This window comes from Lutjanus erythropterus, chromosome 7 (genome assembly GCF_056507025.1).
Source record: "Lutjanus erythropterus isolate fLutEry1 chromosome 7, fLutEry1.hap2, whole genome shotgun sequence".
Taxonomy (NCBI): domain Eukaryota; kingdom Metazoa; phylum Chordata; class Actinopteri; order Lutjaniformes; family Lutjanidae; genus Lutjanus; species Lutjanus erythropterus.
The window spans coordinates 18,481,679-18,594,641 of record NC_139323.1 but is presented as its reverse complement, the minus strand read 5'-3'; the positions used below and the strand labels follow the sequence as shown (position 1 = coordinate 18,594,641).

General features: G+C 39.0%; 6 protein-coding genes and 1 pseudogene across 10 annotated transcripts; 5 read left to right on the top strand and 2 right to left on the bottom strand.

The window, feature by feature from the left end:
• The first annotated feature begins 3,610 nt into the window (after positions 1-3,610).
• On the top strand, positions 3,611-15,430 carry LOC146323898 (P-selectin-like; annotated as a pseudogene). The gene is made up of 19 exons (XR_014771213.1): positions 3,611-3,730; positions 3,847-3,925; positions 4,020-4,424; positions 4,592-4,696; positions 4,785-4,976; positions 5,157-5,289; positions 5,387-5,436; positions 6,892-7,389; positions 9,260-9,364; positions 9,453-9,644; positions 9,758-10,306; positions 10,441-10,641; positions 10,773-10,952; positions 11,067-11,176; positions 12,697-12,775; positions 12,870-13,274; positions 13,442-13,546; positions 13,635-13,962; positions 14,095-15,430. The product of XR_014771213.1 is annotated as a P-selectin-like (transcript).
• Positions 15,431-20,298: 4,868 nt separating this feature from the next.
• Positions 20,299-24,067, top strand: LOC146323897 (E-selectin-like). Its single transcript, XM_084723045.1, has 12 exons — positions 20,299-20,327; positions 20,444-20,522; positions 20,617-21,021; positions 21,189-21,293; positions 21,382-21,573; positions 21,687-21,878; positions 22,011-22,199; positions 22,328-22,513; positions 22,647-22,847; positions 22,979-23,158; positions 23,271-23,403; positions 23,500-24,067. The coding sequence occupies exons 1-12, from the start codon at positions 20,325-20,327 to the stop codon at positions 23,558-23,560; spliced, it is 1,926 nt and encodes a 641-aa protein (XP_084579171.1). The 5' UTR covers positions 20,299-20,324; the 3' UTR covers positions 23,561-24,067.
• Positions 24,068-25,838: 1,771 nt separating this feature from the next.
• Positions 25,839-29,683, top strand: LOC146323896 (E-selectin-like). 2 transcript variants are annotated; one of them, XM_084723042.1, is made up of 12 exons: positions 25,839-25,969; positions 26,085-26,163; positions 26,258-26,662; positions 26,830-26,934; positions 27,023-27,214; positions 27,328-27,519; positions 27,652-27,840; positions 27,969-28,154; positions 28,288-28,488; positions 28,620-28,799; positions 28,914-29,046; positions 29,143-29,683. In XM_084723042.1, exons 1-12 carry the CDS (start codon positions 25,967-25,969, stop codon positions 29,201-29,203), a joined length of 1,926 nt encoding a protein of 641 aa, XP_084579168.1. In that variant the 5' UTR covers positions 25,839-25,966; the 3' UTR covers positions 29,204-29,683. The 2 variants fall into 2 exon arrangements, with proteins under 2 accessions (XP_084579168.1, XP_084579170.1); XM_084723044.1 differs by lacking the exon at positions 27,328-27,519.
• Positions 29,684-31,978: 2,295 nt separating this feature from the next.
• On the top strand, positions 31,979-36,216 carry LOC146323895 (L-selectin-like). The gene is made up of 9 exons (XM_084723046.1): positions 31,979-32,032; positions 32,169-32,564; positions 32,643-32,747; positions 33,254-33,364; positions 34,197-34,307; positions 35,270-35,449; positions 35,660-35,749; positions 35,856-35,877; positions 36,069-36,216. Exons 1-9 carry the CDS (start codon positions 32,005-32,007, stop codon positions 36,097-36,099), a joined length of 1,074 nt encoding a protein of 357 aa, XP_084579172.1. The 5' UTR covers positions 31,979-32,004; the 3' UTR covers positions 36,100-36,216.
• Positions 36,217-36,973: 757 nt separating this feature from the next.
• Positions 36,974-47,646, top strand: selp (selectin P). 2 transcript variants are annotated; one of them, XM_084723041.1, is made up of 16 exons: positions 36,974-37,129; positions 37,226-37,292; positions 37,376-37,762; positions 37,860-37,967; positions 38,744-38,929; positions 39,018-39,209; positions 40,762-40,947; positions 41,040-41,225; positions 41,366-41,548; positions 41,672-41,857; positions 43,913-44,098; positions 44,326-44,511; positions 44,752-44,940; positions 45,087-45,275; positions 46,630-46,752; positions 46,857-47,646. In XM_084723041.1, exons 2-16 carry the CDS (start codon positions 37,226-37,228, stop codon positions 46,919-46,921), a joined length of 2,619 nt encoding a protein of 872 aa, XP_084579167.1. In that variant the 5' UTR covers positions 36,974-37,129; the 3' UTR covers positions 46,922-47,646. The 2 variants fall into 2 exon arrangements, with proteins under 2 accessions (XP_084579167.1, XP_084579166.1); XM_084723040.1 differs by lacking the exon at positions 43,913-44,098 and having other exon boundaries at positions 46,630-47,646.
• A 3,212-nt stretch (positions 47,647-50,858) lies between these two features.
• On the bottom strand, positions 50,859-66,180 carry lmx1a (LIM homeobox transcription factor 1, alpha). Its single transcript, XM_084722213.1, has 8 exons — positions 65,674-66,180; positions 65,108-65,294; positions 56,782-57,002; positions 55,022-55,197; positions 53,485-53,562; positions 53,018-53,105; positions 52,147-52,326; positions 50,859-51,419 (listed from the first exon to the last, which is right to left on the bottom strand). Exons 1-8 carry the CDS (start codon positions 65,732-65,734, stop codon positions 51,277-51,279), a joined length of 1,134 nt encoding a protein of 377 aa, XP_084578339.1. The 5' UTR covers positions 65,735-66,180; the 3' UTR covers positions 50,859-51,276.
• Positions 66,181-67,460: 1,280 nt separating this feature from the next.
• Positions 67,461-110,185, bottom strand: rxrgb (retinoid X receptor, gamma b). 2 transcript variants are annotated; one of them, XM_084723039.1, is made up of 10 exons: positions 110,032-110,185; positions 82,095-82,330; positions 76,608-76,752; positions 74,010-74,189; positions 73,210-73,370; positions 71,479-71,608; positions 70,876-71,008; positions 69,455-69,546; positions 69,236-69,341; positions 67,461-68,006 (listed from the first exon to the last, which is right to left on the bottom strand). In XM_084723039.1, the coding sequence occupies exons 1-10, from the start codon at positions 110,060-110,062 to the stop codon at positions 67,859-67,861; spliced, it is 1,362 nt and encodes a 453-aa protein (XP_084579165.1). In that variant the 5' UTR covers positions 110,063-110,185; the 3' UTR covers positions 67,461-67,858. The 2 variants fall into 2 exon arrangements, with proteins under 2 accessions (XP_084579165.1, XP_084579164.1); XM_084723038.1 differs by lacking the exon at positions 110,032-110,185 and adding an exon at positions 99,255-99,433.
• Between the last annotated feature and the right edge of the window lie 2,778 nt (positions 110,186-112,963).

Sequence of the window (112,963 nt, the reverse complement as noted above, 5' to 3'; positions counted from 1 at the left end):
GGCTTGGGTGAGAACAAAATGTAAACAGGATGCTGCCATCTTGACAAAGCGCTCTGCTGCTTTCACCTCAAGTGCTCATGCATGACAGTAGTGCTGCTGAGATAAAACATTTCCAATTTTCAGTGCTTACAGAGCAGCCCATTGTAAGGTTTCTGTCAACAACACCTACAGGGATTTTTTTTTTATTTGACTAGGCACATCTTTACAAAATGCAGTTTTCCTAATTGATGACTTCAATTACCTGATACAAGCCAACAGATAAAGTATAGATTTTTTTTTTTTTTACTAACTCGTTATTTTGAGAAAGTTTCTCATTATAATGATTTACTAAATGTTTTTTTTTTTTCATGTTATTGGTACACTGCAGCTTTACCAATCCACTTTATAGCAAAGGGAAGAGATCAACAATGTGTCTAACGTTGGTCAATTTTCCAAGTTTTCTTTTATGTTTCTACTTCCTGCGTAATATCCTGTAGCAAGAGATGATTTTCCTCTGGTGTCTATCAGGAGGGTCAGAGGTCAGAGTCAAAGCTGGTAGGAAGGTAGTTTTTGGTTTAAGAGCAGCAGACAACAGGATGGATGTTTTTGAACCCCTGATGGCTTGATTATCTCTTTAACTAGAATCCATCCTGCAGGCTTTAATTTGGAGCCAAAAAAGCTCAGAAGTTCATGAAACAGTCACAAACCTCTTGTCAGGAAGGAGTTTCCTTTTTTTAACCACCAAATAAGACGGTGACAGTGAAGTTAAATACTTGTTTGATTTAGTGAATCAACATGTTACTTTTTGTCCTCATGTATTGTACTGTACACATATAGTAGTCTATATTAGCAATAGCAATGTCACAGTTGTGGTAATATTACCTTGCTGCGCTCTGGCCCACAAATGCATGATGAATTGCAAGAATAGATCTATGTGGTGGCCTTAACCGAGACTCTCTACGGGCTCACTATGATATAAGCACAAATCTTTAAAACATCTGTTTAGGACTTTCATTATCACAGCTGAGTTTCTCCCTTGAGTCTTGTTCTGTGTGAGTTACTTAGCTGAAGGGAAAGGGTGGAGGTGAAGAGGTGTCAAGCAACAGTGGCTTATATCCAGTGCCTCTGGTCAGAGAGGAAGGATATGAACTGTTGCTTCTAAAAACAGGCAGCCAGCCACCAGCAGGCGCCTCTGCTATCACATCAGACATTTCCCATCCCTGGCCTCTCATAAAAAAAGTGCCAGTAAAGTGTTTGTTAGCTTCCAATTGTATTGTTTTCTTTCTCCCTCTTTCTTCTTTTGATGAGCACATCCTTTGACTGGACATGTGGACATTTTTTTTTTTTTTGCAAGCATGTTCCAGTCTATAGATTGTCCAGTGGCACACTTTGTACTACTGTTAACAACCAGAATGAATCATCATGCACACTCATAATCTAAATAGCAAAAACAATGTACAGACACAAAATGTTCTCATTTGGTGAAAAACATTTAAAAGGTTCAAATCTAAATAAAAGAAACGTGGGAATAATTTTGTCACTTTCTCAGACACTCTGTCCTATCAGGATTCCACAGCCTTCAAGGCTGCAAGTTCCTTCTTTTTTCACTTTAATAAGTGCAGGAGTATGTGTGCTATCGTGCCTTCCCCAGGAAACTATCTGGCCGTGATGTCGAAACCAAGTTTTTAGGTGCATTTGTCAGTTATTTGGTCAAATATGCCACAGACACCAATCACCATCCTGTGGCACCAGGAAGTTTGTACATTAGCACATTATTAATATGTTAATACCAGGGTTGGGCAGTAATGGATTACATGTGATTGGGTTTATGTAATCACAATAGCAAAACTGATAAAAAAAAATAAAAAATAAAAAAAATCATCCCAGACAGATTTGAAAAAATATGTAAATCATAGCTTCATTGTAAAGTAGTCCTTAAAATATGGTAATGAATTATTCATTAATAAAATGAATAATTAGTCATTTTTTCATGGTAACCAATGCTCTGTTAACTCATGAAAATTGCATCTGACATGGTTCCTCTGAGAAGTGCTCCAAAGAAGAACCCTGTGCAAAAATACATTCATTTGCGTTGAAAATGTATTGAGATGTTAAAAGAGGAAAAAGAACATTCATGGAAATTCTTGTCCATTTTTTAGTATGAAGTGCAATATTTTCAATATTTGATTTTTGAAGTAATCCAAAAGTAATCCAAAAATATTCAAATCAGGTACATTTTTTATAATCCAATAGATTATGTTTCTAACTGCAAATCTTTCCATGTAATTTAGGCGTTGAAGTATTTAGATCTTTTGCTTAAAGGACCAGTGTGTAATAATTACATGAATTTATGTACATAAATGAGATATATTATATATAAGTATGTTATTTATTATTATCGTAAACTCATAATCTATATCTTCCCGTTACTTTAGAAATAGCCATTTATAGTTACATACGGTCGGGTCGCCTTACGGAGATCCTCATCCTGCGCCGTCTACGGCAGCGCAGAGCGTACAAACTGCACTAACAGTGACTCTTGGGAAGCCCATGGCGACCTTACGTAGACGCAGCAGCGTAAACACAGAAGTAGACAGGGAGGATAGACGCGGGTGATTGCTGGCAGATCATTTAGCGCTGTGAACCTTGACTGGCACAGTTTTGACAAATGGAGGATCATACATACACTGTACCAGAACAAAAAACAGCGGACAGTGAATCCCCGTCATCCAAGAAGCGGAGACGCGAAGAAAGTAAACGCAAGCATGACAGGAAACGGCAAAAACACGAATCAACATCAGCATAGCGTTTACACGATGGAAATCGCTGATGGAGGACAAACGTTTTCACAATGACGCCGAGGTTGCCTGTTTTCTGCTGGACAGGTAATTCATCCTACACACATACTTGTAGTTTGTTGTGAGATAACTTTCGCTCGCCATTTTGTCCGCTGACGGCCACCGTACTCATGGTGAGAGAGGGGCGGTGTCGGGGTAAATCCTCTTAGTTGCAATCTAAGGTTTGAACGCTAGATGCCACTGGAAATCACACACTTCTCCTTTAAGTTAAAGTTTCTTATAGAACTAGATAAAATATTTTATCCTATTTATGTGTAAAAATCCTGCATTGAAAATTGTACTTAGGTCAAATAAATATTAGCATTAGAAATTTAATTAGGTTAGGTTGAACTGTATCTACTTATAACCACTTTATGTTTAGCTGAGTAGCTTAATCCAGAACAAGAAATCTTATGTTACAAGTTAATCATATATTTGGGATGAAAATTCAAATCTTTAAAGTGACTAGTAAAAGCAGTGAAATGAATGTAGTGTGAAAAGTAAAAGGAACAAAGGAACATGGAACATTTCCCTGTGAAGTGTAGTGGAGTAGAAGGATAAAGTAACATAAAACTCAAATACTCAAATAAAACTTTCTCAAAAGTGTACTTAAATGCAGTGCTTATTTCCAGTAAAACTAATTCTATTGACACCTACAATAAAAATAATTAATTGGCCTCTTAAAACAAAGGACCGTCTTGCTTCAAACAGTGAAAGGAAAAGGGAAAGTTTCCAAGGATCCAGTGGGATGGGGCAGTAGTTGGGGAAGGGGATTGCCAGTGAAAATTCCAACTGTGACGAGGGTTTCCAATATAAATAAAGGCACATAAAACTCAACATCTCATTTGTAGAAGTGAAGTGCTTATAAGAATCTTCCTCTGTAGGCTATTACACATACTTTACTACTAAAAATGGTGAGTTTAGAGGTAACAATGTAGTTTAGTTCTCTTCAGTGCAAATTCTTTTATTTTTTTGCATAAGGTCAGACATTAATACATGAATTTAACTTAATTTATAATGATTTTTACAGGACTTCTTCTGTGGATTCCTTCAGACCCCTGGATCTAAGACCTCTGCCTCATGGATCAGCTTGACCTTTCTTTGCTCAAGTATGTAAATGTAATGTACCTTTTCTAGATATGACTTTAAAATTCATCTTAAATACCCTACCCTCTAATATGTGTCTCTGTCCTTCATCCTCAGTGCTGTGCATGTGGACCAGTGTGGATTGCTGGTCCTACTACTATTCCAACACCACCATGAAGTGGCAGCAAGCTCGAGCCTGGTGCCAGGAGCACTACACAGACATGGTGGCTATCCAGAACCAGGAGGAGATCGAACATCTCAACAGCTGGCTGCCCAAGAAACCCACCTACTACTGGATCGGGATCCGCAAGATCAATAACGTGTGGACCTGGGTTGGAACCAACAAGACTCTGACAGCAGAGGCAACCAACTGGGCAGATAACGAACCGAACAATGGCAAGAGTGGACAGACCTCTGGGCTGAATGAGGATTGTGTGGAGATGTACATTAAAAGGAGTCAGCAGGAGGGCAAGTGGAATGATGAAAGGTGCGTGAAGAAGAAGACAGCTCTCTGCTACACAGGTGAGTAAAAGTAGCTGCCTTAGTTTTGGTATAGTTGTTCATTATTAGGGAATCTCTTGATTTAACTGTTTGAAATTATGTATTGATGGTGTTTTCAAAAATAAAGGCTCAGAGAAATTATTATAATTTTCTATTCAAGCTTAATGAAAGTACTTTATTTTCTCCAGCTGCCTGTAAGACTGATTCATGCCACCATGGAGACTGTGTGGAAACCATCAACAGCCACAAGTGTGACTGCTTTGAAGGCTTCTATGGAGAGCAGTGTGAGCAAGGTAAGAAAATACACTCATGTTGTGCTTGTTTTATTTTAAGTCACCCACAGCCAGGACCTGAAATCTAACTGTCCTGTTTTCTTGGCAGTTGTTAATTGCAACAAAGAGGAGGTGACCATCCCACACAAAGGAAGTGTGAATTGCACTCATAAGTATGGAGACTTTGCCTACAACTCCTCATGCCAGTATTCCTGTGAGGAAGGATACCAGCTGAGTATGTCAAGACCCCTGACGTGCACAGCCTCCGCAGAGTGGTCGGAGCAGCCGCCTACATGTGAAGGTGAGTGGAGGACTGATGTGATATTGAATGATATGACTTTGATTTAAAGAAATTTAATGATCATGATGATGGAGCCCACTGTAACGTGTTTTTGATGGTCTTGTCATCCCGATGACCCGATTAAAATACATGTTTGAATTTAAAATATCAAATAATTGACATTTGATCATGTTTCCACAGCTCTACCAGCTCCAGTTACTGCCATTGTCTCTGGTGTCACAGCAGGGGGCGCCCTGACATTATCTGGTCTGTCCATGGCTATGTGGATCCTCAAACGTCTGAAGAAGAAAGCTGCCAAGTTTGAGTTGAACAGGTGAGATTAATAAGCATTCATCTCTCTTAAATCAGAGATTTTTTTAATTTTCTGTTGAATTGCAGTGCTCATCTTCTTCTTTTGTCTTTTCTTACAGCAACTCTGACATTGATGTCCCTCCTCAGTCCTACAAAAACAGCATCGACAGCCTCATATAGAACACAGTCATATTCTTCAGGGACAAATAAGAACAACTGTATATATCATTAAGATAATTGTATGTGGATTAGCAGTCATAGTAATTTGAATTATATGAATAATTTACATCAGTATAAACAGAGAAATCCAATATGTCAGAGCTATCAGTAGAGAGAGGAAAACTTTTGTTTTCTTGAATTTCACCTTTGAATTTCAAGATTTGCTCTGTAATGTTGTTTAGGCATGCATTTTCTTCCCAGGGGAGTTTTATATTGAACATATTGTTCTACAGCTTCATGAGCATGCTGGAAATGTGGTTCTATTCATGTTATTGTAAATGTTACATAACATTATGTGCTATTTATTGACTGTTGTTGCATTTGAAATGTTTATTCATATTTCTGTATATCAAAAGCTGTGCTGATTTTTATTCATAATAAAACTTTAAAAGGTCTTTTGCTTTTGACAATTTTTATTTATTTATAAGCAGATGCTATTATCAACCAGGTATCAGTAGCTAACAATGCTATTTGCACCCAGAATATAAAAGCCAAAGTGGCTATTTATATCCACATGGCAGAGACTAACTATGATCTATTCCTGAACTTAACCAAGTAGTTATATTGTTTATACCAAACCAAACTGCAACTGAAACAAAACAAAAATAATCTTTTTTTTTTGCAAGCATGTTCCAGTCTATAGATTGTCCAGTGGCACACTTTGTACTACTGTTAACAACCAGAATGAACCATCATGCACACTCATAATCTAAATAGCAAAACCAATGTACAGACACAAAATGTTCTCATTTGGTGAAAAACATTTAAAAGGTTCAAATCTAAATAAAAGAAAGGTGGGAATAATTTTGTCACTTTCTCAGACACTCTGTCTTATCAGGATTCCACAGCCTTCAAGGCTGCAATTTCCTTCTTTTTTCACTTTAATGAGTGCAGGAGTATGTGTGCTATCGTGCCTTCCCCAGGAATTTTATCACTTTCTTACGTCATGCCATTTATTTTGTGTTTTTCTGTCTACGTGTGTGCCAGTTTGCCAAGTTTTTCCTCTTAAAAGAAAGAAAAAAAACCTTCTTGCTTCAAAGAGTGAAAGGGGGGGGGGGTTTCCAAAGATCTGGTGGGATGGGGCAGTAGTTGGGGAAGGGGAGTGAAAAGTCAGACCGTGACGAGGTTCCAGTATATATAAAGCTGGCAATCTAAGAATCTTCTGCAGGCTATTACACATACTGTACTACTAACTTTACTACTGAAAATGGTGAGTGTAGAGGTAACAATGTAGTTTAGTTCTCTTCAGTGCAAATTCTTTTATTTTTTGCATAAGGTCAGACATTAATACATGAATTTAACTTAATTTATGATGATTTTTACAGGACTTCTTCTGTGGATTCTTTCAGACCCCTGGATCTAAGACCTCTGCCTCATGGATCAGCTTGAACTTTCTTTGCTCAAGTATGTAAATGTAATGTACCTTTTCTAGATATGACTTTAAAATTCATCTTAATTACCCTACCCTCTAATATGTGTCTCTGTCCTTCATCCTCAGTGCTGTGCATGTGGACCAGTGTGGATTGCTGGTCCTACTACTATTCCAACACCACCATGAAGTGGCAGCAAGCTCGAGCCTGGTGCCAGGAGCACTACACAGACATGGTGGCTATCCAGAACCAGGAGGAGATCGAACATCTCAACAGCTGGCTGCCCATGAAACCCACCTACTACTGGATCGGGATCCGCAAGATCAATAACGTGTGGACCTGGGTTGGAACCAACAAGACTCTGACAGCAGAGGAAACCAACTGGGCAGCTGGCGAACCGAACAATGGCAAGAGTGGACAGACCTCTGGGCTGAATGAGGATTGTGTGGAGATGTACATTAAAAGGAGTCAGCAGGAGGGCAAGTGGAATGATGAAAGGTGCAGGAAGAACAAGACAGCTCTCTGCTACACAGGTGAGTAAAAGTAGCTGCCTTAGTTTTGGTATAGTTGTTCATTATTAGCCTCCTAAGACCCGAACTCTTGCATGGCATGAATTTTTAATTTCTCTTTGCTATTTGGGCAGATTGGGACCTGATGAGTGTAAAAACAAAGAATTATCTTTTTACATAATGTAGTTTCTGAGAAAAATGATGTCCACATATGAGGACATTCGTTTTAAATTTCAATAGAACACAATAAAGTCACAATTAGGTATTGATGTGCAAAACTATTTATTTGGTGCTTGAACACAGCAGCATTTTTCCTGAGTGCAAAAACAAAATGAGAAACAACAACTGCGTCCCTTTGAGCAATATGGCTCATTTGAAGTGCTGCTAACAGTTGCGGGAAGTAAAAAACATTCTAAACATTTTGCATTGATACTGTTGTAATCTGTTCATTTCAATTTCTAAACATGGCATGGAACATGAAACATTTCACTTTCACTCCAAAACTGCTACTTCCATCTTTTTTTTTTTCCTATGGGGAACCAGTACATCCTGATTGCAGGATACGGTACGCAAGACATCAAAATACAGGCACCAAAAAAATGATAAATTTCATCAGTTGATGCATTGAGTGAGTTCCCACTTCTAGCCAGTGACGTAGCATTAGAGCAATCTGCAATCATTTTCATCAAATCTTTATCAATATACTGTTCTATGTAGTCCAGTGGGGTCCAGCCCTCTCTGTCCTGCACAGTTTCATCCTCAGCCCTCCATCGCATTCCACGCCCTTTCTTGGACTGTTTTTGATGGCTTGGTCCTGGTGTTGTCTCTTCAGGGACATTGTTTGAGACATCAGTCTCATCCTGCTGTGTCCGAGAGCGACGTCTGGGAGTGCGTGATCTGGCAATGTCACGATCTGAACGATATCCTTCATATTCATCACGGAGACGTTTACGTCCCCTGATAGGCTTAGAGGGTCGTGGAATGGGGTCCTCACACCCACTACTGTCCTCTTCACTGCTGCTTGGCTCCTGTCGTGAGGGTTGATATTCAGCATCCCCCACAGGATCATCTATGTCTGACAAATCTTCCACCTCTGAGTTGTCTCCACCAATTAACCCCAGTAACTCCATTGCTCTTGACAGAGAATAACGCTCTGGAAAAAAACATCATGAGAAAAATCAAACAAAAATCTATGTAGATTTATTAATAAAACATGCTATATCTGTTTGTACTGTAGTAAACTATTGTTTTCTACCAAAATCATCCCAAAATACAATTTAATTTTCAAATTTTGTTGCTAGCATTTATGAGAACATATAAACATTATCAACAAAACTAACTCCCTCTGTCCACATTTGGACATTTTCAACAAAACTAACAAAACTAAGTCCCTCTGTCCACATACGTGGACATCATGTTTAGCGGCATGGTAAATCGTTACAGTTACTAACTTTTGTAAAATTTGACTTCCATAACAAACATTGAACACTTTTATACATATCTGAACAAGAATCAGCCATGAAATTTGATTGAATTTTTTACCTGAGCGAAGTTTGGATCGGGAGTTGCCATCTGAACTCCCAGGTGTGTTGGCGGCCATCTTGAATCAAACCTGTAATGTGTTATACTCTTCTGCCACGACTAAGTGGCAGTATAATGTCCTCGTATGTGGACACCAGGCCATTGTAGAGAAAAATTTAGTATTGTGGTCTCAACAACCCAAAATGTCATATCCACATATGTGGACACCAGGTCGTAGGGGGTTAGGGAATTAGGGAATCTCTTGATTTAACTGTTTGAAATTATGTATTGATGGTGTTTTGAAAAATAAAGGCTCAGAGAAATTATTATAATTTTCTATTCAAGCTTAATGAAAGTACTTTATTTTCTCCAGCTGCCTGTAAGACTGACTCATGCCGCCATGGAGACTGTGTGGAAACCATCAACAGCCACAAGTGTGACTGCTTTGAAGGCTTCTATGGAGAGCAGTGTGAGCAAGGTAAGAAAATACACTCATGTTGTGCTTGTTTTATTTTAAGTCACCCACAGCCAGGACCTGAAATCTAACTGTCCTGTTTTCTTGGCAGTTGTTAATTGCAACAAAGAGGAGGTGACCGTCCCACACAAAGGAAGTGTGAATTGCACTCATAAGTATGGAGACTTTGCCTACAACTCCTCATGCCAGTATTCCTGTGAGGAAGGATACCAGCTGAGTATGTCAAGACCCCTGAGGTGCACAGCCTCCGCAGAGTGGTCGGAGCAGCCGCCTACATGTGAAGGTGAGTGGAGGACTGATGTGATATTGAATGATATGACTTTGATTTAAAGAAATTTAATGATCACGATGATGGAGCCCACTGTAACATGTTTTTGATGGTCTTGTCGTCCACAGTGGTTCAGTGTCAGATGTTGTCTCGTCCAGAATATGGATCCATTGAGTGCTCTAATCCCTTGGGTCCCTTCAGCTACCAGTCCACCTGCGTGTTCACTTGCGATGAAGGCTACGCTCTCGTTGGTTCCCCGTCTAACACTCTGCAATGTGGAGCATCTGGGAACTGGAATTCCTCACAGCCATTTTGTGTTGGTACGCCCACATTTTTATGTTTCTAGCATTCAGGATTTTATAGTATTTAAGTCTGTTATTATGAAGGGAAATCCAGCCGCCTTCTGTATGATTAAAAAGAGCTTTCATGATTTGTGCCTGTCATGACAAACATACTAAATATACTTTTTTAAACTTATTTTCCATTGTTAGCCATTACTTGCCAGAATCCAGAGGGAGAAGCTCACCTGATCACACAGTGCAGCCAACCTTTTACTCAACTGCGGCCAGATTCCACCTGCAGCTTCATCTGTGAAAGAGGCTTTGAACTGCAGGGAGCGCACACCATTCATTGTTCTGAGGATGGACAGTGGAGTAAAGCCATACCTACCTGCAAAGGTAAAGCAGCATATTCTGACATACACCTATGCTTACAACACTATTTGCTTACTGCACAGGTTTTTTCACAGTGTATTGTAACTGATTTTGTGCTATTTCATGACATCTCATCATCTTTTCTTTGTTCTTTTTAGCAACAGGATGTCCTGCTCTCAAGATTCCAACAAATGGCCAGATCAGCTGCAGTCCCTCTCTATCTTCACCTGTTTCTACCCAAAGCCCGCTTGGTATGGTCTGCACTTTTAGCTGTGATGAAGGCCATGAGCTGCAGGGTGCACTCAGCACAGAGTGTGCACACCCAGGCCAGTGGACTTCCACACCACCAACCTGCACAGGTACATACATGGGCTGATTTTACCTCGCACTATTCTTTTTATACTTTACATGCATGCTCAAAGGCTTTGAGGCTGTGAGTGTGAAATAAGCGATGGTTAACATCTGAATTTGTATTGTTTCTTTCCCACAGCAGTGAGATGCCCATTACTTGAGGCTCCTGAAAACGGTCAAGTCAGCTGCTCAAGCAGTGAGCAGGTGTACAACTCACAGTGCTCCTTCACATGCAATCAAGATTACTTATTAGAGGGACACAAGCTGCTCATCTGTGATCGTCATGGCAACTGGACAGGGGACAAACCCACCTGCCAAGGTAAAACAACAGCAAAAAAATCTAAATGTTGGAAGAAATTTGAATATGACCCGATTAAAATACAAGTTTGAATTTAAAATATCAAATAATTGACATTTGATCATGTTTCCACAGCTCCACCAGCTCCAGTTACTGCCGTTGTCTCTGGTGTCACAGCAGGGGGCGTCCTGACATTATCTGGTCTGTCCATGGCTATGTGGATCCTCAAACGACTGAAGAAGAAAGCCACAAGTTTCAGTTGAACAGATGAGGTTAATAAGCATTCATCTCTCTTAAATCAGAGATTTTTTAATTTTCTGTTGAATTGCAGTGCTCATCTTCTTCTTTTGTCTTTTCTTACAGCAACTCTGACATTGATGTCCCTCCTCAGTCCTACAAAAATAGCATCGACAGCCTCATATAGAACACAGTCATATTCTTCAGGGACAAATAAGAACAACTGTATATATCATTAAGATAATTGTATGTGGATTAGCAGTCATAGTAATTTGAATTATATGAATAATTTACATCAGTATAAACAGAGAAATCCAATATGTCAGAGCTATCAGCAGAGAGAGGGAAACTTTTGTTTTCTTGAATTTCACCTTTGAATTTCAAGATTTGCTCTGTAATGTTGTTTAGGCATGTATTTTCTTCCCAGTGGAGTTTTATATTGAACATATTGTTCTACAGCTTCATGAGCATGCTGGAAATGTGGTTCTATTCATGTTATTGTAAATGTTACATAATATTATGTGCTATTTATTGACTGTTGTTGCATTTAAAATGTTTATTCATATTTCTGTATATCAAAAGCTGTGCTGATTTTTATACATAATAAAACTTTAAACCATCTTTTGCTTTTGACCATTTTTATTTATTTATAAGCAGATGCTATTATCAACCAGGTATCAGTAGCTAACAATGCTATTTGCACCCAGAATATAAAAGCCAAAGTGGCTATTTATATCCACATGGCAGAGACTAACCATGATCTATTCCTGAACTTAACCAAGTAATTATATTGTTTATACCAAACCAAACTGCAACTGAAACAAAACAAAAATAATTGTCCAGTGGCACACTTTGTACTACTGTTAACAACCAGAATGAACCATCATGCACACTCATAATCTAAATAGCAAAAACAATGTACAGACACAAAATGTTCTCATTTGGTGAAAAACATTTAAAAGGTTAAAATCTAAATAAAAGAAAGGTGGGAATAATTTTGTCAGTTTCTCAGACACTCTGTCTTATCAGGATTCCACAGCCTTCAAGGCTGCAATTTCTTTCTTTTTTCACTTTAATAAGTGCAGGAGTATGTGTGCTATCGTGCCTTCCCCAGGAAACTTATCACTTTCTTACGTCATGCCATTTATTTTGTGTTTTTCTGTCTACGTGTGTGCCAGTTTGCCAAGTTTTTCCTCTTGAAAGAAAGAAAAAAAAACCTTCTTGCTTCAAAGAGTGAAAGGAGGGGGGAAGCTTTCCAAGGATCTGGTGGGATGGGGCAGTAGTTGGGGAAGGGGATTTCCAGTGAAAAGTCAGACCGTGACGAGGTTCCAGTATATATAAAGCTGGCAATCTAAGAATCTTCTTCTGTAGGCTATTACACATACTGTACTACTAACTTTACTACTGAAAATGGTGAGTGTAGAGGTAACATTGTAGTTTAGTTCTCTTCAGTGCAAATTCTTTTATTTTTTGCATAAGGTCAGACATTAATACATGAATTTAACTTAATTTATGATGATTTTTACAGGACCTCTTCTGTGGATTCCTTCAGACCCCTGGATCTAAGACCTCTGCCTCATGGATCAGCTTGACCTTTCTTTGCTCAAGTATGTAAATGTAATGTACCTTTTCTAGATATGACTTTAAAATTCATCTTAATTACCCTACCCTCTAATATGTGTCTCTGTCCTTCATCCTCAGTGCTGTGCATGTGGACCAGCGTGGATTGTTGTTCCTACTACTATTCCAACACCACCATGAACTGGCAGCAAGCTCGAGCCTGGTGCCAGGAGCACTACACAGACATGGTGGCTATCCAGAACCAGGAGGAGATCGAACATCTCAACAGCTGGCTGCCCATGAAACCCACCTACTACTGGATCGGGATCCGCAAGATCAATAACGTGTGGACCTGGGTTGGAACCAACAAGACTCTGACAGCAGAGGCAACCAACTGGGCAGCTGGCGAACCAAACAATGGCAAGAGTGGACAGACCTCTGAGCTGAATGAGGATTGTGTGGAGATGTACATTAAAAGGAGTCAGCAGGAGGGCAAGTGGAATGATGAAAGGTGCGTGAAGAAGAAGACAGCTCTCTGCTACACAGGTGAGTAAAAGTAGCTGCCTTAGTTTTGGTATAGTTGTTCATTATTAGGGAATCTCTTGATTTAACTGTTTTAAATTATGTATTGATGGTGTTTTCAAAAATAAAAGCTCAGCGAAATTATTATAATATTCTATTCAAGCTTAATGAAAGTACTTTATTTTCTCCAGCTGCCTGTAAGACTGACTCATGCCACCATGGAGACTGTGTGGAAACCATCAACAGCCACAAGTGTGACTGCTTTGAAGGCTTCTATGGAGAGCAGTGTGAGCAAGGTAAGAAAATACACTCATGTTGTGCTTGTTTTATTTTAAGTCACCCTCAGCCAGGACCTGAAATCTAACTGTCCTGTTTTCTTGGCAGTTGTTAATTGCAACAAAGAGGAGGTGACCGTCCCACACAAAGGAAGTGTGAATTGCACTCATAAGTATGGAGACTTTGCCTACAACTCCTCATGCCAGTATTCCTGTGAGGAAGGATACCAGCTGAGTATGTCAAGACCCCTGAGGTGCACAGCCTCCGCAGAGTGGTCGGAGCAGCCGCCTACATGTGAAGGTGAGTGGAGGACTGATGTGATATTGAATGATATGACTTTGATTTAAAGAAATGTAAATTTAATTTAAAAAAAATTCTAACACTCTGCAATGTGGAGCATCTGGGAACTGGAATTCCTCACAGCCATTTTGTGTTGGTACGCTCACATTTTTATGTTTCTAGCATTCAGGATTTTATAGTATTTAAGTCTGTTATTATGAAGGGAAAGTTATATGATTCTTTAAAAAGGCTGCTGTTGACCTCTTCTGTTCCTCCCTCTGTCTTGCAGCTGTCCAGTGCCCCGCTATCTTGGAGCTGGAGAATGGCGTCGCCAGCTGTGGAGGTGATTCAGACATGAAATTCAGCTATGGAAACACCTGCAGCTTCAGCTGTGCTCATGGCTACCAGCTGGTGGGACCGAGCAGTGTGACATGCACATCCGCAGCTGAGTGGAGTGAGAGGATGCCTCACTGTGAACCCACTGAGGTTGAAATGACGTCTTTTCTGCGTCGTTTTTGCATATCCAAATTTGGTCCCATGAAAGTGTAGAGTGTAACGTCACACATTTTTTCCCCGACGTCTACCGAACGTCCAGTTATTAATGTCCACAGGACCTCTATATAAAGGCTAATTGTAGTCCAGATGTGGTCGTTATGGACGTCTTTTCCATGTCAAATTTAATCTTATTTTACACATGGCTTTTATGCTGCTTCTAGGCTCTGTGCATAACTGTAGTCCCATTTCAGAAGGTGGCATACTGTTCCAGTTCATTTTCCCTATAGCTTCATTTGATTGTCTCAGCAGCAGATAATTGGAAATGCAAAGGTGCAATGCATTTCCAGTTCAAACCTGCTGCTGAGCCAAATGAAGCTACAGGAAAATTAACTGGTACAGGAAACAGGTCCTCCACCTCCTGGAAACATGGGACTACAGTTATACACAGAGGTTTACAAATAAATCACAATTCAATCCACACTCATTTATTTACATCTTTATTTTTGTTAGTCACTGACACAAACATGTCATTAAAGGTTTGCTACACGGATGGCAAGACTTAGTAAAACTTTAATAAAGCTTTTGACTTTGAATTTCCTGCCAACTAGTAAAAACAAGGAACAGGTAGTGAACAGGGAGTGACATTCTCCACGGATAATCAGACTGTTGTGTACCCTCCACCGCCACTTCTTTGTGGCACATGCCTCAGATGCTCTGCGGCATGCATCTTTATGAAGTTCTCGGAGGCCGTCGCATCAAATTTCATGACTCCGTCTGCACGGGCAGAAAAAGACAAATGATTAGAAATATCCAAAGGCAAGTCCCCATATTTGTAAGCAAAATATGCTGCCTGAGCATCCACTAGCAATACTGAATTAATACAAAACCATTTGAGCAAATGTTAAGATAGCCATGATAGACAGTTGGCATTGTATTTTAAATGTCATCAGGAATGGAAATGTTTTGTCCAATCATTATGTACAGATTGGCAGGAGCTATTTTTCTTCCCTTGGTCAACATGAAATATGGACTTGCCTTGTATTGCTCTGTAAAGCTTCGTCTTTTCCAAAGGCTTCTTTCCCTTTTTCCCCTTCCTGTTGAAATTTGCCATTAGGGCGTTAGTGAAGAGCCTAAAGAAAAATAAATTACATTTATAAATCAATGTGAATGATATATTTAAGAATAACATTTCACATGTCAAACCCTCATTTTTATCCCTCTACAACAAATCTCCTTGTCAGGAGCAGCTGCTCTATAAGCTCACAATGCATTGTGCTGTGAAATTGTAATTTTGCTTAATTATCACCTAATTATACCTATATTATATAGTTATATAGTGTATTGTGTTATGCTAGGCTATCCATTACTTCCAGACTTGTAATACCTACCAGGGCATCAAAGGCTTCTGCATCACAGAGTTGTTGCTCCTCTCTCTCAAAATCCTCTATGGTCTCCATCCTCTCAATGTTCACGGCTGAAGAGGCAGGTTGTGCTTATCTAAGGTGATTTCGGAGGTCGGCCAGTACGCTCAAGACCTTTTTCTGGTAGACTGCAATAAATAAACACATTTGTTAATTACAATGATTTCCTCCAATTAGAATAGCAAGGCTAGCTAGCTGGTTCTCAGTTGTTTTTGTAATCAGCTTCAGTGTTTGTTATTAATACAGTAGACGGTGTTGGACAAAAAAACAAAATTCAAACAAGTGTCATCATCTGACATGATAGAAACCACCCTACAATTGACGGTAGAAAAACAAGTCACTGCTATAATTGAAAAGCAGTTTCTGTGGACACAGAGAACAGTAGAGGAAGAAGGAAGAGAGGTGGTGGTACTGTAGCAGGTCTTGTAACACACCACTGCATCAATTCACATCCTCCCCTCAGATTACTGTAAAGGATGAATGAAATAGTAATGTAGAACAAATGATAAAAATAAAATAAATATGCCTTGCCTCATCACAAAGTAAATACAATAACTCTTAATATACCTGCAATGATACATCATGCAACAAGGACTGCATCTGTCAACATCTTCCTCTCAGCATGCTGTAAAAAAGGTGCAAAAAAAACAAAAGTGGTGACAAAAATAAAACACCTATGCCCTGTCTCACGTGTTTCATTCGTCACAGAGTAAACACAATGACCTTATGTGTACTCACACACACACATATATAACATTGGGAGAATAAAAATGCATTTTTACGTTCGTTTCACACAAATACTACAGAAAACTCCATTCCCCATAACGCTTTGCGTCGCAAGGCGCAACGCGAAGCTAACAGCAACACTTAAAAGGAACACTAACTTTCAGGTAACTTCAAAATGCTTTACAGTACAGACTTGAACTTTATGCATTACGACTATCTTACATAAATCTCCAAAGATATTATCACAATGCCATTCATTTAAGACTGGAACAAAATTTACAGGTTTACTCCACCAACAGACCTATCTCTCTCACCTCCAAATGCAGACTGAGAGAGAGTTACTTCTGCGCATGCACCACAGCGCAGCTGGGGCGTTCACTGACAAAAATACAAAACATTCTCATGAAAACAAAAGCATGTAAATATTACTCTTTTTCATAATACTGTAAACAAACTCACAACTATGTTATGACTGATCCAACACAATACCTGAGTACCAAACAGATCAATCTAAGTACTTTAAATCTGTACATTCCTCCTCTTTTCTTGCCTGCTAGTTAGAATATACCAGTTTACTGAACAGAGCTTAAATTTAGCTGGAATACCCGAACACACTATTACTGTGTCTCTTTCTTGCTCAGTGTCCTGTCGTCTCACAATGCCAATACATCAATGAGAACGTCATCCAGTCCTCCTGGGGATTAATTTTGTCCTTTAGAGCTCTTTCTGTTTTTGTGGTGGTCCCGAGGGAACCTGGAACCCATTTTGAGAACTACTGTAGCAGACAGTCTTATATGAAGCGAATTACAGGTGCAATAGCATAGAAAATGAGATTAACCCTTTTCAGCAAATCACCAGTTATCATGTTAGAAGAGAAAACTCGGAGCTGGAGGTAGAAACTAACATGCAATGATTCTTATTAGGCGTGACAAGCTCACTGACTACATTAGAGGGTTAGCCCAGGTGAAGTTAGTGGATAAAGCAAGAGAGGTGAGGTTGAGAGGGTTTGGACATGTGCGGAAGTGGGATGAGGGTTACATTGAGAGAAGGATGTTGTGGCAAGAAGAGAGAGCTAAAGGAATAAGAAAATTCAACCTTTAATATTTGTGTTCCAGACCATGGTGAAGGGGTATAAGGACAAAACCACCAGTTTCTTGTGGGAGGCAGGCCACTTTGCGGAAAAGATCCCTTTCATGCAGTAGTCCATTTTTTATCCTGACCTGACCATTTCCTATGCACACAATCATTTTTATTTTATTTTTTTTTTTGCAAGCATGTTCCAGTCTATAGATTGTCCAGTGGCACACTTTGTACTACTGTTAACAACCAGAATGAATCATCATGCACACTCATAATCTAAATAGCAAAAACAATGTACAGACACAAAATATTCTCATTTGGTGAAAAACATGTAAAAGGTTCAAATCTAAATAACAGAAACGTGGGAATAATTTTGTCACTTTCTCAGACACTCTGTCTTATCAGGATTCCACAGCCTTCAAGGCTGCAATTTCCTTCTTTTTTCACTTTAATCAGTGCAGGAGTATGTGTGCTATCGTGCCTTCCCCAGGAAACTTATCACTTCTTACATTGTGCCATTTATTTTGTGTTTTCCTGTCTGCGTGTGTGCCAGTTTGCCAAGTTTTTAAGTGCATTTGTCAGTTATTTAGTCAAATATGCAGACTGAGAGACAGTTACTTCTGCACATGCACCACAGCGCAGCTGGGGCGTTCACTGACAAAAATACAAAACTATGTTATGACCAGTGGTGGACAAAGTACTCAACCCCAGTACTTGAGTCAAAGTACAGATACTCCTGGTCAAATATTACTCAACTACAAGTGAAAGTTTCTCAGTCAAAACTTTACTCAAGTTAAAGTATTAGAGTACTTGCTTTTAAAAATACTTAAGTATTCAAAAGTCCAAATTACAAAGTACATTTTCTAATATCAATACATGCTGTATTGTTTTCATGATGCATTTACAGAAGCTTGTAACTCTCTGAAACCATCTAATGATGCACTGATGCTTGTAGAACCACTCTGCTACACAAAGTCTATAGAAACATGCATAAAAACTTCAGCATAGAAATACAGTCAAAAATTTAAATAACTGAGATTTCTTTCTGTCTTCAGAGGCAGTATATACATGAATTATGCTGTATTTTTCACCCTTATGAAAACAATCCAACTTTAAAAGCTACCTGGAATAATTAATAATTATAATAACATCTTGAGATTTAATTTTGTCTTTCTCCTGCTGTCACCATTACTGCTTTTTGTTTGAATGAAAGAGGGAGAGTTTGCTTGTTATTGTTACAGAGCACGCCTGGACGTATTTCCACTTTTACATCAGTCCCATTTGAGAGGAGCTACTGTGATTGGTTTCTTTCTGTGAGGAACACAGCATGTGACCAACTGCATTTTAGAAAAGAAAAAACACCAACAGCTGACTTCAAAGCTCAGTCGAAAAGTAACAACAACCTTCCTAGAAATGTAGTGGAGTCAAAAGTACAATATTTGTCTTTGAAATGTAGTGGAGTGAAAGTCATAAGTTTCCAAAAAACAAATACTCAAGTAAAGTACAGATACTCAAAAAATGTACTTAAGTACAGTACTCAAGTAAATGTACTTCACTACTGTCCACCACTGGTTATGACTGATCCAACACAATATGCCACAGACACCAATCACCATCCTGTGGCACCAGGAAGTTTGTACATTAGCACATTATTAATACGTTAATACCAGGGTTGGGCAGTAATGGATTACATGTGATTGGGTTTATGTAATCACAATAGCAAAACTGATATAAAAAATATATATATATCATTCCAGATAGATTTGAAAAAATATGTAAATCATAGCTTCACTGTAAAGTAGTACTTGATTTTATTTTATGTCTTTAAAATATGGTAATGAATTGTTCATTAATAAAATGAATAATTAGTAATTTTTTCATGATAACCAATGCTCTGTTAACTCATGAAAATTACATCTGACATGATTCCTCTGAGAAGTGCTCCAAAGAAGAACCCTGTGCAAAAATACATTCATTTGTGCTGAAAATGTATTGAGATGTTAAAAGAGGAAAAAGAACATTCATGGAAATTCTTGTCCATTTTTTAGTATAAAGTGCAATATTTTCAATATTTGATTTTTTAAGTAATCCGAAAGTAATCCAAAAATATTCAAATCAGGTTTCAGGTAAGTATTTAGATCTTTTGCTTAAATTAAAGTTTCTTATAGAACTAGATAAAATACTTTATCCTATTTATGTGTAAAAATCCTGCACAGGTCAAATAAATATTAGCATTAGAAATTTAATTAGGTTAGGTTGAACTGTATCTACTTATAACCACTTTATGTTTAGCTGAGTAGCTTAATCCAGAACAAGAAATCTTATGTTACAAGTTAATCATATATTTGGGAAGAAAATTCAAATCTTTAAAGTGACTAGTAAAAGCAGTGAAATGAATGTAGTGTGAAAAATAAAAGGAACAAAGGAACATGGAACATTTCCCTGTGAAGTGTAGTGGAGTAGAAGGATAAAGTAGCATAGTATTTCCAGTGAAATTATTTCTATTGACACCAACAATAAAAATAATTAGTTGTCCTCTTAAAACAAAGGACCTTCTTTCTTCAAAGGAAGTGGGAACGTGTCCAAGCATCCGGTGGGATGGGGCAATAGTTGGGGAAAGGAATTTCCAATGAAAAGTCCGACCATGACGAGTTTCCAGGAAATGTGGATCTGCCTGCATAAAAGCCGGCACCTCTGCACATAAAACTCAACATCTCATTTGTAGAAGTGAAGTGCTTATAAGAATCTTTTTCTGTAGGCTATTACACATACTGTACTACTAACTTTACTACTAAAAATGGTGAGTGTAGAGGTAACAATGTAGTATAGTTCTCTTCAGTGCAAATTCTTTTATTTTTTTGCATAAGGTCAGACATTAATACATGAATTTAACTTAATTTATAATGATTTTTACAGGACCTCTTCTGTGGATTCCTTCAGACCCCTGGATCTAAGACCTCTGCCTCATGGATCAGCTTGACCTTTCTTTGCTCAAGTATGTAAATGTAATGTACCTTTTCTAGATATGACTTTAAAATTCATCTTAAATACCCTACCCTCTAATATGTGTCTCTGTCCTTCATCCTCAGTGCTGTGCATGTGGACCAGCGTGGATTGTTGGTCCTACTACTATTCCAACACCACCATGAACTGGGAGCAAGCTCGAGCCTGGTGCCAGGAGCACTACACAGACATGGTGGCTATCCAGAACCAGGAGGAGATCGAACATCTCAAAAGCTGGCTGCCCAAGAAATCCACCTACTACTGGATCGGGATCCGCAAGATCAATAACGTGTGGACCTGGGTTGGAACCAACAAGACTCTGACAGCAGAGGCAACCAACTGGGCAGCTGGCGAACCGAACAATGGCCATAATGAACAGATCTCTGAGCTGAATGAGGATTGTGTGGAGATGTACATTAAAAGGAGTCAGCAGGAGGGCAAGTGGAATGATGAAAGGTGCGTGAAGAAGAAGACAGCTCTCTGCTACACAGGTGAGTAAAAGTAGCTGCCTTAGTTTTGGTATAGTTGTTCATTATTAGGGAATCTCTTGATTTAACTGTTTGAAATTATGTATTGATGGTGTTTTCAAAAATAAAGGCTCAGAGAAATTATTATAATTTTCTATTCAAGCTTAATGAAAGTACTTTATTTTCTCCAGCTGCCTGTAAGACTGACTCATGCCACCATGGAGACTGTGTGGAAACCATCAACAGCCACAAGTGTGACTGCTTTGAAGGCTTCTATGGAGAGCAGTGTGAGCAAGGTAAGAAAATACACTCATGTTGTGCTTGTTTTATTTTAAGTCACCCACAGCCAGGACCTGAAATCTAACTGTCCTGTTTTCTTGGCAGTTGTTAATTGCAACAAAGAGGAGGTGACCGTCCCACACAAAGGAAGTGTGAATTGCACTCATAAGTATGGAGACTTTGCCTACAACTCCTCATGCCAGTATTCCTGTGAGGAAGGATACCAGCTGAGTATGTCAAGACCCCTGAGGTGCACAGCCTCCGCAGAGTGGTCGGAGCAGCCGCCTACATGTGAAGGTGAGTGGAGGACTGATGTGATATTGAATGATATGACTTTGATTTAAAGAAATTTAATGATCACGATGATGGAGCCCACTGTAACATGTTTTTGATGGTCTTGTCGTCCACAGTGGTTCAGTGTCAGATGTTGTCTCGTCCAGAATATGGATCCATGGAGTGCTCTAATCCCTTGGGTCCCTTCAGCTACCAGTCCACCTGCGTGTTCATTTGCGATGAAGGCTACGCTCTCGTTGGTTCCCCGTCTAACACTCTGCAATGTGGAGCATCTGGGAATTGGAATTCCTCACAGCCATTTTGTGTTGGTACGCTCACATTTTTATGTTTCTAGCATTCAGGATTTTATAGTATTTAAGTCTGTTATTATGAAGGGAAAGTTATATGATTCTTTAAAAAGGCTGCTGTTGACCTCTTCTGTTCGTCCCTCTGTCTTGCAGCTGTCCAGTGCCCCGCTATCTTGGAGCTGGAGAATGGCGTCGCCAGCTGTGGAGGTGATTCAGACATGAAATTCAGCTATGGAAACACCTGCAGCTTCAGCTGTGCTCGTGGCTACCAGCTGGTGGGACCGAGCAGTGTGACATGCACATCCGCAGCTGAGTGGAGTGAGAGGATGCCTCACTGTGAAGGTAAAGAGAGGACTCACTTAAAGTTTAATTCAGCCACCTTCTGTATGATTAAAAAGAGCTTTCATGATTTGTGCCTGTTATGACAAACATACTAAATATACTTTTTTAAACTTATTTTCCATTGTTAGCCATTACTTGCCAGAATCCAGAGGGAGAAGCTCACCTGATCACACAGTGCAGCCAACCTTTGACTCAACTGCGGCCAGATTCCACCTGCAGCTTCATCTGTGAAAGAGGCTTTGAACTGCAGGGAGCGCACACCATTCATTGTTCTGAGGATGGACAGTGGAGTAAAGCCATACCTACCTGCAAAGGTAAAGCAGCATATTCTGACATACACCTATGCTTACAAGACTATTTGCTTACTGCACAGGTTTTTCACAGTGTATTGTAACTGATTTTGTGCTATTTCATGAGATCTCATCATCCTTTCTTTGTTCTTTTTAGCAACAGGATGTCCTGCTCTCAAGATTCCAACAAATGGCCAGATCAGCTGCAGTCCCTCTCTATCTTCACCTGTTTCTACCCAAAGCCCGCTTGGTATGGTCTGCACTTTTAGCTGTGATGAAGGCCATGAGCTGCAGGGTGCACTCAGCACAGAGTGTGCACACCCAGGCCAGTGGACTTCCACACCACCAACCTGCACAGGTACATACATGGGCTGATTTTACCTCGCACTATTCTTTTTATACTTTACATGCATGCTCAAAGGCTTTGAGGCTGTGAGTGTGAAATAAGCGATGGTTAACATCTGAATTTGTATTGTTTCTTTCCTACAGCAGTGAGATGCCCATTACTTGAGGCTCCTGAAAACGGTCAAGTCAGCTGCTCAAGCAGTGAGCAGGTGTACAACTCACAGTGCTCCTTCACATGCAATCAAGATTACTTATTAGAGGGACACGAGCTGCTCATCTGTGATCGTCATGGCAACTGGACAGGGGACAAACCCACCTGCCAAGGTAAAACAACAGCAAAATATCAAATGTTGGAAGAAATTTGAATATGACCCGATTAAAATACAAGTTTGAGTTTAAAATATCAAATAATTGACATTTGATCATGTTTCCACAGCTCCACCAGCTCCAGTTACTGCCGTTGTCTCTGGTGTCACAGCAGGGGGCGCCCTGACATTATCTGGTCTGTCCATGGCTATGTGGATCCTGAAACGACTGAAGAAGAAAGCCACCAAGTTTGAGTTGAACAGGTGAGATTAATAAGCATTCATCTCTCTTAAATCAGAGATTTTTTAATTTTCTGTTGAATTGCAGTGCTCATCTTCTTCTTTTGTCTTTTCTTACAGCAACTCTGACATTGATGTCCCTCCTCAGTCCTACAAAAACAGCATCGACAGCCTCATATAGAACACAGTCATATTCTTCAGGGACAAATAAGAACAACTGTATATATCATTAAGATAATTGTATGTGGATTAGCAGTCATAGTAATTTGAATTATATGAATAATTCACATCAGTATAAACAGAGAAATCCAATATGTCAGAGCTATCAGTAGAGAGAGGGAAACTTTTGTTTTCTTGAATTTCACCTTTGAATTTCAAGATTTGCTCTGTAATGTTGTTTAGGCACGTATTTTCTTCCCAGTGGAGTTTTATATTGAACATATTGTTCTACAGCTTCATGAGCATGCTGGAAATGTGGTTCTATTAATGTTATTGTAAATGTTACATAACATCTTATGTGGATTGCCAGAACTGTGAATAATTTCACTATATTGAGTACTGTATTTATGTGCTATTTATTGACTGTTGTTGCATTTGAAATGTTTATTCATATTTCTGTATATCAAAAGCTGTGCTGATTTTTATACATAATAAAACTTTAAACTGTCTTTTGCTTTTGACCATTTTTATTTATTTATAAGCAGATGCTATTATCAACCAGGTATCAGTAGCTAACAATGCTATTTGCACCCAGAATATAAAAGCCAAAGTGGCTATTTATATCCACATGGCAGAGACTAACCATGATCTATTCCTGAACTTAACCAAGTAATTATATTATTTATACCAAACCAAACTGCAACTGAAACAAAACAAAAATAATTGTCCAGTGGCACACTTTGTACTACTGTTAACAACCAGAATGAATCATCATGCACACTCATAATCTAAATAGCAAAAACAATGTGCAGACACAAAATGTTCTCATTTGGTGAAAAACATTTAAAAGGTTCAAATCTAAATAACAGAAAGGTGGGAATAATTTTGTCACTTTCTCAGACACTCTGTCTTATCAGGATTCCACAGCCTTCAAGGCTGCAATTTCTTTCTTTTTTCACTTTAATAAGTGCAGGAGTATGTGTGCTATCGTGCCTTCCCCAGGAATTTTATCACTTTCTTACGTCGTGCCATTTATTTTGTGTTTTTCTGTCTGTGTGTGTGCCAGTTTGCCAAGTTTTTAGGTGCATTTGTCAGTTATTTAGTCAAATATGCCACAGACACCAATCACCATCCTGTGGCACCAGGAAGTTTGTACATTAGCACATTATTAATACGTTAATACCAGGGTTGGGCAGTAATGGATTACATGTGATTGGGTTCATGTAATCACAATAGCAAAACTGATAAAAAAATTTATATATATATAGCATTTCAGATAGATTTGAAAAAATATGTAAATCATAGCTTTATTGTAAAGTAGTACTTGATTTTATTTTATGTCTTTAAAATATGGTAATGAATTGTTCATTAATAAAATGAATAATTAGTAATTTTTTCATGATAACCAATGCTCTGTTAACTCATGAAAATTACATCTGACATGATTCCTCTGAGAAGTGCTCCAAAGAAGAACCCTGTGCAAAAATACATTCATTTGCATTGAAAATGTATTGAGATGTTAAAAGAGGAAAAAGAACATTCATGGAAATTCTTGTCCATTTTTTAGTATGAAGTGCAATATTTTCAATATTTGATTTTTGAAGTAATCCAAAAGTAATCCAGAAATATTCAAATCAGGTACATTTTTTATAATCCAATAGATTATGTTTCTAACTGCAAATCTTTCCATGTAATTTAGGCATTGAAGTATTTAGATCTTTTACTTAAGTTAAAGCTTCTTATAGAACTAGATAAAATACTTTATCCTATTTATGTGTAAAAATCCTGCATTGAAAATTGTACTTAGGTCAAATAAATATTAGCATTAGAAATTTAATTAGGTTAGGTTGAACTGTATCTACTTATAACCACTTTATCTTTAGCTGAGTAGCTTAATCCAGAACAAGAAATCTTATGTTACAAGTTAATCATATATTTGGGATGAAAATTCAAATCTTTAAAGTGACTAGTAAAAGCAGTGAAATGAATGTAGTGTGAAAAGTAAAAGGAACAAAGTAACATGGAATATCTCCCTGTGAAGTGTAGTGGAGTAGAAGGATAAAGTAACATAAAACTCAAATACTCAAATAAAACTTTCTCAAAAGTGTACTTAAATGCAGTGCTTATTTCCAGTAAAACTATTTTTATTGATACCTACAATAAAAATAATGACTCGTCCTCTTAAAACAAAGGACCTTCTTTCTTCAAAGGAAGTGGGAACGTGTCCAAGCATCCGGTGGGATGGGGCAATGGTTGGGTAAAGGAATTTCCAATGAAAAGTCCGACCATGACGAGTTTCCAGGAAATGTGGATCTGCCTGCATAAAAGCCGGCACCTCTGCACATAAAACTCAACATCTCATTTGTAGAAGTGAAGTGCTTATAAGAATCTTCTTCTGTAGGCTATTACACATACTTTACTACTAAAAATGGTGAGTTTAGAGGTAACAATGTAGTATAGTTCTCTTCAGTGCAAATTCTTTTATTTTTTGCATAAGGTCAGACATTAATAGATGAATTTAACTTAATTTATAATGATTTTTACAGGACTTCTTCTGTGGATTCCTTCAGACCCCTGGATCTAAGACCTCTGCCTCATGGATCAGCTTGACCTTTCTTTGCTCAAGTATGTAAATGTAATGTACCTTTTCTAGATATGACTTTAAAATTCATCTTAAATACCCTACCCTCTAATATGTGTCTCTGTCCTTCATCCTCAGTGCTGTGCATGTGGACCAGCGTGGATTGTTGGTCCTACTACTATTCCAACACCACCATGAACTGGCAGCAATCTCGAGCCTGGTGCCAGGAGCACTACACAGACATGGTGGCTATCCAGAACCAGGAGGAGATCGAACATCTCAAAAGCTGGCTGCCCAAGAAATCCACCTACTACTGGATCGGGATCCGCAAGATCAATAACGTGTGGACCTGGGTTGGAACCAACAAGACTCTGACAGCAGAGGCAACCAACTGGGCAGCTGGCGAACCGAACAATGGCAAGAGTGGACAGACCTCTGAGCTGAATGAGGATTGTGTGGAGATGTACATTAAAAGGAGTCAGCAGGAGGGCAAGTGGAATGATGAAAGGTGCGTGAAGAAGAAGACAGCTCTCTGCTACACAGGTGAGTAAAAGTAGCTGCCTTAGTTTTGGTATAGTTGTTCATTATTAGGGAATCTCTTGATTTAACTGTTTTAAATTATGTATTGATGGTGTTTTCAAAAATAAAAGCTCAGAGAAATTATTATAATTTTCTATTCAAGCTTAATGAAAGTACTTTATTTTCTCCAGCTGCCTGTAAGACTGACTCATGCCACCATGGAGACTGTGTGGAAACCATCAACAGCCACAAGTGTGACTGCTTTGAAGGCTTCTATGGAGAGCAGTGTGAGCAAGGTAAGAAAATACACTCATGTTGTGCTTGTTTTATTTTAAGTCACCCACAGCCAGGACCTGAAATCTAACTGTCCTGTTTTCTTGGCAGTTGTTAATTGCAACAAAGAGGAGGTGACCGTCCCACACAAAGGAAGTGTGAATTGCACTCATAAGTATGGAGACTTTGCCTACAACTCCTCATGCCAGTATTCCTGTGAGGAAGGATACCAGCTGAGTATGTCAAGACCCCTGAGGTGCACAGCCTCCGCAGAGTGGTCGGAGCAGCCGCCTACATGTGAAGGTGAGTGGAGGACTGATGTGATATTGAATGATATGACTTTGATTTAAAGAAATTTAATGATTACGATGATGGAGCCCACTGTAACGTGTTTTTGATGGTCTTGTCATCCACAGTGGTTCAGTGTCAGATGTTGTCTCGTCCAGAATATGGATCCATGGAGTGCTCTAATCCCTTGGGTTCCTTCAGCTTCCAGTCCACCTGCGTGTTCACTTGCGATGAAGGCTACGCTCTCGTTGGTTCCCCGTCTAACACTCTGCAATGTGGAGCATCTGGGAACTGGAATTCCTCACAGCCATTTTGTGTTGGTACGCCCACATTTTTATGTTCCTAGCATTCAGGATTTTATAGTATTTAAGTCTGTTATTATGAAGGGAAAGTTATATGATTCTTTAAAAAGGCTGCTGTTGACCTCTTCTGTTCGTCCCTCTGTCTTGCAGCTGTCCAGTGCCCCGCTATCTTGGAGCTGGAGAATGGCGTCGCCAGCTGTGGAGGTGATTCAGACATGAAATTCAGCTATGGAAACACCTGCAGCTTCAGCTGTGCTCATGGCTACCAGCTGGTGGGACCGAGCAGTGTGACATGCACATCCGCAGCTGAGTGGAGTGAGAGGATGCCTCACTGTGAAGGTAAAGAGAGGACTCACTTAAAGTTTAATCCAACCGCCTTCTGTATGATTAAAAAGAGCTTTCATGATTTGTGCCTGTCATGACAAACATACTAAATATACTTTTTTAAACTTATTTTCCATTGTTAGCCATCACTTGCCAGAATCCAGAGGGAGAAGCTCACCTGATCACACAGTGCAGCCAACCTTTGACTCAACTGCGGCCAGATTCCACCTGCAGCTTCATCTGTGAAAGAGGCTTTGAACTGCAGGGAGCGCACACCATTCATTGTTCTGAGGATGGACAGTGGAGTAAAGCCATACCTACCTGCAAAGGTAAAGCAGCATATTCTGACATACACCTATGCTTACAAGACTATTTGCTTACTGCACAGGTTTTTCACAGTGTATTGTAACTGATTTTGTGCTATTTCATGAGATCTCATCATCCTTTCTTTGTTCTTTTTAGCAACAGGATGTCCTGCTCTCAAGATTCCAACAAATGGCCAGATCAGCTGCAGTCCCTCTCTATCTTCACCTGTTTCTACCCAAAGCCCGCTTGGTATGGTCTGCACTTTTAGCTGTGATGAAGGCCATGAGCTGCAGGGTGCACTCAGCACAGAGTGTGCACACCCAGGCCAGTGGACTTCCACACCACCAACCTGCACAGGTACATACATGGGCTGATTTTACCTCGCACTATTCTTTTTATACTTTACATGCATGCTCAAAGGCTTTGAGGCTGTGAGTGTGAAATAAGCGATGGTTAACATCTGAATTTGTATTGTTTCTTTCCTACAGCAGTGAGATGCCCATTACTTGAGGCTCCTGAAAACGGTCAAGTCAGCTGCTCAAGCAGTGAGCAGGTGTACAACTCACAGTGCTCCTTCACATGCAATCAAGATTACTTATTAGAGGGACACGAGCTGCTCATCTGTGATCGTCATGGCAACTGGACAGGGGACAAACCCACCTGCCAAGGTAAAACAACAGCAAAAAAATCTAAATGTTGGAAGAAATTTGAATACGACCTGATTAAAATACATGTTTGAGTTTAAAATATCAAATAATTGACATTTGATCATGTTTCCACAGCTCCACCAGCTCCAGTTACTGCCATTGTCTCTGGTGTGACAGCAGGAGGCGCCCTGACATTATCTGGTCTGTCCATGGCTATGTGGATCCTGAAACGACTGAAGAAGAAAGCCACCAAGTTTGAGTTGAACAGGTGAGATTAATAAGCATTCATCTCTCTTAAATCAGAGATTTTTTTATTTTCTGTTGAATTGCAGTGCTCATCTTCTTCTTTTGTCTTTTCTTACAGCAACTCTGACATTGATGTCCCTCCTCAGTCCTACAAAAACAGCATCGACAGCCTCATATAGAACACAGTCATATTCTTCAGGGACAAATAAGAACAATTGTATATATCATTAAGATAATTGTATGTGGATTAGCAGTCATAGTAATTTGAATTATATGAATAATTCACATCAGTATAAACAGAGGAATCCAATATGTCAGAGCTATCAGTAGAGAGAGGGAAACTTTTGTTTTCTTGAATTTCACCTTTGAATTTCAAGATTTGCTCTGTAATGTTGTTTAGGCACATATTTTCTTCCCAGTGGAGTTTTATATTGAACATATTGTTCTACAGCTTCATGAGCATGCTGGAAATGTGGTTCTATTCATGTTATTGTAAATGTTACATAACATCGTGGGTGGATTGCCAGAACTGTGAATAATTTCACTATATTGAGTCCTGTATTTATGTGCTATTTTTTGACTGTTGTTGCATTTGAAATGTTTATTCATATTTCTGTATATCAAAAGCTGTGCTGATTTTATACATAATAAAACTTTAAACCATCTTTTGCTTTTGACCATTTTTATTTATTTATAAGCAGATGCTATTATCAACCAGGTATCAGTAGCTAACAATGCTATTTGCACCCAGAATATAAAAGCCAAAGTGGCTATTTATATCCACATGGCAGAGACTAACTATGATCTATTCCTGAACTTAACCAAGTAATTATATTGTTTATACCAAACCAAACTGCAACTGAAACAAAACAAAAATAATCAGTTTCACACAGGACTTGAACCTCTTTGGTCTTTGCTCAGACCTGGTCAAAATGTGGCCCGGGAGCCAGATGTGGCCAACTGAAAGGTTCCATGTGGCCCACATGGTCATCCTTAACACTTGAAAATATTGCAATTATAATCTAACAAAACAGTAAATATAATTTTGCTTACTGTTATCAGTCCTGTATTTTGTAAGCAGCCAGTGCTGTATTCGCTGGTAATGATCATTAACTGTATCTGTTATAGCACCGTATATTCATGTTGTTTATATTGTTGTTTTTCTACAGTTGCTGCTACTATCATGGCAACATGTATCTTACATGCATGTCATACAGTAAAACATTTATTCATTTAATTCTACTAAAAAAATAAGTTATCCTACAATTCCATGTCAAGGCAGTTCAGAAGGTGACCAACAGTAGAAGTGCATTACTGTGTCAGCCAGCTTTTACCTCCTGCCCTGAGCAGGGGCATTTCTGCTGGCACTGCAGGATGTTGTGTGTTGTTTCAGAGGTCCAAGCAAAATTTTTTTTCCGAGGAGAAACAAACCCTTTGTTGTTTCTGTGACCTCCATTATAGTTGTCAGGACAGAGATGAATAACAGTGAGAGGTATGCAGAGGATGAGGGGTTACACTGCTGGGTTACGGGCCATCACCATTGTTTGTTTCACGGAAATCTTACATGTCAGCACTTCAGTGGAACCAGAAATAGGTCTGATATCTTACATAAGAATAAAGGCGACAGGGTGGGCATTGTGTCCCTTGTTAATTTGCTGTTAAAAACTTGATTTCACAACATGTCACCAAAAACTTTCAGCTACATCAGTGGTTCCCACAGGGGTGTGTCAAGAGGTTTTTGACTGGAGTGCCCCAAGCAGGGCACTAAGTGTATTAACCTTGAAGAAAAAATTAGGCTATACACCAGACCAGTGGTTCTTAGCCTGGGGGGTCAGGACCCCTAAAGCAGCGAGATAATTTCTGGGAGTGAACAAGGTCAGGAAGCAGCCCTCAATAACATCAGCCCCTTAAAGACATTCAATTTAAAGCTCAAGCACCCAAAAGCATGCAAAATACAGCTCAAGAAATTAAAACTATATACCTGCGCAAACATAATTATTCTGGGGGTTCGTGGTTGAGAACCACTGCATTAAACTTCCTCTATTTTCCTTAGGGGATGCCTTTTCTATCATTGAGTAAACTACTGACCAAAGTGACATATTTTATGGATTTTACATATTACATTCAATGCAAAACGATAACAGCACCAAACAACTTATAAGCTGTACATATAACCAAAAGAAGGAAACAGTACTAAGTTTGAAGGTTAAGTAAAACGAGTGATTTGGATGAATTTTGAGGAAATTATTTCCTGTGAATATTGCATCAGAGATGACTATTCCTGATATTTTCAGGAACTTTTTTATACAGTACTCTGTCTGTATTATGTTATGTATATATTTTATTTGATCAAACATCCATATTTAATAGGTTTTGTACAAATCTTGCAACATTGGCATTAATCTTTTGTTGAAAGAACTGTTTCTCCATGTTGGCTCCAAGATTCAATGGTGACCCTCACTGTGCCTTACTTTACCGTAATTTGAGGTATGTTTTTACTGTTTGTATTCCCTTGTATAGATTCTCTCTCATGCATGACTGAAAAAACTGCCCATGACCCCACCTTTACCACAATCAGGTAACATTTCCCAGAAGGTGACTTAAGTCATGAGATCAGTTATTCAGTCATCACCTGCATTCACTTTGTAGAGTAAACATCCAGCTATTCTTTGAAAATGTTGAACTGTATGACCTGAGAGAAATATAAATGCCTGACGCTGGCATTAAACTAGCATTCATTTTCTGTAGCGCATTACTGTGGTGAAATGTTTTCTGTTTGATGTGATTAGAAAAACAAAGATTTGACTTAGGTTGCAAGCTAATTTCAAACTATTTAATGCTCCTATATTAAAATAAAAATTTTTGGTAAGTAAGCAAATTCTTATTCTGTTATTTATCATGATGATGTTCATCAATATTTTGTCTTCTGATTATTGTGTCTTTGGACAGACAACAGGTGTTTGCAGGTCCTTCTGTGAGAATGAAGTGGACATTAATCCTCCTCCTTGGTGAGTATTAGTTTTAACACTGAAGTAAAATGTATGTAAGTGGCTGTAAATGACACTGTGCATGATCTCTGTCATGAGAAATTATGACATGAGAATTATCCTTAACTTTATTTCTTTCAAAAAAAAAAAAAAAAAGGTAGCTGCTTGGCTGAGACTGCCTTGAGCTGGACATATCACTACGAAAACATGACAATGAATTGGACCGAGGCCCGAGAATTGTGCCAGAAGAAGTTCACAGACATGGTGGTCATCCAAAGCCAAGAAGAGAATGACTATCTGGTCTCTAAGCTGCCAAACAGATATCGATCTCCATATTATTGGATTGGAATCACTAAAAACCACAAGAATGAAACATGGACCTGGATTGGTAATAATAGCACGTGGATTGGTGAGAATTCATGGGCACAAAACGAGCCCAACAACAACCACAGCACAGAGTTTTGCGTGGAGATCTATGTGAGCACAAGACAGAACCGAGGGAAGTGGAATGATGAGAAATGTGGCAGTCGAAAATTCCCTGTTTGTTATAAAGGTATGTGATGCTTGTTTTTGATGGTTGTTACAGTTTAAGAAGAAGTAGATGTTTTAGTATTGCACTTTTTCTTAACAGCACAATGTAACGCAACATCATGTGGCAGAGGAAGATGTCAGGAGACAATAGAAAACATAACCTGCGTCTGTGATCCTGGCTTTGAAGGAGACAGGTGCCAAACAAGTAAGGAGAACGCTCTGTGAAATTAAAGGACCAGTATGTATGATTTAGTGGCATGTAGACTGCAAACACGCCTCGCTCTCCCTTTCCAAGCATGTAGCAGAACCTGTGGTGGCTCCAAGAAGAAAGGGCCTATCCAGAGTCTAGTTTATCTGTCCTAGGTTTGAGGGGGTGGGGGGTTATTGTCTGGAAATACACATTAACATGCATCAAACAAGCAAAGCAAACATAAATTAATCTATTTGTAAACAAACATTTACTTTGCACAACGATGAAATAAGGTTATTCATGCATCCTCATGCAATCATGTGAGCTGGCTAGCTTAACTTCATAGCAAATTTCAGTTTTAATTTTCCCCTTACTGTTGTGGTTCACACCCACCAATCTGCTTGAGAAATATGCTTATCAAAAGTCCTGTTTCTTAAAGAGCCATGTCAAGCCAATTGTTTATGATGGTTGTTAGAGTTCAAGTGGTAGAGGTTGTTTTAGCAGTGTACTTCTTTTTCCAGAGACAGCCAAATGTAATGCGACATTGTGTGGCAGAGGGAAATGTCAGGAGACCATGGGAAACGTAACCTGCCTCTGTGAACCTGGCTTTGAAGGAGACAGGTGCCAAACAGGTAAGGAGAACGCTCTGTGAAATTAAAGGACCAGTGTGTACGATTTGGTGGGATGTAGATTGCAAACATGGCTCGCTCTCCCTTTCCAAGCTTGCAGGAGAACCTGTGGTGGCTCCAAGAAGAAAGGGCCTATCCAGAGAAAACAAACATTTACTTTGGTTATTGGTTAAAGGTTATTCATGCATCCTCATGCAATCATGTGAGCTGGCTGGCCGACTAAATCAGTGCTAGTTAGGTGAAACATATTGGCAAATTAGCTTGATTGTTATCTCAAGTGTGGACTGCTTTGTAACTTCAGACTAATACATACCCTTCAAACTTGCAGAAAGCACTGACAGAAGTGCAGAGGGTGAACCCCTAATCCTAATACACTTAATATTATCCCTGCTACAACTGCTGCTGACTTGAGAGTTACAAGTAAGCGCAAATGAGAGTTTTTGGTCACTTTAATTTTACAATTCACCACAGTTTACCAACAAATTTTTGTCATTTTTGAAACAGTGGGTGCTAACTGTACTCAGTATTTGCTAATATGTGGTAAACATAACTGAGCGTAACCATGTCTACTTCCAGTTGCAGTTGCTCAGCTATGATTGGACAGTTGACCTCATTTCTTTTTGGTCTATGCTCATAAAACAGTTGAGCTGAACTTCATAGCAAATTTCAGTTTTAATTTTCCCCTTACTGTTGTGGTTCACTCCCACCAATCAGTTTGAGGAATATGCTTACCAAAAGTCCTGTTTCTCAAAGAGCCATGTCAAGCCAAATGTTTATGATGGTTGTTAGAGTTCAAGTGGTAGAGGTTGTTTTAGCAGTGTACTTCTTTTTCCAGAGACAGCCAAATGTAATGCGACATTGTGTGGCAGAGGGAAATGTCAGGAGACCATGGGAAACGTAACCTGCCTCTGTGAACCTGGCTTTGAAGGAGACAGGTGCCAAACAGGTAAGGAGAACGCTCTGTGAAATTAAAGGACCAGTGTGTACGATTTGGTGGTATGTAGACTGAAAACACGACTCGCTCTCCCTTTCCAAGCTTGTAGGAGAACCTGTTGTGGCTCCAAGAAGAAAGGGCCTATCCAGAGTCAGGGGAGGGGGGACTAATCAGACCCTTCACACTTGCAGAAAACACTGACAAAAGTGCAGAGGGTGAACCCCTAACAGTAATATCTAACTTCAGACCTGTTTGATTTTACCAGAACGGCCAAAATCACACAAAGACTAGGTTAATAAGATGGCTCTCAGTAAGTTTTTGATCATCTTACATTTAACGACTCGGGTGGCGTACCAAATGAGGTAAAACTTCGGCATTATTCCACATTGGAAATTTCTCTAAGACAGTAAGGTCACTTGAAATATTGTTTGGTGTGAGGCCAGAAAGAAACCCCATTGATTTTTTTTTTCACCATGAAGAGGGCCAGCGGTCACTGAACTAACAACTGTGGGGAGAGTGTGTATTTATATTTTTTAATTCAGATTTTGTTTTCAGAATTACAGGCTGTTGGACAAATGGGCTTTCAGTCCAATGTTTCAGACTATTAGGGTTTAAGAGTAATGGGTCATCGGAGCAATATACAGTTCCTGTTGTGTTCACAGCTTGTTTCCGCCATCACATCACACACTCATATTATGATGCATGGACCTTTTACTATCTTCCCACAGAATATCCTCCACATAATCCACTTTTAGTTTTAGACAGAAATTTAACACAGTCATCAGAGGTCCCACATCTGTTTCCTCTGTTTCCCGAGGCCGGGCTGAGGATCACATTCAAAATACTGAGCAAAATACTTGCATCAGCATGTATGTGCTCTAAAATATTAAACATCCCATTTTCACAATGTAATGCTAATATTAAATGTTATATAACTGCATCCCTGGTGAACTTTAACCTGTTTGTGCCCCCAGCTGTGTTATGCCTCCCTCTGTCTCAGCCTGATAATGGAAACCTCAGCTGCTCAGGAGGAAACCAAGCATTCAACTCAACTTGTCGATTTCAGTGCTACTCAGGCTTCCTGATGATAGGCTCACCAGCCGTTACCTGTGGGGTCACAGGGGTCTGGAGTGGCCCAAGACCTGCATGTGCAAGTATGTGTATGAAATTATGAAAGTTACATAATAAAAAAGTTGTATGTATATATTTATATAGATTTCAAAACAAGACTGTGCTGCTTTTGCTTCTGAATGAATCATTTATTATTAAAACGGGCCATAGCAGCAGTAGTAGTTGTAGTAGTAATTTGTTTAGTCAAGTATTGTATGACTCAGGATAAATGACTGTGTTTTATATTTTCTCAGGCTATAAACAGGCTCTGTTGGCCGTAGCTGGGTGTGGAGCCTGTTCTACTCTCTGTTGCATCTGTTTCTGCTGGATGAAACGCAGAAAAAGTCAGTTTCCCAATCACACTTCACAGAAATAGTGAAGCAGTGCAATGTTATTGCAGAATTTTATTGCAACAGCCCCCAGTAGTGAATGTGTCTGTTTTTCTCACAGGAAAGAAACTTGCCCAAGAAAGGTCAGTGTTGAAATGTACTTGTCTAAAGCAGCCCCACCCATTTTAGTATTTGCTAAAATGTACTAAAATGTTACAATTTACAAATTTGTAGCTTCTGTTGAAGTGCTAAAGTGTTTTACTGTGACTGTGATTCAGTATGGTTATTAACTGCAACCGTGTCCCTTTAATATCAGTCTTATTGTCCTTTGCAGGCAGCCTGAAGAAGTGACAAGTGAGGCATGAAGGACAACTGGAACCTCATTTATGTCTCATTAAAATAGATTTAATGACCCAACTGAAATAATAAGACTGTCCTTATAAACGATTTATAATTAGGTTATTAATTAGGTTGTAAATATTTTATTAGTTTATTATTTATTAATATTTTAATAGACTGTTGCAACACATGAAATAAAAAGGGCAAGAGCGATTTGTTGCTTGCCAAGTAGTGAGGCCACATTTATTTCTATTTATTGCTTATTAAGCTTACTTCATCTCCTCCATGAGCAGCATTTATGCCTGTCAGCTTAATCGGATATTTGTTAGTAAGTTACCAGCATTTAACCACTGTAAGCATATCTTAATAGTAAAAAAAAAAAGATCTTGCCAAATAGTGAGCCCAAATCAAATACTTATGAAAACTGTATTATAACTTGTTTGTAATTGTTGATTAATGATTTATAAAGTGCGTACAACCTAACTAATAACCTAATTATGAACCATTTATAAATGGTAAATTTGGTAAACCATTTGGTAAACCATTTATAAATTTATAAGGATAGTCTTATTGTAAGGTGGTACCCTGTTAGCTAAGTATTTTATTTAATATACTGTATGTTAAAGCTTAATTTGGGTATACTGCATGGATATAAAGTTTGTCATTTTTTTTATCATCAATTTATTATCAGCTCATGCACATGTAAAATCAGCATTCATTTAGTAATTTAATAATTAGAGCTGCATTTTTCTTTTGTCTTCATTTATGACACATTTAATCAAATAAAATTAATTCTAGTGATGAAGTTTGACTACCGGTGAGTGTCTGCATGTGTGTGTGTCATTGTGTCTGGGTGCATGTTTATCTGTGTGTTCCCAGGGTGTTATGGGTGGTAGAGTGGTGCCCTTCCTGAAAGGAAGTTGTGGTCAAAGTGATATTACAAAATTGGTCATTGACTTACTCACTCAAAGACATTAAATTCTGTGCTGCCATCAATTGTCAGCAAAGCAGAGTAAACGCAATAACTTGTGAGAGTGACTGAAGACAGCTCAAAGGGTAAGACCTGTGAAATAACAGTGCAAATTTTGTATATTCTTACATGCATTATTCATATGCAATTATGAGGAAAGAAAATCTTTTTTCTAATTTCAGATGCTTCAGGAATCAGTTGGCCTACATCACATTGTGCTGATAGTTGCATTAATTGCATTTGCCCAAGGTAAGACTGCATATTTTAAAGGACACCAAACTCTTTATATTTTTTATTTCCCCAGTTTTTTTTTACCTTATACCTAATCTTAGACCTGAACAGCAGAGGAGGAGTACATGCATGGACCTACAACTACAGCACACGTCCAAGCCGGTCATGGTATGAGGCCAAGGTGTGGTGCCAGGAGCACTTCAAAGACGTGGTCCCCGTCCGGAACCAGGAGGAGGCTGACTTCCTTAACGATCTGGTGCCACGAAACAGAAAATATTACTGGACAGACATTATCAGAATGGGTGAGGGGTGGATCTGGAATCCAACCTCTGAGATTATCTCAAAAGAGGCTCAGACATGGGCGGCAGGGGAGCCGGACAATAAGGAAGGTCAGAACTGTGTGGAGATTTACATCAAGAAAGACATCGACGCTGCCAAGTGGAATGATGAAAACTGTTTGAGGAAGAAGGGAACCATCTGCTACAGTGGTAAAACACTGTTTATGTGTTATGTGTTCAGTGGACACATTTACTGACACCTGTTGAATTATTATAGCATTTGAGATCTTTCTATATATGTCCGTAGACTCTTGTACACAGGATTCCTGCGGTGTCCATGCAGACTGTGTTGAGACAGTAGGGAACTATTCTTGCCAGTGCCACCCTGGTTTCCATGGGCCACGCTGTGAAGAGGGTGAGCAAACATTAATAATATACAGTTAACAAAAACATAAAGATGTAAGACCTCTATGCACACAAAAGGTTTATTTCTCTCAAATTTTGTTCACAGATCTGTTAAAATTCATGTTAGTGAGGACCACTGCTTTGCCAAGATAATCCATCCACTGCGCAGTTTTGTCTTGAAAAAAAGACATTGTTAGGTAGTGAACTATGGCTGTTTGACAAAGGGCAACAAATACTAATTTTTCTTCCCGGGAGGGCAAAGTCATGACTCACCTCTCTCTGCCTCTAATTGGCAAGTACTTGTCATCTTCTACAAGTCATTGGTTAAGGTTAGGGTTAGATATCAGGGTAAGCCAATCAGAAATAGTGTTGGGTGGGTCATGACTTTGTCCTCCTGTGAAATAAAAGTGTTACCTGTAGCCATATGTGAAATAGCCACCGTTCAGTGCCCAATAAATGTTTTTTTTCTAGATAAAAATGCACATTTTAGAGTGGCCACTCCAAGGCGCATCTGTGCAGTAATCAGGCTCTTAAATCAGCATCTCTATAGGCCACATGTGTCAGGTGGATGGATTATCTTGTCACTGACATACTCAACACAGATTTTAATAAATTTGTGAAAAAAATTAACCTTTCATGATCACAGAAGTCTTAGATATTTTACTTCAACTCATGAAAATGGGAACAAAAACAAGTGTTGCATTTATATTTATGTGTATTTAAACCAACCATGACCTCTCTCCCACAGGGGTTGAATAATATCTTTTTTTGTTTTTTTTTCTGTAGCAATCACATGCAAACCTTTGCTGGATCCAGAACAAGGTTCTCACAACTGTTCTTACCCACATGGGTCCAATCGTTTCAACTCTTCCTGCCTTTTTCACTGTGATTTTGGCTTTCAGTTGGTAGGCACGCCCCAACTGGTATGCCAAGCCAGTGGACATTGGGACCACCCAGTTCCTCTGTGTCAAGGTATGGCAACTGGAAATCGGTAAAGTCCAAACAATAGTCATTTCAGGGCTCATAGTCACAAGGAAAATATTATTGCTGTCTGTCTTAGTCGAACAGTGTCCAGCTCTGAACCACACCAACATCAGGGCAGGAGGCATGAACTGCAGCCACCCTATTGCACCGTACAGCTACAACTCCACCTGTGAGGTCAGGTGTGATGAAGGCTACGAACCCAGTGGACAGGACCAGATACGGTGTGACCACACTGGCCAGTGGACAGCCAGTGTCCCAGCATGCACAGGTGAAGTTTGAGTGTAAAAATACACAGAAACGTGTTTTAAATTCTATCATTAGCTTAAAGGTTACCTTTTATTATTATTTTTTACCTGGGCCCTATTTTCTCATGTTTTTGTGTCTAAGTGACCAATGGGGACAACAGTTTTTGGAATTGGTCCAGTACAGTAACAGTAACAATCCTATATGGATTCCACTAAGAGTGTTTTTGCCACTGACAGGCTGAGATTGTTATTATGAATGTCTAAAAACATTATAAAACAAGAAACAGCAGATTTATCATCCTCGCCAAAGCCAACAGACTCCATTTACATAAATCGTAATTTTATTCTCATAAAACACACTTCATTCAAACCCGACAGAAACAAAATAAACCTCACCAAAACCATGGTGGTTCAATTTTCCACTGGTCACCAAGTCTGGTTTGGTTGAAATAAACCCTTAATTTACCGTGTTAGATACGAAAATATTGGGAGAAAAACGAGAGAAGCAGTCCAGCATCAGAGAAGCAGTGGGGTGAAATCAATAACAAAGTATATAGGCTTATAACCAGAATATTTTCACATCTAATGCTATGCATTAAGGATTTATTTCAACCAAATCAGAGCTGGTGAAAGGCTAATGGTTATCTAAGACACTGGTGTGATTATCAAAATGCTCAAAAACACTATGGACAAAATGAATGGTAAATACTATTATCAGTATGTACCAAGCTAACTGTGAAAAATGACTTAACTAACTTAGGGATGAAAAATTACTACATTTGACAAAGTTTTGTGAGTTTTATTTTGTTTCTATCTGTCAAATTTGAATGGAGTGTGTTTTACAATGATAGTTTATTGTTTCTTTGAATGGAGTCCAGTGGCTTTGACGAGAATGATAAATCAACTGTTTCTGGTTAAAACATGTATCTCACTCTTAAACACTCCGTAGAGACATTTAGACACTTAGAATAACAATGAGAGCCTGTCAGTGGCAAAACAAGAAGTCTACTGTAAGTGGACTTAAATTGATGGGTACAATTGCTCATAAAGATTACATTGCAGCCTATTTTGCAACTGATGGCTCAAACAAAACATGGGAAAATAGAGAGTAGGTTAAAAATACAGAGGTTGCCCTTTAAACAATCAAATATCACCGTCTGACTCATTTTTGTCAAATACTTTTCATGCATTTCGTTTCTGTGATAACTGACTTCTGTTAATAGCTTGCCAGCCACCTTTTCCTAATATTTAGCTGGCCTCAGTGTGTAGTCATATCCTGTCCAGACAGTGCAGCAGACCATATCAAGGTCACAACTGTTATCACTTTACTTCACACTCATTTAGGTTTGCACTGGGAAAACAACATTGTCATTTAATGTGGAAAGGCAGTTGCTGTTTCCTCTGAGTGTATATTATGTCAGTTGTCAGTGTGCTTATTCATACCCCCACGTCATGCTCACATTATGTTTGTGAAAGTGAAGTCATAACATACAGTTGGCCAAACTGTTGTATGCTGTACGAACACCATTTCCATTGCGTGGACAATGTGTGATTGATATCTGTATTCCACCACAGTGAAAAAGTGCGCCCCCATTTTGTTTCCTTTTACGGGAAACATGACATGTGTCCACCCTCTGGAGCCGTTCTCCTACGGCTCACAATGCGACTTCACCTGCCAAGAAGGCTACTACCTGACCGGAGACAGCACACTCACCTGTCTGGCCTCTAAACAATGGAGTAAACCCACACCTACATGCGAAGGTAGGTGGGTCACAGATATCATGTCAGGGCTCCCTGAAATTACACAAAATTGTACACTGCTCTGATGAGTAAAAGTGTGTCTTCCTCTCCAGTGGTCCAGTGCAACAGTCTAAAGGCTCCCCTCCATGCCTCCATGCAATGCCAGGATCTTCTCGGAGCACACAGTTATGGCTCAACATGTACTGTGCAATGTGAGGAAGGCTTCGATTTGATTGGCACAAACATGACAACCTGTTCTTCACAAGGCAATTGGAGTCATGCACTTCCTGTTTGTCAAGGTATGACCACTGATGACTAACTGCTTAAATATAAATAAGTATGAGAATAAATACTGTACAGTCTGTTCTATCTGTTTTGCTATTTTTATGTGTAATGTTTATGTGATTGGTCTCCCCCCGGTTTCTGTATTTCTTTTAAGTGAAGAAGTGTAATCCACTAAACCCCCCTCATGGCTCACTGTCCTGCTCTGATCCTCATGAAGAGTTCAGTTTTGGTTCTCGGTGCAATATAACATGTGAGGAGGGTTTTCTCCTGAATGGGACAGCTGACACAGAGTGCACCTCTCTGGGCACATGGAGCACAGACAACACAAGTTGCTTGGGTAAAATAAATGACACATGTTGGCATAAAAATCTATTCACTAAGAGGTTGTAATTTCATGGTTTCAGTGACACTTTATCCCATGAAGCTTTAAAATATCTGTTCATCTACCTATACCTTCCAGCTAAGAGGTGTCCCACTCTGAACGCTCCCTCTCATGGCTCCTTATTCTGCTCTGATCCTCATGAGGAGTTTAGTTTTGGTTCTCTGTGCAACGTAACATGTGAGGAGGGTTTTGTCTTGGATGGAACAGCTGACACAGAGTGCACCTCTCTGGGCACGTGGAAAACAGACATACCTTCTTGCTTAGGTAATGACACTTCTTTATATTACAATCTTTTGATTATCTCTTGAAGAACTCTCAATTTAGTGGTTTAGAGCAGGTCAGTTCAATTATGTTTTTTAGAAGGGCCATATTTGAATAAAAGTAAAGTGCCAAAGGGGCAGATGTTTACATTTCCTATAGAATTTAAAACAATGGACCTTTTTTTTTCCACAGTAGTTTTCACTACACTGAACAGAAGTGCAGGAATCCTTGATAAGAAGTAGCTTGTTGATTTAATGAACACAGTGTTGGATTTAACAGTTTTTCCATTCAGTTTTGAGTCTCTCAAATTCCCTCTGCTTAAACAGTCATCCAGTTATTTATTTCTGACAGGCAGGTAGTGAGGGAGCATACAGCATCTACATCATTCAGCTCTACAGATAAATGCAGTTCTGTATCATCAGCAAAGTTAGAAAATTAACATTATATTTCCTGATGATATCACAGAGAAGAAGCATGTATAGGGAGAACAGATTGGTCATGCAGCTCCCGTGTGCAACACCAGAGGTTGCGTCATATTTACCTAACACATGGTTCCCAAGACGAATTGTAAATTGTTCCTGTAATATATGTTTGTATGATTTTGACTGATTTAGAGAGTCCAACATAGTGCTCATGGTGGTTCAGGAGAATTTCAAGGTCTGTTGTGTCAAACGCAGCGCTTAAATCCAAGAGAACCGGGAGTGAGACTTTACCAGCATCAGCACTAATTCTCAGATCACTGACCATCTTTGTGAGGGCAGTTTCTGTTCCATGGTTAGTTCTAAAACCTGACTTATTGTTTTCATTAATAAAATTGTTTATCTGTTGGAAAATGACTTTTTCTAGTTAATAATTTTGAGTTTGGGGTGTTGAAGGTAATGTTAAAGAGTGGGAAAGGGACTGGGTCAGGACAACAGGATGACGTATTGCGCTGGGTGACAATCTTACAAAGATCAGCGATCAAGATTCTGCTGAAGTTGCTCATGGTTGCCTGATTTTCCCGAGCTTGAATGCAGGGATAAAGCAGTAGCAATAGTGACTCTGAATGCTGTGATTTTTTTGTTGAAGAACATTGCAAATTCCTCACATTTTGAGACGGAGGCTTGGCTTGGAAAGCCAAGGCTGGGTGCTGGGGTGAGTAGTCTGTCAAAGAGTATTGCAGAGTTATTTTTGTTTTCTGTAATGATCTTAGAAAAGTAGGCCCTTCTGGCAGTGTGAATAGTGTTTTATGTTACCATGTGTTCTTTATAGATGATATGGTGGACCTCTAGTCTCGCCTTTCTCCATTTTCTTTCTGCTGCTCTGCAAGATCTTTTGAGCTCATGGATAGTGTGGTTTAGCCATGGAGGTGTTTTAATATGTGATTGATTTTTAACCTTTAATGCTGCAACTTCATTTAGTGTGCGACTCAGGTCGTTACTGAATGCAGTAACCATTTCATCTACAGAGCAGCTCACAGCACATGGATCATAAAAACCTCCAAGCTCAGAGAATTCTTTTTCTGCTGCAGCATCTGAAAATCGTTTCTGAACCAAACCTTCATCTGTGATCCCAGCGTCGAATAGGGTGCTTTCAAAGAACGCACAGTAAAGATCAGAGATAGTGATTCGACGCTGTTGTTGATATGAATGTTAAAATCTCCATTTTAAATTATTCTGTCATAATTCCTGGCAATAAGAGCAGTGATTACAAACAGTATAAGGTAGAGATAGAGTTCAGTGACAGAGATGTGGAGGCTGCCATCTTCCCATCATGCATCACTAGACAAGTTGTTACCATTAGTTGCTGTTTACATAGAGTGACAAAGATTAATTAGAAATGTTATTTATTTACATTAAGCCTGATAAGTCATCCCTTCTGCTTTTAGTAGCACCCATGTTGTTTCTACTTTATGACATAAACGCACATGAACAAACCAAAGTTGAAATATCACATCTCAGAAAGTGGGACCATCCAAGGAGCACATGAATGCACTAGGCCTGGTTTTGTCTGTAATCCTTTACCACGTAAAACTCTTAAATGCCTTGGTTTCTCCCCGCTCTCTCTGTTTTCCTCCAGCTAAAAGATGTCCCACTCTGAACTCTCCCTCTCATGGCTCTTTATCCTGCTCTGACCCTCATGAAAAGTTTAGTTTTGGTACTCGGTGCACATCAACCTGTGAGGAGGGTTTTGTCTTGAATGGGACGGTGGACACAGAGTGCACCTCTCTGGGCACATGGAGTGCAGACATCCCTCACTGCTTGGGTAAAAATAATCTCTACCAAAATCTGTTAATCATAATCCACAGAAGAGTTCATATGATTTGGATGTCATGACTGGACCTCTTTACCAAGTAAAATTCAGATTCAGGTCAAGATGCAATACTTATATTTGGCGTATCAACATGATTGATTAGAATTTGCCTTGGTGTACTCATTTAAAGTAAGGTTTTTAAATATCTTTGTCCTTCTCTGTGTCTGTGTCTCTTCCAGCTAAGAGATGTCCCACTCTGCACTCCTCTGATCATGGCTTCTTAGTCTGCTCTGCTCCACATGGAGAGTTCAGTTTTGGTTCTCAGTGCAGTTCATCCTGCAAGGAGGGTTTTGTCCTGAATGGGACAGCTGACACAGAGTGCACCTCCCTGGGCAGATGGAGCAGAGAAATACCTCATTGTCTGGGTAATTAATCACAATATTAGAGAATTGCACTTGGCATATAGTCCCTCCTGTTAGCTGAATTGTACACCGACAATTTAGAATATGGGTTTACATGTGTCCATACATTCATTTATATCATAATCAGCATACCAGCTATGTCATTAACTTGGATGTTAGGCCTTGAGGAAAATACCCTTTATGCAGTTTATTTCTGTGTTATTTTGGTTTGAAGCTGATGGTCATATGTTTTGTTATTTGAAGCACGGTCATGCCCCCTGCTGGCCACGGCTCCACAACATGGGAGGATGAACTGCAGCCATCCTCACTCCCCGTTCAGCTATGGCTCCTACTGTGACTTTGACTGTAATGAGGGTTTCTGGCTAAAAGGAACATCATATTTGACATGTAACAACTCAGGCCACTGGAGTCAGGATCTACCCACCTGCCAGCGTGAGTGCCCACCATTACTTTAAAGGAATAGTTCACCCAAAGATGAAAATTGAGACTAAACTTACTAAATGTGTCTTCCTGTTCTGGTATTCAAACAGCTGCTCTAATGATGGTAATTTTAAATTTCTGTCCTCTCTATGTCTCAGCGGTAGAGTGTAAGACCATCCGTGCCTTGTCTTTACCCCTGTCTATGAACTGCTCCCATCCTCTGGGGAACTTCAGCTTTGGCTCCCAGTGTCTGTTCACCTGTGAAGAAGGATTCTCCCTGAATGGCACAGATATGCTGCTGTGCTCCTCCACTGGGGTTTGGACTGAGAGCGTGCCTACCTGCACAGGTAAATAGATTTTTGTGGGCATGCAAACACACTCACAGTGAATGCCAGTATTAGGGAGATATAATGATTACCATGTTCACCATCTTAATTTACTGCTACACCTGAGGCTGATGTTCTGCAGGTATTTTGTCATAAACTAAAACATTGGGCATATTGATTGGCCGGACAGTGGCCAGTGGTTGAAAGTAAGTAAGTACATTTAATTCAAGTGCTCTAGTTAAGTACAAGTTTGGCATGTTTGTACTTTACTTGAGCATTTCCTTTTCATGATACTGTATATTTTTACTCCGCTACATTTCAGAGGTAAATATTGTTCTTTATACTGCACTAGATTTTTCCACACTGATAGTTACTGGTTACTTTTTACATCAAAAAAATATGATTCAGTACTTTATTACTAATCTGCTGTACCTAGAAATATGCTAAACATCTAAAATTTGCTCTTCATTAAAATGCATTCGCTTGTATTCATTAGTGATAAAAACCAAATAATCTAATATTCTACACGGGTGTCATCTCTTCTTTTGGAATTCCACAATAATTATCATTGTTTTAACAATTATATTATACTGTAGAAGGAGCCATCTTGAACAATGAGTGTGTTTAGTAGTAGTAATAATAATAATAATAATAATAATAATAATAATAATAATAATAATAATAATAATAATAATAATAATAATAATGAAATAAAAGCGAGACTAAATAAAAATGAATAAATAAAAATGTGTACCTATAAAGACAAATAAAACGCTAGAAAATAAATACAAATATAGATACATATTTTTTTAACATATCATTTTGGGGATTATATTTTGATGAGTCAGCTTGGGCAGGAAGGCCCACCCAAAGCCAATTGATTGACAGCTTGGCCCCTGGCCTTTTACTTTTAACAATTTATTATTTAATTTAATTTTAGTTTATTTTATTATATTATTTCTACTATTATTCAAATATAAGATCTTAGTACCACAACTGATACTGGTACTAGAGGGAAGGTTTAATGATCATCAACATGATTATAGTGAGGAGGACATGAACGTGTGCAGCAAATTTCATGACAATTGATGAATACTTTTTCAGACTTTTCACTAAAAACTACAAATGGGATCCTGCTGGTGGTGTTAGAGAAGTCAGAGGACCAGCAAAACCATTAGGATTCATCATCTGGGAACCATACATGTCTGTACCAATAACCCATGTTTGTGCTAATCCATCAAGCATTGCATGGCGCTCGGGAGGGCACATTTAAAATAGTGTTGAATGACCTGCTGATCAACTAACCCGCAGTGAGGATAGGGTAAAAAAAAAAAAGATAGAAACTTGTATTTACTGTGATGTTTATCTGCTCCAGAGGAAGGCATACCACTGGGGTCTGCCCTGCTGTTGTACACGGGTGTAGGAGCAGCCTCTGCTGTCGTGCCACTTGCTCTGATAGGACTGGCTCTGTTGATTCTGACGCGACGTAAGAAAAGAGGTGAGACCTCCTGTAATGATGCTGTACAGTTTCACACATACACATTCACCATATTGTAGCATTAATAGTGTATTCTCCTTGATCTTTATGTCTGTTCTTTGCAGGAAGTCCAATCATGAATGATGCGGCAGCATGGGAAGAGAGAGAGAATCCAGCATTTGAATTTTGATTTTTGCTTTTTTTCTGAGACTTGATTTTTGCAGCAAATTACTTCAAATACTGCAACTTAATGTTTGCTATTATTAAATGAAACTTGTATGTCATTGTATGTTACTGGTGCCACAAGATCAGATCAGCGTTTCACATTAAAGGTCCAGTGTTTAAGATTTAGGGTGATCTATTTACAGAATATGGCAGAAATGAGATATAATATTCAAAAGTATGTTTTCATTTGTGTGTAATCACCTGAAAATAAGAATTGTTGTGTTTTTGTTACCTTAGAATGAGCTTTTTATTTTACCTACAGAGGGGTCAAGTCCTTTTCCATGGAGGTGTCATGTTGCACCGCCATGTTTCTACAGTAGCCCCGACCAAATCAGGCACTGACTCTACAGAGGGCCTTTTGTGTTTTTCATAAGTTTTGTGGCCACTGTACATTCTCTATACACTTGGAAGGGGCGCGTGAGGCAAGTTTGATGCAATCTGCATTCTCAGCTACATGCCACTAAATCCCACACACTGGTCTTTTAACTGAGATTTCAATTGCCACTCAGAAAATCTTAACTCAATTGTTCAATCATTTTGCATGTAAATCTTAAAATTGTGTTATTAAAGAACCCAAATCATGTTACAATTCATGCATGATACACATGAGATTAAATTTGTTTACAGATTTTGCTTTGTGTGCTATTTGTATATTACTCATTAATCAATAAACTAGCAACAATTCTTCAATCGTCCCAGTTTATTTTATTTTAATTTATTTTTAGCTGACTCTCCTAATACAACACATTAGGTATGTGATCAGTGTTAGCATTCTTTCAATGATGTCCAGTGTCATTTGGGATGTCTCGCCAGTGTCCTCTCTACCAGCCCCGTTCACCCACATTTGACCTCCCGCCTAGAAACTAATACTGTGGGGTCAGTTGGGGGAGTGGCCAAAAACCTTTGAGTTTGCCAAACTGCCACAAAGTGTCAGTTTAGCACATTTATTGGCAAGAAAGCTCTTGTCATTTAGTGGTGAGGTGATCTATTATCAGTCTCAGCTCAATGTGTCACACCAGGCACTGATCCCACATTAAAGGGCAGTTGACCATCACCACAGTAACTACAGCATGTTGAATTCAATGGTTCAGCCATAATTGTATGGTTATATCTTATATATAGAATCTTCCTTGTGCATCTGTGCCAATAGTGTACCCCGAGTCTTTAACACTCTTAGAATAATGGCTCCAGAAGGGTCCATTCTGAAGGGCTGAGGTTCTACCCAGAACCATTTGCTTCTCAGGAACCATTTTTTGAAGAAAGGGTTTATCAAGGGATCTTTTTAAGAGTAAGGGCTCCATTAGAGTTATTCAGGAACCGTTGAAATCCTTGAAGAACACTTTAATCGAGAGTTTGTCAAGGGTTCTTTGCACCATAATATAAAACAGTTACCAGTAGGATCCCCTGAGTGTGTTCTAGATGGAACATATAAAAGAGAGCGATAAAACCCTTGGAATATAAAAAGGTTCTTGGGAGAACCTTGCAAGTAGGTTCTAGATAAAACCCATGGAATAGATAAAGGTTCTCTGTAGAGCCCCCTGGCTAGATTCGAGATAAAACCCTTTGATTTCAAAAAGTGTTTCAGAATATAAAAAAGTTCTCATTTTAACCCTCTGGGGTGGGTTCTTGTTAGCACCCTTAGTAGTGCAAAAATGTTCTGGATAGAACATCAGAGAGGGTTCTGGGTGTACCCATTACACCATAGAAGCTTTCTGTAGAGTCTGTCATAGGAGGCTGTAGGTGAAACTCTTCACAGATGGTTCTAGGTATAATTCTTTAACTTTGGACCTGGGTAGAACTCCAGATTCCATGTTGAACCTTTAGAAAAGATTCTTCCAGGAAGCAAAAAGGGTTATCTGATGGAGACCTTCTGAAGAACCCTTCATGGTTCTAGTTGCACCTTTACTTTTCAGAGTGTATGTGCTACTAATGGCCAGTGGAGTATCTTCAGCAAAGCGTGTGCATCTGTCTTGGCGCTGCAGCAGCGTGAAGCCAATTATAGCGGTTAAAAGACAGAGGGTTTGTGGCCTGTGGTTGGCATGGAGGGTGCAATAAATAACCGAACTGTTGACAGGAAACTGTTTGGCTACCGTCAGAATAATAATGAGGTTATTGCTACCCGCTGTGACCGTATGATCACGGTTTGATTATTTTTCTCATCCCACCCACTGCTGCTGGCAACCATATATGCGTGCCAACTGTGCACAGACTCACGCACAAGAAGGGAAAAGGCCCCGCAGGTGACCACCTTGGCTTCCTTCCCTGATATTTAAGTCCGGGTTTTCTCCCTTCATCTACCTCTAAAGATAGGAGGAAATGCATTATGATACCTTAGTCTCCGACAACAAAGAGTGTTGTTCCTCCTCCTAACACATGAGCATGAGCACACACACACACACATGCCAGCAGACACTTAGAGTAGATACAGACACAGATACAAAGGCAGACTCAAAGAAACACACACTCTGTATACTGCACACACTTCTTTAGCTCTGGCTGGCAGCGGCATACCACGGTGACAGACAGTTAGATTGTTCCTGACCATTGACTTGCGCTCTCTGCTCTGCAAGGTCTGATTTCATAGTGAGGAATATGAGATGGGTCCAGGAGAGGGTTCACGGCTGGGGCAAGGAGGCACTCCATACAGTGGGGCTTCATATCTCCATGTCACCCTGGGCATTCTCCCCTGACACAGCTTTCAGCCCCTCCGTTGTCTGGAGCCCCCCCTCCATGGGGTTTCTCAACCTCCCCTCACCAGGACTGGTGCATTCCAGCTGGGCACAGAGCCTGGGTGGTCCCCCTCCCTCCCGTCCTCCATGACTGGAGGAAGGAAAAGCCAGAAAAATGCAGCGAGGGCCTTTGACCGCAAGGAGCACAATGTGAGCGTTGATGATGGCGGCGTGGATGTGATGCTTACCTGCCACTGACCCATACAGCTGTCATAGCCCAGCATTTTACAATCTGATGATCCACCCAACAGCCAGGGGAAGATGCTTCGCTGACCTGTCACCTAGATGGGCCTGATAAGCACCGAAGATGGACTGACCCGGCTGTAACCCTCAGCATGAATACCATGTCTTCAACATAAAGCAGTCGGCGCTTCATACTCAAATCATATTGAATATTCACTGTATCAGAACCAGGGTTGGAAGGGTTACTTTAAGAAATGTTTTCAGAAACAATTACCAGTTTGAACATTTGGATTACCTCAGTAGCCAATATGGTAAAATAGTTTACTATAAATTGTTTAATATAAGATATTTTGTGTTTGTTTGGTTTATTTATTTATAAATCCAGGTATTTCTTCCTTTTTTAAGCACAAATGTCGCCTTTAGATTAATAGCGGTAACTGTGCATTTGTGCTTTGTTAAGTCACTGTTCACACTTCACACTCAAACTTCAAGTAAACTGACAGAAACTTCTTCACACCACCCTGGTCACCAGCATCACCACCTACAGTCCATAAACAGTTTTCAGTAGTAGGGGCAGTAGTACTGACAGGTTACATTAGCTAACATTAGCAGTAGGTCTGTGTAGCTAACATTAGCTGTTGGTATATGTTGCTAACGTTAGCGGTTGACCTGTATACCTGACATTAGAAGTTGGTCTGTATAGCTAAGGTTAGCGGTTGTGTGTGTAGCTAATGTTAGTGGTTTTGGCTGTAAATGTTTCTTTTTTTAATCAGAGTACAGTATTTTCACAGCGATAGGTGGAACTGTCACCATACTGTGATGTTGTTCTTATGTTGTGATTTACAGGCAAAATAATGGTGAAACGTCCTTGTTAAGTGTTGTAATGTGTGCGCACTGCACATGGTAGTATGTCATTGGTTATTTATAAATGTATTTTTAATTGTAATCTTCCTTATAATCCACATTTTTAAACTTGCAACTGCATTGGAATACAGTTATCATTATTTATTGATCATTGTTGATTCATTCAAGATGAACAGCATACACACATTGTGAGAATAAATACAAATACACACCCAAACAGGTATTTACATTAGTAGATGCAGATATAATCTCATAATCTAACATTCCAACGTAGTGAGAGAGGTCTGACGGTATCGTGCATACACAGGAGCCTGTGTCGTACAGTGGGATTGTAAAGCGTAAGAGGCAGTAGTGTAATTGTGTTTATATGGAGGTGCACATGGTATACTGCATGGTATCACAGTGTACCAAGTCCCCTTGGCAACGATTTTGCAACCACTTCTTCAACTACCATGTGCACAGTACAAACAGATAAATGATGAGATCAGGGAGCCGTGCAGAGTGAGGGAGATGCACCGTTTCTCACTGAGTCCGATCTCCACCCTCAGGAGGTGAAGTAAGAGTCCTGCATTGAGTAGAGACGGTCGATAGGAGTGAGCAGAGAGGAGTCACCCAGGGAGAGACAGTCACTGTCAGCCACATGACAAAGAGGGTCTCTGTCCAAGTCAGCGTACAGACCCTTAAAACCTGAAAAAGATACATCATTGATCACTGCATGAGTAGGCTGTAATCTGATCATTGGTCAGTTTAATGAAAGAGTTCACCCCAAAATATTATATTAATATAATATATAATATTTATATCCTGTGCAATCACACGCACAAGCCTCTTGTTGTTGAGTAGATGCATGCTTCCTTCTGCACGGTGATACAGTGGGAGTTGGCAGGTGTAATTTGGTAAAAAAGAAAATAGTTCCTACATGAAACATCTCAAGTACAAGGTCTATAGATTATCTTGAGTAACCGGGTCATGATTTCTGGAAGGTGACATTACTGTTGGCGCTTTGAGCTCCATAAGCCATTAGCTAAATAGCACAATAGGCCAGAGGAAAAATATGTACTTTGAATTTTTGGGCGAACTGTCCCTTTAAAGGGGCACCCATGAAGTTCAGTTTATTTTTATTCAGCTGTGAAAACAGTTGTATAATGTCTTCTGTGGATCTGTTAAGGAACATCAAGTAATATTTTGCCCTAAAAAGCAGTCATATTAAACCTTTCAACTGGTTTCACACTAATAATAAAATGTTAGTTATTCTACAGCACAAGGACACAGAAGAATATCCCTGGAAACATTGCTACAATACTGAAGCAAAATGGGCTCCAAAACTACTAGTACACTAATCTGAGAATCTCTGTAGATCAACACTTTAAACATGTAATTCTCCATCATGATTTGACAACACCTAGGTCTTTACCGTAGGGGTGCATATGATCTCCCGGCATCTGAGGTGGGGTCAGGCCCTGTCTGAAGGGGTCCATGTCATAGTCCTGCTGCTCCAGAGTGGTCAGTCCCATCTGTTGCTGCTGCTGCTGAATGTGAGTATATGAGGACCCCAGGCGCTCCATCTCAGAGGTCAACCCACCACGGGAGGGCGCTGTGGGGCAGAAGAGACACTCAGGAGATGGTGTTCACTGTCTGTTACATTCATGTCTCTTATGGAGGCTTTCTGCCCTGTGCTGCTTTCTTGATGCTATATTAACTCACTTTTGTGGCTTTCAAGACTTGCTTATGTGTCAAGATTTTTGTCAGAAATCTTTCAAAGTGCCACATAGTTGTGTAATTCAGCCTTACTTAATACCAATCAAAATTGTTCTTTAGCCAAAGACAAACCATGCACCATTTGTTTACTTTTTTTTTACTTTTCATTTAGGAAAAACTCACTATTTACTATTACATCTAAGTATAGTTTTTACTTTTGAAAAAACTAATTAAAACACTCTAATTTTGTTACAGGCTTCATCATTAACTTTTCTCAAGTTTAACTTCTGATTCAGTATAAAATATATTCAATTTAATTCAGCCATTTTTTTTGCCTTTTAACAACTTCATTTTTACTATGACAAAAAGCTAAATTTGCTTTGACATGAAAGTAAACTTTTCACTCAATTCTGTCTGCAAAAAGATACATGAAAAACTTGAAAAGGAAAATATCTGGTCATATAATCTATTCTGTTTTTCATCCTCAAGAAAAAAGGAGCTGTACATCTAACTTTGTATTTAGTGTATTATATTATATAGGAGTAATAAAGCCCTAATGAAAACATTTTCTGACAGTATAATACTACCTGTGTGATGTGATGGGTGCTCATGTTGCTCCTGAGTGGTCTGCTGCTGCTCCTGCTGCTGCTGTTGTCTCCTGGCCAGTTTCTTCATCTGCAAACACGCAAACATTAAACTCACATACAGTACAGGCCCATAGTGTAAAACATTTCACTCACTCCACAGTGCCTCTGCCACCCAGGCATACAAGCATGTTCACTCAATTGCAAAGTATTAACAGTGAGGTAAAGGACATCTGTCAGTGGAGGAGGGAAGCCACACATGAGTCCACTTTGTGAGGAAATATGGGGTTTAATCTACAGTGATCTCGCAGTGAGATGTCATCAGTTTCCTGTATGAAGAGATAACCATGCTGATTTCCACGCTGGCATACAAACATGGTGCAGAAAGAGTCCTTTTATTAGCAGTGCATATGACTGTGTGTGTGTGTGTGTGTGTGTGTGTGTGTGTGTGTGCGTGTACTTTGTATTACTTTGGCTCTTTGGTTCTGGAACCAGACCTGCACAACCCGGACGCTCAGACCAGTCTCTGCTGCCAAGGTCTCCCTTACCTTGGATCAAGATTCAGGGGGAGGGAAAGAGGGAGAAAGGGAGGGTAAAGTAGGAAAATAGAAACAGAGAGGAGGTCACTTCAAGGTTAAAAATCAGTATCACCTCACTGATCCAACTCGAACAAGGAGAAAAGGATCAGACATTCTGTTTTAAGAAAATGACAGACTACTTTTCAAATATCTGTGCTTTTTTAAAGGTACCCTATGGAGTTTTTTGTAAACAAAGTATTTACATGTTTACATTCTCACCAAAACACATTGTGTGCACCCTTGAGAACCAATAAATGTGTTCAATGCATTTCCTTGTTCATAAAATATTTCCGAAGCTGAAATTTGGAAGAATTTGAAACCTGCATTGTTTACATTCATGTTCATTTGCTGGCAGTCTTCTTTTTTGCAGCATTTGTTGCTACACTATTACATTTCTTGTAGATGTGCACAGAGACATCATTATTTGTATCTGTACCCTTTCAGCCAAATGATTTGTCTCTGTATCTGTATTCATATAGAAGACCAGAGGTGAGCATGGTTTATACCAGAAGTCACATTTAAGTGCACACCTTGTATTTTCTAACCTAATTTTAATTGGTAATGCAATTGGTGTGCCTTCAAAGCCTCCAGATGGTTTGATATTGCCATATGGATAATTATGAAATATATTTCCACCTCCCCTAACTGTACTATTCACCTCTTTCTTCTACATATATATTAATATCATGAAATATTACAATAATGTTATAATTAAGAGTTTCCATGGCATTAGTGTGCACATCCCTAATTTCTTGTCACTGCAACCAACTATCAATCAGTGGAATAGCATGAAAGCGTCAGCAGAACAGTGTATCATGTCATCACATGCACATAGATATGCAGCTGCATCCTCATGCATCAAACAGGGACTCCTAAAAGCATTGCACCAAAAAATCCAAAGGGTACCTTTAATATCAAGCTAGTAATGCAATCATGGCTCTAACATACTGTATCTACTCATCTATATCATTGATCCTTTCTTCTGGGCTAGATTCTACTTTTTTTTTTTTAATTGAGGAGTTATTTTACTGTTTTTTCTGAAAAGCATGATAATGCATGATACCATTTGTTCTGCCAATATTCTGAGGTAGAGGGGTATCTACACTGAGGATCTCATCATTTAAACACACATATAAACCAACTATTATTTTGAAAAAAACTACACTTTTGTGAAGTTTGGATACTGTTGCATGTTATCTTATTAGGCTACTCTATTATATCCTTAAAATGACAAGATGGTCCATTTTTAGGAGGATTTATTGTAGGAACAGAAAAATTGCCTTTTCTTGCAATCCTCTATACAAACATACACTCTGCAAGAAAGCCTGTCTGATATCTGGAACCAAAGCTGCGGAGTATGTCCTCTGTATCTTCATACTGGTCTACAGAACCTCCAGTTGACTGGATGAAGACAGAATAAAGACTCTACCTTGCGGCAAGGCTTGGATGACACCTCAAAGGAGGCTTTAAAGGTCCGTCTTTGTTGAGTGGTCAGAATAGTGCGCGGCCTTTTGGGACGTTTGCTCTCCATGTCCTCTGATCTGACTCGTTTGCCTGTAACCCTCCCAGATTCCTCCTCTTCTTCCTCCTCGTCATCGCTTTTACCTAGGGGACAGACAGGCAAATGTTTATTCAAGGCATGTGCATAACGAAGACAAAAAAACGAAGAAAATTCAAGTCATCAATTGCAATTATTATTATTTTATTATTTTGTGATAAGTGTTGTAGTTTGCCTTCATTTTCCATAATGTTTTTTAACCACAGTGACATAATGTCCTGAACCACTTGAACTTCTTAATGATTAGATGGAAAAATAGTCACAAAACTTAAAATAAAAGCAAGTATTTGATCAATATCTGACCCAATATCATATTGCATTTTTTATTGCTAAATTTCAAACAACTTTACCTATTTCTAACTAGTTCTTTTGACACTGTTGGGTTATTTATACACACTAAAATATGGTTATTATGACCCAGTATTAGACACAACAAACTCAAGTTTTACTTTAAAACTATCACAAAGTAATGAGCATTAATGCACAGGCTGGACTACGCTGCAACCTTGGGGCCCTGTGTGTGCATGTGCCCTAGACTGACCAGACTATCCTTTATTATTTAAATTTACTTAATTAAAAAACAATTAAAAAGAAAAAAAACACAGTGTGATGACTGGGCCTGGTTCATAAGGTAATTTTTGGCCTTCATAGAAAGATAAAAGCTGCTGTGAACACCTTGTTTTTCTGTCACATTGCTATATTATATTGTATAGTAAAGGCTGTCTCAATGAACAAGCATAGGCCAGTCAGGGTTAGGAGGGTTACTTTAAAATGTATTCTAATACATTTACTAAATACATATTAAAAAATGTTGTCAGTAACCTAATCCAAGCAACACAGTAGTAATGTATACATTTGGATCACCTCAGTACTAAATATGATGAATTTGTTTAGCTTAATATAATGTGGTCAAATGCACGTTTACAATAATGGCAATGATTGCATGCACTTTTAAATGTATTTTGTTAAGTAACTATTAACTCTCAAACGTCAAGTAAACTGTGATAAACTCTTTAATAATTTTCACCCACACACTAGGATGGTTACCAAAATTATAATCCTGCTAAATTTTGCTAAATGTGTCTGTAATCTGATTGTGTTTTGTTTTTTTACCTGCAACTGTAATGGAATACAGTTACCTTTTGTGCATCCAAATTATGTAATCCTGTTACATGTAATCCGTTATTCCCAAAGCCTGATGCCGGAGCGTGTGTGCGTATGGGCTGTGTAATATTCCTAGTACATGACTCTCTGGTAAAGCATGATGAGCAAGAGGGGCCCCACAGAAAGAGCTGCCTAGGGGCCCATGAACACCTTAATCCACCACTAATCACAAATGTATTAGTTGTGCAAAACAACATGCATATGACATTCAGAACAGCCAGTGACAAATAGTGACATGTAAAGTAAGTAAATAATAACAGTCTGCAATGATATTATGATTTGGTTAATAACCTAACTGTAATATAAAAATTATACTAACACTGGTGTAAAACCACCTATTTTATTGGATGGTTTTCTATTCATGGCCACCAGGAAAAATTAGACCCAGTACTGCAGTGTTTTTTAGTCGGTTTTGACCCAGTGATTAGTGTACATGTACAAATACACACACTGTCCACAGCCTGTACCTGTGTCGGAAGAGGTGGGGCTGGCCAGACACTGGTGGTAGTCCTCTCTGGCACACAGTAGCTGTCCCTCCCTGAGGATGCAGCGGTCTCCAGTCCGCAGGCGGCAGGAACAAACGCTGCAGGTGAAGCAGCGCAGGTGGAACACAGTGGACCCAGCACGCATCACCAGCTCCGTGGGAGAGATGGCCTCCGCACAGCCCCCACAACGCACTGCAAACAGACTGGACAGAGCGATGGGAAGGTGGGGGGAGGAACAGGGGAGGAAATAGAGAGAAGTAGTGAGAGCTCAGTAAATAAAGGAGAATAATGCTTTTGTTTGGCTTGAGTATAAGCTGAGACACTTGAGGAGTCCTCACACCTCCGGAAGAAGGGTCTCCATGAGAAAATAAAAATGCTTGGTTGACTCGGGGAATGTTGCTGAGTCGAGCTGTCACTCAAAACAACTGCCAATCTGACTTCTCCCCTTCTCCACCTCCTCCCCCTGCCCCGACCACTCAGACACATACCCCTCAGCGTGGCGGGTGTGCATCTTAGCGCCTGGCAACCAGGACTGGTGGGCTTAGCCTCAGAGACTGTTGCCGTGGCTCCGGCTGCCGTGTCCGAGGCTGTGCCCCTGGGGAGGAGGGAGAAAAGCTCTCGGCAGGCCATGGCTCCAGGCAGAGGGGGGGAATCAGATCTCCCGGTGGGAGAGGCTGAGCCGCCGGTCCCATGAATTATCCGCGGAATTATCCCTAAGTCTGCTTAACCAGAGCGGGACAAAGACAGAGCCAGCCCCCAAGCAGCAGGACCATTGTCCGCTGGCTGACACTACGGCATTTTGGGTCTGTCACGCAGGATGATGCGTCATCATTCTGGAGCTGGTGTTTGTCTCCAGACCTGACTGGGTCACCAGACCAGTCAGTCCAGAGCCATGAGAAACTGACAGCTTTTTTTTTTTTTTTTTTTTTTCTTTACACCTTTTTGTTTTCACATAAAATTCTTGGTGTGGCCCATATGGAGAGCAAACATGTATCACTGATTCAGTCTTTTCTTTTAATCATCCTTTTATTTTCAATGAGGGGACCACAGTGATACTCAACTTATGGTCCTGCAATAGTATTGTGACAATGGCAATATTTTTTTTTTCTAGTTTCCTCAGCTGTTGCTTGGGAATACATGTTATGCTACACTGACAAAAACAAAAAGAGTTTAAATGTGCTCTTCATTCTGTCCCTGCGAGAAGCAGTTTATGATTATTGTTTATGTATAATTTCAACATTTGATTTATTGCATGTTTGAAGAGGTTCCAACTATGATTAATAAACGTAATTAACCTTGTAACATAGTGTCAATTCTACCAAAATAATTTAATTAAGTAGAAATAAATGAAAATACATTTAAAACATGCCAAAGTCCATTACTGATCATAAATATCTCTATCTATCTATCTATCTATCTATCTATCTATCTATCTATCTATCTATCTATCTATCTATCTATCTATCTATCTATCTATCTATGAATCTCTTCACAAAATACAGTCTACGATCTTTATTGTTTAGTTGCTTTGTAACCATGTTTGTGTAAGATAAAAAAAAATGTAACTTGAATGATGTAACTGCTTGTGAACAAATGGAAAATATTACTTTCCAGAGAATTGTTACCGTGTTAGTATTTATTTTATACTAGTCACCTATGGGGTCCTCATTATGTCTGTTTCATTATAAAAACTTGATGCAAAACTTTATTGTTATTTTTTACAGTCACTTTAATAAGTAATTTAACCGTTCATTTCTTGTTATGACAGTTCTTGTTATGGTTTTCAGTGAAAACATCCAGTGTCATTTAATCTGTCAAAGGACCATTAAACACCACTGAAAGGAAACTTTATTACCTTTTCCTTTTTTATGGTGTAGCACTTCTATGCCAAAAGAAATTTGGGGGATAAAAGTGGCTGTAACAATATCAGATTTTCACTACATGATTATCAAGGCTAAAAGAAATCACAGCAATGATATTATCACTATATAGAAACTTAAAAAAAAAATAATAATAAAATACATGCAAAACACAAGTGTAGGGAGGTGAAGATATTATTACTTCATGATATCAATATTCATTTTTTAAAATATCACCGTTGTTGTCAATACATTATATCGCAACACCCCTAATAAGCACAAATATTACCAATAGGTGATTTCAACAAAATATACCTAGAAAAAAGATTTAATATTACATTTACAGTAAGACAAATATTGCATTTTTGACTTCTTTTTAAATGTAAAATGGAAATTTAGAACAATATTTACAAACAAACAAAAGCTAAGACTAAACATAAAGCAAACACGCAGGTTGAGACATCCCTGTCAAAAGATCTTGAGCTGCGACATCCTAAAGCCAAACATTGCTGGGACCTCTCCCTGTTGTCGTGGGGTCGCTAGGGAAACGGCAAAGCCCATTCCCAGCAGCTCAGGAGGGTCTGCTTGACCCATCCGAGTCGTCTGCCTCACGGCCTCAATGGTATGTGTTTTAATATGGCCAACATGCCGTCTGTGGTATGTGCATTCCTGTGGCAACACAAGATGCATCGATGAGACGTTTTCAAAGGAAGTGTGGCGGAGGAAATACCCGGAATGTTTCTATGATGCAGCAAAGTACTTCAATGTGATGCTAATGCTGGATGGCAGCGAAGAAGAAACTGCGGGCATTAATTCGTGTTTCGAGAATCACTTTTCCATTATACGCCTCGTCCAGTTCGTCTTATTACACCCAGTATTCTTAAGCGTTGTTAATGCAAAGGTAAGAGTAGCTCCAATACTTATGGAGCGGCTCAAGGTGTTTAATATTTCAGAGTTTCCGTTGACATGATTGGCCCAGAGGCCGGCCTGCCAGGAGAGCGGGAACACTCAGTCACGCTGGATTTAGACATGGCAATTAGTGACAGGATCATTACAGAGAAATAAGTCAGCAAAATCCTGCACACTGACATGGCCAGAGTCAGCCACTCTCAAGCTAGATGCACTGAATAATAAGATGAGTGTTTAGCAGAAACAGGAACACAGACACACAACGCAAAGCACTCCCTTCTCATTGTTCTTGCCCTGACTTCAGCGCTGACCTTTGGCGATCAGGCCTGACAAACAGACTGCTGGTCTAGTGGACATGCAGAGAGACAGATCCTGTTTCTGGATCAGGTTAACTTGGATCACACACACACACCAACAGAGAGCGTGTATCAGATACAGATCTGCGGGTCAAGTGCACCGCTGATCTGACGACCAATCTGATGTCCAGTCCACCTGTCCACTGAACCGTTTAGCCAATCTAAATCTACTGACAATCGAACCAACCTAAACACCACAGTGTCAGACAGGAATCTGCATATGGCTGCATTAAATTACAGCACAGTGTGTTGTTTGTGTTGTTTGTCCTCTGTGACCACTGCAGGTCAGGTAAAACGAACGATATAAATTATATGGACAAAGCAGTCATGTCAGTAAGATTTATTACCGATATCTCAGACAATCTTCTAATGTGTTGTTTTGACTTGTAAAATGCTTTTGTGCAAATAAACCTCATCATATGTCACAAAATATATAAAGAAACTGCCATGGAAGAAATCCGACACTTTCATTATCATTATTATGTAATTACTAAATGTAAGTGCTGTTTTAAAATATCAATTCATAGTACAGTAAGACAAATGTATTAATTTACCAAGGATGGCCAAAAGTAAATCCTTGTTTCCCAAACTTTTTACAGTGCTGTACCCCTTTAGATGTTTGTAAGCCCCCTCCTGCTGAATTTTCTGGCATAAATCTATACATTAATCTTCACATATCATGTAATTCACCATTCTAATACCAATTATGTATAGTTTCTCAGGCCCCATGATAAAAGCAAGAACTGATGAATTTAGATTGAAGAGAAATTATATCATATAAACTGCTTTGTTCAGGAAATTTAAATACTGACATTATTGTCTTTTAGTGTCCGTGAACAGTCCAAACCTGGTGGTCTGACTGGTGCTGATATACCACACGAGCAAAGTGTAAAAACAAGGCGAGATTCAGACAGAAGATGCAGCGTGTGGTATGAGACAAATGTTGTCACAGTATGGAATAATCGTCACTTACGAGCTGGCTTCACACTAGCTCCGGATCAAAAGAAGGGAGGGAGCAGGACACAGTCTGCACTGTGAGGGAAACAGTGGCACAGTTTTAAAACCTCTCATCTTGGACAAAAGTGGTGCTCATGTGTTATAGGGTGCCTTAACCCCAGACAGGACAAAGCGGGGAGGTGGAGACGTCGAGACCTCAGAGGCAGAGCTCTGGCACCAGGCCTCCTGCTAATTGGTCAGGTCAGATATCTCACGGTCGGCTGGGCGTTGTCCCATCGCTTGACACAGGAGCTGCTGTGAGCAGAGCTTTCCAGATGCCACGGCACATAACGCCAGGGCTCATGGAGTGCTCTGTCCCCCAAAATAAGTTCACACCAGCCTCACCGTCTCTCTTGCAGGGATGCACCAGACCTTCTGACATATGGCTCTGCTCCCCTAATTACGTCTCAGTCCTGCTCCGTTCTCTGTGCTCCAGCCAAGTGCTATGATCTCCTCCGATCATGATAAGCACTTTGAATTGGTTTTACAAGAATCCACTCTGATTTCCACTTATCTATAAAAAAGTTAGATAAAATGTTTCTACATCTACCACATCTACCAAGTAAAAGCCAAAATTATAGAGGTAGAGGAATATTTTTTCTATGGATGACTGCAAAGATGTATTGTAATACTGTAGGGAGATAATGTGATTTGATCAAAGAAGCCGGCATCGGTTGTACAGGACCACCCAAAGGAGGTGTGTCTAAAGCAGCATATATGTAATTCTACTTTAGTTTCAGTGCAACTTTATTGTAATGTGTCCCAAATTAATTTACTCCAATAAAGTCTAATAAGGGTTTAACTCAACTCAAGAAAATATATATGTCTGGCATTTTTAGACATTTTAATGTGGGAATGTTACATATTACAGCTATGATTCAGTTGAATATGGTGATTAAATGCAAGATATTTAGTTGAAACAACAAGTCTTCAGTCATACTGACTAACATTACAAATAATTTGATTTTCTTTCACTTTTTCTTACTTTGAAGAGTAACTTTTTTTGCTTCATACACAGAACCTGCAGCTCCAGCTGCTCTTGAGTTATTTTGTTCCAACTGTTCCCAGTGAATTTAAATGCCTAGGGACTGAATTCAAAACTATCTTTAATCATTTTTTGTAATGTTTTCATTATTGTGAAACTAAGCAACCATCACTAATATTAAGCTTTTTCCATTGTATTTTCTTCAAACTATAAAAAAGGGTCTCCTGAGAGTTTTAACTCTCAAACAATGCATGCTGGGTAGTCTAATATGCTGATCATGTTTCTTTTGAAATGTGTAATGAGTTGACTCCAGTACATTCATTCAGCTCATCATTACAGTCAAAAGACTTAAAATTAGAGGAACTCATATTTAAAAGTTCAGAAAATAAATACTAGAAATGTTAAGTTTAATTAACTTGATTAAATAAAACTTTTATTTTTACATTAGGTAATAATAATATAAGTTGAGTTGATTCCACTAAATTCCTGTATGGTTTTTCACAGTGAGACCTCTAACAATTTAGCTGACTGGCAACATGATGGCGAGGAGCATTTTGGACCAATGAGTGCAACATTTCTTGTTTCTCTGCCTGTTTGGCAGAACGACCGTCACTAAATTGTTCAGAAATAATGTGAGCTGCTGCCTGTTAGGCTGTGCATTCTTTAGTCTTGGCTCTTGTTTAGGTGAGAGCATGTTTTGGAGGAAGAATGAGGGGATGAGGCAGTGGGCAGGTGGGTAGGAGGGAGTCGGGTGATGGGTGAGGATGGTGGGAGTTTTTAAGGGGGGACCGACCGCCTCATCGACGAGACCATATGTTGTCCCCAGCTTGCAGTTGCCACGCCAATGGACCTCGAAATTTTAACACATTTTGACAATGTGTCAGTTGAGCTCTACCCCTGGTTGTGTGCTGTACGTGTGTGTGAAGGTGTGACTGTGTTGTTTTGTGTGTGTGTGTGTGTGTGTGTGTGTGTGTGTGTGTGTGTGTGTGTGTGTGTGTACACTATTCTCACATTCCAGCTCCCTCGCCACCCCTTCCTCCTACAGTCACCTTGTTCTCTTAGTGCCCCGTGCCAAGTTCCCTGGAAGTCAACTTACACCATATACACACACGTACACAACTACACATGCATTACACATGCATACACACACACACACACACACACACACACACACACACACGCACACACACACACACACACACACACACACACACACACACGTGCAGTACAGTACGCAAAACTAAGTAGAAATAGATATGTTTTGAAATCACGTTTCTCTACTATTTCTCTGTCTGGCCTCCTCTCTCTCTCTCTCTCTCTCTCTCTCTCTCTCTCTCTCTCTCTCACTCTCTCTCACACACACACACACACACGCACAAACACATTCTTAGTCAAGGTCAGATCTGGACAAGGGTTCCGTTGTAAAAATTGGCTTACAGTAATAACACACAATATTTGGACTCTGAGCCAAAAAACAGAATTAAAGGAAAGAGTGAGATAAGTCAAAATAAAATAAAACAGTGTATAACAAAAAAAAAATTAGTAAAACACCATTAAATACATTTCCTATACCCTAAACTAAAATTTGCGTATTTTATTTGCAACATATATGCATGTGCCAAAGATAAAACTGCAAAATAACAGGACAACCTTGCATTGAAACTAGAAATTGGGTGCTACTAAAATGTGATATTCTAGCACACAAACTGGGGCCCAGGGACCAACAGGGGTCCTTGAGTGGGTTGTAGGTGATCTCCAGCAAAAGGAGGAATAGAATAGTTTAATTTCTGTTGCATTTTTTGGAAGTTTATACAAAAATGGAAGAAATAGGGTTGGCCGTTTTGAGTGATTGTAATTTGTAATAGTCCTAATTTGATCACTGATTAACTATGAAGTCTTAATTATCTTTGAACCTAAAAGAAAAAAAAAAAATTCTGAGGGGATTCCTTAAAGGTAGAATCAGTAGGTTTTGTCTGAGCTGTTTGTAAACACAGGAGAATGATATCTTATTGCTGAGTCTCATTTCCAGGACGGCAAATACTGATGTTTTAGGTTGGTTAAGCATCAATACAACAAAATAATGAGAAAATAAGTAAATAAAGTTGGAGGGCAGTGCCTCTGCAGGTACAGTCACCACCACACACTTCTAATGAGTTATATTTGATGATTTGAAGGGATTATGTTTATGAGTCTATACATTTTTTTTTAAGTAAAAATTTACATATTATGCCTTTAAACAAGAAATTAAGCGCAACTAAAATGTGATATTTTAGCACAGTGGTTTTCAAACTGGGGTCCTTGAATGGTTTGTTGGGAGTCTTCAGGAAAAAGACGAGTGTAACATTTTAACATCACTTTGTTTGGAAGTTGTAACTTGGGAGGAAACAGGGTTGGCCATTTTGATTGGTTTTAATTTATAGTAATCCTAATTTGATCACTGATTGACCATGATGACTTTATTATCTTATCTATCTACTCAGAGGAGATTCCTTAAGACAAAATCCTCTTAAATTGGGGCTCTGTGGTTTAACGTAGGGTCATGATACCAGAATTTTAAACTTGGATACAATACTAAAGTAAACTCTATAATAGTCACTGAACACTGTCTGGTTTTGCTGCAAGCCAAATTTCATGCCTGGCAATAACAATTGAACTGAGGTCTTGAATGAAGACTTTCATCATATTTTTTTACAGCTTCGGTGTTCATATTGTATATGGTTTCTAAACATACGGTATTTAAAAAAGTATTGATGTATTGGTCATTATAACGACCTCAGTCTAATGTGATGATATTGTGGGGGGCCCTGTTTTGGCATATTATGCATCTTACTTTTTTATCACAAACTGTAATGCAAATTAAAAATATACCCCATATTTGTGATTCTTTATCAAGTTAAAGCTAATTTAATTAAATTACTTTAAGCATTAACTTTACATCAGTGGGGAAACTGACCCAGGAGCACAAAAAAAACACATTTTTGTAATTTATTTAAACTTAAATTAAATTGTATGTCTTATTGCAAATCCTCTCAAGAAAAAAATACGTTAAAATGTTAAATCAGATGTGTTTAACCTGGGAAATCTCCTTAAATTCACTTGGATGAAGCCTATTTCTTGTATTGAAAAGTTAATGCTGTATGCCTCAGGGGGTTTTTTTTTATGACAAACCAAACAACATTAAAGAGTTGGATATCAGCACTCACTCTGCATAGTCCCTCTTGCAGTAAAGTTTGTGGTCCCGCAGGAAGCAGGAGTTGGTGAGCGCGTCCCCGCACGCCGCGCAGCGCACACACTCCTCATGCCAGAGGCCGTCAGTGACTCTGAGCAGGAATCTGTCTGTGATGAGCCGGTGGCATCCAGCACACACTGCTGCAGCCCTCTGATCCATATCTGCAACCACGATGGGGAATAAATCCTTTAATTAGGACACTTTTCCAATCAGCAGGACGCAGCTGGAATATCGGCCTAATTTGGTTCAGCAGAGTTTGATGGATAAGGTGACTTAACCTCGTTGTAATGTGAGGGAAAAGTTGTTAAATATGCAGTTTGTTTATTAAAAAGTGTATATTATATATTGTGAAGCCAATTGTGTTTAACTGTTTCTGACCATTGTTTAAACTGTTCAAGTTCTTTTGAGAATTTGGTGCCAAAAAAAAACAGCGCTAAAAACCGAAGCGCACCAGTGACATTAAAAATAAAATTTTTCATCAAAATCCTACTTAACTAACATAAAGTGATCAATATAAGTATGTCATAAAGTTTTACCTACCTAAGCATAATGTCGGTCGATCCACCATTGTAACCCACTGAGGAAACATTGAAAAATACATTTTGACCAAAGTTCATTGAGGGAAAATGAATATTATAAAATGACATTTCAAAGAAAGTTATTAACTTTAAGAAGTGTATAGCTTACCTGTAAAAAAAAAAAAAAAAAAAAAAAAGCGAGTTTCCAGGCGGAAGGAAAGTATTTTTGGTTATCAGCTCCCAGTGTTTCCTCTCAGAGCATCTCCTGCGCTCACAGTCCTGCTGCAACTTGCTGCTCGGAGCAGAAACACAGCAGCAAAGTTTCTCCTCAGAGCCTCCGACGACCTCCCTGAGTCCACTGTTATTGACTGTTGAGGTAATCTATCAATTATCCTATTAGGAGTGAACGGGAAGGACAGAGAGAGAGAGAGAGAGAGAGAGAGAGAGTAAGAGAGAGAGAGACTTCCTCCATGTGCAGGTGCCGGTTACCTCTCTCTCCTCACCCCCTCCCTCTCTTCACTCTCTCTCCCCCTCTCTGTCTGTCTGTCTGTCTGTCTGCTAATCTGTCTGTCTCCCTCTCACGTTGAATGCCTCAAAGTTACCAGAGTCGCACATGAAAGGCTGTTATTTTTCCCAGTAGAAAGAAATAATGCATGTAGTTTTGAGAAGGTAAAGGTTAAAAGGTCATGTTTACTTTTAAAGGATAGATAGACCAATCATCGATAGATAGATAGATAGATAGATAGATAGATAGATAGATAGATAGATTTCATAGCTTTCCATGTTTCCATTGTACTAATGTCTTTGTTCAGAATCAAGACTCTCAAAAGTCTCATTTATTTTTGAGGCATTTTGAAACATTTTGACAATAGAAAGAAAAAAATATCCTCATGGTAAGTCATAATTATGAGATAAAAAAAACATGAGATAAAAAGTGATTCTTATGAGACAAAAAGTTTTAATAATGAGATAAAAAGTTGTTATCATGAGAAAAAAATTGAGGAAAAAGTCAAAATTATGAGATAGTCATGACAAAAAGTCATAAATATCAGAAAAAAAGTCATAATAATGACAATATCTTTTTTGTGTTGTTTAATTAATATTGTCAAGTTGACAAGAATCAAATGAGTTGAGCTGATATGGCCAGAATAAACTGATGAAATCTAGACCAATGTATGTGCATAGATAAAGTAAGAAACTGAAATAAAGCACCACAAACAGAATACTGGGGAAGTGCATCCTTTCAAAGATCTAATCTTTGTCATCTCTCTGTACAGTACTGCAATGTCCTGTTACTTATCAGCCTCCCTGGTACCAATATACCGTATCTGTGACAAACCTGACTTCACTTTATTCCATATTTTTTGTTTCATTGCTTTTACATTTACATTACAACATTCACTGCTGGATTTTACACTACCACAGATCTTTGTGATGTGGAGAAAGGTGTTACTGGAACCATGAAGAGGAGGATACAGGAATCAACATATTAATGGATATAAAACATGCTATGAAGCAGCATCTGTGTTGTCCTGTTTACACCATGAGGACGCCACCTAGTGGCCAATGGCTGGAAACATAAACAAGGGACAACAGATGTTTCATCCAGGGAAGTAATAGAGACAATGAGCTGGATTTTTAAATGCATCAAAATGGTATACTGATGCAAAATATCAATCAATTCAACAATATTTGTACAAGCCTCACAAACCCTAATCTGTCCAGGTCTAACTGTGATGCAGTTTTATAATAATGTATATTCTACATATAATACAACAAAATGAGTCAACACAAACAACGCATTTCAGATAAATTTTTAAATAACTTTATTCTGTAAGAATTCTCAAATGTGTTTTAAGAAATGCAAGGATGGTTTCTGTCTTTATACAATTCCTCTTTGAATAAAATATGATTCTTTTTCAAATTGCATTGGGTTGCTTTTAAAACGGACACCTGAAATTATCTATTTACAAAAGTAATCTGTTAACAACTCTATTAGAATTCATTTCGACAGTGTACTCGATCCTCCGTCCCATGACTTCACCCTCCCAACAACCTCAAAATACATTGTATTCAATTTTAATTACAATGTTTTGCTAGGTATAAAATATGCTGTTTTACAATTTGAATCAAGTCTCTTTTTTTTAATTCCATCTTCATATCGCTGATAATGTGGGAGTATATACAGGGGGAAGGGGGGACTGGTGTCATGTGATCTGATGTGGAGCCTCCAGCATCTCCATCAGGAAGGTGTCGATAGGCGTGTCCCCGATCAGCTTGAAGAAGAACAGATGCTCCAGGCACTTCAGGCCGATGGAGCGCAGGGCGGGCAGGCGGAGCAGCAGCTTGGCAAACCTGTCGAAATGGATAGAAAGAAGTGTTGTTATCATTTACATTTAGGTAGAAAATCATTATTAGGCTTACCAGGACACTTACATGACTTCTGTTCTTAAGTAAAGATTTTTCTTATGTTTCCATTTTATAATCAAGATTTATGAAAAACACACAAAAAACATAAAATGTGATGTACTGCTATTCAGTTTAATATCAAATATAGTATTCAGTTAGACCCAATACCACCTACAACTTAAAAATCCTGTGTGCATCTGTAGCTTAACCCTGCATCCATAAAGGCTGGAGTATTCATTATTTATACACAGAAATCTGAGGTTTTTGTATTTCGTGCCATCACATTGCTTGTGTAGAGGTCATATTATGTTATATTATGGTATGTTATGGTATGTTGTTATGTTGTACACTCTGCTCATAAGAATAAGTATATCTAAAAAAAAAATGTAAATAGTTCAACTAACTTTTGAAATGTAAATATTTTATTCATGTAAATATTTTATTCATGTTTCTACATTTAGAATCCTTTTGGATCAACATGTTTTGTATGTTGATTTAGTAAAATGTCAGTACTTTCATAAATTATTATTGTTTCTTGAGTTTAATCATATAATATAATATCAGTGTAGGCACTGACAGACCTTTTCAAATTAACGCTGCATATTTTTACTTATCATATTTAACTATAATCTTATTAATGATAATGCAATCATATTTCAGTGAATTTTTGAAATTATTAATTTGGCTTTGGTTTTGCTAGAACACCATAAATAATGTAAAATAATAGGGAAAATAAAATCCATTTGATAAGAATAGTAAAAATAACATAAAGATGAAATAGAATACATCTTTACATTAACACGTTTCATAAGTTACATCATCAATTCTTTATCCCAGTAGTGTAATAGTTATATTTTATATTTTATTTTTTTGTACTGTGAATTAGAATTACTGTAAGTATTCACAGCTGAAGTGAACCGGCAGTGTAGGCTGTTATTTCTTGTCACTTGTTGATTGTATTTAGTTCCAGACAGTAAATAAAAATAATCAATTGCAGCCACTTTCTATAAGCATTAACACTACTGGCCTGTATCCTTTTAAACCTACTGTTGAAGAAATGTAAGAGCTGTGCAGTAATGTTAAGTAATCTGCACTCTTCATCACTATGTAAAACCATTCAGCTGTAATTAAACAGTGGTGTTTGATATTGATTGATGCTGTGATGCATTTCCTACCTGCCGGGCTGGTCTGGGTATTTCTGTTTCGTGTACGACTCCAATGAGGCGTAAACTTTTTCCCTCAGCCCCTCAACCTCCGGTGGGTTTGAAAGACCTTTAGCATCTGAAACAAACACATACTCACAGTCAGGCCAAACATTACACTGATAAAACAGTAAATCCACTTTATATCAAAGCCACGGTGTCTTTACTGGAAAACATGGAGGCTGGACTGACCTGGGTTGAAGAGGACGATGGCTCGCAGGCAGCCAAGCTCTGTCTTATCCATCTGCATATCTTTCATTTTGGATACCAACTCTGTCAGGACTCTGCAGGAGATGAAATGAATGACATTAGAGAGTTCTGACAATGAAGGTTAATGAACCAAAAACACAAAATATATACTTTGCCCTCATTTTTTATTAAACATTTTGAAAGAGTTTGCTTGCGTGATGCCACACAATTATATATATGAGCACTGGCTAAAGCATTGGCTAAGGCAGTATGGGCATTTCGCTAATGTTTTGCGGTAACACAGGTTTGCGTAAGACTGTCATGAAACTGCCATATCCATGTCATGACACCTGTCATGAACATCGTTATCCTTAATGTTAGTGTCATTCAGTAAATTATGTCATTTTAATGCAAAATTTGAGATGTCTTGATGATGACAGATGACAATTTGACAGTAATCAAGACAAAAATGCTAATTAGGTGGCTAGCCCCATCGCTAACTGAGCTAACTAGCTACACTAGCTGCAGGTAACAGCAGACACACAGTATACCTGTTATTGTTTGATAGGCCTTACATTTTCACTCTTAATAATAAAACACCTCTACCAGCACATGACTGGTAAGATCACAAGACTTTTTAGATACAAAGACAAATAAGCCATGATCGTCAGCCATAAAGTGAACAATGAAGCACTCTTACTATTATGTTATTTCATATTTTAGGGTTTCCTTTAATATATTGGCTTCTCACTAGGCCTGGAATTCCATCATTTCAGGGGCAAGAGGTGAAATAGGTCTAAATAAATGTCAAGTTCATACACGCTCAGGACTTGGATTAACCAGAGTCACTGGACTAGTCTGAACATGGGGATGGAGTTCAGGGAGACTGATGTTACATTAGTTTTTATTTATGTTACACTCATTAGGCTTGTAACATTTCTTAGGCCACTGAGTCAGTTATGTCAATGCAACAATATACAAACAATGTGTAACATTATCTGTTGAGTTTGTTCCCTAATTTATCAAACTATAGTCATAAATAGTTTGGTTCATAACAGGCTACAAACTGCACCCGCTACTGGTTATCTGCACAGTGTTTCAACAAAAGACACAGGTGTCTTAAAAACCGTATTGACAGGTAGAGGCAGAAGAGAAATTAGTGAAATCAGCTGGGGCAGTCAGGACGTGTCAGGGCATAGAATTTTTTTTGCAGGGCATAAGGTCAAACTGAGGGGACACAGCAGTAGTGGCCACCATGAAATTCCTGCCTTGCTTCCCACTCAATATTACTTAGTTGTGGGACAAAGAAAGTGAGACTGTTCTGTGACCAACAAGAGGGGGCTGTGTCTAATGGCTGTAGCTGTGTACAACAGATTTTAAAAGACAATTCAGCACATCTTGCCTTATCCTTCAATGCTACCTACCTATCAAAGATGGAGCCCACTCCAGCACTGTGGGCGCTGCTTCTGTGGACGTGGAGGCCCGTCGCCAACAGGATACCATCTTTTACCGTGACAGAGCGATGTGAGAATGATGCAATAAGGAGCTCATTCCATCCTGGATGCAAAAAAAAACAAACAACTGTGACTTCTCCATCCTTCAATCCTTTAAAGAAATAAAACAAAAATTTAAAAAATAAAATAACTTAATTCCTGTGTTTTGTCAGTCTCCATCTGTTTTGTTTAAAGCTAGAAAGATTCGTATTAGGTCTGGTGTGTGGTTTCTTCACTCCCTCATTCAGGTCTGTGTGTGAAATCTCTCACCAGCAGAGGTCAGCGCTGCTGCGGCTGCAAACTGCACTGTTGGGACTTGGCAAATAGTCCAGTTATATTTGGTTTCACTGTTCCATTAAACTAGATGGCAAAAATGTGTTGAGCAAATGTAAAAGACTTAAATAGACTGCCTGCCTGGGGATGAATAACTGGCCCGAAGGAAATACAACACCACCATGAGGACAATGGGTTGTGCAAAGGTCTGTTTACCGTGGTGAAATGTGTGAGAGTGTGTGTGTGTGTGTGTGTCTCCACCTGCTCGTAGTAGGATGACCTGGTCGTCGAGGGGGAGTTCAGAGAAGTGCGGGATCCTTTTGGCCCACTCCACCAAGGTGAAGAGCTGCTTGTCTGCTGCTTGGCAGATATTCGTGACAGGGTCATTGGTCTGCAGAGGAGCAAGGAGGAAGAATAAAAAAACGAGTCAATAACTGTGCTGGTTAAGCTCCTTCAGTGACATCTAAACTTGTCTGACAGTTAATGAGCAGGTGCAGCTGTGGCTATATTTGGTTGCTCCGTAAACCAACAATTTCCTCTCAAGACTTGTGAAAGTTATAATACAATCTTGAGGTTTAGATACACAAAGGGGCAAAAAGAGTAGAATATTAGAACCAGCTTATATTACAATGCAATCTAACTTATGTACAGTCACAAAAATGAACACTGGCTACACATGCACACACATTTTCCTCTTTTATTCAGAATTAGACAGTATTCTGTAATTTATATGGGTCACATAAACAACATATTATATTTTCTAATTAGGCCTTATTCCCAGCATAGCATTTTCCGATTAAGGCATGGGGGATATACTTATAATATTCAGGCTTTAGAAGTAGTCTTTGGAATATGATATGAGTCCCAGTTCAGACTTTTATTGGAGTTTACAACATGCAGCCTGACAACCAACAGTTTGCACGCCTGGGTATAGATGCATGCAGTGGTAACTCCTGTTAATTTAACTGACTCTTTCAAAATAAGTGTAAGCTTCAGATCTTTAAAGGGTTTTACAAAGTGTCCAGTCAAATACTGCAATAAACACTGCATGGTAAAAAAAAAAAAAGTCCACAGAGCAACTGTCAGCAGATTATGACAACAGTGCACTGACAGTAGCTTGATTCAATTATGGAGCAACACTACAGCCTGGATTCAGTCCCAGCTAGAATTACTGCCTCACAGTTTTATGCCTCCACAAACATGTCAAGTTGCAGTTCACATCAGCGTCTGCAAATTGTAAGTTATCGCTATATTGGCATGAATAATTCCAGTGAGAAACATGCTGTTCTCACTTAGAGACTATTGTAACAAAGCAGTACAGATGAATGATAGAGAGCTGATCATTGTGATGTTTGAATTCTTGAGTTATGATCAAAATCTGGCATGGAGGCATAGAAACTGCTCAGCTTGTGTTATTTATCTTTGATTAGCTTACTTGTAACAGGAACATTTAGATCTAGCAGGTGTTTATTCCTGAATTTGATTTCACCTGGACTGATTGTATTCCATCATTCAGCTTCACAATAACAAAGAGCCTCTTTATTCAGCTTGGTACAAATTTTCTGACTACTACTGATCAGCCCAACATAAGAAAGCAGCAAGATAAAACACAGTGATTAATAATGTTCTGTCAAATCAAGCTTAGTGTCTGTGTTTCTTGGTGAGTTCCTAATGCTGCCATCACAGCACGTCTCTGTTTTGTGTTTCTTGGCCAAAGAGTTAAGTCGTAAGTCTGAGTGTTGTCTGCGTAGCTGGGATAAGCAACGATAGTTTGACCTAGAAGGAGCCCATACAGGTTGAATAACAGCAGTCCAAGAACTGAACCCTGTGGGACTCCATATGTCACCTAAATTAGTATTTGGCTGAATATCATTTTAAACTCAGTCTCAGTGCTGTGATGTGGTCTGAAACCAAAATGAATCCTGTCCAAAAGGCCATTTACATTTAAAAGGTGGGTTTGGCCGAATCAAGCTCAGTGTCTGTGGTTCTTACCGAGTTACTCGGGCTGCCGTCGCTGTACGTCTCTGTTTTGGGCTCCACAGCCAGCTCAGCATCCAGGATCTTGTCCACAGGCATTTCCTCGTTGTAACTGCTGGTAGATTCCACCTCGCCCTCCCCCCGTTCCTTCCCACGCTGCCTCTCTTCCTGCACCGCTGTACACACACACACAGCCACACAAACACACACACACACACTTAAGGTCAAGCACCCCAGACCTATTTTCCTGGACTAGATATTAGCAAAACCATAAGACCACAAATATAAACTCTGCACTGGACAGCATTAAAACTATAAAATGTCAACCTAAGATGATGACATCCAACATCCAACGATATTCAGTTTATTATCACATAAAACAAAAAAAAATAATTGAGAGACTCACAATAAAGGGCAGAAAAAAATACTAAAATCATTATAAACAGCAACAAATAGTTGCAGTTTTATATTATATTTTCCTTAAATGTCCCCTTTCAATAATCCCCGGTCATTTCAGTATCTGCTTATTCCAGTACTTCACTGAAATTTACTGTAAACAGAGTGAGATATTCAAGACCAAAATGTCAATATTTATGACTGCATAATAACACAAACAGAAGGTTTAAGTTGTGCATCGTGTTATACATATTTCAGAGCTCAACCCCCCTATTTTGGGAAACTTTGGGGCTCCTGACTAGAATTTAAAATGCATTTCTGCAGGGTTGAACGATGCTCATCTCCAAATCATGAATTTGTAATGACGACTCTGTTGCATTGAATAGTTCATGTCCACACACACACAAACACACACACACCTTCTCTCTTCATGCCCATGGCCAGGCACTTCTGGTAGCGACAGTATTGGCAGCGGTTTCGCTGGCGCTTGTCAATCAGGCACTCCTTGCTGTCTCGACATGTGTAGGTAAGATCTTTACGGACCGTCCTTTTGAAGAATCCTTTACATCCCTCGCAGCTGTACACGCCATAGTGCTTTCCTGTGGAAACAGCATCCACAACATCAGTGCTGCTTTTTCAAAAACAAGAGTTTTTATTTAGATTTGAAAGTGGCTGTGACTGGGCTAAAGATCATCAGGAAGTTGGTTCCATCAGCACAGAAGCTAAAAGCAGCTTCACTCTCGTCTGTTTAGGCTCCACTCCTGTCAGTTGACTACTACCTCAAGAGCTAACGGCCCCACTGCATTTATATTTTTTTAGGGAGATAAGAAATGTATTTTGGCTTGAGATTATTTAGTGATTTACAAACTATCAGCAGAACATTAAAATCTTGTCTATAAGATACTGGAAGTCAGTGTTAAGATCTAGGACCAGGAGTAATGTGCTCAGTTCTCTTGGTTCTTATTAGAACTCTGGTAGCAGCATTTGGAATGAGCTGAATTTGGTCATTTTGGGAAAACATGACATGAGACTGTTAGAGCAATCCATCCTGAGTTTCTCTCAATGTTGTCTGAACATGAGACTCCTAATTCTCTGTATTTGTTTGAGAATATAAAATTTTATTTAGTTATGACCTTGGCTTCTGAGTCCATGCAAACACCCAAACTTCTAACTTACTGGAATCTCACTTTTTCCTCTGTGTTCCCAAACACAGTGACTTCTGTCTTGTCTCTTAATTGAAGGATATTTAGTGACTGTCAGGGACCATAGTCACTTGATGAAAGAGTTTAGTAAATCTGAGTGTCATCTGCGTAGCTTTGATGAGAAAGGTTATTGGCTCTCATTCACCAATATCTTTGTATGTTTTTAATATCTATGTTTTTATAATGGTGAATGCCATGGTCCTTGCAAGTGCCACTTGTCCCTAACATAGGCAAATGCTCCACCAATGCACATATAAGTGCATGAGACTGCAGGGTTGTGTGCAAACACAGAAATCACACACGGAGAAGTTGAGAGAGAAGTCAAGAATTCCCAAATGAAAATGTAAAGATGGTGATGCTGTTGGTGGTTTTATCTCCTAGACCTATAAATAATCACACTGTTAAGTCAAATAATTTATTTTAAAAGACCACAATGCTTTGTAAAATACAACAAATAATTATTAAGGTATTATAAATTATAAAGACATTTTTGTAATTTTACTCCTATAATATTATACAACTGTGAAACCGAAAGAAGCACAATTACAAATTTTTTTTGCACAAACACGTCAGCACTAAAATGTGTGTAAATGTGCTCTAGATTCTGTTCTTACCAAGACCAAATTCCACATAATAAAAAAACATTGGTGAACGCCATAATGTTTGTGAAAACTGTAGAAATGTCTTCTTAAGAACAGTTGGTAAATGAGGCCCATTGTCTTTTATCATTTGACCTGGCTCCAAATGTCGTGGTTATTGACTCCGCTTTATGATCACCAACGGCAACTGCATAGCCCCTGCCCTCCAGATATGATCTGAACCAGCTGAGGACTGACAAAACAGCAGGTGAATTAATAAATGGGCGACTCAATCTGTGTTATTTTTCGTGTTTTTCTAATGGAAACTTCCACTCAGTGGTTAGCAATGTAGTTTACAGCACTGTTTTCTGCTAACTGCAGCACTAATGTCCTCCCCTCCACTCACTCAGCTGAGGGGGTTTTGTATGTAGCAGTGTCATCATCCAGAAACCTACGTCAGGTCAAGTAGGAAAATGTTTGTAAAGGGGCTTAAAAAAATAGCATTTTGATGCTGAGAATTATGTACTTTGACCAAGATTTGAACGTCCAGATTTGAGAGAGAGTTCTGCTGGGAGGTGGCAGAATAATAAACAATTTATACAAGCAAAAAATAATGGACTCACCCTTTAAGATATTGCATTGATAGCACAGAATATTACCAATCTAGTCAAATCGCAGCAGTGTTCCAGTTTCATTGTTTGACATGGAGGAATTTATGGTTACTGAACTAAAAAAAAAGTCTTAAGTCACTAAAAAAAGATGCAAAGGCATTACATTTGGTGTGAGACAGGAAACGGTTGGGGGATTATTTAGCTTCTTATCAGTGGAAAGAAAAAAAGAGAAGTGATGGTATTCCTGTTGATGTTAGATAAAAAGGGTTGTCTAGCCTTATTTCAGAATTGTAATACAAATCCCTTCTTCAAAGACTTTGTAGTAAAGCTGAAGGTTATTTTTTCACCACTTGCACTCAGTTTTCCTCCATTCTCTTTTCTAACTTCTGACAGCTACGCCAGCTGTTTCTCCTACCTTTACTGGTGCAATAATGTCAATAGGTTTCAGGGATTTACAGCCCAAATTAGCAAAGAGCGATATTATGCACTAATAAAACTGGCAAAATGCCTGTTGAGTAACCTTGAAATCAATCTCTCTCTTATCCGTCAGTCATCTGGGTGGTGAGTGGGTGTGTACGTTTGTTTGCCCATGCCTCTCCCCCCTTATCCTCACCCTCTAACATTACCTGAGGAGCGGTCCCCGCAAATGGAGCAGATGTGCTTTGACACTCCCCCGGGGCTCGTACACTGGTAGTTGATGTTTCCCAGGTTCTGTAGGCCCGGCGGAGGCTTGATGTCCTCTGAGCTGCTAACACTGTTCATAGAATTCATCTGAGGACAACAGGAAGACAGAAGACAGAACAGAGACAAAGAGTTAGGGCTGAGGTGGCCAGAACAGAGCCGAGGAGGAAGCAGAGGGGAAGTCAGAATGAAAAGTGTGAGGCCGTCTCATGACACTCTCTCCCCCTTCCTCTATTTTCTCAGTTTGTCTTCCGCTCACCCATGTTATTTTTTTTCCTCCCCACCCACACACTTTATTATGAAAGTGTCTCAGGGTGCGATCACATGGTTGCTCAGTGGGTGGGGCTGAGGCTTCTATGCGAGGCTTGTCATACAGGTTTCTGAATGTTTGTTGACAGGAGGAGGCATATGGGAAGAGTCACGTGCAGAAAGTGTATTTCTCACATACAAACAGCAGAGGGCACTCAAGTGTAGGGTCTTCCAATTTCTGAGAGTGACTGAAATTCTTAACTGTGTTGTCCAGATATTGAGACCTCCAATCAACACACCACTCCAAACCACTCCAAATTTTAATTTTCATTAGTTATCAGTGGCCCTATTACAGAAAATATCACTGCAGGCTAGAGCAAAAATATGTATTTTTGATTTTTGGTGTGAACTGTTCCTTTAAGATAGAAATAGTCTAAGATACGATTTTTCCCAATTTGGTATTACCCAGAAATCATACCTTATCTTACTTCATCCTGTCTTAAAACACTGCTATTTACTGCAGCTTCCCAGTGAAGTCGATATGTAACTTATTTTAGGATAATCTGTAGTTATTGTTTTTATATTTGTCTGCTGTTGCTTTTGCTTTATGTTTGCTTTTGAAATGCAATTTCTGTAATGTTTTAACTATTTATTGTCTTAATTTTTTGCCTTTGTCTTAATGACCTGAAATTCAATTTTGATGTTCCTTTAATATTTTATTTTAATGTATTTTCAGCTTCTTGTAAAGCACCTTGAACTGCTTCACGTCTGAACGGTGCTATATAAATAAAGTTGCCTTGCCTTGCCTTATCTCAGGTTATAAAATCCTAATACTTAATCTGACATCACTTTTATGTCTGTTACCTAGCAACTGGCACTATTTTTCTCATCTCCCCAAGCTAAACAACTTTGTATTCACTGTTTTGTTTTTTTATCATTGAAACATACTGAAAAATACATTGAAACATGCAAAAATGAAGCAAAAACAACGGGCACTCATCTTGCACTGCAGGAGTGCAAGATGAGAGCAACACAGTAAACTGATAATAACAAGTGAGGACTAGTCCTCCTCTAAGTTGATCAGCTGTTTATAACTTTCAGTTGTCTGTCAATGTAAAGGTAAGCCTGTTATCCTGAAAAAAAAAGCCTGCTGCTCTGAAAACACACACTCTGTACTTAGAGTACACTTAGAGTACTACATTAACATGTTGTTCAGTTTAACTGTTCTTAACATCTACACCTACAAGAATATTCATGATTTCTTATGACTCATAAACAGACACTTACTCATTTGCCGAGCATTCAGCATTAATTTGAACTCTAATTAATGTGAAATGTGCAAACAAAAAGTGATTCTTGCCCAGAATATAAATCTCAAGCATGGGACACCATGGCTGGAGCGTTGTTGTCACAGACAGGAGTGGTCATTTAATGATGTATTACAGTAAATATATTACAGATTTCTTCTTAAAATTAGATATTAACATTGACTTAAGAATTGTTCATCTGTAATGTCTCTTTTCCTAAATTAGGTCCTAACCCTTATTACCAGTAAGTACTAGTTAGGGCAGGATCTTTGAGTTAGGAAGTATTTTTTAATACGGCCACAGCGTGTTATAAAGGCCTCCAGGTCAGTTCACAACAGTTTTTCACCTTAATTAAAGTGAATCACATGCCATGAGAAATTAGGACGTCTCATATTTGACCTCAAGGAGCCCTGTGAGACGTAAAGGTGTGAACAACCCTCTGAGGTTAAAATAACGTTCACTTCCCACCACTCTAACGCTAACATCTTAAATGATGTTGTGAAACGTGTTCGAGGCTGAGCAACAAGTCCAGCTTCCTTTAGCTTCTGTCTTTCATTCTCGCTCCTATCACTGTGTCCTTTGACCCTCTCCATATTTGCTCTGTTCATTTTTGTTTGTTTAGTTGTTTATATGCAAACATCTGCACTCCAAGTGGAAACAACAAGATTGACCTACATATGCCCTCCTGTCCTATATATTTGATGCAGCGTGACATATAGGACATCGTTCCCACAGTCACCTCAGGCTCTTCCTATCACTTATTTACAATGTGCACTCTCTTCTGAATATCCTCTAATGGCAGAGTGAGCTCAGGCCCGTGACCTTACAGCAGAGGAGAGCATACAACTGATTTTTTATTTCTATCTTTCAGTTTTTCTTGAGCTCACTAGTTCTCTACACCGCCACCAGCTTCTCTCACTGTACATGCAGACACCCCTAAGGCAGACCATCTCACTTATATGAGCATCAAGCCCCCTGTATACTTGCTCATGAGAGTCAATAGTGAGCAGCTACCCCTCTTCAGTGCACTGTTTTCACAAATAATTAATTTTACACATGTGATTTGAAAAACTAAAATCTTGAGGTACCTTCAAACAGTTGTTCAGACATACGTGCTGCTTTCAGCAGTCAACATGCTGCTGGAGAAAAAGGCCTACAAGCAGTGTGTATGGATTATTGATGTGTCATACATTCTTTATACAACACATGGTATGAAGAACACACATGTTCGGTTTACTCGGGCCTTTAATGGACCAGACATGCATCTCCACTGTCTACAGAAAGTCTTTCCTCTCTAAAATGGGCTGATTATTAATCAGAATTTGTCAATTAATCGATAGTTTAATGACTATGAATGAATGAATGATATGACAACTTGGGCTTTAAGACATTGTGATGGGCATTTTTTTTGTTTGTTTGTTTAACTCAAGCTCTCTTGTTTTTCATTTAACAACCACAGAACAAATACAAATCAAGCCAGTGGGGGACATAACATATCAATACATTTATAGATGTCACTGTATTTATTCAGGGGCTCAAGTGGTGTCTCTGTGAAGGTCTTATAAGCAGTCCATTTGTCCCATTTCTCAATAAATTATGATTGCTGCATTCTCAGTACAGGTGCACATCTTTCCATATCAAATATCTCCTCAAAAATGCCCAGTCATCTGAGTTCATGGTTCAATATCATATAATCAGTCCAACTTCACCCATATCTTGCCCCAGTATTTTCTCATTTTTGTATATTCCCAGAAAACATGGGTGTGGTCACAATATTTGTCTCCACACAGTATCCTGCACGTCTGCTGTGCAATTAAAATTTTAATTCTAGTCTTAGGAGTAATGAAAAATCTGACTATGTTTTTCCAACAAAATGCCTTCCACATGCTTTTGGGCATTTTTCCAATTATGAAAAAACTCATTAGTCACAGGCCTAAATGAAAAAAGAGAAAATAAACTCTCTAAAATTGATTGACTGTGATTTTAATGCATAATGAAATGGTAAAACAACAACAAACTGACTATTTAACTACTAAATGCAATATTAAAATAGCCAGAATATCAGTTGGAAAATGCAAAATACTTCTTTACTATGAGTGTATATATTACAAAATGCCTGTAACTTACATTAGTTATTCCCAAAGTGAGGGCCATGGCCCACTAGAGTGCCATGAAGGCCCTGCAGGTGGGCCTTGAGAGGCCATGAATATAAATAAACAAAATATTTTTAAGTAAATGACCATAAATATTTATATTTAATTTTAAAAAAGGTAATCAGAAATAATAAAGCAAAGCTATGGAATTTAAATTAGGTGTTATTCTTCATTTATCTGACCTAGTTTAACAGGTGTTACACCATATTTGATGACCTTTTACTTTAACACCAGAACGTATCTTTTATCTCATCATTAGTACAATTAATGTTATGTTTTGATCCGAGTTGTGATGAAAGCTTTGTGTGGGCTGAGAAGTATTTTCAGATTTCAAATTGGGCACTGGCATTTTTAAGTTTGGGAACAGCTGATTACATGATCAGATAAAAAACTGATCAGGCCTTTAAAGGCTGATAAAAACAAGATGACAGTAAAAATTTAAATGTCACCAGAATGTACGTCCAACTGTAATAATGAATTTTCTTATGCTTCTGTCGGCCCAGAACTGCACATACTATGAAAATAGTACGAGATGTTGCATGACACAATAACCTGATGGCGGCTTGGTCCATGGCTGATGACGAGCAGTGAATAGATGGCTACACCACACAATCGCATCAACCCTGACGGTCCCTGAAGGCACAGATCCATACTGTGATTGAACCAATGTATGTATATCATTGTCTGCTGTGCCCTGCAGCACTGGCCTTGATCCAGCCTCTGAAGCACTGTGTGTGTGTGTGTGTGTGTGTGTGTGTGTGTGGTCAATCATCAAAGTACCGAGCCTTGTGGGGTTTGTAGTTCATTTAAGAGGTCACTTAAAAAAAGCAGCTCCATTAGCCCCCACTATTGTTGTCATTTGTGCCAAGGGCAGTCTTATGAGTGTTTCTGTGTATTCTTATTCAATCTAAAGGATACGATCTCACAGCAAAAGTAACTTTGTTAGGATCATTAACAACTAACCTAGATGGAGAGAAAAGGAGACTGAAGTTGGCAGAGAAAAGTAACAGAAAAGGAGAAAGTGTGGTTAAAAAATGTCAAGAAGAGCGAAGAAATCCAGAGAAAATGAGGGCTGCTCTTTCTCTCCTTCTCCTTTCTCTCAGTAATCCATTAAAGGGCTAATAGTTGGACCGCGTCTTAAGTCCCCTCGCATGACAGCAGCAACACAGAACTCAAGGATGACCTTTAGGGCGAGAAGTTTAAAGGTCAGTAGAAGGGTAGAGGAGAGAGAGGAAAGGCAAAGTATGCCAGCCAAACACATTGGATATGGTTAACCTTCAACCTCCCGTCTGCTGTCAGAGATTCCAAGAATGAGAAGCACATGACCGACCCAAGAACATGATAGTTTTGGCGCAGATGAACCTTGCCAAAAGTAGTTGTTTGAAAGAATATGAACCTCTGTGAATGAAGTTTGGAGCTTAGGAGAGTGCAGCAACGAATACAAGGTTTAGTACTGAGGGTTTCTCTGTAATTTTAACACATGAACTCTGCTTTAAACCACCTTGTCTGGTGTTTCAAATGCTCTTTTTAGAAATTAAAGATTTTCACCAACTAAGGAGGCAGCTTTGAAAAGGCACTGTGAAGGAAAGTGGGTGAATTGCTACATGCGATTACAACTGAATGCATCAAACATCACAAACTGGACATAAACCTTCCATTATTTTGGTATATTTTCTGCAAGTGAAAAGTCCCTGACCGTCAAAACACGCACGTGTTTTCTCACCTGTGGACTGCTGAGGGGTCCAAAGTTCATGTTGGGTGTGGATGGCAGCGATACAGAGGGCGAGCCCAGAGAAGATGTAATGACAGGGTAGGGTGAGGCCAGGCCGTTCATCGGCGAGCCCAAGGCGGACATGGGGGACGGCAAGGGCCTGGACGTGCTGATGACTGACGGGTGGCCCACCATGCCACCCATGTGAGGAGGGTGAGTGTGGGCCGTGCTCATTGGCCCTGTGGAGTCTGGAAGACAGAAAGATGCGTTAAAGAGATTGCGGAGACACACTTAAGTTTAAGCTTAAGTTTATAATTTGTAGGATCTGTTGACACTATCGCCTTGTTCAGACTGCCAGCCTAAATCCAGATTGTATCCAGCTTGATTTTTATAAAGTATGGATGGCATAAAAGACACAAAATGAAATTTTTGCAAATTGGATCCAATGTGAAATGTGGTTCCATGTGGTTGGTTTTTTGTCATTTGCGTCATTTGCAATGCGACACAAAAGGACGACGTCTAATCCAGTGCATCAGAGAGTGGTATGGAGGATAACACAAGTGACAGAGGAGTTCTGCATCACAACTTGGCAGCGCAATTGCTTGGAGGCCAATGTGATGGAGCTCCATTTCTCATTTTTCTGTGCTGGAAAGCTGCATCGCCGGCATATGCAGTTACTGACAACTACATCGTTACAGAAACCCATGCAGAAAGGTTGGCGATGTCTTGACACGCAAATCCAGTCCGATCACTTGCAAATAACAGTGCGAACAGTCTGTCTGTCTAAAAGATCTGAATTGTGAAACAAATCTGATTTGCCTGCAGCCTGAACAAAGTCTATATCAGAGAGGTAATTTTAGGTAGTGACATGTGTCTCCAATTTTCAGAGAAAATCTCTAATATGAGCTGTTTTTTAAACAGAATTGGTCAATTAATCAATTAATTTAATGACAGAGAATTAACAGGAAATTCTGTGATAATCAAACAATAATTTATTTGATTTTCTAAGCAAAAATGCAACAAAGTCACAGGCCAGAAACCTGCTTCTAACATTTCTTAGTTTTCCACAATATTTAATTGAGTATTTTGTTTTGGATTGTTGGTCAGACAAAACAGGCAGTCTGGATATGTCAACTTGGGCTTTAAGACATGGTGATAGGCATTTTTCTTTCTTTTTCTTTTTTGTTTAACTCAACTTTTAGTCAAGTTTTGTTGTTTTTCATTTAGTACCCACATCACATCACAACATAAATTATGCCAGTGTGGTACATAACATATCAATACAACTCGAGGTGTCTCTGTGAAGGGTCTTATAAGCAGTCCATTTGTCCCATTTCTCAGTAAATTCTGATTGTTGCATTCTCAGTACAGGTGTGCATCTTTCCATATCAAATATCTCCTAAAAAATGCACAGCCAGTGTCTCAGAGTTCATAGCTCAATATCACATCATTAGTCCAACTCTACACATATCTTCTGTGAGTTCTTCTTCTGTGTTTTCTCATTTTTGTATATTCACAGAAAACATGGGTGTGAGCTGCATTTTTGTCTGCACTCAGCATCCAGTATCCAGTGTATGTGTGTGTATGTAGAGGTGTGTCTAATATTTTGTCCAACCACATCTATATACATATGGGGTGGTCAGAAAAATGGACATATAATATAACTCAAAATAAAAACAAACTAAACAACCTTTAAAAATGAATGCAAAATAAATCTGCAATAATGATTTTTTTGGCCACTTGGGAACCAGATGTATTATCACCTTATAAAGCTGCTAGTTATGTAGCACATTATTTGCATATCCAATGATGATGTAAAAAAAATGCATTCATTTGGAGTCGTGTTTCACATAACCTGATGTATGTGTGTCTAATATTCTCCCTCCTTTTAACTCTGTTTTGGTCTCCACCAACTCCAGGGAAAAATATTTGCCTCTTCAGTTACTAAATGCTTTGCTATGTTCACCAGCTAATCATTAGCATCATCTATTTGCTGTTTGGTGCAGAGCAGGTGGGGTGCAGTGTGTTTATCAAGGAAAGGCAAGTTTATTTATCAGAGCTTCTTAGATTAACATCAGCATGCTTTGGAAACAACCCCGACATGAGCAGCAATGAACCAAAATGTTGCAGGTAGAGCTGGGTGGTATGGTCAAAATATATTGATATTTATCGATATATTGATGATGCAACACTATTGTAGAGATGAATATTGGTGAACTCCAAAATGCGGGTAAGGAAAATCATAGAACAGCTAGAACAGTGTGATAACATCACGTTACTATAATGCAGCCTTTAAAACCAGAAAAAAGACAACACTTATGCCATATAATGATAGAGCAATATCCAAAATCTAAGACAATATCTAGTTTCATATCACAATATCGATATGTATCCATCTATTGAGCTGACAGACACTATAGCACACTGTAGCTGCAGAGCTGAGTCCTAATTTCTGTGGGTTTGTCAGTATAAAGGGCAGCTATGACTTTGTACATACTTTAATTTAAATTAATCCATTGTAAATATAAAAAATATTGACAGTAGCAGCTTTAAGATTCCACAAGAATAAATACACTTCATAATCACACTTTGATATGAGTGGACCAGCAGCTGATAAGACACAATAGCAGAAGTCATCTGACTACAAGTCGACCATATGAGTGGATTAAACTAACCAGAGAATATGAGACTAACAGTGCAATGTGCCTTTATGCAGTCAGTGTTGTGTAAATATGGCTCCACAGAGTGAAACCTGCCTGACTTTGGTCACAGGGTGCTGACTTTGCTTTGCATCCACTGATGTAAACTGACAGGCTGGCATTTACATAGATGACCTACTTACAAAAGCTGTCAGTCATCTGTGTAACAGGGCGTGGTGTGTAATTTCATGCATGTGCCTGTATAGCTGTGGACATTCATTCATCACCAATGCAATTTACAAATACCAGCATACACATACAGTATGTACACATAAAGATCAACATGTACTTTGCACATAGTGAATACGTAAATGCCGCAGGCTGCCACAGCGTGTTCTCATACATTGAGATGCGCTAAGTAGGAGCGCCTCTCTGGGCGACTGTCGATGACTCAAAGAAATGAATAAAACTGTGTTTTTTGAGCAAAATGTTACTGATGAAGAGTGACATGCCACCACACACACGTAAACATTTGGACTAATCTGAACGCCCAGAAAATTCAAAAGCTTCTGCTTGTGTGTTAGTGCACCATCCCCCCACCTTTACACACACACACACACACACACACACACACACACACACACACACACACACACACAGTGTGATACTGGGCCTGATGCCACTGTTCTTAGTTAAATGTCACATTTTTGTGTATTTGTGTGTGCAAAGGTGGGCGATGGCATTATGCACATGCAATAAACAACACCTGTGCTTTGGTTTCTCAGAAGATGCAAAGAAATATTTTTTTCTTCTTTTTCAACGTCAAAGCTCAACAGGGTGCCCAGAGATGACTGTTTTCAGGGGGCAGTTTGTTTTGTTGCTGTAGGTTATATTACAGGAATCACAAGTCCTTTTCTTTTTAAGAATCCATTAAAGTGCCTGATCTATTGTCTTGATTAGCATGAAAGAAATATACTTTTTAAAAGATGATTTGTATGACAGTTCAATTTGATGGGGAATTTTCCACAATGCAATAGTAGTAGTAGTAGTAATAGTAGAAGTAGTAATTGTCCCCTGAAAATCCATTTATATTTATATCAGCAAAGATTCACAGTTGCAACTCACGGCCTGAGAGAAGTGACTTTGTTTAGTCTCACTAATGAGCCACCGAATTTGAAAAGTTGAAACACAAGATTCTGTTGAGCATCTTCTGAGTGTGGGTCTGAGCTGCTCAGATCATTTCACCTCACGAGTTAAACTGCAGCATGAACTCTCTGTTTCTACTGCTCTAAAATCTAAGAGCTGCTCAGCTTTGCACGGATGCTGGAAGAAAAGAACTTCATGAGGACTGCAGGGATCGGAGATGAGCAGAATTTCAATTAAATGCATTTAAAATATGTACTTTTGGGCATATTAAAAGAAAAAAAATAAGATTAAAATACTTTAAAAGCTTGTATTTGTATATTTGAAATTCTTAAATTAGCAGAGCTCATCTTTTTAATGTAGGGGTCCTTTATGGTGATGGAAAAATGTTTTCTTTTGGAAAAAATATATACAGTCGCCAACAGGAAGTGACAAAGACGTTTTTGGACGTGTTCGAATACACACATTATGTTTGTCAATTTAAAAGCTGTTTTTTATAACGCTGTAAAATAAATTAACAGAGAGACTACACACCCAAAAATCATGTAAGTCAAGTCATGCTGTCTACATGCAATTTACTTTTCCATATTTCTCAGTTTCTCAGTTGTAAGAGAATGATTTGATGAATGAGAAAGATCTTGCCAAAACGAGTTCCCTTCCTGCTACTGCTTGGCTGATACACTTTTTGGGAGGGGTGGACACAATGTTCTTAAGAGATATCCTAAGATAATAATGACATGAGTAATGCAGAGACATACCACCATGAGTACATACAATATAGGATGAAAATTGCTTTTGACCTCTTTTAAGTCTCCTTTTGTAGTTTGTATTTAACTCTGCATTTGAATTTCACACATCTTATCTTGTTGTCATTCTTGTTTCTGTCATTGTTCTGGCATACTTTGTATCTCTTTCTCTTCAAAGGATGCACAAATAAAGATTACCCTTTGATCAAAGGCAAATGCTAAATGCCGACGCTGTCAGATACAATTTACTCGCCTACAGGCAGTATCTGTCACATATGTTTATAAAAACATGTTTCTTGGCATCTACTTCTGAGAAATAATTGCTTATGTTCACAAACTGCGTTTTCTGCCTGTCGAGTTTGTTAAAGACACTTCAATTTGTTTTTTGAAAGAACTACTTGCTAAACACTTTGCAGTCATTTTGAAATGTTGCTCTCATGCTTAACCTCTGGCAGTGATTAAGCCCACATTAGTTTCTTCTCCTAAACTCTATTAAAAGGAAATGGAAAGTTTGAGTAATGCAAGACAGTTGCTTTCAGATTTCAAAGAATTGGGAAACCAAGAGGAATGTCACATCGTCTGCCTGGATGCGGGACTTTTTTTTTTTTGCATGAGGACACACTCCGAAACACACAGCTGGCTATTCACTCCCTCTCTGAATGCCAAGGAACAGATGTTGTGCAACTTCCTGTTTAGCACTGAGACTATAACCTCCACCCCCTTTCTCGCTCGCCCACTTTCTCCAGCCCTCCATGAGTGATCCCTGACAGGGAAATATGAATTGGGACCTCCCTCTCTGTCCCACAGAGCAAGTTATACTGCAGTAAAATACACTTTAATGTATGCTTTGCGTTGTAATGCAAAAATGTACTACCTAGATTTAAATTCTGCTGCAGCGGGGGTGTGTTCCCAACTTTTTGGAGAGCAGATTTTTCTAAATAATGAGCTTATGTAATGGAAGAGCACTGTACGGCATGTACTGTGTCTGATTTTGTGCACTGACCCCTCTCTTTATGTGCATGACAAATTCCCTCCAGGCCTCGTAAAGATCTATTCTATTCTAGAAGTGCTGAGTAGGAGACATAGTAACGGGGCTGTCGTCACTCCAGCCAACAATTTGCCAACAACGTGCTCCTGTGGACATCAAGACCAACAAGTGCTCTGAGTGCCCAGGCCAGACGTAACATTGATGTCTTTATTTTAGAATGGCAAGCTTTCTGAAGGAAATTCCCCAGTATCAAAAATTCTAAATGCCTTTTATCCATCTAGATTGTTTTGGTGAAGGTAACCAAGTTCTGGAGATACAAGCCATAGAGATGTCTGTCCTCTCTTGAATATAACGGGACTAAATTGCAGTCATTTCAGAAAGAGTGCAGACATCTCTATAACTGATATCTCCAGTGTTCTGCAACTTACACCAAAACAATGTAAACTGATAAACAGCACTACAGGAAAGAGGTAAAACATGCACTTTTGAATTTGTTTTTGGTTTTGATTTTTTAACAACTCATTGTTGAAAATTTCAGTCTTGTAATATTCAATCTGTTGTTTATTTTTTGCTTTCATTTTTTGTCTTTGTTCAATTTGGCTACATGAGGCACTTTGGGCCACATGTGTGTATGACACATGCTATAGAGATAAAGCTGAGGTGAGTTGAGTAAAAGATGACAAGATAAAGGTAGTTATATGTAGACAGTACAGTAAAGACAGGTAGATTAGCTGCAACTTGAAGGGAAGACCTAGGGTTGCACAGTTTACAAAATATTATTGAAACTGCAATATGACCAAATGCAATATCCACATGGCAGGAGCTAACAATTTTTTTAGTAAAATAAAATAAAATGTGCCAAAACATACTTGTATACTTGAAGCATTTTGGTGTGACAGAGATGCTACAAATCATATTCTCCAGACATAAGCAATCCCCTTGTTTGGTACAGACCCCAGGAAAAAATCACATCGTCATCTCTTACTTTTATGAAAATTAAATGCTAAAGTTCCCATTAAATTGTGACTCATATCCCAATGGCAATATCTGTCAACAGAACTTTGCCAATACAATGCATCAGGACCTGGGACAAACCTCTAATATTAACTGTTCAAAATTAAACTCACAGCTTGGAGCTAATGCTTATATTCTGGCCTTTGTACCACGGTGTGTCTACATCTTCTCATAAGCTCGAAATCAAGACAAACAAGCAAGGCAACAGCCTCAACCAGTACTTAAAATAACTTAGAATCAATAATGCACACACTGTGAAATGGTGCAGGAGTTAGAGATGATCAGAAGCTCAGAATCTGCTCTGGTCCCAAATATGCATTTATTACATGCTGCCAGAAAGGAGGCCAGAAACCTGAAATTTATTCTACGGGGAATGGCTGATTAATCAATTTGTTGAAAATTTATTAACCATTATTCATTAATCAGCATTCTTTGTTTCCCGTTTTTTAAATGTGAGGAATTGCTCCTTTTCTGGCTGCTGTACTGGGGTTTCTAAACTTTTTCATGTCAAGGAATCTCCTCAGAATATATTTTTTTCGGTTTGAAGATAATAGAGTCTTCATAATCAATCAGTGATCAAACTAGGATCAGTATAAATTACAGTGAATCAAAATGGCCAGCCCTATTTCTTCCTTGTTTTTCCATTTGATGAAAATAAAATACTGTATTCCTCCTTTTGCTGGTGACCTCCTAAAACCCACTCAAGGACCCCTGTTGGTCCCCAGACCATAGTTTGAAAGCCACTGTTTTATAGCACTGTAATTTGAAAATGTTTAGATGGTGGACAACAGTCCTTTTGACCTAATAAAACTTTTGATGGGAAAAGTTTTCTGACATTCTAGATTGATTGACTTAAAAACAGACATCAATCAATAGTGAAAATAGTCATTAGATTGAGTCCTATTTAAAAATCATTCATTCTCTGTCTTAGCGAAGTGCAAATTTCCTACAGCACGACATTATACGACTGTCTAAAGCATAACCTACATGTCTGAGAGGAAATAACAGAGATGACTTCATTTTGTCCAGACCTAAGCGTCTGAGTGGCTGCAGCACACAGGGGAGCACAAAAGCACATGGACAGTCAGCTGGTGGGATGCCTGACAGGGAATGGCCGGCGAGCTGAGCATGCTTTGTGAAGGGAGTGTGTGTGTGTGTGTTTGTAAGGAGGCCAACGTGTTCAGCGGAGGAAGCATAAATCGGCCCAGAGCAGCTCAAAGGGGCCTATCCTCGAATGACCCGCCTCAACCGGCTGTTCCACCATCTCCATTCTATGTAAATCACCTCTATACAAAGAAGCCTCTGGAATGTACAGGCTCCTCACATGTTACACAACAGAGAACAACATGAGCGCTGGGAGGTTGTTCATACACAGCCTGTAAAGAACTCATCAGAAATAAACTTGCGGGAGTCACGCAGGTTTAGTTCCAGCGCTTCCCTCCCTGTACAGTGCTGCAGCAACACAAGCATCTATTTGAGAGCAAACAAACAGACAGAGAGCAGTGAAGGGCACCTTTGACCGCTGGCGCCGCAAATCAAAGGTCGCCTGTTGCCAAACTCCTGAACCAAGTTCAAAAGAGTTCCTATCTGTAGCAGCCCACAGTTAGACTGATCATTCCCAGAAATAAGTGCAGAGGGAACGTAAAACAAAGTGCATCATTATATCATTCCAACAGAAGACCATCCAAGTGTGATCTGAATTAGGTATGGACAAACACTAGAACAGCAATAAATGTAGCAAATATAATTTATCAAATACATCGTGGCATGACATTTTCTCATGATTTCCTCTGATATTATTGTACTGATTAAATATACTATGACCAGATTTTTGAGTGAACTGCAGGCTGATTGGATTGTCACATTTTGTAGCTATTTTGAGTTCAATGTTATAGGGTTGTTTGAGTAAAAGCAGTTTGCTACCATATTATTAGTGTAGATAATTTTGCTAAATTCAGTTTAGTCAGTTGGTTCACTTCAGTTTATCCTATAGTCATATATAACCATTATAACCAAAACATGCTCTTCCTGAAATTTCTTCCATTTTTCCTTGTTAATAGGGTTTTTAGGGAGTTTTCCTTATCCGGTTAAAGGGACAAGGACAGAGGGTGTTGTACACTGTAGAGACTGTAAATCACCTTGCGGCAAATTGTGATTTGAGACTATATAAATAAGCATGACTTGGCTTAAAGCTAAAATATGCAACATTTTCACATTAAAATGTGTTATGTTAACTGTATTTGTTGAGTTATGTACTTACATTATGACAAATCTTTCCAACAATGTTCAAACACAGAGAAATCCATGTTTTAGTCAAGGTAGCGCTAGCTGTTGCTCGCTAGCTGTGAGGTGCTATAACATCTGGGACATGCCATTGCACCAGATACATCAGAGAGTGAGGAAGGAAGTCTGCAAATGTGACGAAACAGAACGTGAATAAACCTAAACGAATTGTCTTGGTGACATGAGTGTAGGACTTGTATTTTTGCACAATATACAATATATACTATTATATATACTATACAGTATACTGCACAAATAGTCAGGGCATAATGGCAGCACATTAACAACTAAACACAAGGAAAGCTCAAGAAATATTAAGAGCTAGTGCTAAAAAAAACTGAGCAACACTAAATTAATCACCAATTATTTTAATAATTTAATGGTCATTAAAAGGCAAAATATGCAAAATTTTCCTGAAAACAAACCATGTATACAGTCATAAAAACATAATCCCTCATAAATGATGATCATTTATGACCCACTAGAGACATGTGATGGCATCTGTGTCTGCACAGAGCCTGTCTTCTGCTTCTATTTTCTTATTTTCGCATATTTTGCTGTGCTCGGGAAGTTTCTGGGCTTCAGTCTGTTTGGCAGCGGTGCAGAGGTAGCGGTGTGTAAAAACATTGCGACCAATGGTTGGATGACATTCTATGGCTCTCTCCTCTGCTCTCTGTCTGTGAGAGCTGCAAACAAAGTTTTACACACATACAAATAGGCGGAGCAGACTGAGGATTGCTTTGGCTGTATTCACACATAATCTGCCACTGTGCTACGTTGTGGCCCTTTTTATTTGTACTTTTTTAGAATGTATCCACTGTGAAACAATGAGGAAGTAATGTTTTATTTCTCTGATTCATTCATACATTTTCACACTTTATGTTTATCTCCCTCTCTTTCATTCACTAAGCCAGGGAGGAAAGGCCAACCTTGAATGGTGCATTTACAAACAATGCTTCATGTTCTCATATCTTTAAGTCAACTGTTAAGCAAAACTGCAAATAATTCTCAGTGTCCAGCATTTCATATATTGAGATTTTCTGCTCTTCTCTGTTTTATGTAATTGTAAATGAAACATTTTAGGGTTTTTGGACTGTTGGTCAGACAAAACAAAAAATCTGAAGCTGCTACTTCCTGACATTTTTTAGACTTTACTTTTCAGTCAAAAGAAGCATCAAAGAATATGACGGCAGCTTGTTAAAACATGATACTTCAATCAGTATTAAGGCTGCACGATACTGTAAAAAATATATCATATTTAATTTAGTTTAGTTTATTCAACAAAGGATCAAATACAATAGTAAAAGCAGAACCAGTGTATATGACATTGTCAGGGATAACACAATAAAGTCCAAGATTTATTGCAACTGTGATCCCTGATGTTGTCATTATTTTGAATGAAGCTGCGATTGTGATATGCAATACTATTAGTGAGAAAGATCATTTTTGCATCACAATTTTCATTGTCAATGAAAAAAATTTGAAGAAAATTTGGAGGCCAGGGCATCTCTGCTGCATTAAAGTTCTTAATTATAATGCTGTTTTCCTTTATTGGAAAAATTGCAGAGTTCTGCAAGTTGGATATTGCACTTGGTCATATTAGAATTTTGATAATATTTATAATAATATAAAATTGTGCAGCCTAATCAGTATTTATATCACAGTGTAAACAAGTAATCAGAATCAGCTCCAGTGGAAACAATATCATATCCATCAAACAGCTGCTGTGTGCTTCAGATGATAAATGTAGATGGATATGTAGGCCAACCACATTTTATTCAAACATTTGTGGCAGAGAACAGCAAAAGCCACACATCTGGTGATCAACAGGTTTAAAGAAACATCACAGACCACAAACCCTCAAAATCCCTCACTGTTAATTACAGGGTAGTGGCTGGTTGGAGCACTCCACTGTGTGGTAATTCAATAAGCCCATGGCCCACTAACTAATAATATCTCCAGTCTGGAGAGCAGACCAGCACTGGGAGTGGATGGTGGGGGTAGTGGTAGACATACGTGACGGGGCTGGGAGCAGCTGATCCACTCCTGAACAACAACACAAGCCTCAATATCTATCAGATTAGCCTCCATAGGAAGACAGATCCTCAGCGTGTGCATTGATCTATTTAATACCTTTGTATGTGTCTTGTTTTTGTATCCGTAGTACGACTACATGCTCTCGTGCTCATATCTGTGGCTGACAGCGCTGTGACCATATGACAGAGAGCAGAACGCATCCTAAAGTAATCAGACGGACAGCCTGCGGAGCTCATTAGATACAGCAGACATGTAATTAAGAAATCTCTTCACTGCCAAGCGAGCTCATGAGCACCAGCCACAAACCCTCGCCTGACACACACACTCCTCGTGAGCACACACACTCGTCATGCTTCACATTAAAAGAGGAAAAAAAATTTACAAATCTTCCATGCACACTAGCACAAAATCACCACCCTTTAAACATTCATTTCTTAGCTAAATGAGGTTGATGTCTGATCAATTGTGTCAGTAAATCCTCTTATCCCCGGGTAAGTATCTGCAGCTCAGCAGGCCAGCTGTCAAGAAGGTGGGAGGCCGAGGAGGAGGGGACAGAGCCAGATAGGAAGGAAGGGAGCAATGGATGGACGGATGGATGAAAAGGGACGATGCATGGATGGGGGAGGGCACTGTCCCACTCCAAAACGGCTTCCCTCACGTGATCCCACCACCACACATGCCTAATCTCTCAGCCTGGCTGAGAACATTAGATCATCAATTGTGAAAAGCCCCTGTGTTTTTCTGCACAGCTGTGATTTAGGAGATATAGATGGTTATTGGTGAGAGAAAATGAATGAATATTAAGATATTCTTTACTGTCCAAAACCGTTTTAAGGGCACCGTTTACATTTTGTTTTTTTGGAGTTGAGCAGACAGAATAAATATAGCACAACTACTTGCACAACTTAGTTTGACATGTCTGTTTTACAAGCTGCATGTCTGTTTACTTTCTGTCACTGCTATAGTAATGTTACCTTAGCCAACTTAGTTACTTCACATTCCACAGTTAGCTTATTGTTAACAGTATTTACTGTTTGTTTTGTATATAATATTTTTGAAACTTTTGATCATCGAGACAGAAACAAAATAAAGTCCAAACAAAACGTTTTGGCTCATCTTCCTACTGCTCCGACAATCACCAGCTCTGATTAAGGTTGAAATAAAGCTTTAATTCACTGTGTTACATGGGAAAATATCACTGGGAGAGGAACGGGAGGGAGGTCGAACATCAGAGAAAATAAAATGAAACTATTCTTTACTGTCAAACAGCAAACTGTCCAAAGCTGCTTCAAGGGCACCTGTTCCATTTTATGACTGCCTTTTTGGAGGTTAACAGCCAAAATACATATATCACATAATTCTGTACTTGGATAATGCAGTATGATGTACAAGCTGCACATCTGTTCATTTCCTATCAACACTATAGACACGTTGCCTTCACCAACAAACTTTCAAACATTTAGATAATCACCACAGTGTCTTAACCATTAGCAACTTTAGCTAACTAGCTAGCATAGTCATCAATATTCAAACACAGCGTCCCAGAAAAACATTTTGGCTCATCTTTCACCTGCTCAAATAATAACTAACCCTGATTTGGTTGAAATGAACCTTTAATTCACCAAGTTAGATGTGAAAATGTTGCATATGCACAAATATGACTTGCTGCTGTTAGCATTAGCAAACTCTGAACTCTGTGTTATGCTGGTTCTTTACATGTTTTATCAAATTGCTTGTTTTGAAGGAGCTTCTTTATGTAAAGTAGTATCAGGTGTGGTGTTATAAGACTATGAGAACAAGTATATGAGCATAGTATCAGACCAATATGTGATACTGGTGTAAGTATCAGTGCATCCTTACAAAATGTAAAGGGAGGGAAGTCAGACATCAGAGAAGCAGCGGAGAGAAATGGTATGTAAAGCAAAAACATTTTCAGACCTAACGCAGTGAATTAAAGGTTTATTTCCACCAAACCAGAGTTGGTGATTGGTAGAACAGTGGAAAGACGATCAAAAATGCTTTTGGTAAGTTTGATTTTGTTTCTGTCGAGTTTGAATGCCAATGATGATGCTAACTAGATAGCTAATGTTGCTAACTTAAGATACTGAGGTGATTATCAAAATGCTCAAAACCACTATTATACAAAACGAGGATAAATACTAGAGAGTGTGTACCAAGCTAACTGTGAAAAGTGAAATAACTAATTTAAGGATGAAAAATGACTATGATTTATAGGCAATGGTAACATTAGCATAGCGTAGAAAGTAAACAGACGCACAGATACATCACACTGCATTGTGTGGGTAGAGAATTTAATTTGAACTTAGTTAAAAAAAAACGTATGCCATAGTTGTCTATTGTTCCTCTCTTGTTGAAAACATTAAGAAATAGAAAAATGTTTTTCACATTAAGGCATACGGCTGTGACAACACAAGCACATGAGCTAGTGAACTTCTCTGACCCTAAATTCTGCCCTGTAGTGAACTCACACATAACTTCCCTGAAAAGAAGAGAACTCCCTTTCTTTCTGCCCCTCTCTCTGCTGTTTTCCTATAGCACAGTTTCAAACAAACAAAAGACGATGTCAAGTCAAGCTAATGAATGTTAAGTACCCATCATATACTGTATTTCCCCTATGCTGGCTATTTCTGCTGTGTGTCCTCATGTCCAGATCTGTCCCAGACTTGCCAGCAGGATACTTTTTTACACAGAGGCAGAGGATCGATGAGGAGGCCAGGGCTGAGACAGGGACGAGATAAAGATTGTTTTGCGAGTGATAAAAAAGTTTGCAACTTAAACAACAAGAGATAACACAAGCCCGCAAGCACAGACAGAACAGGCTGACCAAGCAGTCCTGGAAAACAAACAAACAGGTGGACCGAAAGGTCCATCGCAAACTGCAGCATCTGTCTGATGAGGCAACTCAAATTACTTCCTAGAAATATTCTCTCGCTGTTACACAGTGCTACAGGGAGATGGGTATGTCTTCACAACACACACGCAGACATACACATACTACACTACACACACTAAGCCACTCATCTCATGCTGTGACCCAGTGAGTGACCAAAGCGACCTGACCTCTGGACCTGTGACCAGATCCTAGAAAGACAGCCAGACTACACACCCAGCTCAGTAGCTAACTCAGTAGTTAACTGGATGTCTTGGGGAAATGTGGAAAAGAAGAAAAAATGCTCACATTTTCTGATTTCAGCTTCTCAAATGGTATTATTTTCTGGTTTCTTCAGTCCTCTATGACAGATTAACCAATAATTAAAATGATCATTAATTGCAGTCCTAAAGAAAATATGTTACATGGACAAAGATTTAATTTTCCCATCCATATTTTTATGCACATTTTCAGTTTCAGCACAAGAGAAGGAAATTAGACATGTTTTTTTAATGCACGGCTAAGGTGGAAAAGTTGGTGTATTGATAAGTGCAATGGACACAGACGCTTATAAATTACGACAGACTTGAAGCATGTGATTTAAACATCCACTAAGGAGACACTGACAGAGAAACATCAGATCTGTTCGTCCTCAAGTTAACTAAACCAAATGCAATGTTTCCATGCCAGCAACTGGCATTGCTGTAGTGGATGGAAATGCTGATTTTCTGAAAATTCTGTTAAAATCTGCACTACATTTGGATGGAAACCTGGATATTGACTAAGGCACAAACAAACAAAAAAAGGGCCTTGAAATGACAGGTAGATTTGCTTGTTTTAGCCATTTAATAAAAACTGTTTGAACTTTATGGTACTGCTTATTATCATCATCCAAACCATATTGTGGTTTACGACTCATTGCTTACCTTCTGCAACCACGCTGTGAATGTCAACTCACAGAGTTTCAAAATGAGCTTGAACCAGAACCGAAACTATATTACTTCCAGGTTTATTTTCTCCTAGCATAGCTCTTGAATGTTGCTGAAAAGTAGATTTTCACATCATAAAGGTATGAACTGAAACTAATGGCTGTATGGAGTATAGAAAATCGACAGGCCAACTTTTCTATAGCTTTTATATTCCTTTCAATAGAGGCTCAAAAGTTCTATCAATTTTTCCATCAATATTACTGCAGAGAAATTAGAGTACCATGGTTTTAATCATAACATCACCATGACACAATCAACACAGGTGGATAAACACAGACATTTTTGTACTTGAGGGTCAAGATCTGGAGCTGGAAACTGCTTTGTGAAATTTGTCCATTCTTTACCCTTATTTCAACTCAGGCCTTGAAAATGAATGAACATCTTTCAGAGAGGCGGAACTACAGTTGGAAAGAGGACTGTCACATGTTTCTCTCCAGGACACTGGCAAAAAGAATCAGTCCTCTACCATCTACACATTACACATGTACACACAGCGATCTAGTTAATAGGCTGACTACAATATGTGTGGATGTTAACACACATCAACACCTCCCACACCTCCTCAAACACAGGAAGAAGGAAAAGAAAAAAAAAAGCACTCATCAGAGGGAGCGTTGATGGAGGGATGCAGGGTGATAGACAGCAGACACAAACAGAGAGAGAAAGCACGATGGAGAGGGCTAATGTGAAGGGACAAGCGAGAGAGATAAACAGATAGTGAAGGACAAGGCAATGAGAGCTGGAAGCATCCCTTTAACTTGACTGGCATCCCCACTGACCACATCTGAGACCTCAAGTGACTCACAAGCTTTCGATTGTAAAGTACAACAGCCAAGCCTTGTACCTGTCACAACTGGTTAAAATGATCCAGTGATTTTAAAGGCAGGAACTGAGCTGTTGGGGGCAAATAAGATCATGAAATCTGGACTTTAACATCAAATCCATAGAAAAAGGGAGTCATCTGACCTAAGTATGGTTGGGCACCAAAACACAGTGCCAAAGGGCACCAGTTCCTAGTGCCTTGGTCTCAAGACCACTTTTTAAAGGTCTCAGTCTGGACTGCATTTTTATTCTGCCTCATCTTGGTGTCGAACAAACAGGATCAAGACCGCATCTGCAGGGATATCACTAAATTGCCCATGCATTGTGTAATTTACCTTAGCTAATGTCACCACGAACATAAACGCTACAGGCCATGACCTTGGTCTTGACATGTCCTCAACCCATAAAAGTCTTGATCTTATCTCAGTCTCGATATACTCTGGTCTTAATTTTGTACTTGATCTTGACTACAACACTGCAGGTTTCTATACGCATAGTACCTTCCTGACCAAAACACAATGCAGATTACAGTGCCTTATTTCAGTGGCACACATCTGAGCTGTTGATGGAATTAGCTGACCTCTGGTGTGGACGTTCCAGTTGCATCACCAAACCATGGACCCCCTATTGAGGACCCATGGTCTTAAGTGTGAGTGTATTTCATTCGAAAGGCTTCCAGCACTGGTCGGAACATGCAACAAATGTTTAAATTAACTGCGTGTAAAAGGGAAAAGCATCTAGTGAGACATGTTATACACTTGAAAGCAGAGGGAAGCACAGTCCTCGACTGCATGTGTGACCCTATGCCAGGCACATCAGTCCGTAGTGCAGGCAAACCTGGTCCCAGCAATGGGGCGCACAGATATAAAACACTGGAGGCGAGGTGTCATAATAACTTGACATTTATATCTGTGATGGGGAGACCACTGATTATGATGACAGCAACCTTTCCTCAGGTCAGCAAATACGATCATATTTCTGCACAGGAACTGCTGAAGTTTGAAGCTGAAGTTTGTAGAATGCCAAGAAAGCAAGTCAAAATGTATTTTGCTGGTTGAACTTGAGTTAGGCTATTTATTATGTGAATTTGTTATGTAAATTTAAGTGTTCTGTATTAGTCATATATACAAGTAAACAGTTAATGTAGTGTTCAAATTCAATCCAAATTTACTTTAGCAATAAAAAAAGCTGTTTTTTAATGTTGTCCAACCATCATTTTATGCTTCTTTCTTTCACAGTACAATTTTAAACAGATGTTTTTTGCACCAGTATCAGAAAAAAAAAGCCCAAACAATGTCCAATCTTAAATGTAAGAAATGTATCTGAGTGCTGATCATATATCATCAATATGGAAAACATCAAATGCAAATACGTTCCACAGATGAATTTGTCCTACTAGTTGCAGGTTGCAGGAAATAAATTCAAAATAACTTGTTCAAAGAGTGCACAGGGATTAGAGGCATTATCGTAGTGCATCTGTGCAGTGCAAGCTTTTAGCGCAGCGATGATGCAGACAGGCAACATCTTCCACCTCATACAATCCCAGTGATGATTCTGAAATGCGTATTTCCTACAGCAAACACAAACACGCTCACAGGCAAGACAAAACCCAGCTACTCACAGTGGCCATAACCCATCTCCCTCCCAGGGCTTCCTCCAGTTGCAGGTGATGCCACGGGGTGCCACATGCCTTTGGGTGCAATTGTGGTGCTGGCTGGATGCCAATCACTCCGGACAAGGACTCAGACACAACTCTTGGCTCGTTGACAAACTAAAAAGTGATGCAGATACTCTTGCGCTACTTTTCAGGACAGACCAGCAACGGAAGGGTCAGCATGGAAAGAGGGGTGGGGGTTAGTGAAGAGCAAAAGAGGCGGAGTCTCCACCAGCGCCGGTTATAGGATTACCCAGATTATCCTTCCCCAGAGATCAATCCCACAGTAACTGTTTGCTGCCTGACTGCTGCACAAATCAGCTCTGCTACCGCCCACTCATCTCATGTCTCTATCTCAGTGTTGGTAAAACTATCTGCGCAGAGACACCTGTTGTAGTGGCAGGACAGCGTGTCTGGCATGGGAGTCGGTGTGGGGAGGGTCTCTTCATGGTGGAGGGGGGCCACACTTAAGAGTACAGTACAACCAGAAGTTTCCGATTACTCCCTCTTAAAAGGGATCAAGACTGGAGAGCATGGGAAGACAGTCCGACACTGATGTTCCTCTACGCTCTTAAAAATAAAAGTGCTAACAAGAACCATATAGGTTCTTCAGCTTGTCCGCATAGGGGAATTCTTTTTGGTTCCTGGTAGAATCTTTTGTAAAGGTTCCATTTGGAAACGTTTCAGAGATTTCTACCCAGAACTCAATTTAAACGGTTATACCTAGAACCATCTGTGAAAGGTACCAGCCAGAACTCCCTGTGAGAGATTGTATGGAGAACCCTTGTATGGCATAATGATTTCACCTAGAACTCTCTCTGGGGCTTCTATTTAGAACCTTTCCTGTAAGAGTACTAACAAGAAACAACCTAGGGAGCTCTAACAAAAACCCTTTTATATTCCAAGGGTTTCATTACGAACCTATCCAAGATTTTCTACCAACTCTTTCACATTCCAAGGACCCATCCAGGATGTTCTGTTTCTATGAAGAACCATTAAACCAACCATGATCTATCATTCTAACAATCTGTGGTACAATTACCAGTGTTTACATTTAGAAATCATCATCAATATCCACCCAGGAAAAACTATTTTTTCCAAAAAGCATTCTGTGAATGAAAAGGGTTCTTGTGAAACATTTATTCTTACAAAAGATTTCCTCATTTTGCTCTCTTTCACTGAATATTATTCACAGACTTTCTGTCTAAAATGTAGGTGCTGATGTTTAGTGACAAGAAGGGGCCAGAGGCTGGAGAATTCTCTCTCCTATCACCCGCTAAACATCTTTCATTCCCCTTTTAATGCCAAGAAATAACTGTGCCAACATCCACACTTAATGTTTGTGGCCTGTGCAGTTGCCTGTGTGCACATTGTTAGTATGTTTGTGTGTTTAACAAGTGTTAAAGCATTCCAGGAAGTCGGGAATTGTCTCTTTCAGTGCTCTAGGATGGTCAAGCAAACACCCAGCAAAGTGAAATCCCAGATGCAAACACAGGCCAAAAATATACCTTAAAGGCAATGAGGAACAATACACGGCAAACCCCTAAGGGAACCTAAATAAACTCCTAAATCCATGCAGGGATTGATTCAATCTTTACTCTGAACCTTTCAAGACTCCATCTATCAGAACAGACTTTCGAAAACAGTAATAAAATGGTTTTAGTGAAACAAATTGCAGTAAAATCAGTTAAGTTTGTTCAACAATGATAGAAACAGCATGCATTCTTGGCAAAACAAGTATGTCATATCATTATCACCACAAAATAGCCCTAGCCAATAAATGCAGAATTGGCACTGATTTTAGTCTGCAGCTGCTTGTTTTAATTTATCCTGCCACACTATCAAATGTTCTCCCGGTTCTCCCCTTCAAGCCTTTGAAAGATACTTGCACTGAAAGATAGCTCTAAAAACCCGAGAGGCCTTCTCAAGCATGTGTTCATCTATTTTACTTACATGACTCAACAGAGTTTTCTTGTGCAGTGCACCTGCACGGGGTCAGATCAAATGTCTATACAGTGCTTGAAGGACAGCCACCAGTAACCAGATCCCCTGACAGTAACCTGGCAAGAGACTGAGCAGCACAACTCAAGAAGAAGAGAAGACAGAGTAGGAGAAGGGACACTTGCCTCTCTTGTAGACTTAACAAATCCCAGAGGGAGAAGCTAAAATAATACAGTCCTTCTTAAATGCATACTGCGTTATAATAGTATGTCATGGCCCACATAAAACACGCCAAATTAACCCTAGAGAGAGCCATAATTAGCATTCATAGATGCATCATGGACAGTGAAGACGGGGGAGAAGGATAATTGGCAACTCTAAATTTAGGGTACACATCTGAACTTCTAATAATCTAATCGCCATTTTGTCACCAAGTGTACTCGTGTCTACAAACTGTTAATCTTTTATGGGCTTCACAGAGAATCAGAGAAGCAATAAATCAGCTAGTTTATGCCAGAGGTGGGAAATAACAAATTACAAATGCTTCATTACTGCACTTAAGTAGTTTTCATGTATTTATACGTAATTTGAGTATTCATTTTTCTGACAACTTTGTACTTTCACTCCCAACAAGTATCTGTACCTTCCACTCCTTACAGTTTCAAAGCAGGTTCATTATCATTTGGTTTTAATTAATTTGAGGGGAATTTGTGATTTTTATTTTGCAGCAGACTGATTTCAAAACAGTAACATGACGAGATAACAACAAAACACAACAAGACGAAAGTGATGTAACAAGACAAAAAACAACATAAAAGACATAAACAGACGAAAGTGATGTAATGACAAAAAATGGCGCATCAAGACGAAAACAGCATAACACAATGAGAAAACAACAAATCGTAACAAGACGAAAGTGATGTGATAAGACAAGAAAAACAACATAAAAGACATAACAAGACAAAAACAATATAGCAAGACAAAAAATGGAGTAACATTATACAACAAGACCAAAAATCACATAACAAGATAACGTAACAAGACCAAAACAATGTAAAAGAATAAACTGACACAACAAAATGAAAAAAAAAACATTGTAAAAGACATAACAAAATGAAAACAATGTAACAAGATGAAAAACAATGTGAAAGACGCAACAAATGAAAAAAAATAACAAGATGAAAAACAACATAAAGAACTCGACAATGGAGAAAAGGTAAGTTTAGCTTTGCACAGAAGCATCTGGCAGAAATATCCTTCAGAGGACGACTTTTTACTGTTGTATTTTGAGCACATTTAAGAGCCTGTCCTTATTCACTCTTACTTGAATATAGAAGTTGAATCAGTACTTTTACTTTTACCAGATACTTTTTTACACAAATATCTGTACTTCTGCTTGAGCAAAGAATGTGTGTACCTTTGCCTTACTCACTTTTTTGGTTTTCTCAATCTCTCCTTGCAAGCAGTGATTTTTGACAACAGGAAGGACATTACCATGCAGCATGCTTGGCCGAGTGGACATGTAGGGAAAGGCAGTCGAAAAAGAAATGAGGCAATAGCAGAGCAGAAAAATTGTGTTTTTTTTTCCAAACAGCAATGTGCACACGCTTACATTCACGGACGTGAGATAGGAGCGGCGCGCTAAAATGGCACTCAGAGCACTCAAAATAACCAAGTGCGGTTTTCAGCACGTTCTTGATGTCTCTTGATGGAGAGGTTTAATGAGATCTAATGTACTTAGCTGTTACCTGTTGCTGCCATTTGTTCTCCTGCAGGGTGCGGAGTGCCATGAAGAACTGTTTGACTGGTTAGTCAGACCAAATTCTGCTGAGCCATCTCCCCTCATCAATCCCACTCCTTTTAATGTACGGTGTTAATGAGCTCTGTGGTGTTTAAACCTCCTAATCACAGACAGTTTTGGGACTCCAGGCTGCAACAGACGATTATTTTCCTTATAGATTAATCTGTTGATTAATTGATGATAAAGGAATTGTTTACTCTATAAACAGATCGTAGTGAAAAAAGTGTGCATCATTAGATCCCAGAATCCAAAAAAGTGGCGGGTTTTTTTTTTAGGTAGCTTTTTAACATTTTATATAACTGTTGACAATCCCCTCCACTCTGCAATATTTAAACATCTTGGTAAAAACCAAGAATCACCAGAACCACCAGAATCCATTTACCCTATTTATTTAATTATCCCACTTCATTACACACTTCTCATACATTCAACTGGAGTAACTTGCTTATTTTTATGTATATTTGCTATATTTAGGATTCTGCTTTTAACTTTTTTGGTTTGTTGGTGTTGTTCTCCATTGTTGTCTTCAGAACTTGGGCATTAAAGTGATTCTCATTCTGATTAATTGACTGCCGATCAACCAACTGATCAATTGACTAATCATTTCTGCACAATCTGGAGATTACAGTACATTGTTTAACTGTACATAATGGTGGAAAGAATACACTGTAAATTGAGCACTGTACTTCACTACAATCCTGTTTTGTTGACTAGGAATAATTTAGATTTTCGACGCAGGTATAGGTTAAAATTTTAGCATTTACTCAGCACTGTGATACACTGTTAGGAGCTAATTTATTCAACATTTAATGTAAAATGTAAACATACACTTAGCTGTTATGCCTAGCAATTAATGAAGTAATTAAAAACAAACATTTAAGTTGACAGATGCTGAAGATCAGAGGGATGTGTAATGGCTAAATAACATTCAGAGGATGGAAAATTAGAGTTACCGTGCTCATCCATGTATGGCATGTACGTTGTTACTGCGTAATTAGCAAAGAAATAGCTTTATACATCTCATAACCTAACGCCGCTGCAGCCTGTGGCCCTTTCAAGGTTCTCTGCTTGATTAAAGCTGGAATTAAATCAAGGCTTTGACCTTCTTCACTAATGACTAATTACTGGCAATTAGCCCGGAGAATGGCCTCCTTACGCCCCTTCTTTTCCCTCATCCTGTTCTCACAATTAGCACCCACTCCCACACAGTCAAGATAGGCAGACACTGACACATAAATACACACACTCCAAGGAATAAACCTATTGTATGCAAAGGCGCAGATCTCATTACAACTTCGGGGGGGGACAGTGGTGTACTGGGAAAGAAATTCAGCCCTGGACTTAGGAGCAGAACTGTTGTCTCTGTTTTGATTGCGGTTTGTGCTTATTACGTGACCTTATACACCGAACTGAGAGAAGAAGAAACCGGTTTTATCCTCACTTCCTACATTATTTTATGCTGTTTATAAGGTTCATTTTCAGAGGGTAGATCAGCTCAATTTTTGTGAATTATTAAGTTAAAACAGGCCTACACTCTGTTCCCTGCTCTCTTTCAAGAGGATATACTATTAACTCTAATATAGACTGTATATGAAATAGTCATAGACTATATATTAAATAGGCTGAAATCCCGCCTCCACAGACTGGAGGAGGCTCAGGCAGGCTGCAGGAACACCGAAGGAGCTCAAATCAAGTGCAACATTGTAATTTGACAATAATAAGTCCTAAACTTTAAGTTCATCAGCTGTTTTTAACTGTCCATTGTCTGTCAATGTAAATCTAAGTCTATTAGCCTGAAAACAAAAGCCAACTGCTCCATAAATAAACACTCTGGAGTCTGAGTTCAGTGACTGCCTGCCTTACTGCCTGACAGACTGGTCAGTTTAAATTTTATAAACATCTACTCCTTCTAAAAGAATATTAATGATTTCTTACAACTCACAGACACATGCATTCAGAAAACACTTTAAACATTAATTTGAGCTTTTATAATAAAATTTCTAGGAGAATTTCAATTTGGAATGTTTCTTTAACTTCTGAAGACATATCATGGTCAATTAATTTATTGGGACAAACAACTTCATGTTTTCCAGAAGGTGAAGGGACTCCTCCCTTCCATCCCCCCTGTAATCTGCTCCCAAGTTTATATGTGTTGTGTGCTAATGCATGCGTCTACATCAGGGCACATCAGGTCTCAAGCTACAGAATTCTTGAGCAAATACCTGCAGAGAGCCACACCCTCCACCTGTGTGGTTTATTTCTCTCTGCAGGAGTGGGTGGGGGAATGCTCTGTGCAGGGATGGGCCATTAGAGAGCAGGATTAATGCTGCCGGGACTTCACAGTCAAATAGTACCACCCGCATTCTTTAAGTCACATGATATCACAGTCACATTTTGCCATACAATAAGCTATGCATATAGGAAGTCTGCATATTTGCAGCTGTGACGTTTAGGCATGAGTGTGTCCCATTCTGCCTCTGTGAGGACACCTTGGTCATGTCCTCAGTATGGTTTCTGGGGATTTGGGGACACACAAATTACAATTGCACGCAAATTATACATGGTTTCTTCTTAAGACTGATTCTGTTGTTTATTTTAGACTCATGATCTTTCAATTTGACACTCTTAAAAAGCAAAAAAGTTATTTTGGACTATAAGTTTCATTCATTTTAAACATGTAAAAACTGCTTGTTTAACAGGAGCATTTGAACCTGTTTTCTTAAGTAGACTTAAACGTAAACTTGTATGTATAGAAATGTGCAATAACTTTTCTCTCTTTATTTCTACAATAAAGATAAAGAAATGTTTGCGTATAAGTAAACTGCTAGTCAATGTCAAATATAAATCGCTTAATATCATTGAGATTTTTGCAGCGTAGACATAAAGTAAACAAAACAAATTGAAATTTTAAAAAGCTTTAAGGATTTGACACACTGTTTAAACCATTGTATAAGCTGGCTAATACAGTTTTACAGAAATTAAATTCATCAACATTTAAATGAGTTATAAATGAGTTATAAATAACAATTACCAATATTCATAAATATGAAAATTGCTAAAAGTAAGAAACTTTATCTGATTATTTTTTTATTCTTTTTTGGTCAAAAATGGGGAATCTGGGCTTTTGACCTTGGTGTATCTAAAGTCCTGCTACAGCCCTGCCTCTGTGCGAGTGTGTGTGTGTGTGTGTGTGTGTGTGTGTGTGTGTGTGTGTGTGTGTGTGTGTGTGTGTGTGTGTGTGTGGGTGTGTGTGTTCTGTGGGGTGAATCATTGACCCCTGGCAAGTGATGAGAGCTCACATCAACTAGGGTGACCTCTTCTCCACCCCCCTCTCACCCCCTTCCACTTCCCTTTTATTTTGCTCCCTTCACTCTCCCATCCCGTTCTCTTTTCTGCTATGACTTCCCTGAACTGCGAGCTAAATACGTTCTCACTGTCAAAAGCAGCGAGTTGGTGCCCGTCAGGGTGTCTAGAACCACTTCCACTGACGGAAAATTAAAAAAAAAAAAATGCTGAAGTGCTGAGAGGAGAGAAAAGTGCTGATTCTTCTTAAAGCCGCGGGGCAGGCCTGCATCAAACCTGCTGAAACACAACATGTCTGGGAAAAGCTGAGTGGGATCATGAAGCTATCCGCATATCATAATCACCCAGACTGTTTTTTGACTTCACACTGCTTCACACACCACCACCATCACCACACACTAATGACAGATTCATTTCAGAGTGATTGTCGCCCATTCAAGAAACGAGTAGTTTATGACCCTATTTTCATATGTGTTTTTGTGTGTGGGCTAAAATGCATCATAAATCATAGTTGTGGGCAAATACACAGACAAAACAAGAACAATTCTTCCTGTAAATGATCTTTCAGTGGTTCTGTCTTTCACTCAGAAACAGCTCAGTGGCTTTACTACCAATATTTATAATACAAATGCACTAAAAGATAAGAGCTGTCCTCATCTCGGGTTCAACTGCTCCTGTTATCGCTGATATTTTCTTTGCTTTTGTTTTTTCAAACACAAAAATTACAAATATTCAACGTTTAACCCAGATTCCAAGTCACTGTGGGCTGGGAAAGCTGCACCAGCATGACTTTAAGGCCATAAGGGACGACAAAAGCAAGATCGATCGGTTTTTAAATGGTAGCGCTTCATAAACAGTTAGGTAAACCCTGACACCCACTGGGAATTTAAATGAAAAAACATATCAGTTACAAGCAAAGGTACAAATGATGCATATCAAGTGAAATGTTGCAAAAAATAAAAAGTGATTTACAGACTGATGTCGCTGCAATTACAGGTATAATGATCCACTGATCTGGACTGATGCACTGATTTAATGATCAATGCAAATTTTGTGCACTTTCCTCAACCGATAGTTGAAAATGCAAACAGATGACTGATTGATTGATTGATTAATCATCAATAATTATTTAATTTAATTAATTTTTTCTTATTTTTTTCTCTTTTTTTCTATTATCAGTTTCCTTATTCAACAAATGGCTCTGCAAAACAACGTCAAATGCAGAGCAGTTACTCTCATTTCTAGACTATCAATTAATCAACAATTAATACATTTTTAATTGGTTAAATTCTTAATGGCAATGAATGATTAATCATTAACATCCCTACCATCGATTAAACATTTTGAATCCTTTACAGTTATCTAGACAAATTAGATTACTTCTGTTAAATGCACATAGTTATGCCATGTTTTATGTGTGTTAGCAGATTCAGTTCAAAGTAAACTGGACTGCACTGCACTTAATCAATTAAAATGATTTACAATCAATAAATTCTGAAATGCATCAAATTGAGTGTGATATGAGAAAATATGCTATCATCGTCCAAATAACTGATACTGTATTGTGATTTACACCCCCTGCTGTGACCAGAAAGTATTATCAGGCATACAGTATTAGCAGTGATATCTCGTATTTAATAATGACAGATCAATAACAGCTGAACTTATCTGCACACTGATCTGACGCTGTCCTGATCTGCATAAATGTTAGGATGCCACTACTTTGTGATCAGTGTAAGTCTTTAAAGACAGACATGAAAGACTCTGGAGCCCAGGGGGACTGCTCTGTTACTTCTGTACACTGTGGGCTTCCCTCTACATGCTCTCACGTCCAGATGTCTCTCTCAATCCCCTGGGAGCCACATTCATTATGGAAACAATTTTCAACCCCTCCAAACGCTGCCCGAGATATCTGTGATAACATAACGGGGCTTCAAAGGCTTGGTTTTATTTGTTTCCTTTTAATGCCACACTATTATCTCTCATTCCCCACCCCCCCACAAAAGACAGTGATTTAGAAGCACATGGTATGTTTCAACCACAGTGGTTTGACAATGAGTGTATCTTTCAGGGAGAGAAAAAAAACATCACATGATAAATGATGCATATAGTGTGTGACTCAGTGAAGCTGTGAAAGCCTCTCACTCCACATAGAGTCTAATCTAGAATGATTTCAGAAACCAGAGGTGGGAAGTAATGAAGTACAAATACTCCATTACTGTACTTCATTCATCAAAACCTTTCACTTTTAGCACCTCTTTTTTAACACAAGTACCTGCACGTTCTACTTCATTGTTTCTTCTTATTTAGTTTTAATGCATTTAATGGAAATTAAGTTTTAGTTTTGCACAGCACCTTCCCAGCAACAAAACCAATTTCAATCTAAACTGGTTGGACAATATCACATGGAAAAGATGATTCCTTGTGTATCCGTCAGCGCATACCACACATGAAGACGTAACCAGACGAAGGCAGCGTAACAAGATGAAAAAAATAACTTAACAATATGAAAAATGACATAAAAGACAAAAAAAATGTGTAACAAGACGAACGACATAAAAGACATAACAAGATGAAAGTGATGTGATGAGACAAAAGCTACACAACAAGATGAAAAATGACATAAAAGATGCAATGGGACAAAAGCAACGTAATAAGACAAAAGCTTCTATACAAGCAGAAAAATGACATAAAAGACGTAACAAGATTAAAATAATGTTACAAGATGAAAAATGATCTCAAATATGCAACAGAATGAAGTGAGTGAGTGAAGTTCAGTTAGCTTTGCACAGAGCAGCAGGAGAAATGTCCTTCAAAAGACTATTTTTTACTCTTCTACTCTGAGCCCACTTCAGAGTCTGTACTTTTTCACTAAAGAAGTTGAATCAGAACTTCTCCTTGTTAGTCTTTAAAACACAAAACGATAGGTCTGACACTTAGAAACTGTAAGTAGGATATGTACAGTATGTATCCCACATGTTGAAACACTGGAACAGAAGTCATTTCCTTGTCCCTGTGGATTTTAGGCTGTCACAGAAATCCTGATAATAGAAAAAAAAAAAGAAGCCATCAGCTGGTTCAAGGGCAAAGTCAATGAGTCAGAGCAGAGTTCAGCTCTACCGAGCAAAATCACATCATGCTGTCAGTAAGCTGGATATGGCCACAGCAGCGCTGACTGACTGACTGACTGACTGACCAGGGCGGCTCTACTACTCCACTACACAGAGCAAGTTTGTTCATGAGAAATCCGCCATTCCTCAAGCCTGTCTCATGCATTTCTCTGTGGATCTTACGGCCATCCCAGACCAATAAATTGTGTTTCTGTCTCAAACAGTTTAGAAAGAGTCGTGCGACAAGCGCCATAAATTACATAAGCGCAATTAAAGTGCCAACCTCTGACCTTGCCTGACCGGCACAACCACCGCGATCACCTGACTTTTGCATTGGCCACAGCTTTCGGTATAATTGGCACAGTTTGGTGGCGGGACGATTAATAGCGAAAAGCGAAAGGAATAACAAGGCAAGGAGAGTCGGTCGTTAAAGTCCACGGACTGCTTTTCGCGCACGGCTCGCAGGCTTGGAGAGAGAAGACGCCATGAAACGAGCGCACTCTCCTCTCAAGTCAAAACAACATGCAGCGGCTTCAGAAACACAACACACACACCGGGCTCTGAACGAGCCGTGAAAGCGTTTACTTACTGAGGTGCAGATACGGATCATTGCTGTCCATACTGTGCGAGTAGTCGTGGCGTCGATTTCCTACAATCGCTGCTGCTCCGCATCCCAGCGCATTCCTCCCTCTCGTAGCCCGACTCAACTCTGCAAGGCGGCTCTACACGGGGGCCCAGCGAGGGGGGGAGGAGGAGGGGGTGAACCAGGGCTTCTCCCAATGACAACAGTGGTCGATATCAAGCTCCAACACGATCATGACCAAACATCGCTCCTGCTGTGACACTGTGTTGCAATATTTTCACAGTAAAATGTTACTTAAAAAAGAAAAAAAAAAAAAAAAAAAGATGGTGTTGCGTTTGAGTACAGCCTGTTTTTTTTCTCTCCTCCATTTGCCTTTTTTACATAATCTGAAAATTCGGTTCCACTTCACATTAAACGCACCACTTCAGTTTATAATTAGGTTGCAAACACTTTATAAATCATTGATAAACAAGTAAAAACAAGTTATAACACCGATGTGGAATAGGGCTTATCCCAGTGACATCAGTGGTCGATATGAAACGCCAACACGACCATGACATCTCTCCTGCTGTGACACTGTGTTGCAATATTTTCAGTAAAATGTTACTTTTAAAAGGAAAAGGAGATTTTGTGGCGCTTGATTGCAGCCTTTCCCCCACTACAGTCGCTTTTTTGTGAGTTGTCAAAAAAACAAACAAACAAACAAGATAAATAGCTTAGTATATTGTTATAACAAGGAAAATATCCTGTTATAATGTGAATAACATTGTTATAACACCTTGTTTTTCTGGAATGGCAATATCTAATGACTTGTAAGCATATTAAAGATTGTTTTTGGTCAGTGATGTCTCAATTAAAGATTGTAGAGGTTTTCTGTCCACTCATGTTTTATTATCAGTCTCAGTTTCTATGAGGGTGTTGTATCCTGTGTTCTATTCCATAAAAGCCTAACAAGGGACAAGGACTGCAACTTGGTTCCCTTTTTAATCAAAAGTACATTGTCCCTGTCAAAGAAATAAATTAAATTAAAAAATTCAAATGTCATTAATTAGTATTTTCTGTTATTATGGTTATTTTGATCAGAACCAGATCAATGTATCGGTCAGCTGTTATTACTGGTCCGATATTGGCCTAGCACAGCTATATCGGTCTATAATGTTATTGCTGTATATCTGGTCCGATATTTTTTTTTACACAGAACATAATGCAGGTTGTTTTATTTAGTTAGTTTTATAGGCAGCATTGCATGCATATTTGATCCCTTTTCTAAATTGAAATCAATTTTTGTGTGTGTGTGTGTGCTTTTATTTTATTTTTTTATTTAGAGTTATTTATTAGTATTAAAAAATACCAGTGAACGTTTACTGTTTCAGTGCCCTGATGTCATTTTGGATTGTATATGTATATAAATAAAATTATTGGTCAGTATATCAGTATCAGAATTTTTAACTTCCACTAATAGTATTGGCATCAACCCTAAAAATCCAGTCTTGACTGAGACTCAGACCCAAATTTGGAGCAGTCTGCTGCACATATCATACAATGACCCTGATAGGCCAAAATGTTTGCCAACATATTTACCTTTATTTTCCATCTAACTTGCAAAACATTTAACTTGCTTTTCAGCTCTCAAATCATTCTTGTCAATCTGTATTACTGACTCCTTTTGAAATTGATTTACATGTTTTGTCTTGCTCTTTCTAAATGTGCTGTTTTAACTTGTTGTTTTCACTTCTAGCTCATTGAATCTTTGTATGAAACGTGCTTTATTTAAAGTAACCCGCCTTTCCTTTAATTTAAATATCTAATTGGACTTTGCTTGAACTATATTTCATCTTTGACGTTATGCTTCTAAAGGTTCAGATGAAAAAACACTGTTTTGAATCTCCTGCGGTCTTTCTCTGAGGGGATCTCTCCAGTGTTTACCCAGGTATTGCTAGTGTGAGTCCTGGTCTGGGTACCCCCCGGAGTCCCCCCACACCCCTCTCCAGAGCGCGGGGTCATGCAGGGGTGAAGCTCCCGGTACCTCAGAAGGTTATTCAGGAGTCAAGCCGCACTGAGGCATTCACAGTCTTGAACTGCGGAGCGGGCAGACGCTCCGTCAACGCCGGCCCGCTGACCACTCAGCCCCGCTAATGGGACAAGCACCCCCGGCTCCACCGTCCTTGTAACAGCGAGCCATAAAGGAGCACAGGAGGATGCTAACCAAGATGAATGGCATTTTTTCTCAGCTCATTCTACACTAATCAGGGCTTTTCATTTGTTATGGCCTCACGCCAGCCCCTCCACCGCAGCCTCCATTAGGGCCAGATAACGTATAAATTCATTAAAGTCAAAGAGGGACATTAAAATGGCCATTTGTCAGATCTCTCTTTGTGTGTTCCTAATGGTGGCACATGGTTCAAGGCATTGAGATGATTCTGGTAGGGCTTTTTCCCCTCTCAGTGTATTAGGAGAGGGACGTGGGAACTAGAGAGGACATGTGTGTTTTCCCTTTTCATGAATGGTGGCTTAAATTTAAATTTAAACAGTTTATTGGTTTAATCTTTTAACGGTGTCTGAAAAAAAGTCACAGTATCCCAAACGACCCTTTCATTTTGCACTTATTTTTATTCTGTCGTATTGTTCTAATATTTTACTTTACATTTCTTTTCATTTGTTTTTGCCTAATTAGAGCAAAATATTTTATTTTCTGTGGTTATCCAATCATCCATCAACATCACATGCCCCCCCTCCCCTTTCTTTACACACACATACAGACTCTCAGCCAATGAAGCAACCCTTTGCACTAATCCCTTTGTATTCACACCACCACTATTCCCACCAAACAATGTCCTAAAGCTTAATCCCAAACCGAGCTCAACAAACCTGGGCCACCTGCTAGCAAGTCACAGTGCAACTAAAAGGCCAACGCAAACCTGAGGGACAAACCATCTGT

What these genes read in the sequence shown, in the direction of transcription:
- LOC146323897 (XM_084723045.1), top strand. An exon ending in GAGGATGCCTCACTGTGAAG is followed by an intron (nt 22,200 to 22,327) that starts GTAAAGAGAGGA and finishes TTCCATTGTTAG; the next exon opens with CCATTACTTGCCAGAATCCA. An exon ending in ACCAAGTTTGAGTTGAACAG is followed by an intron (nt 23,404 to 23,499) that starts GTGAGATTAATA and finishes CTTTTCTTACAG; the next exon opens with CAACTCTGACATTGATGTCC.
- LOC146323896 (XM_084723042.1), top strand. An exon ending in CTTGACCTTTCTTTGCTCAA is followed by an intron (nt 26,164 to 26,257) that starts GTATGTAAATGT and finishes CTTCATCCTCAG; the next exon opens with TGCTGTGCATGTGGACCAGC. An exon ending in CTCACAGCCATTTTGTGTTG is followed by an intron (nt 27,520 to 27,651) that starts GTACGCCCACAT and finishes TCTGTCTTGCAG; the next exon opens with CTGTCCAGTGCCCCGCTATC.
- LOC146323895 (XM_084723046.1), top strand. Translation starts at nt 32,005, where the DNA reads ATGAAGTGGACATTAATCCTCCTCCTTG. An exon ending in ATTCCCTGTTTGTTATAAAG is followed by an intron (nt 32,565 to 32,642) that starts GTATGTGATGCT and finishes TTTTCTTAACAG; the next exon opens with CACAATGTAACGCAACATCA. An exon ending in AAGAAACTTGCCCAAGAAAG is followed by an intron (nt 35,878 to 36,068) that starts GTCAGTGTTGAA and finishes TGTCCTTTGCAG; the next exon opens with GCAGCCTGAAGAAGTGACAA.
- selp (XM_084723041.1), top strand. Translation starts at nt 37,226, where the DNA reads ATGCTTCAGGAATCAGTTGGCCTACATCACATTGTGCTGATAGTTGCA. An exon ending in AGACAACACAAGTTGCTTGG is followed by an intron (nt 41,549 to 41,671) that starts GTAAAATAAATG and finishes TATACCTTCCAG; the next exon opens with CTAAGAGGTGTCCCACTCTG. An exon ending in AGAAATACCTCATTGTCTGG is followed by an intron (nt 44,512 to 44,751) that starts GTAATTAATCAC and finishes TGTTATTTGAAG; the next exon opens with CACGGTCATGCCCCCTGCTG.
- lmx1a (XM_084722213.1), bottom strand. Translation starts at nt 65,734, where the DNA reads ATGTATTTTTCAATGTTTCCTCAGTGGGTTACAATGGTGGATCGACCG. An exon ending in TCGACCGACATTATGCTTAG is followed by an intron (nt 65,295 to 65,673) that starts GTAGGTAAAACT and finishes TCGTGGTTGCAG; the next exon opens with ATATGGATCAGAGGGCTGCA. An exon ending in TCCAGAACCAAAGAGCCAAA is followed by an intron (nt 53,106 to 53,484) that starts GTAATACAAAGT and finishes GCGTGTTTGCAG; the next exon opens with ATGAAGAAACTGGCCAGGAG.
- rxrgb (XM_084723038.1), bottom strand. Translation starts at nt 99,321, where the DNA reads ATGTGGCACCCCGTGGCATCACCTGCAACTGGAGGAAGCCCTGGGAGG. An exon ending in CATGGGCATGAAGAGAGAAG is followed by an intron (nt 73,371 to 74,009) that starts GTGTGTGTGTGT and finishes GTGTGTGTACAG; the next exon opens with CGGTGCAGGAAGAGAGGCAG. An exon ending in TACCCAGACCAGCCCGGCAG is followed by an intron (nt 68,007 to 69,235) that starts GTAGGAAATGCA and finishes CCATTTCGACAG; the next exon opens with GTTTGCCAAGCTGCTGCTCC.